This window comes from Gadus macrocephalus, chromosome 11, assembly GCF_031168955.1.
Source record: "Gadus macrocephalus chromosome 11, ASM3116895v1".
Classification (NCBI taxonomy): Eukaryota; Metazoa; Chordata; class Actinopteri; order Gadiformes; family Gadidae; genus Gadus; species Gadus macrocephalus.
The window spans coordinates 5,144,920-5,267,585 of NC_082392.1; the positions used below are offsets into that span (position 1 = coordinate 5,144,920).

At 45.6% G+C, this 122,666-nt stretch overlaps 11 protein-coding genes and 1 long non-coding RNA gene across 26 annotated transcripts; 6 read left to right on the plus strand and 6 right to left on the minus strand.

Annotated features, from left to right (window-relative positions):
* The first annotated feature begins 7,215 nt into the window (after nucleotides 1-7,215).
* On the plus strand, nucleotides 7,216-29,636 carry iqgap3 (IQ motif containing GTPase activating protein 3). 2 transcript variants are annotated; one of them, XR_009528127.1, is made up of 39 exons: nucleotides 7,216-7,478; nucleotides 7,627-7,714; nucleotides 8,001-8,157; nucleotides 8,299-8,376; nucleotides 8,520-8,596; nucleotides 8,825-8,892; nucleotides 9,064-9,177; nucleotides 10,929-11,107; nucleotides 11,374-11,452; nucleotides 11,741-11,901; nucleotides 12,865-12,952; nucleotides 13,925-14,088; nucleotides 14,592-14,752; nucleotides 15,005-15,120; nucleotides 15,483-15,646; nucleotides 15,831-15,921; nucleotides 16,163-16,330; nucleotides 16,534-16,673; nucleotides 17,534-17,692; nucleotides 18,009-18,092; nucleotides 18,233-18,304; nucleotides 18,799-18,868; nucleotides 19,427-19,635; nucleotides 19,805-19,957; nucleotides 21,933-22,096; nucleotides 22,757-22,981; nucleotides 23,288-23,428; nucleotides 24,120-24,204; nucleotides 24,892-25,124; nucleotides 25,321-25,453; nucleotides 25,586-25,688; nucleotides 26,106-26,223; nucleotides 26,473-26,560; nucleotides 26,646-26,858; nucleotides 27,016-27,176; nucleotides 27,469-27,579; nucleotides 28,631-28,739; nucleotides 28,975-29,474; nucleotides 29,508-29,636. XR_009528127.1 is itself a non-coding variant. In XM_060065511.1 (38 exons), exons 1-38 carry the CDS (start codon nucleotides 7,451-7,453, stop codon nucleotides 29,086-29,088), a joined length of 4,866 nt encoding a protein of 1,621 aa, XP_059921494.1. In that variant the 5' UTR covers nucleotides 7,216-7,450; the 3' UTR covers nucleotides 29,089-29,636. The 2 variants fall into 2 exon arrangements, 1 of the variants encoding a protein (XP_059921494.1); XM_060065511.1 differs by having other exon boundaries at nucleotides 28,975-29,636.
* A 277-nt stretch (nucleotides 29,637-29,913) lies between these two features.
* Nucleotides 29,914-35,710, minus strand: LOC132467929 (ankyrin repeat domain-containing protein 34A). 2 transcript variants are annotated; one of them, XM_060065516.1, is made up of 2 exons: nucleotides 35,644-35,710; nucleotides 29,914-34,584 (listed from the first exon to the last, which is right to left on the minus strand). In XM_060065516.1, exon 2 carries the CDS (start codon nucleotides 34,515-34,517, stop codon nucleotides 32,985-32,987), a length of 1,533 nt encoding a protein of 510 aa, XP_059921499.1. In that variant the 5' UTR covers nucleotides 34,518-34,584; nucleotides 35,644-35,710; the 3' UTR covers nucleotides 29,914-32,984. The 2 variants fall into 2 exon arrangements, with proteins under 2 accessions (XP_059921499.1, XP_059921500.1); XM_060065517.1 differs by lacking the exon at nucleotides 35,644-35,710 and adding an exon at nucleotides 35,500-35,637.
* Nucleotides 35,711-37,198: 1,488 nt separating this feature from the next.
* On the plus strand, nucleotides 37,199-42,493 carry polr3glb (RNA polymerase III subunit GL b). The gene is made up of 9 exons (XM_060065432.1): nucleotides 37,199-37,323; nucleotides 37,490-37,525; nucleotides 38,303-38,433; nucleotides 38,830-38,959; nucleotides 40,015-40,083; nucleotides 40,400-40,456; nucleotides 40,726-40,811; nucleotides 41,087-41,212; nucleotides 42,400-42,493. The coding sequence occupies exons 3-9, from the start codon at nucleotides 38,314-38,316 to the stop codon at nucleotides 42,484-42,486; spliced, it is 675 nt and encodes a 224-aa protein (XP_059921415.1). The 5' UTR covers nucleotides 37,199-37,323; nucleotides 37,490-37,525; nucleotides 38,303-38,313; the 3' UTR covers nucleotides 42,487-42,493.
* A 1,437-nt stretch (nucleotides 42,494-43,930) lies between these two features.
* Nucleotides 43,931-49,313, plus strand: LOC132467862 (tropomyosin alpha-3 chain-like). The gene is made up of 8 exons (XM_060065431.1): nucleotides 43,931-44,066; nucleotides 45,668-45,801; nucleotides 46,879-46,996; nucleotides 47,081-47,151; nucleotides 47,542-47,617; nucleotides 47,902-47,964; nucleotides 48,347-48,416; nucleotides 48,790-49,313. The coding sequence occupies exons 1-8, from the start codon at nucleotides 43,935-43,937 to the stop codon at nucleotides 48,870-48,872; spliced, it is 747 nt and encodes a 248-aa protein (XP_059921414.1). The 5' UTR covers nucleotides 43,931-43,934; the 3' UTR covers nucleotides 48,873-49,313.
* Nucleotides 49,314-49,610: 297 nt separating this feature from the next.
* Nucleotides 49,611-51,756, minus strand: pmvk (phosphomevalonate kinase). Its single transcript, XM_060065433.1, has 5 exons — nucleotides 51,572-51,756; nucleotides 51,261-51,324; nucleotides 50,560-50,712; nucleotides 50,268-50,397; nucleotides 49,611-49,980 (listed from the first exon to the last, which is right to left on the minus strand). The coding sequence occupies exons 1-5, from the start codon at nucleotides 51,658-51,660 to the stop codon at nucleotides 49,832-49,834; spliced, it is 585 nt and encodes a 194-aa protein (XP_059921416.1). The 5' UTR covers nucleotides 51,661-51,756; the 3' UTR covers nucleotides 49,611-49,831.
* A 245-nt stretch (nucleotides 51,757-52,001) lies between these two features.
* On the plus strand, nucleotides 52,002-58,280 carry decr1 (2,4-dienoyl CoA reductase 1, mitochondrial). The gene is made up of 10 exons (XM_060065429.1): nucleotides 52,002-52,318; nucleotides 52,933-53,114; nucleotides 54,286-54,343; nucleotides 54,445-54,531; nucleotides 55,075-55,222; nucleotides 55,507-55,606; nucleotides 56,234-56,306; nucleotides 57,160-57,306; nucleotides 57,434-57,496; nucleotides 57,985-58,280. Exons 1-10 carry the CDS (start codon nucleotides 52,247-52,249, stop codon nucleotides 58,045-58,047), a joined length of 993 nt encoding a protein of 330 aa, XP_059921412.1. The 5' UTR covers nucleotides 52,002-52,246; the 3' UTR covers nucleotides 58,048-58,280.
* A 397-nt stretch (nucleotides 58,281-58,677) lies between these two features.
* Nucleotides 58,678-63,441, minus strand: pnp4b (purine nucleoside phosphorylase 4b). The gene is made up of 8 exons (XM_060065430.1): nucleotides 63,211-63,441; nucleotides 61,870-62,048; nucleotides 61,374-61,477; nucleotides 60,886-61,061; nucleotides 60,187-60,377; nucleotides 59,616-59,695; nucleotides 58,899-59,070; nucleotides 58,678-58,807 (listed from the first exon to the last, which is right to left on the minus strand). Exons 1-7 carry the CDS (start codon nucleotides 63,231-63,233, stop codon nucleotides 58,939-58,941), a joined length of 885 nt encoding a protein of 294 aa, XP_059921413.1. The 5' UTR covers nucleotides 63,234-63,441; the 3' UTR covers nucleotides 58,678-58,807; nucleotides 58,899-58,938.
* Nucleotides 63,442-64,043: 602 nt separating this feature from the next.
* On the plus strand, nucleotides 64,044-83,584 carry LOC132467857 (GON-4-like protein). 10 transcript variants are annotated; one of them, XM_060065422.1, is made up of 32 exons: nucleotides 64,052-64,601; nucleotides 64,968-65,094; nucleotides 65,301-65,437; nucleotides 65,660-65,734; nucleotides 65,988-66,038; nucleotides 66,192-66,233; nucleotides 67,334-67,435; nucleotides 67,517-67,615; nucleotides 68,736-68,876; nucleotides 68,952-69,216; nucleotides 70,061-70,162; nucleotides 71,159-71,199; nucleotides 71,402-71,475; nucleotides 71,969-72,266; nucleotides 72,485-72,571; nucleotides 73,033-73,228; nucleotides 74,209-74,359; nucleotides 74,457-74,607; nucleotides 75,113-75,229; nucleotides 76,181-76,674; nucleotides 76,765-76,927; nucleotides 76,988-77,198; nucleotides 77,421-77,842; nucleotides 78,510-78,756; nucleotides 79,569-79,717; nucleotides 80,019-80,219; nucleotides 80,661-80,804; nucleotides 81,057-81,365; nucleotides 81,899-82,370; nucleotides 82,706-82,922; nucleotides 83,012-83,114; nucleotides 83,283-83,584. In XM_060065422.1, the coding sequence occupies exons 1-32, from the start codon at nucleotides 64,584-64,586 to the stop codon at nucleotides 83,403-83,405; spliced, it is 5,529 nt and encodes a 1,842-aa protein (XP_059921405.1). In that variant the 5' UTR covers nucleotides 64,052-64,583; the 3' UTR covers nucleotides 83,406-83,584. The 10 variants fall into 10 exon arrangements, with proteins under 10 accessions (XP_059921410.1, XP_059921405.1, XP_059921401.1 ...); XM_060065426.1 differs by having other exon boundaries at nucleotides 64,054-64,601; nucleotides 76,765-76,845; nucleotides 77,050-77,198; XM_060065425.1 differs by having other exon boundaries at nucleotides 64,054-64,601; nucleotides 76,765-76,825.
* tmem79b (transmembrane protein 79b) lies at nucleotides 83,534-87,295 on the minus strand. Its single transcript, XM_060065428.1, has 5 exons — nucleotides 87,156-87,295; nucleotides 86,277-86,672; nucleotides 85,677-85,871; nucleotides 85,336-85,555; nucleotides 83,534-84,381 (listed from the first exon to the last, which is right to left on the minus strand). Exons 2-5 carry the CDS (start codon nucleotides 86,629-86,631, stop codon nucleotides 84,183-84,185), a joined length of 969 nt encoding a protein of 322 aa, XP_059921411.1. The 5' UTR covers nucleotides 86,632-86,672; nucleotides 87,156-87,295; the 3' UTR covers nucleotides 83,534-84,182.
* A 2,933-nt stretch (nucleotides 87,296-90,228) lies between these two features.
* arhgef2 (rho/rac guanine nucleotide exchange factor (GEF) 2) lies at nucleotides 90,229-111,327 on the plus strand. 2 transcript variants are annotated; one of them, XM_060065384.1, is made up of 22 exons: nucleotides 90,229-90,537; nucleotides 95,208-95,370; nucleotides 96,143-96,210; nucleotides 96,394-96,457; nucleotides 96,910-97,042; nucleotides 97,267-97,370; nucleotides 99,616-99,759; nucleotides 100,637-100,887; nucleotides 101,204-101,329; nucleotides 101,543-101,660; nucleotides 102,264-102,512; nucleotides 103,206-103,282; nucleotides 103,999-104,171; nucleotides 105,009-105,076; nucleotides 105,471-105,662; nucleotides 106,245-106,334; nucleotides 106,426-106,475; nucleotides 106,585-106,626; nucleotides 106,809-106,859; nucleotides 107,047-107,361; nucleotides 108,426-108,591; nucleotides 109,760-111,327. In XM_060065384.1, the coding sequence occupies exons 1-22, from the start codon at nucleotides 90,472-90,474 to the stop codon at nucleotides 109,813-109,815; spliced, it is 2,766 nt and encodes a 921-aa protein (XP_059921367.1). In that variant the 5' UTR covers nucleotides 90,229-90,471; the 3' UTR covers nucleotides 109,816-111,327. The 2 variants fall into 2 exon arrangements, with proteins under 2 accessions (XP_059921367.1, XP_059921368.1); XM_060065385.1 differs by having other exon boundaries at nucleotides 108,429-108,591.
* Nucleotides 103,203-103,748, minus strand: LOC132467830 (uncharacterized). 3 transcript variants are annotated; one of them, XR_009528094.1, is made up of 4 exons: nucleotides 103,634-103,725; nucleotides 103,557-103,584; nucleotides 103,463-103,491; nucleotides 103,203-103,305 (listed from the first exon to the last, which is right to left on the minus strand). It is a non-coding gene; the product is annotated as an uncharacterized LOC132467830 (long non-coding RNA). The 3 variants fall into 3 exon arrangements; XR_009528093.1 differs by having other exon boundaries at nucleotides 103,220-103,305; nucleotides 103,529-103,584; nucleotides 103,634-103,748; XR_009528092.1 differs by lacking the exon at nucleotides 103,634-103,725 and having other exon boundaries at nucleotides 103,557-103,596.
* A 969-nt stretch (nucleotides 111,328-112,296) lies between the features above and the next one.
* On the minus strand, nucleotides 112,297-119,516 carry LOC132467827 (aldehyde dehydrogenase, mitochondrial-like). Its single transcript, XM_060065391.1, has 13 exons — nucleotides 119,287-119,516; nucleotides 117,917-118,021; nucleotides 117,152-117,292; nucleotides 116,927-117,006; nucleotides 116,583-116,694; nucleotides 116,370-116,498; nucleotides 115,786-115,899; nucleotides 115,516-115,618; nucleotides 114,814-114,998; nucleotides 114,407-114,571; nucleotides 113,624-113,781; nucleotides 112,633-112,747; nucleotides 112,297-112,524 (listed from the first exon to the last, which is right to left on the minus strand). The coding sequence occupies exons 1-13, from the start codon at nucleotides 119,401-119,403 to the stop codon at nucleotides 112,492-112,494; spliced, it is 1,557 nt and encodes a 518-aa protein (XP_059921374.1). The 5' UTR covers nucleotides 119,404-119,516; the 3' UTR covers nucleotides 112,297-112,491.
* Between the last annotated feature and the right edge of the window lie 3,150 nt (nucleotides 119,517-122,666).

Consider the following 122,666-nt stretch of genomic DNA (forward strand, 5'->3'; position numbering starts at 1 on the left):
AAAGTATTTATAGATTATGCTGACATGTGTCCCTAGATTGGTTCCCTAACCACAATCCTACCTAACTCCAAACACAGGCGGACAGACCGTGGTTGACAGACAGACAATCAGACAGACACACAGGTACACGACAGACAGAAAACAGACAGGTAGACACATGAAAAGCAAAGTAAACAGAAGGTGGAAGAGATAAGATTGTTGGTCAGTTAGAAGGCAAAGAAAGCAAGAACCATCCACAGACACACGCGCACAGACACACACACACACGCACACACGCACACACGCACACACGCACACACGCACACACACACACACACACACACACACACACACACACACACACACATACACACACACACACACACACACACACACACACACACACACACACACACACACACACACACACACACTCACCAACACACGCACACACACGCACACACACAAACACACACACTATTCCTACTAATGGCTTTACCTAAATATATAGCAATAGATTATGTCTCAGTTGAATTACGAATAAAAAACAACGAAGAATACAGTAGTAATTCATAAAATAATAGATACTTATTTAATAATGATTAATTATAATAAGTCTAAAGGATCACATTAAATTTATCAAATTAATGTAAGATCGATATGTTACGGGAGGAACTGGCGGTCTCTGACTCACTTGACCTGCGACAGTTTTAATTGGTGCAGGCGTCATATGTTCGAAACACACCAACAATAGTGAGGGAGGATGGGGGAGGAGGAGGGGGGGAGGGGGGGGAGCAGGATGTGACAACAGTGTGAGAAAGGCGGTTCAATAATAACTTGATAATGAGGTGAGCAGAGCATCGAACACCATCATTAAAAACCAGTCACCCACTCTACACCAAACCACACAGCCTTAAAATGAAGCAGCTCCTATACAACAGCAATGTAAAGTCTGTTCTGCTCTATGGTTCAGAGAGCTGGCGAGTTGTCAAAACAGACAGGAGCAGCATGGAAGTGTTCCATAATGGATGCTTCCGACGAATACGCCAGATCCTTTGCTCTAATAAGACGTCCAACCATGACCTGTACAAGAAAGCGGGAAGCCGGAGCATCACCCCGGAGATTACGCACAGACGTCACGCCTGAGATGGCGAGGGCGTGTGTTGAGGGTGCAGCAGGGCCGCGTCACAAAGGTCGACCTTACAGTAAGATGGACACCACCAGGCAAAAGGAAACACGGGAGGCCTGAAAACCACCTGGCGCAGAACTGTGACACAAGAGCTGGAACAGAGGACACTATCACGGGGAGAGGCCAAACATGATGCCAGGGACGGGGATGCAATGGAGAGGGCTCATCGAGGCATTATGAGTGCTCGTTGAAGGGGAGTAGTAGTAACAGCAGGACTCTACACCATCGTTAGAGATAATAGTCAATGCCGCTCTACTTTGTCAGAGTTACCAGCGTGTACTGCTTGAGGGGTTACATCTGGGGGAAGAGGGGCTTTGCACATGCTTGGCGTCGTAGTTGTTTTCGACCAATCATGTGGCTGGAGGTGATGAACACAAACTGGACTGATAATAATAATAATTGATCCGTTTTTAGGACTAGTTCCAAGGACTAGTACGAGGAAACACGCTTTGAGTGGCCGCTGGTCTGAAAAGCGCTCCATCATTAGAGATACTAGTCACTACCACCCTCTGTTAGAGATACCAGTCACTACCACCCTATACACTACTGTTAGAGATACCAGTCACTACCACCCTCTACACTACTGTTAGAGATACCAGTCACTACCACCCTCTACACTACTGTTAGAGATACCAGTCACTACCACCCTATACACTACTGTTAGAGATACCAGTCACTACCACCCTATACACTACTGTTAGAGATACCAGTCACTACCACCCTCTACACTACTGTTAGAGATACCAGTCACTACCACCCTATACACTACTGTTAGAGATACCAGTCACTACCACCCTATACACTACTGTTAGAGATACCAGTCACACCCTCTACACTACTGTTAGAGATACCAGTCACTACCACCCTATACACTACTGTTAGAGATACCAGTCACTACCACCCTCTACACTACTGTTAGAGATACCAGTCACTACCACCCTATACACTACTGTTAGAGATACCAGTCACTACCACCCTATACACTACTGTTAGAGATACCAGTCACACCCTCTACACTACTGTTAGAGATACCAGTCACACCCTCTACACTACTGTTAGAGATACCAGTCACTACCACCCTATACACTACTGTTAGAGATACCAGTCACTACCACCCTCTACACTACTGTTAGAGATACCAGTCACACCCTCTACACTACTGTTAGAGATACCAGTCACTACCACCCTCTACACTACTGTTAGAGATACCAGTCACTACCACCCTCTACACTACTGTTAGAGATACCAGTCACTACCACCCTCTACACTACTGTTAGAGATACCAGTCACTACCACCCTATACACTACTGTTAGAGATACCAGTCACTACCACCCTATACACTACTGTTAGAGATACCAGTCACTACCACCCTATACACTACTGTTAGAGATACCAGTCACACCCTCTACACTACTGTTAGAGATACCAGTCACTACCACCCTATACACTACTGTTAGAGATACCAGTCACTACCACCCTCTACACTACTGTTAGAGATACCAGTCACACCCTCTACACTACTGTTAGAGATACCAGTCACTACCACCCTCTACACTACTGTTAGAGATACCAGTCACTACCACCCTATACACTACTGTTAGAGATACCAGTCACTACCACCCTATACACTACTGTTAGAGATACCAGTCACTACCACCCTCTACACTACTGTTAGAGATACCAGTCACACCCTCTATACTACTGTTAGAGATACCAGTCACACCCTCTACACTACTGTTAGAGATACCAGTCACTACCACCCTCTACACTACTGTTAGAGATACCAGTCACTACCACCCTCTACACTACTGTTAGAGATACCAGTCACTACCACCCTATACACTACTGTTAGAGATACCAGTCACTACCACCCTCTACACTACTGTTAGAGATACCAGTCACTACCACCCTCTACACTACTGTTAGAGATACCAGTCACTACCACCCTCTACACTACTGTTAGAGATACCAGTCACTACCACCCTATACACTACTGTTAGAGATACCAGTCACTACCACCCTCTACACTACTGTTAGAGATACCAGTCACACCCTCTACACTACTGTTAGAGATACCAGTCACTACCACCCTCTACACTACTGTTAGAGATACCAGTCACTACCACCCTATACACTACTGTTAGAGATACCAGTCACTACCACCCTCTACACTACTGTTAGAGATACCAGTCACTACCACCCTCTACACTACTGTTAGAGATACCAGTCACTACCACCCTCTACACTACTGTTAGAGATACCAGTCACTACCACCCTATACACTACTGTTAGAGATACCAGTCACTACCACCCTCTACACTACTGTTAGAGATACCAGTCACACCCTCTACACTACTGTTAGAGATACCAGTCACTACCACCCTCTACACTACTGTTAGAGATACCAGTCACACCCTCTATACTACTGTTAGAGATACCAGTCACTACCACCCTCTACACTACTGTTAGAGATACCAGTCACACCCTCTACACTACTGTTAGAGATACCAGTCACTACCACCCTCTATACTACTGTTAGAGATACCAGTCACTACCACCCTCTACACTACTGTTAGAGATACCAGTCACTACCACCCTCTACACTACTGTTAGAGATACCAGTCACACCCTCTACACTACTGTTAGAGATACCAGTCACTACCACCCTCTACACTACTGTTAGAGATACCAGTCACACCCTCTACACTACTGTTAGAGATACCAGTCACTACCACCCTCTACACTACTGTTAGAGATACCAGTCACTACCACCCTCTACACTACTGTTAGAGATACCAGTCACTACCACCCTCTACACTACTGTTAGAGATACCAGTCACTGCCACCCTCTATACTACTGTTAGAGATACCAGTCACTACCACCCTCTACACTACTGTTAGAGATACCAGTCACACCCTCTACACTACTGTTAGAGATACCAGTCACTACCACCCTCTACACTACTGTTAGAGATACCAGTCACTACCACCCTCTACACTACTGTTAGAGATACCAGTCACTACCACCCTCTACACTACTGTTAGAGATACCAGTCACTACCACCCTATACACTACTGTTAGAGATACCAGTCACTACCACCCTATACACTACTGTTAGAGATACCAGTCACTACCACCCTATACACTACTGTTAGAGATACCAGTCACACCCTCTACACTACTGTTAGAGATACCAGTCACTACCACCCTATACACTACTGTTAGAGATACCAGTCACTACCACCCTCTACACTACTGTTAGAGATACCAGTCACACCCTCTACACTACTGTTAGAGATACCAGTCACTACCACCCTCTACACTACTGTTAGAGATACCAGTCACTACCACCCTATACACTACTGTTAGAGATACCAGTCACTACCACCCTATACACTACTGTTAGAGATACCAGTCACTACCACCCTCTACACTACTGTTAGAGATACCAGTCACACCCTCTATACTACTGTTAGAGATACCAGTCACACCCTCTACACTACTGTTAGAGATACCAGTCACTACCACCCTCTACACTACTGTTAGAGATACCAGTCACTACCACCCTCTACACTACTGTTAGAGATACCAGTCACTACCACCCTATACACTACTGTTAGAGATACCAGTCACTACCACCCTCTACACTACTGTTAGAGATACCAGTCACTACCACCCTCTACACTACTGTTAGAGATACCAGTCACTACCACCCTCTACACTACTGTTAGAGATACCAGTCACTACCACCCTATACACTACTGTTAGAGATACCAGTCACTACCACCCTCTACACTACTGTTAGAGATACCAGTCACACCCTCTACACTACTGTTAGAGATACCAGTCACTACCACCCTCTACACTACTGTTAGAGATACCAGTCACTACCACCCTATACACTACTGTTAGAGATACCAGTCACTACCACCCTCTACACTACTGTTAGAGATACCAGTCACTACCACCCTCTACACTACTGTTAGAGATACCAGTCACTACCACCCTCTACACTACTGTTAGAGATACCAGTCACTACCACCCTATACACTACTGTTAGAGATACCAGTCACTACCACCCTCTACACTACTGTTAGAGATACCAGTCACACCCTCTACACTACTGTTAGAGATACCAGTCACTACCACCCTCTACACTACTGTTAGAGATACCAGTCACACCCTCTATACTACTGTTAGAGATACCAGTCACTACCACCCTCTACACTACTGTTAGAGATACCAGTCACACCCTCTACACTACTGTTAGAGATACCAGTCACTACCACCCTCTATACTACTGTTAGAGATACCAGTCACTACCACCCTCTACACTACTGTTAGAGATACCAGTCACTACCACCCTCTACACTACTGTTAGAGATACCAGTCACACCCTCTACACTACTGTTAGAGATACCAGTCACTACCACCCTCTACACTACTGTTAGAGATACCAGTCACACCCTCTACACTACTGTTAGAGATACCAGTCACTACCACCCTCTACACTACTGTTAGAGATACCAGTCACTACCACCCTCTACACTACTGTTAGAGATACCAGTCACTACCACCCTCTACACTACTGTTAGAGATACCAGTCACTGCCACCCTCTATACTACTGTTAGAGATACCAGTCACTACCCTCTACACTACTGTTAGAGATACCAGTCACTACCACCCTCTACACTACTGTTAGAGATACCAGTCACACCCTCTATACTACTGTTAGAGATACCAGTCACTACCACCCTCTACACTACTGTTAGAGATACCAGTCACTACCACCCTCTACACTACTGTTAGAGATACCAGTCACTACCACCCTCTACACTACTGTTAGAGATACCAGTCACTACCACCCTCTATACTACTGTTAGAGATACCAGTCACTACCCTCTACACTACTGTTAGAGATACCAGTCACTACCACCCTCTACACTACTGTTAGAGATACCAGTCACACCCTCTATACTACTGTTAGAGATACCAGTCACTACCACCCTCTACACTACTGTTAGAGATACCAGTCACTACCACCCTCTACACTACTGTTAGAGATACCAGTCACTACCACCCTCTACACTACTGTTAGAGATACCAGTCACTACCACCCTCTACACTACTGTTAGAGATACCAGTCACACCCTCTATACTACTGTTAGAGATACCAGTCACTACCACCCTCTACACTACTGTTAGAGATACCAGTCACTACCACCCTCTACACTACTGTTAGAGATACCAGTCACTACCACCCTCTACACTACTGTTAGAGATACCAGTCACTACCACCCTCTACACTACTGTTAGAGATACCAGTCACTACCACCCTCTACATTACTGTTAGAGATACCAGTCACTACCCTCCGATGTCAGAGATACTTTTTTATGTTTTTATTTATTATACATATGTTTGTAAATGTATTGAGTAAGAGAGGAACAGAGGGAGTGTGTGTGTGTGTGTGTGTGTGTGTGTGTGTGTGTGTGTGTGTGTGTGTGTGTGTGTGTGTGTGTGTGTGTGTGTGTGTGTGTGTGTGTGTGTGTGTGTGTGTGTGTGTGTGTGTGTGTGTGTGAGAGAGAGAGAGAGAGAGAGAGAGAGAGAGAGAGAGAGAGAGAGAGAGAGAGAGAGAGAGAGAGAGAGAGAGGTGGTGGGGAGACAGATCTGTTTGGAGTGAAGAGAGATTGATCTTCTACCAGTATCACACAAGCACCTACACATTTCCCATGCAAGCAATCCAAACAGTATTAGTAATGCAAACTGCTGGAAGAACTGCTGGAAAGAGTTACAAAATATTATGGACATCCCTTTTAAGGTAAAAAAAAAATTGGTTCCAATTTGTTTTTTATAAAGTGTAAGAAAAACTGAACAAAAAGTGCACTTCAAGAACCATGGAACGCTCCCTGGACTTGCTGTCACGTTACGTTGGCGACGTAGGTTTTTGCGCAACCATTGTTTTGCGCAGAACAGTGGGAGGACCTTGTACTCTAGCCAATAAGATTTTGCGCATCACAGTGGGCGTAGTCTCCGGTTCTCTATCCAATCAGGTGTCGGCGGGTCTTTTCAAACCCAGACGGTAAACATGTCGAGAGATGTCGGAGAGTTGCTCGGATCCGCTTATTAGTCATTATAGGTTCCTAATTTCATTGACTGTTGCATGACGTCTTATTTTCCCGCAAAGGAACTAGATTGTTATCCTTTATATCATATATAATACTTTACTTAACTTAAAACAAACGTATTCGTTCAGCTTGTAGCTCGCTAGCAGTGGCTAAATGGAGCAGTCAGACGGACCCATGCGCTGTGAGTTTGGTTTATTAAACTTAAATCTTCAAAATTGGAATTGGTTTAGTTATTTGAAGTACAATGCAATGTACTGGCCTTAAGTCACAATGGTTATCGTTCGGTTTATATAAATCATAATGTTTGTTGACATCATGTTTGGTTACAGATGAGCGACTGACAGCTGATGAGATGGACCAGCAGCGGATCCAGAATGTTGCTTATCAGTACCTTTGTCGACTGGAGGAAGCCAAGAGGTACATTAGTAGTTTTATATTATACAACTATATTAGTAGTTAGTATCAGTACCTCTGTCGACTGGAGTAAGCCACCCTCCTAGATATATTATATTATTCAACTATATTATAGATTATCAGTACCTCCGTTGACTGGAGGAAGCAAAGCAACTAGATACATAATAATGTTAAATTATTTTAATATTGTCCTCAGATGGATGGACGCATCTCTGTAGGAGGAGCTCCCTGCTCCTATGTATATGTTATTTTATGTATATATCTATGATATAATGTTATTTCCTGCCAGGTGGATGGAGGCGTGTCTAGGGGAGGAGCTCCCTGCACCTACAGAGTTGGAGGAGGGGCTTAGGAACGGGGTGTGGCTGGCTAAACTGGCCCACCACTTCTCCCCAAACACCACCCCCCTACGCAAGATCTACGACTTGGACCAGAACCGCTACAAGGTCTGCCACTCCATCTTACACTGAATAATATACAATCTAATATACAAGTAAACCTGTAAAATATAGTATTATACTACATTATACAGAAATGATAACTAGTATAGCAGGACAGCGTGTCTAATCCTGTGTACTCTCGTCCAGGCCCAAGGTTTACAGTTCAGACACACTGACAACATCAACCACTGGAGGAACGCCATGGCGCAAGTTGGACTCCCAACGGTAATCCATCTCATGATCTCTCATCATCTGTAGTCTGCAGAACCTATTCATTAAACTTTACCTAACCCGCCATAGTGTAAACCTAGATGACCTATGTGGAGTGGCTATGAACTTTCACACGTGGTGCGTCCACTTTGCTTAAGATATTTCATCCGGAGACGACGGACATCTATGACCGGAAGAACATGCCTCGGGCTGTGTACTGTATCCACGCTCTCAGGTACCAGCCGTGTCTCCAACTATTACAACTAGTCTGAGGTTGTTATCAGTTATTGTCCGTAGCAGTTATAACTAAGACATCTTCATAGTTATAACTAACTAGTATGCATAAAAGTGTGTAGCAGTTATAATAGTGGGAAGACGTATAATTGTGTGTAGCAGTTATAATGGTGTGTTAATTTTATAATATGGTGGTCGATATAATAGTGTGTATCTTTTGTGTGTGCAGCATGTATCTCTTCAGGTTGGGATTGGCTCCTCAGATCCAAGACCTGTATGGAAAAGTGCAGTTTACTGGTAACCATCTCCTCACACATTTCAATCGCCTTATGGTTCTCTAGATGTTAACACACGATCAGGATGGTGTTTACATGATAGATAATGTTTAGATGATAACTATACTGTTTACATCTAGTGTTTAGGTGAGTTTAGACGATGAGGATTGAATGGTGTTTCTCTGGTCCTCAGAGGAGGAGATCAACAATATGAAGCTGGAGTTGGACAAGTATGGCATTCAGATGCCCTCCTTCAGTAAGATCGGCGGCCTCCTGGCCAATGAGCTGTCAGTGGACCAAGCTGCTGGTAGGTCGATCGCTACCGTACTATCATACCACCATACTGTCTGCAACCATACTAGGATACACACTATGTTACCATAATACTAACCTACTACAACCATATAATCGAGTTTATGGCAATGGAAAAAAAAAGAATAATGTACCAGTATCATAGTGATTAGGGCCCGACCGATTTATCGGCCTGCCGATTTAATCGGCCGATTATAGCCTTTTTGAAAATAATCGGCATCGGCCAAAAAGACGCCGATTACAACCGATTTTTATTTATTTTTATTTTTAATCGGCCGATTAAATCGTAATCGTAATTTTTCTCTGAAAATAATCGGCATCGGCATCGGCACTCAAAAATCAATATCGGTCGGGCCCTAATAGTGATTGTATCTATGTCTGTCTGTGTGTATATAGTGTATCAGTATCATAATGATGGTATGTTGTTTGGGTATATTCTGTACCACTACCATTATCATAATGATTGTGTGTGTGTGTGTGTGTGTGTGTATATATTTTTTACAAGTAGTATGCTGTTTTAGTGTGTTTTATAGTGTGGTACTGTGTGTGTGTGTGTGTGTGTGTGTGTGTGTGTGTGTGTGTGTGTGTGTGTGTGTGTGTGTGTGTGTGTGTGTGTGTGTGTGTGTGTGTGTGTGTGTGTGTGTGTGTGTTTGTATATATATTTTGTACCAGTATTGTAGTGACTGAGTGTGTGTGTGTGTGTGTGTGTGTGTGAGTGTGTGTGTATAGTGTGTTATTGTGCCCAGTATCATAGTGGTTCTGTGTGTGTGTGTGTGTATAGTATGGTATTGTGGACCAGTATTGTAGTGATTGTGTGTGTGTGTATAGTGTGTTATTCTGCCCAGTATCATAGTGGTTCTGTGTGTGTATAGTGTGTTATTCTGCCCAGTATCATAGTGGTTCTGTGTGTGTATAGTTTGTTATTGGGCCCAGTATCATAGTGGTTCTGTGTGTGTATAGTGTGTTATTCTGCCCAGTATCATAGTGGTTCTGTGTGTGTATAGTGTGTTATTGGGCCCAGTATCATAGTGGTTCTGTGTGTATAGTGTGTTATTCTGCCCAGTATCATAGTGGTTCTGTGTGTGTATAGTGTGTTATTGGGCCCAGTATCATAGTGGTTCTGTGTGTATAGTGTGTTATTCTGCCCAGTATCATAGTGGTTCTGTGTGTGTATAGTGTGTTATTCTGCCCAGTATCATAGTGGTTCTGTGTGTGTATAGTGTGTTATTCTGCCCAGTATCATAGTGGTTCTGTGTGTGTATAGTGTGTTATCCTGCCCAGTATCATAGTGGTTCTGTGTGTGTATATTGGGTTATTGGGCCCAGTATCATAGTGGTTCTGTGTGTGTATAGTGTGTTATTGGGCCCAGTATCATAGTGGTTCTGTGTGTGTATATTGGGTTATTGGGCCCAGTATCATAGTGGTTCTGTGTGTGTATAGTGTGTTATTCTGCCCAGTATCATAGTGGTTCTGTGTGTGTATAGTGTGTTATTCTGCCCAGTATCATAGTGGTTCTGTGTGTGTATAGTGTGTTATTCTGCCCAGTATCATAGTGGTTCTGTGTGTGTATAGTGTGTTATTCTGCCCAGTATCATAGTGGTTCTGTGTGTGTATAGTGTGTTATCCTGCCCAGTATCATAGTGGTTCTGTGTTTGTATAGTGTGTTATTCTGCCCAGTATCATAGTGGTTCTGTGTGTGTATAGTGTGTTATTGGGCCCAGTATCATAGTGGTTCTGTGTGTGTAGTCCACGCTGCAGTGCTGGCCATCAACGAGGCGGTGGTCCAGGGGGACGTGGGCGCGACCGCCCTGGCCCTCAGGAACCCCAACGCCATGCTGGAGCGCCTGCAGGGGGCGCTGATGGCCGTCTACCAGGAGATGCTGCAGCAGGCGCGCAACGCCAAGACACACAGCGCTGCCACTGGGGTGGGTGTGGCCGAGCCTGACAACACCATTGGCTGAGGGCCATGCGAACGTTCCAAGCTGCTACGGTGTCAGGAATATTGATTTGACCTCTGGTCGGATTGTGGAATAATGTTTGAGTAATGCCTTAGTTCAGACGTTCCTTTTAATGCCTTCAAATGTTCTGTAAACGGAATGCAGATTAATATCATTGTAATTGGATGTGACTAGATCTATAGATATAGATATAGTTGGGTGTTTTAGTGATAATGTTCCTCTCCCCTGTGCAGTGCTCCCGAGCGGAGAAGGACATGTACGAGGAGTATCTGACTCAGAGTGAGATTCAGGACAACATCAACAAAGTCAACGGTAAAGAAACCCCTCGGATTGCTCTCTGTCTCGGACTGTGACTCTCTCGCTGTGTGTGTGTGTGTGTGTGTGTGTGTGTGTGTGTGTGTGTGTGTGTGTGTGTGTGTGTGTGTGTGTGTGTGTGTGTGTGTGTGTGTGTGTGTGTGTGTGTGTGTGTGTGTGTGTGTGTGTGTGTGTGTGTGTGTGTGTCTCACTCACTCACTCACTCACTCTCTCACTCTCTCACTCTGGTAGAGTTGGTGGATGAACCGTAGACATTTATACATGTTTATGTCTTTATTCCCATAGTGCGCTCTGCGGTAGAGCTGGTGGACGAGGCGCTGGAGAGCGGACAGGAAGTGGAGCTGCTCTCCGCTCTCCAACTTCCTGCGCTGAAGCTGCAGGCCCTCAGGGCGGAGCACAGCCCCTGGTACCTGGACCAGCTCACCTCCGCCCGACAGCACTGCCTGGTAATCTACGTTCTACTGTGGTACTCATATACCATACATACACACTAGGGGTGTGCATGGGTACACGTGTACACGTGCAGTGTTTCCCACACATTGACGAGACTATGGCGCCCCGCCATAGTCTAATTTCGGCCGCCATAGTCTCTGCGTGCACATGAATTATTATTATTATTATTAATTATTATTATTATTATTATTATTTTTTTTTTTTTTTGCTCAGACGAAGTTCGTGTCGCTCTCATTGGGATTGCATGAGAGCAGAGGCGCTGCATCCCATAAGGATTTACCTGGGGCCCCGCAATTGCTTGGGGCCCCGGGCCCCCCCCCCCCCCCGTCAACAATCGCTTGACAGGGGGTCAACAATCGCTTGACACCCCCCCCCCCCCCCATAGTCTCCAAAATTTCTGTGGGAAACACTGCACGTGTAACCGGTTAGTAAATCATAACCGTTTGGGAAAAATAATTAAACAAAAAACGTTTAAAAAATAAAAAATCGGCGCCATTGTTTCAATGGGAATCGCGACGGTCCATACTTTCAACACAAAGTTGACATATTTATCATATGAAATTCGTCCCAGCCTGTATACCACAGATACTAAAGGGTCTATATAACCGCCTTTTCTCATTACAGTTTATTGTAACAGTAAGCTGACAACATCCTAATTAACACCGCAACTGCAAATTAACCGAACAGTACGTTGTTATTGTGTCACTATACAGGACCAGGGCTTAGTTCGAGTGGTTAAAGGGCGCATATTGTCATACAGGACCAGGGGTGTTAGTGTATGATTGTGTTGTGTTATAGTGGTTATACTGTGTTATTGTGCATACAGGAGCAGGGCTGTGCTATAGTGTATGATTGTGTTGTGTTACAGTGTGCTCTTATTGTGTTAACCAGGAGCAGGGGTGTGTTACAGTGTATGATTGTGTTGTGTTACAGTGTGCTCTCATTGTGTTAACCAGGAGCAGGGGTGCGTTGACCCCCTGGAACCAGAGGAGCTCCAGCACAGCGTCAACCTGGCCAATCAGGAAGCTCTGTGCTCCAACAACAGTAGGTCACTTCCTGTCCGCTCCTATGTGTGCATGGCCGCCCGGTTTGACGTCCGACCCTAACTATGTGTATAAATTTAACTCGGTAAAACACACTATAAATAGCTAGGCGGAGAGAAGGGCATCAGTTTTATCGTGTATATCCGGTCTACCAAAACGCTATTTCCGTCCTCTTACTTCCTTTGAGTCCATCAGCTGACAGTATCTGGACGATGGCCCTCCACATAGTGGAAGGACTCGACGTACCAACTCTGTGGGTTTACATTATGACATTACATATCTGCTCAGATTATAATATCATTCCATCGGAGGTCCCGCCCTCCTATAAGCAAATTCAAAGCATCTCCAGTGTTTCCCACAGACCATTTGAATGTGTGATGGGGGGGGGGGGGGGGGGTGATTAGACGTGGAGTCTTGACGGGGGGTGCATTTCGCGTTTGCTCATTCGCGTAATCGAGCAATCGCGCACAAAACCCATTTCAAAGTGGACCGGCCCTCTTTCCGATCGTCCCGATCTCCCGTCCCGATCATCGCCGTCAGTGCGTGTGCAGTGCGTCAGTGTTACGCGGGTTTATCCAATAAGTGATAGTGTACCCGCGCACCATTGGCATGTCTGCACGCTTGTCTCTGTGTGCGTGTTTGTGTGTGAACTAGAATGACTGGGATAAAAGAGTGCTATGCAGAGATGAATGAACGGAACGATATTTATATTTCAAAACCGCGTAAAAAAAATAAATAATTAAAAGCAGAATCAATTTGTGGCATCTCATACCAGGGTATCTGTTGTGATCTGTCGACACCTGAGAGCAAGGTCAATGACTTGCTATGACTATAACTATCTCTGTGTGTGTGTGTGTGTGTGTGTGTGTGTGTGTGTGTGTGTGTGTGTGTGTGTGTGTGTGTGTGTGTGTGTGTGTGTGTGTGTGTGTGTGTGTGTGTGTGTGTGTGTGTGTGTGTGTGTGTGTGCGAGCAGTGCAGGATGCGGTGCGGTGCATCAACGTGGCGTTGCAGCGGGCCGATTCCACCCAGACCCTGCGCTGCCTGCTGAACTCGGATGCCATGCTGCCTGACGTCCTGCCCTTCGCCGCCGCTCTCTACCACCAGCAGCTGCAGCTTCTGCAGCGACAGCACCCCGAGGTAGGGACTGTAGCACCATCAGGTAGGGACTGTAGCACCATCAGCTGTAGGGACTGTAGCACCATCAGCTGTAGGGACTGTAGCACCATCAGCTGTAGGGACTGTAGCACCATCAGGTAGGGACTGTAGCACCATCAGGTAGGGACTGTAGCACCATCAGCTGTAGGGACTGTAGCACCATCAGCTGTAGGGACTGTAGCACCATCAGCTGTAGGGACTGTAGCACCATCAGCTGTAGGGACTGTAGCACCATCAGCTGTAGGGACTGTAGCACCATCAGCTGTAGGGACTGTAGCACCATCAGCTGTAGGGACTGTAGCACCATCAGCTGTAGGGACTGTAGCACCATCAGCTGTAGCTCCTACACCACCCTCAGGTAGGGACTGTTGCACCGACAGCTGTAGCTCCTACACCACCCTCAGGTGGTGTAGTATCCAGATTATAATGAGACTGGAGGATGTTTGTAACCAGACTGTTCTGTGGTACCGTCTTCGACCCACCAGGGGGAGCTTCAGCAGGAGGAGCTGTACGTTGCCGTGGAGATGTTGACAGCCGTTGCCATGGTGAACCAGGCCCTGGAGGCTGAAGACCTCCGCTCCTTCTGCTTCAGTTTGAGGAGCGCGACGGCGGGCCTGTCTGATATCCACGACGACTTGCTACACAGGTCTGGTCACTCACACCAACACTAACCCAGCTATACCCTCCGCTAACCCAACTCGTACCCTCTGACCAACACTAACCAGTTATAAGTTATTACACAGAAGACCAAGACTAAGTGATTCATTTTACGTCTAACTGGACAAAACTGAACAGCATTAACATCATAATAACGTGTAACTACGACCACGGGGTCATACTCGCAGCAGTACTGTTGTACTGTGTACTGTACATACTGTATAATGTCTTGTTTTTGTAGGTATTTTGAGGAGCTATTGGGTCTAAGGAGTCGCACCGGAAGAGTTTTACTAACATGGAACCAGCTGCAGGAAGGAATCACATCAGTCAACATCGCTGCAGAAGAAGACCAACAGAGTATGTCCTTTATACTACTAAATACACTTACCGGTAGTATGTACGATAGCACTGTATACTGTTGGATACACTGAGTATGTACAAGAGTACTATGTACTACTAAATACACTTAGTATGATAGAACTGTATACTGTTAGATACACTAAGAATGTGCAAGACTACTATGTAATACTAAATACACTTAATATGTACGATAGCACTGTATACTGTTAGATAAACTAAGTATGTACAAGATTACTATGTACTACTACATACACTTAGAACGATAGAACTGTATACTGTTAGATACACTTAAGTATTTGCTAATCACTACTCACTGCACTGAGTATGAGCCTTGCACCTTGTTGTACCTCGTTCCCTAGGGGACCTAGTGTTGGACCTGCTGCAGCAGGCTCTAGAAGGAGGAGACCCCCGGGAAGTCCTGTCAGCGCTGCTGCAGCCCTCTAGTGGCGTGGAGGATGTAGTGCCGGCCAATGCCAGCCGCTACCTCCACCTGCTCACCCACGCACAGAGACTCAAGGCTCAGGTACGGGTGCTATTAACCTGAGGGCCCAGATGTGCTGTTTACCTGGGGGTACAGATGTGCTGTTTACCTGGGGGTACAGGCGTGTGTTGTTTACCTATGATCGGTTTGCCTTTGGTTGAAGAAATTAAAATAGACTTCATCGAGAAGGTGTGTGTTCTCATGTGCTGTGACTGTCCAATCACAGAGAAGCGGTGACCCGAGAGCTGAGCTGTCCTTGGCTGACGTCCAGGAAGCAGTGCGGAGGGCCAATCAGCAAACCCAGAGGGCTATGAAAGGTGTGTGTGTGTGTGTGTGTGTGTGTGTGTGTGTGTGTGTGTGTGTGTGTGTGTGTGTGTGTGTGTGTGTGTGTGTGTGTGTGTGTGTGTGTGTGTGTGTGTGTGTGTGTGTGTGTGTGTGTGTGTGTGTGTGTGTGTGTGTGTGTGTGTTGTATTGCTTAGCAGCACTGCACCAGGCAGTGATGATTATTTAGTGTCTGTGTTGTAAATTGTGTGTGTGTGTGTGTGTGTGTGTGTGTAGGGGCCCTGGCGCTAGCAGCAGTCAACCAGGCGGTGAAGGAGGGCCGCGCCGACCAGACCCTCCGAGTCCTGCGGCTGCCAGAGATGGCGCTAGAGGGCGTGGCCCCGGAATGTTCAGCAGCCTATCAGAAGCAGCTCCGCAGCCTGCTCAGCAGCAAGGCCCAGAGAGGTGTGTGTGTGTGTGTGTGTGTGTGTGTGTGTGTGTGTGTGTGTGTGTGTGTGTGTGTGTGTGTGTGTGTGTGTGTGTGTGTGTGTGTGTGTGTGTGTGTGTGTGTGTGTGTGTGTGTGTGTGTGTGTGTGTGTGTGTTAACATTTGTTTTCCCAGTATGACTAGCGCTCATCTTCGTGTGTGTGGGTTTGTCTCTGTGCCAGGGGACAACCGGAGCCCGTGGGTTCGATCCCAGACCGCAGATGGCGCGTTCTACTTCCACCTCTCGAGGCTCGAGGGCAACTGGGACAAACCAAAGGGGTTTACCCAGAATGCACTATTCCTGACCAACCAGGAGATCCAGGTGTGCATAAACACTCGTTGGATGTTTAATGAGTTAGTTAGATAAAGTGTAGATGTATAATGTATGGATATATAATAGCTGTATAGTTATATAATGGATGAATAGATGTATAAATATCTTCTATATATGTAGCCTAATATAAATGTATATGATTGCAATATATAGATATACTTGGATGTATATATATATAAAATAGATGTTTAATATATATAAAGCTGTATAGACCTATAGATATAGATTTGTATCTAACAGATGTTTGATATATATAAAGCTGTTTGGACCTATAATAGATATAAATTCATATCTAATAGATGTTTAATATTTATAAAGCTGTTTGGACATATAATAGATATAGATTTATATTTAATAGATGTTTAATATATCTAAAGCTGTTTGGACCTATAATAGATATAGATTATATCTACTAGATGTTTATAAAGTTGTATGGACCTATAGATTTATGTCTACTAGATGTTTAACATATATAAAATTGTATAGACCTATAGTTATAGATTTATATCTACTATATGTTTAACATATATAAAATTGTATAGACCTATAGATTTATATCTGCTAGATGTTTAATATATATAAAGCTGTATAGACCTATAGATATAGATTATATCTACTAGATGTTAATATATATAAAGCTGTATAGACCGATAGATATGGATTATATCTACTAGATGTTTAATATATATAAAGCTGTATAGACCGATAGATATGGATTATATCTACTAGATGTTTAATATATATGAAGCTGTGTAGACCTATAGATGTAGATTATATCTACTAGATGTTTAATATATATATAAAGCTGTGTAGACCTATAGATTATATCTACTATATGTGTGTGGTAGGGCGTGGTGAGCAGCGTCAGCAGGAGGAGGGGCTGGGAGGAGAAGGAGGACCTGCTGGTTCTCCTGCAGGCCAGGAGCCGGGGGTTCCTCCTGCGTCAGAGGCTGACCTCGCGCCTCCTCTACCTGAGGAGCCAGGGAGCCGCGGCCACCGTCATACAGGTGCTCTCTCTCTCTGTCTCTCTCTCTCTCTCTCTCTCTGTCTCTCTGTCTCTCTCTGTCTCTCTCTCTCTCTCTCTCTCTCTCTCTCTCTCTCTGTCTCTCTCTGTCTCTCTCTGTCTCTCTGTCTCTCTGTCTCTCTGTCTCTGTCTCTCTCTCTCTCTCTCTCTGTCTCTCTGTCTCTCTGTCTCTCTGTCTCTCTCTGTCTCTCTCTCTCTCTCTTCTCTCTTCTCTCTTCTCACTTTCTCTACCGCTCCCTGGCCTGAGTGACACTAACAACGGTGTGTGTGTGTGTGTGCGTGTGTGTGTGCGTGAGCAGAGCCACTGGAGGCGTGTTATGCAGCAGAAGGCGTACCGCCAGCGGATCCAGTTCCTCTATGGGCACTGGAGGGCTGTTGTCAAGGTAACAACCTCTTCCCCCCCCCCCCCCCCCCCCCCAACTTAGCAGCAGCACCGGGGTGAGGTGGGGTGCTCGCCTTGTTCGTTTCCTCTGACCCCGTTCCGGATGGTTCTGAGTTGAGCCCGTCTTGTTTGCGTCCTCAGATCCAGGCGGGGCTCCGGATGCTCCTGGCGCGGCGGCGCTACAGAGCCCGCCTGCGTTACTTCAGAGACCACGTGAGTGCGCCCCCCCCTGCCCGCCTGCTGTCGCACACGTCTGGGACACCGTCCCGGGCCTGGGGGGTTAGAGCAGGGGTTCTCAAAGTTTTGACAGCTGAGGGTCAATTTAGGAAACCAGAGTTTGACTGAGGGCCGCCAAAGGAAGAAAAAAAATTGGCGGGAAACGCTGTTAGCATCCCAGTGGTGAAAAAGAACATTGCACCGTGGACCTCTGGGAGTGAGGTCAAGTGAGGTCTAAATCACGAAACTGAGGTTCGTCCTTTCAAAGTAATGTACAGTCGTATTTAAAACTAACAAATGTAACAGGATTTAATTGAAAGCTAGAGAGAGTCGACTTTTCTTTTTTTTGTTGAAATAAATATTGATATAATAATTTAAACTTACATCTTTATGTCATTGTGGGCCGCCATTGGCCCGCGGGCCGCCCTTTGAGCACCAATGGGTTAGGGGGTGGTGCCGTCCTGAAGCCTGTGACTCTGACCTGTCCACAGGTGGCTGCCATAGTGAAGATCCAGGCCTTTTTCAGGGCGAGCCGGGCCCGAGAAGAGTACAGGATGCTGGGTGAGTACCTCCACCCTAATGGGGGACAGTTCTCCTCCACCAGAATGATTTTAAGGAACAGAAAGAGGTCCCAAGAGGGATATGGGATTCCTTTCTCATTAAAATATATTTTAAAGGCAACTCTATATCACTGTGTTGGGGCTGCTCGATTATGGGGAAAATCATAATCACGATTATTTTGGTCAATATTTAAATCACGATCATTCAAGCAATTATTTTTGAGTTTGAAAACATGATGTATTTATTCAGCATGTCTCTCCCTTATTCAGCATGTCTCTCCCTAAAAAAATACACAAAATGGTCAAAAAGAAAATGTTCCAATCTAAAATAATTTACTGATATGTATCCAGCTGTTCTGCCCTTCCTAATCGATTTTTTTGTGATCGTTGGACGCTAAAATCTAAATCGCAATCAAAATTTGATGAATCGCCCAGCCCTACACCGTGGTGAAACAATACACAAATAATACTCTTCTAGCATTATACAATGTGATCTGTACCACAGAGTATCCTAGGATATGAATCAGTATTCATGGTGACTAAAGAACCTCTTCCCCAGTCCACTCGGCCACGCCCCCCCTTGCGGTGGTCAGGAAGTTCGTCCACCTATTGGAGACTGGCGACGGCGACATCATGCAGGAGGCGGAGCTACTGCACCTCCGGCAAGATGTGGTCACGACCATCCGATCCAACCGGCAGCTCGAGGCAGACCTGGACCTCATGGACCTGAAGATAGGGCTGCTCGTCCGAAACCGCCTCACCCTGCAGGTGAACGATACGCCTGGATAAAATGTAGAGGCAGTCGTGTATTCTTGGCCCGTCATCTCATCGGTGTGTGTGTGTGTGTGTGTGTGTGTGTGTGTGTGTGTGTGTGTGTGTGTGTGTGTGTGTGTGTGTGTGTGTGTGTGTGTGTGTGTGTGTGTGTGTGTGTGTGTAGGAGGTAGTGTCTCACTGTAAGAAGCTGACTAAGAAGAATAAGGAGCAGCTGGCGGGCATGATGGCTCTGGAGCGCTCCAAGGGGCTCAAGGCCCTCCACAAGAGGTGTAGGGATCGACTGGAGACCTACCAGCACCTCTTCTACCTGCTACAGGTAACTAACACACCTACCAGCACCTACCTACCTGCTACAGGTAACGAACACACCTACCAGCACCTACCTACCTGCTACAGGTAACTAACACACCTACCAGCACCTACCTACCTGCTACAGGTAACTAACACACCTACCAGCACCTACCTACCTGCTACAGGTAACTAACACACCTACCAGCACCTACCTACCTGCTACAGGTAACTAACACACCTACCAGCACCTACCTACCTGCTACAGGTAACTAACACACCTACCAGCACCTCTTCTACCTGCTACAGGTAACTAACACACCTACCAGCACCTACCTACCTGCTACAGGTAACTAACACACCTACCAGCACCTACCTACCTGCTACAGGTAACTAACACACCTACCAGCACCTACCTACCTGCTACAGGTAACTAACACACCTACCAGCACCTACCTACCTGCTACAGGTAACTAACACACCTACCAGCACCTACCTACCTGCTACAGGTAACTAACACACCTACCAGCACCTACCTACCTGCTACAGGTAACTAACACACCTACCAGCACCTCTTCTACCTGTTACAGGTAACTAACACACCTACCAACCCTTACCTACCTGCTACAGGTAACTAATGCCGCTTTTCCACCGCACATGTAGCTCGACTCGACACGACTCGACACGACACGACTCGACACGGTAGCAGCACGGGTGCTTTTCCACCGCAAAAAGTACCTCCTGGACGTGGGCGGGGTCGGCTGCGCGAAAGGGCCGTGACGTATTTGTGTACGCGACGCAAACAAGACCTACGCAACCCACACATGGACAGAACCCACATAACAACAATGGAGGACATCGATCACATTACTATTATTAGCTGGCATGTTGAAGAAGTTGGAGAAGTGGAACATGTTGGCTGCGGCGCTGCTATGGATGTTACCAGCATGGTTGCCATGTCGCTCTCGTGACTTCGTCACACTCTCTGGCCAATCAGTCGCCGGCCGTCTGCCGACGTCACCTTTTAGCATCGGCTCAGCTCGCTTGGAACCTAGAGCGAGTAGGTACTAGAAAAAGCAGCCACTTCAGGTACCAGATACCATGGTACCGCGGTGGAAACGCAAAAAATGCGAGCTGAGTCGAGTCGTGTCGAGTCGTGTCGAGCTGGTACCATGCAGTGGAAAAGCGGCATAACACACCTACCAGCACCTACCTACCTGCTACAGGTAACTTACCCACCTACCAGCACCTCTTCTACCTGCTACAGGTAACTAACACACCTACCAGCACCTACCTACCTGCTACAGGTAACTAACACACCTACCAGCACCTCTTCTACCTGCTACAGGTAACTAATGCCGCTTTTCCACTGCATGGTACCAGCTCGACACGACTCGACTCGACTCGACTCAGCTCGCATTTTTTGCGTTTCCACCGCGAAAACATGGTACCTGGTACCTGAAGTGGCTGCTTTTTCTAGTACCCGCCTCGCTCTAGGTTCCAAGCGGCTGAGCCGATGCTAAAAGGTGACGTCGGCAGACGGCCGGCCACTTATTGGCCAGAGAGTGTGACGAAGTCACGAGAGCGACATGGCAACCATGCTGGTAACAGCCATAGCAGCGCCGCAGCCAACATATATTCCACTTCTTCAACTTCTTCAACATGCCAGCTAATAATAGTAATGTTATCGATGTCCTCCATTGTTGTTATGTGGGTACTGTCCATGTGTGGGTTGCGTAGGTCTTGTTTGCGTCGCGTACAAAAATACGTCACGGCCCTTTGGCGCAGCCGACCCCGCCCACGTCTAGGAGGTACTATTTGCGGTGGAAAAGCACCCGTGCTGCTATCGTGTCGAGTCGTGTCGAGTCGAGCTACATGTGCGGTGGAAAAGCGGCATAACACACCTACCAGCCCTTACCTACCTGCTACAGGTAACTAACCCCCCTACCAGCCCCTACCTTCCTACCTGCTGTATTTAAATCCACGTGTGTCTGTTGTTTCAGACCCAGCCGCTGTACCTGGCCCAGCTCATCTTCCTGATGCCTCAGACCAAGTCCACCCGCTTCATGGAGACGCTGGTGTTCTCTCTTTTCAACTACGGCTCGGACAGCAGAGAGGCCTTCCTGCTGCTGCAGCTCTTCACCGCTGCTCTGCGCTACGAGATCAGGTCAGATATATAGTTATCCTGTATACAAGTTTAGTTTTCTTGAGTTTTATCCTTGATTAAACAAAAATGTACTCTATTTCAGCTCAATTCTGCTACCATGTTATTTCATCCTTAATGTGAATGTATCTTAATCAGGGGTCTCAAACTCGCGGCCCGGGGGCCAATTGAGGCCTGCGGGATGAAACATTGGGGCCCCCGGCTTGACATCAAAGTTTAGTGTTAGTGCGGCCCGTGCGTTGTTGTCAAACGCACATTTTTGCTGAGAAGCTTGCCACGCTTTTTTATCACTTGTGATAGGATGACCAGATGTCCCGGTTTTGCCGGGACAGTCCCAGTTTTGAGTTACGTGTCCTGAGTCCCGACAAAAGCCAAAGGACGCTAAAATGTCCCGGTTTCCACCAACAACTATGAAATGTCCCCTGTTGTCAGCGATTACATAGCCAACGTGATCTATTGATAGCCCGATCATTAACTTAGATTGGGTCAGTTGTGCTAAATTTTTTTGTGGAATACTTGATGTGGCCCAGCCTGACCCAGAATCTACCTCCAGTGGCCCCTAGGTAAATTGAGTTTGAGACCCCTGATCTAAATGCATAGTTAATTTGTATGTATATTCATCTATCATTCTGCTCATCTCCTCTTGACTGTGACGGTGTTCAGGCTGAAGGTGGAGCAGCCCCAGGAGGTGGTGACGGGGAACCCCACGGTGTTTAAGATGCTGGTGAGCTTCTACCGCCACGCCCGCGGCCACAACGCCCTGCGCCAGATCCTGGGCTCCGCTGTGAAGGACGTCCTCAGCGACGGGGCCCTGAGCATCAGGACTGACCCGCTGGAGATCTACAAGACCTGGATCAACCAGACGGAGACCAGGACCGGAACCAAGAGGTCTCTCTCTCTCTCTGTCTCATGCTCTAGCTATCTCTATCACACGAGGAATCACACTGAGACCCCGACTCGAACCAAGAGGTCTCTATCTCTCTGTCTCTCTGTCTCTCTGTCTCTGTCTCTGTCTCTGTCTCTGTCTCGGTCTCTCTCGGTTTCACTCCCTCACTTTGTCCCTCAATCCCTCTCTAGCTATCTCTATCTCACGAGGAACCACACTCAGTGTGGTCAATCTTTTTCCCCAGACCGAGACCGGAACCGCAAGGGCTCAATCAGTCGCTCACTGTTGTTCCTCCTGTCTGTTCTCAGCTCCCTTCCCTATGACGTGAGCGCGGAGGACGCTCTGTCCCATCCGGAGGTCCGGCGCAGACTCGATATCGCCATCATCAACCTGAAGAACCTGACTGACCGGGTGTTCATCGCCATAACCACCAACCTCTACAAACTACCGTAGGTCTACAAACTATCATAGGTCGCCTGTACAAACTACCGTAGGTCTACAAACTATCATAGGTCGCCTGTACAAACTACCGTAGGTCTACAAACTATCATAGGTCGCCTGTACAAACTACCGTAGGTCTACAAACTATCATAGGTCACCTGTACAAACTACCGTAGGTCTACAAACTATCATAGGTCGCCTGTACAAACTACCGTAGGTCTACAAACTATCATAGGTCGCCTGTACAAACTATTGTAGGTCTAAAAACTACCGACGGTCTACACACTATTATCGTTCTCCTGTTCAAACTATCGTAAAATCAAAACTATCATAGGTCCCCTGTACAAACTATCGTAGGTCTCCTGTAAAAACTATCGTAGGTCTCCTGTCCAAACGATCATAGGTCACCTGTACAAACTATCTTACGTCTACATGTGTATCTTGGGTCACCTCTACAAACTCACTTCACACTCCCATAGGTCGTAGATCTACCCTGATCCAACCCGGCTACAAGCCAAAGTGTACCCCTCACCTCAAGTGATTTCCACCTGGTGTTCGATGTTGAGTTAGTGCTCAGTGTGCCCCCAGCTTTAGTCCCATCCATGGAGATGTGCTTTTCTAACTTGACCTTGGGCCACACACCCTGCTGTAGAGGACATGGGGTCATATTGAGTGGCTGTGTCCTGTGTGTCCCTTCAGCTACGGCCTCCGCTACACCGCCAAGGTCCTCCGTGACGCGCTGCACTCCAAGTTCCCTGAGGCCAGCCAGGAGGAGCTCTACAAGGTGAAGCTAGGGACACTGGGTTGGTCCACTGGCAACCGGCAACTTACTGCTGCTAGGAAAAGCTAGTGGTGCCAGAGCTTTGACTTTTGCCCAAAAATCCTATTAGAAGTTTGTTTGTTAATTAATATGTATATTAGAATATATTTTTTAATATTTATTAATAATATTTTGACCATTAAATGCCTTCAGTAAGACCTGGATTGGGCTTCGCGAGGTTTGTTTACCGGCGTTGCTATGGTTACCGGTCTTGCGTGTTCCAACGGTTTATTAGGTTTCTAATAAATCGCTGTCTAATCAATACTTCATTCACTGCCTCTTCCGTGGTCATTACAATATTATGAATAGACTGCGTCGGGTTCTCCGACGTCTCTCCCTCTTGGCCTGCCCATAACAGGTTCCAATATTAAGGGCTGCCTAATATTCATTTGAATTTTGATTTATTTTTTGATATTCAAATTATATTCGAATGACGAAGTTCGGCGTCAAAGCCCCAGTGCTAACCAAGCTAGTAGCATGGCCCATGTGTACTCTCGCTTTGTGATTCTAATGATGCTAGTTGGGCTGAAGATCAAGGGGAACCTGGTGTACTACCACTCAATGATGCTACTACTGCTACATGTTGCTAGTACTACTTCTGCATGACGCTGCTACCGCCTCATGAAGCTAACGATGCTAGTTGTGCTGCAGATCGTGGGGAACCTGATCTACTACCGCTACATGAACCCAGCCATCGTGGCGCCCGACGGCTTCGACGTGCTGGAGATCTCCGCGGGCTCCACCCTCCTACCGGAGCAGCGGCGCGTTCTGGGCTCCATAGCGCGCATGCTGCAGCACGCAGCGGCCAACAAACACTTCCAGGGCGACAGCCCCCACATCCAGAACCTCAACGAGTACATCAGCCACACCCACGGCAGATTCAGGTACAACCGCACACCTCTGCTATAGTTATGGTTGGATAAACAATACAATAGAGATTAGTAGAGTTATAGTGTGAGTTGTCATGTTTCATATAAACGGCGCCGTCGTTGATACTGTTCCGCGTAGCACTTCTGATGCTCACACAAAGTGGACAGGAAGTGGTAACCTTTGAACCCTCGCTGTGTCTGATGCTCCCAGGAAGTTCCTCCAGGCTGTGTGTGACGTGCCGGAGCCAGAGGAGCGGTTCAACATGGACGAGTATTCAGAGATGGTCATCCTTAACAAGCCGGTGGTCTACATCTCAATCGGCGAGCTACTCAACACGCACAAGGTTCATGTTCTTAACTGGAAATGTTAATAATAAAAACTATATATTCTCCATTCTATATATGTATCTATAGATATTTGTTTGCATGTATACTGTATATTTATATATTTGTGTGTGTTTTGTGTCTGTGTGTAGCTGCTCTTGGAGCACCAAGAGGCCCTGGGACCCTCCCCCTCCGACCCCCTCAGAGTCCTGCTGGGTGAACTGGGAGGAGTCCCTTCACTGGAGGAGCTGCTGGGTAAGTCTCCCAGCCTGGCACGCTCCCCAGCCTAGACCTGGCTGTGCAAACTACGTAGGACTGCTAACTATCACAGGTCACCTGTACAAACTACGTAGGACTGCTAACTATCACAGGTCACCTGTACAAACTATCAAGAGTCTATAAACTATCAAGCGTCTACAAACTATCGTAGGTCTACAAACTGTTATTGTTCTCCTGTCCAAACTATCATAAAATCGAAACTATCTTAGGTCACATGTACAAACTATCATAGGTCACCTGTCCAAACTATCATAGGTCACCTGTACCTAGGTCACCTGTACAAACTATGTTACGTCTACATGTGTATCTTGAGTCACCTCTACAAACTCACTGTTAGTGCCCCAGGCGTGGGTGATGGAGGGCGTCACTGACCGAGTCCCGTCTTGTGTTCAGGTGACTCCGGGGGGAGCTCCGCCGACCAGTCCAAGATGGAGGTGTCCCTCACGCTCACCAGCCGCTTCGACGTCTTCAGCGACCAGGACCAGTCGGACAGCAGGGGCGTCCTCCTCAGGTGATCCCCGGGGGTGAATCCAGGGAATACCCCCCTACTTAGGTTCCCTGTTCCGTTTCCAGAAGGAATGTCTCTGTCTGAATTGGGAAATTAGAATTAATGAGTAAAGATGGAAGCGCGTCGTCTCCTTCTGTCTTGTCGCTAGCAACAAGCTAGCTGCCGTTCTGCGTTAAACCACAGCGTTGTAGTTGAGACCCCCGGCCTAACCTAGCCCTATATTCTGCCCCTCCTACCCTGTGCCCCCCCCAGCACCAAGCAGCTCATCGTGGACTTGCTTCGGACCCAGTCGGGTGACTCTCTGAGCCAGCTGTTGAGGGCGTCGACGTCACGTGACCAGGTCGGCAGGGAAACGGACCAGTAGGTGTTATCTGTTCGGCCCAGTGAGAGGACGGCCGCACTCATGCTCCTCTCTGATTGGCTAGGAGCTGCAGCACGGCTGGATGATGCAGCGCCGCGCCCAGAGGGATGCTCGGACCCCGGACAAGATGAAGAGGAACCAGTCGCTCGTCGCCGACGGCAACCTCAGTCTGGAGGAGAAGAAGAGGAAGATCGTCCGCAGTCTTCGCCGCCTGGAGGCCCTCGGGGTCTTGACGCCCCCCGACTCTGAGGCCCAAATACTGCAAATGATAGCCAAGGTAGATGCCCATATATGGAGCGTTGGTCAGGAAACATGCCCATATATGGAGCGATGGTCAGGAAACATGGCTATACATAGGAGTGATGGGCAGGAAACATGGCCATATATGGAATGTCTGTATGCATACGAACTGTAACGGCTGTTTCTTACGCCAGGACATCCGCCACCAGCGCCTGTACCGCCAGAGGCGCAGGGCCGACACGTTGAGGCTGAAGCAGACTCTGTCCAGTCTGCAGGAGAAGAGCTCCGCCCACAGCCAGCAGGTGGACTACTACAGCCAATACATCACTTCCTGTCTGGACAGCCTCACCGCCAGGTAACGCACGCAGTATTGACAGGACTCCACGGTTACAGTAGGTGCAGCGGTAAGAAGCTTCTCCACGGTTACGGTAATGATGGAGATCCGTGGTTACAGTAAGAAGAGCAGTTTTAAGCGTTTCCATTGTCACTGTAAAAAAAACGGATTTCAATGGTTACAGTAAGAGCAGCGGGCGAGGATCGTCTCCAAGGCGACCGTAATGACGGGGTTTCATGTCTGCAGAGAAAAAGCTACAGTGAAAAGCGTTTCCGTGGTGACGGCAATAACCCGGTCTCCCCCCCGATTACAGCAAGAGCAGCGGCAAGAGCAGCGGCAAGAAGAGGCCGTCTCTGAGCTACAGCGCGGCGCGGCTGCAGGAGAAGGGAGTCCTGCTGGAGATCCAAGACCTGCCCGCCACGCAGTAAGACACGCGTATTCGAAGTTTGTTTGTTTATTAATATTAATATTCGAACATATTCGGATATTTATTCATAATATTTTGACCATTGAATGCCTTCAGTAAGACCTGGATTGGGCTTCGCGAGGTTTGTTTACCGGCGTTGCCGTGGTTACCGGTCCTGCGCGTTCCAACGGTTTATTAGGTTTCTAATAAATCGCTGTCTAATCAATACTTCATTCATTGCCTCTTCCGTGGTCATTACAATATTATGAATAGACTGCGTCGGGTTCTCCGACGTCTCTCCCTCTTGGCCTGCCCATAACAGGTTCCAATATTAAGGGCTGCCTAATGTTCGTTCGAATTTTGATTTACTTTTTGATATTCGAATCATATTCGAATAACAAAGTTCGGAGTCAAAGCCCTACCACACTGTAACGACACGCCCAGAGAAGAAGATCCGACTTCTCAGGTCCCTACTCATATCAGTCCTCTGTCTTTGTTTGATCGTTTAGTCTTCTGTCAGCAGAGAGATGACCCAGATGCTCGTCCGCATCTTTTATCTGATATGATTAACAAGCCAGTAAGCAGCCGTGTGAGGCACTTATCAGTAGTTGGTATCCAGCCAGCATAACCAATATGGCAATCCTGTCCTGTGATTGGTCCATAGAAGCCCACTCCCGACCTCTCACTCGCTTGGAGTTACGTGTGCACACATTAGTTTTGCAACACATTGAGCAAAGGGTTGTTGCAGAAGTGCGGCCTAGCTGTAATTCTGAGTTTAATAATATTTATATACGTATTTTTCCACATACTGATTAACTGGGGATTAGAACCTGCAAGTCCCTCCCTTACACCATGATATTTGAACTGCCTAAGGTTCAACATGATGTCTGATCTACTGTATCCTGACTGTGATGTCTGACCCACTGTGGGTTAAACATGATGTCTGATCTACTGTATCCTGACTGTGATGTCTGACCCACTGTGGGTTTAACATTGTGTCTGATCTACTGTAGGCTGACTGTGATGTCTGACCCACTGTGGGTTTAACATGATGTCTGATCTACTGTAGGTTTAAGAACGTGATGTTCGATATTGTTGCCGGGCAACAGACTGGAAGCTTCCAGGTCAAAACTCGCTTCCTGGGTGTCGAAATGGAGGAGTTCCCCCTCAAATACCAGGTATATATCAACACACACACGCGCACGTACGCTCGCACGCACGCAGACACATCCACCTCTCAGGATCAGACACAAACTAATGGCTTATGGTGGTCCATTGACATTGTGTGTGTGTGTGTGTGTGTGTGTGTGTGTGTGTGTGTGTGTGTGTGTGTGTGTGTGTGTGTGTGTGTGTGTGTGTGTGTGTGTGTGTGTGTGTGTGTGTGTGTGTGTGTGTGTGTGTGTGTGTGTGTAGGACCTGCTGCAGCTGCAGTACGAGGGCGTTGCGGTGATGAAGATGTTTGACAAGGCCAAGATCAATGTCAACCTCCTCATCTTCCTGCTCAACAAGAAGTTCTTTAAGAAGTGAACTCATCGTATTAATGTATTCATACCATCGTTGTTTTCAGGGATTCGTACAAACACTCCTTTACTACTCTCTGAATCCTATTAGAAAATTTGTTATAAATCACACTAATAATAACAAATCACACTATTATCATTATCGGTCATGCACACAATAATTAGTTATTTATCTCGAGTATTATTAATCATTCATTTTCAGTATAATTCATTCTCTATCTACACTATTATTGATAATTGATCTACAGTCTTCTGTAGTCCTTGTTCTTGATCTGATTATGTCATATTATTGTGATAATCACAGATGACCAAAGAATTCTTTCTCTGTTTATATTTTTCTGTCTTCTGTAAATATGTTCTGTCCCCAGTTTACCTTCTTCACTGAACCCCCATGTTTTGTCTTTCATATTTGATGTCTTTTTAAAGTACAGTATAAGGGAACATGTTCATGACAAAGCTTCAGCATTTAACACTTTATTACTAAAATAACACTTTTACACTTTTTGTAATGGAATGTTTCACGTTTTTTACAGCAATAAATATTTCAACCTAAAATGTGCTTGAGTGTGTTTTTATGAAACACATTTGCCAGGTAAGATTGAGTCTGCTTTAGTGTAAATTACACTGTAGTTTTATAAGAATTCATTTCTCTTTATGTAAGCACTGTATCTCCACTAGGTGGCGAATGGCGCATTGTGCCTGATTCTTATAAATATCCATGCTAGAAGCTTACAATACGAATAATCACAATGCAAGATTATCCGCCAATATTAGTATTAAGAAAGTGCTAACAGAATGTAAGTATTTAACGCAACAGAAAGTAAGACAAGGCTTTGGTTTGATACATCTGAACATGGACGTTTATTCCACATTAAATTACAATTGGGGTAAAAGACAAAAAATAGAGTACCTACATATAATTTACTACTTCATAACAGGCATACAAAAAAATGTTTTCGTTTTGTTTAGATTCATCATAAAATTCAAGTAATTTACAGACGTTTATTCAGCACAAAGTCAAATCTTCAGCACTTCGGACGCAGCAGTTGGAGATGTTGCTGAACGGTCAGGGCAGTCCACAACACAACATGATGATGATCGTTGATTACCTGTACAGTAGACTGACTAGTTGTATAGAATAGGATCCCCGGGTTATGGTAAGTTACCTGTGGAATAGACTAACTAGGTGTTTAGAGAAGGACCCTCAGATGATGGTTGGTTACCTGATTAATAGACTAACTAGTCGTTTAGAGCAGAACCTCCAGATGATAGGTTGGTTACCTGTTCTATAGACTAACTAGGTGTTTAGAACAAGTCCTTCCAGATGATGATAGGTTACCTGTATAATTGACCGACTAGGTGTTTAGAACCGAACCTCCAGATGATAGGTTGGTTACCTGTACAGTATATTATTCACTAGATATTGTCAACTGGTCCTCCAGTTGAAAGTGGGTTACCTGTAGAGGATATTAACCAAATGTTTACAACCAGAGCTCCAGATGCTAGTCACCTGTAGATTAGACTAATTTAGCAGACACTTTGAATATTTTACCAGAGTAAATTAGATACTTAGAACACGACCTCCAGATGATGATTGGTTACTTGTATGGTAGACTAACAATATATTAAGAACAGGACCTCCAGATGATGGGAAGTTACCTGTAGAGTACACTAACCAGATTAGACTAGGGTTCTATGGTTGGTGCATCTCTCAGCATAGCTCAAGGTTCTACTTGTGAACCATTTTAACTCAACTGTTTAAACGTGAACGTAAAGTACACTTGACACTTGGTTGGATCGTTACAGTACCGCCTATATTGCACATACAGTATTTCATAAAATATGAGGTTTATCTCATCTGTACACTTTATACAGTCTGTGAGGAATTCACAGCAGTCTCTTTCAGGGTTGGTGGGATCAACATTCGTTGTCCATGGTCTTTCTTTGGAATTTACTATGTAAAGTAATGCAAACAAATTAAATCAAACCACAAAACATATCAATATATCTTCCAACAACTAATCCTTGCCAGGTAACTTCATATTCCAGGAATCGGTTTCTCAAAGGTTACAGGAGTAATGGCCTTATGAGTTTACTTGCAATTACCAAATGACACTGGGGATGAATTGAGTTTGTCTTCAATCTAAATCCTCCCTCATCCTTTAGTTAGCATCTTAATAGAGCCAGAGCTTCGCTGGCCTTCATTACACCCATTGCGAAGGTGGGGCTACCATGTGAGCTGGCAAAGCATTGTTATTGGGATTCATTCATCTCTTCAAGCTAAACAATACAGACTCCTTCACTGGCAACCGCTACGTAGCATTAAAAAAAAAAAGGGGCTTCTATTGCACCCGGCGCCATTTTATCAACAAGTATTTATAATATTTTGCAGGAACATGAAATCTGAACCTGGCTCTGGTGACAGATTTCACATTGTGTGTGACGGCCGACTCTGGCTAATCCGACAGGATGTTACATAGCTCTGTTTGATCAGACACAACGTTACATAGCTCTGTCTGATCTGACAGGATGTTGAATAGCTCTGCCTAATGTTATAGCTCTGCCTGATCCGACAGGATGTTACATAGCTCTGTTTGATCAGACACAACGTTACATAGCTCTGTCTGATCTGACAGGATGTTGAATAGCTCTGCCTAATGTTATAGCTCTGCCTGATCAGACAGGATGTTACATAGCTCTGTTTGATCAGACACAACGTTACATAGCTCTGTCTGATCTGACAGGATGTTGAATAGCTCTGCCTAATGTTATAGCTCTGCCTGATCCGACAGGATGTTACATAGCTCTGTTTGATCAGACACAACGTTACATAGCTCTGTCTGATCTGACAGGATGTTGAATAGCTCTGCCTAATGTTATAGCTCTGCCTGATCAGACAGGATGTTACATATCTCTGACTGATATGACAGGATGTTACATAGCTCTGTGTGATCAGACAGGATGTTACATAGCTCTGTGTGATCAGACAGGATGTTACATATCTCTGACTGATATGACAGGATGTTACATAGCTCTGTGTGATCAGACAGGATGTTACATAGCTCTGTGTGATCAGACAGGATGTTACATAGCTCTGTGTGATCAGACAGGATGTTCCATAGCTCTGTGTGATCTCACAGGATGTAACATAGCTCTGTGTGATCAGACAGGATGTTACATAGCTCTGTGTGATCTGACAGGATGTTACATAGCTCTGTGTGATCAGACAGGATGTAACATATCTAAGAACTCTAAGAAGAAATCTCTGCCTGATCAGACAGAATGTTACATAGCTCTGAAGCATCCTTTGAATAAAGGTTCTGTGTAACTGAGGTCAGTTGATAAAGGACAGTTTTAGTGAACAGACCAGTAAAACATTATTTCAGCGTATAGATTGACAATACTCCATATTGGAATCAACATCATAATCATAATGAATCATACATCATAATTATAACTTCATCCACTAATAAACAAAAGATAGCTCTTCTTGTAAACACCTCAATGCGTAAATTTGAATCTATGTTAATATATTTCCGCAAATGATTTGGTAGATTAGACCAGTGGCATACCGGGCTGAAGTACTAAGTCTGTTGGCTCATATCATTTCACATTTCACAATTGGCCTTTCACATCTTTTACTCTGAAAAATGGAAATGCCATTGGTGCAAATTGTGCATTTGTAAACATTAAATAAGTCACACAACTGTTCTCAACTCTTCTAGGTTCAATGTGACCTCACCGACAGCAAAGCTCAACTTACAAAACAAGGCTGAATGTTTTTTTTTCAAATGATTGACGTGATGAAGTCTGTTGTACAGGTTATCCCTCTTACTCCTCTAGGAGTTATAGTTACCAAACATGCGTTGCTTGAATGAGTCAGCGTTTGACCGGAGGATCCTCCTAGTCAGCGTTTGACTGGACAACCTTCTCAGCCAGGATTTCCTGGAAGGTGGAGAGCTGCTTCATCTGCTCCGTCTGCATGGAGTGCCTCCGCAGCAGTTTCTTCTTGACCTTGAAGTCGGGGCCTCTTTTGGGGGAGGCGGGGGCCACCGGCACCAGGATCTTCCCGCTGCACGGGGGAACCCTGATGTCTGGGATGGGTCTGTGGGGGTTGACGTTGAGGGGGGGCAGGAAGCCAGGCCTGGTGTGGGAGATGTGGTCCAGGAGGAGAGTCCCTGACCCCCTCCGCTCCAGCAACCCCGGGGCCCGCCGGCGAACGCTGAGCGGGGACACCGAGTTGGGGATGTTCTCCAGGGACTCCTTGGAGGAGGAGGCGAGCAGGGACAACGGGGAGGCGTTGAAGCGCCTCCTCTCCACGGACACTCTTCCTGAGTCTGGGGATCCCGGGATGGACTTTGGGCAGAGGTGGCTGTCGGACTCATAGTGGTCCATGCGGGTCAGCTTGGGGTGGACAAGGGCCTTGGGGGCCGCGGCTGCGTTTTCCTGGGTCTCAGGGGCGGTGTTCCTGCGGTACAGACTCTGGTGCTGCTGGACCTTGTCCGCCCAGGAAGAACTGGGGAGCGTCGGCCAGTCCTCGGAGCTGGAGCGATCGGTGAGCTTTGGTGAACAGGGATCGTGGGTCTCTATGCTGTGCCGCCGCCATAACAGAGGTCTATCCGGTTCTGGTTTGTCTGGTTCTGAGGCGAACAGGCTGGTCGCATCTGCTTCCTCTTTAAGTCCAACGTCCACCTTGTCCTGAGCAAGAGCCCCCAGTACCGTGGGGGCCACGAGTCCCCAAGGCTCAGAGTTCAGCCTCTTCAGCAGCTTGCGGGGAGGAGGCCTGCGGTCCGCCGGGGACGGCACTGACGGTAAGGCCAGTGCAAAGCTGAACATCCCTTCGTCATCCTTTTCCTTTTCTGTCCCCGGGGAGTTGGAGGTGCCTACCTCCACCTGGGATGGAGACATGCAGGTCGGGGAGGCCTTGTCGAGTATTGCAGGGGAGGGAGGGGAGTTGAGATACTGCTTGGTCTTCTTGGTGCCGGAGGGCGACATGTCGGTGGTGATGATGATCACCTCCTTGCCCTTGGCCTTGCAGGCGTCCAGCAGCACCTGGAGGGTGTCCCGGTCGCCCCTGTTGATGGCGTGAACCAAGGCGGAGGAGCCGGAGTAGTCCTTCAGACTGGGGTCCGCTCCGTTGTCCAGGAGCAGCGACACCACCTCCTGGCCCGCCTGCTCGGCGCAAGCGTGCATGAGGGCGGTTCGGCCACTCTTGTCCGCTATGTTTGGGTCGGCGCCTTTCTCCAGGAGGTAGCGCACCATCTTGTTGCGGGTCTGCGGGTTGTCGTAGCTCGCGATGCAGGCGGCCGAGATGGGGGTCTCCCCGCGCTCATTGCCCTCGTTGATGTAAGCCCCGCCCTCTATCAGCAGGCGGGTGAGTCTGAGCTTGCCTTGGAAGACGGCTTTGAGGAGGGCATTGCCCTCTCCATCCCCCATGGTCCCCGCAGTCCTCCGGGCGTTAGCCTAGCACTGCCGACTCACGCTCCAGGGGACGGCACATGACCTTGGGGAGGAAACAAAGTCGATATTCAGAACTTGTAGCGTAGATAGAGATAGTTGGCATTTAGAGTTGGCCTCTAGAGAGAGTACATGTAGAATCTAGAGATAGCCTCTAGAGTTAGCATCTCTTGATAGCATCTATAGATAGCATTTAGATATAGTATATATAGCATCTATACATAGCATCTTCAGCTAGGACTATAACATCTAGAATTATATATATATATATAATATTAGAATCTAGATATAGCAAATTTAGCATTTAGAACCTGCATTTATGGTTTGCCTATGGGGATAGCATAAATAGCGGTTAGAGATGGCATCTTCTGCATCTAGAGTTGGCATCTGAAATAAGCATCTAGAGATAGCATCTAAAGCATTTAGAGTTAGCACCTATAGCATCTACCACCAGTGGCTGCTGTGGTCCTCCAAGCAGATTGGCATGCAGGTTACACAACTACAAAAATATGTTTTAAAAATAGGTGTTATTATTATTATTATTATGTATATATATATATAAATATAACAAAAGGTAGCAAATATACATTAAGTATATAAAAGTAGGCTCTCATGGTCTAGTGTTTGTGGCAGCTTGTTTTGGCTGCATATCTGCAATTACATAAGCCCAATTTTCAACATTGCTCCCAATCACTTGGTTGCCTTTTATTCAGATCAATATTCCCAAGCAGTCGTTCGTTTGGTTTCACTGCAGAGGAAGTAAGTACATGGAATAGAGACACATAACGATACACATAGAGAAATATCGAGACATAACGATACACATCGATGCGCTCAGGCTTTTCCCTTTCCATTTTTTCTAAAAGCTAATTCATCGGATCTCTTCCCTGGTCAGAACAGCAAGACAATTAACGTTGTGTTATTTGAACAGATAGCTAGAAGTCTGTATAGTCTCATTTACCTGCTGTGATTTCTTCAGCGCATACCGTTGATTTTATCATAATAGGCCTGTATATAGAGACTATATATAGCATGCAGTTCATATGTTTTCATAATATACAGTTTATATGTTATCATTATAGAAAGTCTAAATATAAAACCTTACCGCGCTGCCATTACATCCACTCCGTCTCCTCTCCTGTGCGCGCGCGCCTGTGTGTGCGTGTGTGCGTCGTGTGTGCGTGTGTGTGTGTGTGTGTGTGTGTGTGTGTGTGTGTGTGTGTGTGTGTGTGTGTGTGTGTGTGTGTGTGTGTGTGTGTGTGCGTTCGTGTGTGTGTGTGCGTGTGTGTGTGTGTGTGTGTGTGTGTGTGTGTGTGTGTGTGTGTGTGTGTGTGCGTTTGTGTCTCTGCGTGCCCGCGCGTGCGGGGGCGGAGCCGCTGGATCAGACGCTCTCTCGCGCCCACTCACTGAATTCACAAGGAGCTCGCGGAGAACTGCAATGATAATCGGAATGTTTGACTGGCAGGTTTGAAGTGCGTGTGCGTGTATGTGTGAAAGTACGCGCGGTTGTGTGCGTGCATGTGCGTGCGTGTGTGTGTGTGTGTGTGTGTGTGTGTGTGTGTGTGTGTGTGTGTGTGTGTGTGTGTGTGTGTGTGTGTGTGTGTGTGTGTGTGTGTGTGTGTGTGTGCGCGTGCGTGTGTGTTTATGTGTAATAATAATATAGGCCTACTGATAATTATAATTATCCTACGTATTTATTTAAATGTTATTATAATTGTTATTATTAAATTAACAATATCATTACTATTATTACTAGTTGTTTTTATTCTTCGCATTATTATTATTAGTAGTAGTAGTAGTATTATTAGTATTATTATTAGTATTATTATTATTGTCAATACTATTATTATAAGTCAGTAGCCATCACAAAATTCCTCAAGGTAGGTTTTTTTTAGGGGGTATATAGTGACTGTTGCTATTATAGAACACAGTTTCTATGGCAACTGGTTCGCTAGATTCCGACAGACGCGTTCCTACGACAACACGTGCTTCCTAACACACATGCACACACAGAGAGAGAGAGAGAGAGAGAGAGAGAGAGAGAGAGAGAGAGAGAGAGAGAGAGAGAGAGAGAGAGAGAGAGAGAGAGAGAGAGAGAGAGAGAGAGAGAGAGAGAGAGAGAGAGAGAGAGAGAGAGAGAGAGAGAGAGAGAGAGGAGAGAGAGAGAGAGAGAGAGAGAGAGAGAGAGAGAGAGAGAGAGAGAGAGAGAGAGAGAGAGAGAGAGAGAGAGAGAGAGAGAGAGAGAGAGAGAGAGAGTTTGGAGTGGTAGGGATACAGGTATAGTGTGAGAGAGAAACAGGTGAAGATAGGGAGATCAAGAGAGGAGAGGGAGAGAGAGCGGGAGAGAGAGAGATGCAGAGAGCGGTGGTGATAGAGATAGGTGGAGAGAGTCAGAGAGAGAGAAGAGAGATGGAGAGCGAGAGAAAGAGAGAGCGAGTCACATCGATTTTTCCTGAATATAAACAAATAGGTATTCTAGAAAAAGTCAAAATTGCAAAAAATAAATAAAAGATCTCCCTAATAATAACCCATACACATTCTGAAATCCTCAACAGCTTCTTAACTAAAAATAACTACTCATTATGTCACTGCATACCGACCCCCGAATCTCTTCATGAATTATATGGATTGAAGCCGTTAACATTATGGATCGACTACATGTAGAGATGGTGTCGTGGGACTCCGTACCAACAGGGGGCAGAATAACACACATATTCATATATCAGGAACCATGCGTATAAACAACAATATAGTCTCCGTCTTTTTGTTAGATTTATTTTGCAAGGTTTGTACTGTTTCAGTACTCTTATTGTATTGGCGATATATTACTGTTTAACTGGTTTCATTGCAATTCTAAAATATTGCTGCTCAACTGGTTTGACTGTGATGTAAGATATTACTGTCTTAAGACATAATTATGATGGGATTATAAAGTTGTGTGTTCTTTTTAGCGGTTGGATCGAACTGATTAGCAACAGCTAGCAAAGGTAAATACCCTTATTCTTATTGTTACTATTTATATTAATATATAATTATTCTTCGTCTTTATATGCATGTTATTACCCGTTTAGATGTGTAACGTAAACGACCTCGCTAAGTGGCTGGAGATATGAGGAAACCAATTACTTTTTAACAGGGCTGCTGAAGTCACTATTGTTTGCAAACTTTGGGTTGGACTAGATATTCAGCAATATAATAAAACAGTAACATTATATGTATTATAAGTCAAGATTCATGCTCTCACATAACATGTTTAGCGAAGTGGACGGTGGAAAATACTGACCGTAACAGACAGTAGTAAAAGACAGTAGCATAAACTATAACTTTTACTGACAGTAGCAGACAGATTAACAGTAATGTACAGTATGATAGTTCCAGAGAGTATGAAACAAATATATAGTACTTACTGACCAGACAGTACTGACCGTACAGTACTGACCGTAACAGGAAAAGATAGTATGAAGCAGACAGTAACGGACAGTATAATAGTTACAGAAAGAATGATTGTAACAGACAGTATGATAGTAAAGTACTGACAGTAGCAGACAGTTTTACAATAACAGACGGTATAATAGCAACAGACAGTATGATAGTAAAGTACTGACAGTAGCAGACAGTTTTACAATCACAGACGGTATAATAGCAACAGACAGTATGTATGATAGTAAAGTACTGACAGTAGCAGACAGTTTTACAATCACAGACGGTATAATAGCAACAGACAGTATAATAGCGTCAGTACTGACATTCTGCTTCTTCCCAAGAGGGGTGCGGCATGGCGGGTCGCGGCCGCGGTCGGGGACGCTCAAACCTGACCTTCAGCATCGAGGCTATGGGCTTCGCCAAGGGAGAAGGGCTCCCTCCATCCATTCTGCAACCAACACCTCTGTTCCCAGTACGTAGATGGGTCTATTCCCAGTATGTAGAGGGGTCTATTCCCAGTATGTAGAGGGGTCTGTTCCAATTACACCGATGAGTCCATTCCCAGTATGTAGAGGTGTCTGTTCACAGTACATAAATGGGTCTATTCCCAGTACGTGGACTGGGCTATTACCAATGCAATCACAGGCTTAGGGCACTTCCCACTTTATGCTTATATCCATGATTAAAACCTGTATGATAATGATCAGCTATGATAATGATCAGCTATGATAATGATCAGCCATAGTAATGATCAGCTATGACAATGATCAGCCATAATAATGATCAGCTATGATAATTCTCAGCTATGATAATACAATGTGTAGACGCCATGATTCCATGTCTGATTGATCCTCTTTTTGGGTTGCAGCCAATGGAACACAAGCCGGTTCCCCTGGCGACAGGCGAGGAGGCCGAGTACATGCAGGCTCTGAAACAAGAGTTCAGAGGAGCCATGAAAACCCTGCCCTTCTATATCAGACCTGCTGCTCCCAAGACAGGTAGACACACAGACGGGTAGACACACAGACAGGTACTAAAAGACAGACAGTAGAAAAACAGGTAGACACAGAGAAAAGTAGACACAGAATAGAGGCTTCAGACAGGTAGACTTAGGCCCCGTCCACACAGAGCCGAAACGGGCGAAAACGATCCGTTTTTTTTATGTGGTTCAGGAATGACTCCGTAATGACGGAGTCATTGCGAAACCGCATCGAGCTGTAGAGACACTGTAGTAAATATTCAAGGCGCTGGTTCTCCGCAGAAAAAAGTGGAGCGCATCAAGCCTAACATTCAAGCCAAACATTCAGTCACGAGGAGATTCAACCTTTTACATTGAGCAGAAATACTTTTTAATGCACAGTTAGTAATTAAATTGATCAAGGGGCTTTATTTAAAGCTACAAAAAGAATACAAATAAAATAATAAATAAAAAAATTAAACGCAACTCTGACATCCCCCAGCTGGTGGGGGGGCTAACGACGTCATCGTTTGCGTTTCAGGCGTCCACACGAATCCTAACACGAAACCGAATAGGTCCGGATAGATTTGAAACCACCTCCGAGGGTGGTTTCAGAAATGTGCGGTTTCGGGCACCGGATTCGCCGGCTCCGTCTGAACGGTCGCCCGAAACGGACAAGACTTCTGCGGTTTCACCAAAAAAATCGGCTTTGTGTGGACGGGGTCCCTACACAGCTAGACAAAGGCGGGCAGACACAGACAGGAAGACACACAGTCAGAGAGGAAGCCACACAGACAGACAGGTAAATAGGGGGACAGATTTATAGATGTATCACTATAGGTGGAGCACTTTAATCCATAAAAGAAGATTGTTTGTAATTGTTACTGTAATATACTGTGAATACTGCAGTTATATACTCAGAATATTGCAGTTAATTACTGTGAGTATTGTAGTAATATACTGCGAGTACTGCAGTCATGAAAATGAATAATGTGACTGCCGCTTCAAGTATTATGAGTACTTCAGTAATATACTATGAATACTACTGTAATAAAGAGGAATACTTTAAGAATACTTAATATTTCTGTATTTCAGACGTGGAGCGCTACTCTGATAAGTACCACAGTGGGGAACCTGCGGACAACGTGATAGACTGGAAGCCAGGTATTACTATTACTTCTATACGACTCCTGTATTACTATGAGTATACAATTACTATATTCACTTTATTATTTCTTCTTTTCCAATTTGGCTTGTGCTATAATGCAATATAAAAACAATACTTCCAAAATGTTTCAAGCACATTTATAGACCCTCGAAAAAATATAAATGAATAAATATTATATATTTATTATGTAAAATAAATAAATACAAACATTCCCCTGGAAATCTCACTGACACAGCATGATTTCTATGTCAACTTCTGTAGTATGTACCACTATTTATCTTTCAAATGTGTGTGTGTGTGTGTGTGTGTAAGACTGGAGTCGGCTGCCTAAAGAACTTCGTATCAGAGTCCGAAAGCCTGTGGAGAACCGTAAGTACAATTATATATATATACATACATATACATAATATATAGGTCTGTAACTACTCAGACATTCTACCCGGTAAAGTCAGCTAGCATCTACATTGGAATGACAGATTTGTTTTTCATATCAGGTAGCTCTGATGCAAGCTAAAACCTTTCTTCTATATCTATTTCTGTTTCTATTGGATCATAGTAAATCTCTGCTGTCATTGCATTATCAATACAGGATCTTTATTAATGTGTTTACATTCACGTTTGTCCAATACCTTCTGCAGGGGTTTCTCTTCCTGTTGATCGCATGGACAGAAGTTCAGCCAATCACAACCTCAGTAAGAAAGAAGATGTACTGTTAAAGCTGGAGGTAAATCCTTTTAAAAATTATATTATTTCTACCAATAACTGTATATAATAGGGATGTAACAATTGCATCCCTATCTGCCTATAAACCCTCTAATCCTTTCATTGATGATCTACCGATCATCCATTAAATGGTCAAATGTTAAACGGCCCCAACAGTTATATGCAAACATTAGGCCCCCAAAAATGTCTATGCTCCCTCCTTCCCTATTTTTTTTCTGCCATTGAGAAGTGGTGCCTTCCCTGATTATTATTATGGGATGTATGTTTCTATTCAAGGCGCTCGAGAAGGGTGAGAAGGCCGGCAGCTCAGAGGATGAGGATGAGGACGAGGCGAAGAAGAAACAGAAGGAGGAGGAGGGGACAGAAGGAGAGGAGGAGTACGAAGAGGAGGAGCTTGAGGAGGTGACATGCATGCAAATGTATCATATCACTCAGGGATAGGGGTTGAGTTAGGTATATCCAATTATTAATACATACATAAATGTTCTAATATATATGGTTTTAGGTTGCGTAGGCAATATATTTGTTCCAGGTGTTTTACATCCCGATCGCAATCGACAAATCAAAAGCTCCAACAAAAAAACTCAGTGATTGAATGGCTTACATGTCCTTCGAGCTACCTACTCGGCTACCTGACCCACTCTACCCGTGCAATCATTGCGCACAAGCAGTCTTCCACATGGCTAAGCAGACCTGTTGCTATAGTAAGCAAACTAGTCACGTGTTTAAGGGGAGCGGCGTAGGCAGGGTGGCCTCAAGGAAGGGGTGGGCATTTTTTCGGTTTGATACTTTTTTAAATCTAGCTTACTCTGGCTGGTTCCGCCAAATATCCTACCCTAGCTTTGAAGTGTAAGTATGATGCTACATGTATATATATATATATATATATCCTAATATGTATTGTGTATTTAAGGAAAACTTCTTGACAGCTCAACCTGGACCCTATTTTCCAAATATTTTAGGTCTAAGGGACTAATGCGGACAACTATTTTCGGGTTACGGTTAGTATTGGGTTATGGGCTGATTATGGTTCCACATTCACGCAACGCAATGACCATGCAGACGCTTTGACGCAGTCGTGAACCTTTATGGTTCTAGTGAGCGGACCAATCACAGCCCTTCCTTTTGCGTCGCCTCAATGGAAGGTTACAGGTTTTGGGAGGCGCACGTCAGGCCATTGCGGTGGACGCAAGGAGGGTCCGCACGGACGTAATGGGTCCTTAACCCCCTTGCGTTGCATGATTTATAATCAGCCCTTTAGTATTGAGTAACAGGCTTCAATGTAATACTTTGGGGCAATAGCACACTGTCGATAATCATCGTCTTAAAGTTTGTATTGCCTCATTATTGAAGGGATCCATACAGCAAAATAAACTGATGCCAAAAAAGTTTCGCTCAAGGAGAAGTCATGCGACCGATTTCAGAGATTGTTGTCAACATTAATCCCTTTGACCCAAAATTATAAGAAAATAGGTTCCAGGAGGAAGGATCCAGAAGTTTTCCTGAAAGTGTTGAAATAGGTCAACACTTTAACAACACTAAACACTCTAATAGGTACTATACAATACATCATAATATTGTGTCTCCAGGGAACGGACTACATCATGTCCTACTTTGACAACGGAGAAGACAATGGAGGTGACAGCGATGAAAACCTGGATGAGGCTGTCTACTGACCAAGATGTACATGTCTCTTGGGTTACTCCTGGTTCACAACATTTTTTATCGTCTGTGTGTACTCTTTTAATATTTTTTTAAAGCAAGCCTTTTAGAGAAAGTGTCTGTGTGTCTTTTTATCAGTTGATTCTAGGGTGACAGCCTGGATGTTAGCCCTTAGCCTTACCCCTATGGAGTCCTGTATAGACATTAGTCTTAGCTTAACCTTACCCTATAGAGCTTGTACATTATGCATCCTGTTGTTGTTTTTTGCCGATGTTCCCCCATATTGAGAGGACTCAAGAGTCATAGTACTAAAAAGCCTTTACATAAACATACCGTCACCTAGTTAAAAGCTTTGATTTGGCACGCCACGCATGAGAAACGCTTTGCCTGTTTTAAAGACAGTAATTTTTCCCCATAATGCCAAATTATTTCGCGATTAATCACTAAACAAAGACCAAAACCATTAATATCAAGATACTAGAACGCTCCTTTGCGGCGGTAATTGTTAGTGACGTGATTTACAAGCCCTATCTTGGAATAACGGGGTCATTTATTGCGGGTAAATACAAGAGTAATTTACGACAGGGACCATTGTGGTCATTTATTGCGGTGCTATATTTAGGTCTGGTAAACTTGGATAAAATAAATAGCATAGATGCTCTAAATAGCTTGGAAAAGATTGAAAAAACTTTATCAGTGTGTGGAGGCTTAAGTAAAGCGGAAGTTGATGTAGGGTGGAGTTAAGCGGAAGCGATTGAAATACGGAAGCAAGGCGGACGAGGTATTTAAGGTTCTTATCTCTGGTTCTTAGTATACATTTAACATATTTAAGGAATATAGGGTTTAAATATAAGGTAAATTAGTCAGAACATTGTATATCTTATGTATTGGTATATAAAGTGGCACATAGAGAGGGACATGTCGGTAGATCGCAGTTGTAGACTTTGAAGTTTCCGTAGTCGACATTACGCAAAGTTTTTTATTCAGCCGTACAAAGTCAAAATCTTATTTTTTGGGGTATTTCATCTGTAATCTCTTGAGGGAAATATATTTGTACCCGAGTAAAAATAGCCGGTGACACCGTTTCGCTTGCTATCTAGTAGCTAGCATGCTTTGGCTAATATAAATCTTTATCGTTGGTATGCAGTCCTTGGTAATGCTTTAATGTACACGAAACTTTGTAGAACCGATACAGTATCGTCAAAAGCGTCAACTATTCGCAGTAATATAACATTTTATTTAGATTGTGGACAAATCCTAATGGTCCGGGCAGCGCATGAAGGGTCGTGGTGCATTAGTCCTGAACTGGGCGTTGGTTCGGGAAATGTTGTAGTCACATTTTGCTAACATGTTGGAATCACATCTAGGTGAGGTCGTATGATGATGACTACTGACATGACTCTCTTTTTTTCAGAGACGCTGACCGAACACAAAACCCAACTGCTCTAAAACAACATCTAAAATGTCTGGAGTGAATAGCGTGGAGGCGGTGAAGCGGAAGATCCGAGTGTTGCAGCAACAAGCGGACGATGCGGAGGAGCGAGCCGAGAGTCTCCAGAGACGGGTGGAGGAAGAGAAGCGCACCAGAGAACAGGTGAAGGACGTGTCCCGCTATATACCTGTTTTATTTACTACTCTGTATATTGCACTTTACGACCGCACCAATTTGCCCTGCACAATGGTCTTTAATTGTGGGCTTTTCTAGGAGATTTTCCCGAGGAAATAGTGGATTTATTTGGCCCTGGTAATGACCAGTAACCACGACCCAGGATAAGGAGTTCTGAGAGCAGATGCTAGTAGTTGTTTAGTTTGATAAGAGGCTTTAGTTGGCAGACTGAAGTTAGTTGGCTTGTGCTGTTTGTTGTCTATGCGTGTGAGCAGACGGCTAAGCCTCAGCCAAGCACTTTTTAAGGACTCCATATTGGATGAATATATATATAAATGTATACATTTGATCAGCTTTCTCCTCTCTAGTCCGCATAGCAGCAGCAGTCGACTTTCTGGTCCTTTTGGGGCCAGCAGTATTTCGTTTACTTGGGCATGTTCAAAGTAAAATGATAATGTCAGTTTGGGAGGCCTCTGACAGATGAACATTTTCCAGGCTATTTGTATTAAAATTTTGCACTGTTCACAATTTAATGTCAATATTTATTGAATTAGTAACTTAGAAAAATGTATCGAAGCAAGAGTTACAAGGTGCAAGGTAATGGGTACAATGCAAATATTAATGAAAATTGGACTTCACGAATATCGAATAACAATAAAGTGATGTTAAAACTGTACAGAAGGGAAACGTGCATCATAAAACAAAGTGTTAAAACAAGAGTGTTTGAGTAGGTGGATGGCCTGTCCTCTGTCTGACCCAATGTAAGATTTATAAGCATTGATTTGCTGGAACACATTCTCTGATAAACGTACACAAATGTGTTTGTGACATTGAGAGTTAAATGTCACTTGATTTGACATTGGATGACCCATTGATTCTCCACATAAAATTTGAATGTAACCGTGTCCTTTATACAGCCGTGTTGTCTCTTTGACGAGTGCCCGTTGTTATCAAGCCTCTCAGAATTACTCCTAGGAGGGGCATTAACCGTAAATTTTCTCACAGCTTAAAGTAGTATCTGGGACTAACGAAGGCATTCATACCTACTCTCAGTAATGAGAATTTTTTTTCCGTTTTGGAGCAGGATAATTACAATTGACTTGGCATGAAAACATGATAAAAGGGGAAATTAAGCATAAGAGGAAGTTGACCTGTATTTATTCAATTATATACGCTTTACATCAAATATAAAGTAGACGTAAATATGGAGCTTGTCACTTAAAACAACCTTGACATATCTGTAGTCAATGCCAGTGTTATCAATTAAATAATTTTTTTTAATAAAAAAAATAGAAAAAACATTTATAAAAATGCTGGCCAGCCCAAAGCTCTCTCTGGGGTTTGAGGAATCTTAGTTTCGACACTCCCTTAACCCCTCCCACTCAAACCCCCCAGCCAGCTGAGCTACACCCGTTTGCATCACACAGTTGCACAGCCAGCGAGAGAGGACAGAACATTGCTATTGAGTCATTTCAATTCTGCATGGCTAACGGAGGAGAGGGGCTGAGTCTCGCACGTTAAGACGGTAGCGTGTGTCATCGTGACGTGTGTATATGTTGTGTCATCGTGTCTGTACCTTGTGTCTCCAGGCCGAGTCTGAGGTGTCATCCCTGGGCAGGCGCGTCCAGCTCCTCGAGGAGGACCTGGACCGGGCCCAGGAGAGACTGTCCACCGCCCTGCACAAGCTGGAGGAGGCCGAGAAGTCTTCCGATGAGAGCGAACGGTACACACTGGGGGTGGTCGCCATGCGTCCACTAGCTGTTGCTTTACTTTCTCGTCTGCACCAGACATGCTAGTCGTTTAGATTTTTGAAGTGAAAAAATTGTTTTGGCCGAAGTCATCAGTCATTTATTAAATTAGGCTTTAATCTTTTTTTTAATTGGGTTCATAATTCTCCGTGGCGCTTCTCAACCCAGTAAGTAATTGCAGTCCGGCGCACGGCCGTTCGCAATCAGCTGGTCTTTTCATGTATTCGTTCAAGTATCTTGTTTAACATTTAGTCCGATTTTTACCAGGGCTAAAATGTTTAAAGGATCGGTAATTGTGCGAGACATCCCTCAAATATCAACCTTTCACGTCAATGCTTCAGTTGATGTAGCGGTTAGAACTTTGAAGCCTTGTCCCACGAGGTTATCGATACTTCAATAGTTACAGCTAACATGGGGATGCGTGAATAATGACAAAGTATAGGACTACGGAGAGCAATGAAACAGGCTATTTGTTTATGGCTAAGTGTAGCCTTCCTTTATTGAGAGTCAGGGTGACTTAAAGAGGAAGTACGTTATATGCAGGGCAAGCATTAGTTGTCTCAGTGAGGGAACATAATGACGGCCCGTCTCGTGAACAATACAAGTCTTTGGGTCCCGTGATCGGGTAATTGCTAGTTGCATCCGAAAACATGGTACCGCTCCTCCTGTGTTAACGCGTCCAAACAATTAGAGGCGATAATCATTTATGTTACCTTTATTTTGTGTTTCCTTTATCGCCCAGCCCTAGTTCATAATGATCTTATTTTGCAGCCATTTCAATGTTTTTAAACCAGACCAAGAGATCACATTTCGGCCTGATTTTAAAAAAGATTTTGGATGAACCAAACATTTCAAATGATTACTTTTAATAGCAAAAGATGGTAATGTGCTACATTTTGACAGATGTCATCGCATTATTCACTAGTTGTTCACAAAACGTCTGGTTAACTTTCAGTGTGCCAACACAAACACAAACAAACCTAAACCAGGCTAGCTGTGTGGCTGTTTACGTGGCCAGCTGCTGACTCGTGGGGTTCCCTGTGCATCCCCAGGGGTATGAAAGTGATCGAGAACCGCGCCTTGAAGGATGAGGAGAAGATGGAGATCCAGGAGGTGCAGTTGAAGGAGGCCAAACACATCGCAGAGGAGGCCGACCGCAAATATGAGGAGGTGAGTTCCCTCCGCCGGTCGCCATGGATGCAAACGCGCATGCATTGTCTGGCTGCCTGCTCAAAGGCTGTTTCTCTGTGTCAGGTCGCCCGCAAACTGGTGGTGCTGGAGGGAGAGCTGGAGCGCACGGAGGACAGGGCCGAGGTGGCAGAGGGGTGAGTGACCCGTGCCCTCTCTCTGTCTCGCTCCATGTCTCAGTCTCTCTGTGTTTTTCTGTATGTCATTCATCCATTGTAATCGCACCATGTTGATTATTATTATTTTTTTAATTTTAAATCAGTGTAACCAATGAATCACATCGGGTATCTTTAAAATGGGCACTGCGATGTCTCTGTATGTCCCCGTACGTCTCTCTATCTCTGCATGTCTCTTGGTATCTCTGCATGTCCCGGTCTTGCTTTGTCTCTGTGTGTCTCTCTCGCCGCATCACGTCTCTCCCTCTGTATCCGTCGGTCTCTCTGCATCTCTAAAAGTACTCGGGCATTAATTAGTTATAAATATAGCTGAGCGCCACTCCCTCTGAGACCCCTCCTGCCTGTCCCTAGGAAGCTCCGGGAAATGGAAGACCAGATGAGAGGTTTCGACCAGTCATTAAAGAGCAAGCAGGCATCTGAAGAGAAGGTAGGAGCCACACCTCTTTTACCTCCTGTCAATCACTTAATGAGGGTGGGGCTATACCTCCTTCCAGTCAAATGAGTATGTGTGTGTGTAGGGGGGGTGCGTACATTTCATGGATGGCCGGAATAATGTGATGCACTACAAAGTTATGTAGTGCATCACAAAGTTTTCAAATAATATATAATATATGATTGAACACAGACCATATTATGACTTGATTTAAGCCTCCATTTGGCTATTCTTTCTAATAGTATCTAACCCTTTGTTTAACCATTCGGTCTCTCCAGTATTCCCAGAAAGAAGACCGCTATGAGGAAGAGATCAGGAACCTAAGTGACAAACTGAAAGAGGTGAGATCCCCTCAGGTTCACCGTTGTGATAATCCACCTAGTAACTAAAGGCTGGCAACGTGGAACTCACGAAATGTCTTATTAATCTCGAGAGAAGGCGGCGCTGGAAGGTAATGTTTAATTGCAATGTGGTACGGGAACATGGGGGGGCTTTTGTTAACATGGCCCTGTGCAGTTGTATCCTAACATCTTCGGCAAAATATCTGTTTATCTTTTGCACATATCACAACCCCTTATATTAACTATAGCGATTCCCTTACTAGATTCAACGCTGTCCGCACAATATAAGGCTAAATAGTTGTTTGTTTAGGCTATTCATCTATTTCTCACCGTCTCACCCACTCACTCCACTAGTGTGCTAACTATTGACTTCCTGTCTCAGGCTGAAACCCGGGCCGAGTTCTCAGAGAGGTCCATCATCAAACTAGAGAAGAGCATCGATGAGCTGGAGGGTAAGTCTTCCTTTCACTTTCCACTCGGCGGGGGTGTAGTGGTTCCCGGTGCTATAACCTCCCGTACGGGATGACGCGCTCGGTTCGGTGCGCTCCCTTGTACGGTTATGGACTGATTGAAATACGGGGAGGGGAGGAAGGCGCCTGATGTTTACCGCATGGCAGTCAAAGCCGAATAGTTATTATAAACAGTGATGCCTTTATAGTAGCAGGACCTTATTATATATACAGTGACAGCCAATACCAATGTCCACTATCAATGACCTCAGTGATGAGGAGTTATTAGGAGAGAACCACATAAAGGTTGATAATGGCGACCTGGGTTTATAAAAAAACTGTTTTAACGCGCTCAATGCTCTGTTGAACCCTCTAGATGCTCTGTCTGCCGCCAAGGACTCCAACAAAAAGCTTCAGGCAACCCTGGACCAGACGCTGGAGGACCTCAACAGCTGCTAGGGCCTGACCACCTCCTCCTCCTCCTCCTCCTCCTCCATTCCTCCTCCTCATACATTCCTCCACAGTGTTCCAGTCTCACTGTTAACCCCATCCTGCCAATAGCCTGTCCAGGTCTGTGACGGACGTAAAGATCTAGCCAATACAGCCAAGGAGCTGAGTGTTAGCCAATGCGGGGAAAGGTGATCGGCCAATTGCAACACATTCCACTGCAGTAATGGGAGGGGCCAACGAAAAGCCTTGGGTCAAAGGATCTCTTAATGATAGAATTTAAGTCTATTTTTGCAGCAAATAAAGTGATCATTGGAAATATAACAATTAAAAGAAGTAGATCATGTAAGTTCTGACAAATGACAATTCTCTCCCAGTATTTGCAGTTTCTTGCTGTGATGTTATTGTAATTAATGCAGGATTTTTAAAAATAAAGGGCCACATTTAATAGCATTTCATTAGTGGTGTCATTATTTAATATGTAAGCACATCTTTGCACAGCACACTCATCCCTTCATTCCTTGTAGATAATTAAACTAAACTGTACCCAATATGAATCCTCCCAACCGTCCCAAATCTAACCCGCTAACCTTTACCCAAACCCAAAGTCTAACCTTTAACCCTGAAACCATTAGTCTCTAAACTTTACCTTAACCTAGCCATAATCTCATTATTATAACCATCTCTTAAAGCTTTACCCTAACTGTCCCATCCTCCCAACGCCTACATGGATGGATTATTCTGGGTAAATAAACCTTATGAAGGAAACTTTATTCTTTGCATTATAAAGTGGCGGAAAGGTTTCAGGCACTCGATGTCCAGTTAGGACTATTATTGTCTTGTCATGCTCAAGGAACTGGAGGGCTAAAAGAAGGCACAAAGGTTCTGACGAAGCATTTGTGCAACGCAGCCGAATGTTTTCAACAGTGTCTTCTGCGGTTGTGGTGGGCTGGACGTTTCTGACGGAGGCTTCAGGAGTTGTGCGGTCCTGCTGCATGTGAGGCGAGTTGTAAAATGTTCTCAAGCTGCTCTTCTAAGGCTGGAGCGTCTGCCTCATTGGTGATGATCCAGTCGAACTTCTCCCCGTCCAATCCACACTCTGACTCTGCATCATCTATCCCTGCAGAGAGATGTTAAACATGAGTCTTTTGGGCTAGAAGGAGTGAGAGCATGAGTCTAAAGCCAGAAGGAGAGGGAGCATAAGTCTTTAGAGCTAGAATGAGGGGAGCATAATGTCTTTGTAGCTAGAAGGAGAGGGAGCATACGTCTCTAGAGCTAGAAGGAGAGGAAGAATTAGTCTAGAAGGAGAGGGAGCATGAGTCTTTATAGCTAGAAGGAGAGGGAGCATGAGTAAAGCTAGGAGTAGCGGGAGCATGAGCGTTACTGGCCGATAAACGTGGACCTCACCTGCTGTGAAGCGCCAGCCGCGGTCCGCTCGTGTTTCCTCTGAAGCCTGGACCCTAACGCAGCGCGTCTGACTCGGATACTCTGTCTGGAACCACCGCAGGTCCGAACGCCGCCGCGCGTCACTCACAATCTGTACACGCATGTAGAATCGTATTATATTTGATGTTTGTACGCGTGTGTGTGTGTGTGTGTGTGTGTGTGTGTGTGTGTGTGTGTGTGTGTGTGTGTGTGTGTGTGTGTATATATATATATAGGTTTGTGTATATGTTTAGATTCTTGGTTAACCCCGTACCCAGACGGGCTGCTGGGCTGCCTCTGTTGCTAGGCGACAGAAGAAGCCCGGGTCTTGGCGCCTCTGCTGCTCGCCCCAGGTGATCATGTCAGCGCGGTGTGTCTCCTTGTAGCCCCCTGCGGCCAGCAGCTCGCTGTAGTCCAGTCCGTGGTCCTGCAATCCAAATTAGAACTCTTCAGGATAGGAGACCAACTGACGCCTGACTTTGACACACCACAGGAACCAAAACAAACCCTTCCGCAATAGTTAATAGCATCCCACAAAGGAACCACAAATAACGTACCTTTAGTGTCATACCACAGAAGATCCACAGAATTTAAACATCATACCACACAGGAGCCCCAACTAAACGTACCTTTAATGTCATACCACACAAGCTCCATAGAATTTAAAATCTTAACACACAGGAACCACAATTAACCTTAACTTTAAACTCACACCACACAGGAACTAGAACTAACCCAGAGTTCAACCTCATACCACAAAGGAACCACAACTAACGCAGAGTTTAACATCATACCACACAGGAACTATAACTAACCCCGAGTTTAACATCATCCCAAAACTAATGTTGTGGAGCAAGAGGCTTTATGTGAGTGATAGAAAAGTGAGGGTAAGGTGTGTGTGTGTGGGGGGGGGGGGGGGGGGGGATGTGAGAGTCAGTGTGAGGGTAAGGTTTTAGGTGAGAGGGTGAGGATTACCTGAGCGTACTGCTTTTTCAGCGGGCCAGAGAGACGCAGGATGCAGCAGATCTCCGACCCTAGCCTTCATGGGTCGGAGAACTAGGTTAGTCAAACCTCACCATTCAAAGGGGCAGCAGGTAAGATCTCGGAAACTTTATTTGAGTCGAATTTGTTACAAACACACACGCATCTATCTAGATATCCATATGTCTAAAACTGATAGACGGCCGATACAATAATGTCATATATATATATATAGGTCTGTATAGAGAGTGAACTGACAGTAGGTTGTTCTATAGGACTGGACGTATACAATGCTAAACATTTACCTTTTCAGAATGAAATCCGTCACATAATCTTTGCCGGATTTGCGTTTCCCACTGAACACTAGAATAATTTTGGGTTCTGCTGAAGCCATTGTCTTTATTCAGGTGTATAACTACTTAATTGTAGTTTTGTCGAGCCACAGCATGTTCGGTTTATTGTGCCAATCGATGAGCCTGATTGTGACGTTACCGTAATATAGGGAGTTCGGGATGAGAGGAAATTATTACTCGTTTGAATTCACTCTAATATTGTCAAGTTATTTTATTTGTATTAATAGTTGTTTATGAATGGACATAAGTGATACAATTTTAATCAAAATATATGTATAATAGTCACCGGGAAAAGTAAACAGACACGGTCTTTTTTTGTGTGTATTATATTACTAGGTTTACGTTAACATGTGATAATCGCCACACACTCGACCAAACCATTGTAATTTTCATGAGGGGCATGTGAATAATGGACCAAACCATTGTAATTGAATAGAAGGCGTGTTCAGCTTTTGTACATATGTAATGATTTTTCATTTGTTTTCGACTGTATTTGTTTCTTGAATGTAGACACTAGAATTAAAAGCCCAACTTACATATGTACAAGCTTTAAGTTAAACAAAACATACTTGGAAACATTACTTTCAAACATTGTAAGGCGAAACTCGGTGAAAGTTCATTGAAGACATGGCTGCATCATGTTTATCTTCTCTCGGTAAAAACATGTTCCTACCTCAACGATGGATCCTGCAAGCTAGGGTAAGACCATACATTTATGTACTATTTAGTTGTCTTCCAGTGGCGACTTGCAATGAATCCGGAGACTGACCAATAATGAGCACGTAGGGGTTAGATAGTGAATAAAGAGACAGGTCCTCAAGGAGTAGGTAGGGGTAAGACAGTTTATTCAGTAACCGCTCCTTAAGGAGCAGGTTGGAATACAGAAAAAGGTCATAAGGAGCTGGTAGGGGTAAGACAGTGAATAAAGAGACAGGTTTTCAAGGAGCAGGTAGGGGTTCGAGAGTGGATACAGAAACGTCACTGTGTAACCCCTACCTGCCGCTTAAGGACCTGTCTCTGTAACAGAGACAGGTCCTTAAAGGGCAAAAATGGGGGTGAGACAGTTAAAACACTGACCGGTCATTATGTAGTAGGTTAGGGTTAGACTGTGGCAACTGAGACATGTCATAACTGAAATGTGTGTCAGGGGTAGGTTAAGGTTTAACCCTAGAAGATTAAACTAGCAGTAACGGGCTTCGACTTGGCTTCCAACTGTAAATGAACACATAAGTGAGTAAATGGACCGACAGTCCAATGCATTTGATAGGCCAGACGTTCGTTGGCTAAACGTTGTGTCTCTTCTGTCGTTGCAGCCCTGGAGTCGTGCCCTGAGCCAGAAGGATGGAGGGCACTTCCCCCCCTGTGAAGGAGCCATGTTGCTCCCCGGGAGCTTCAACAACAAGGTGGCTCTGATCACGGGGGGGGGCACGGGCCTGGGCCGCGCCATGACCACCACGCTGTCCGGCCTGGGAGCGCAGTGCTTCATCGCCAGCAGGTGAGCGGGGCTGGAGCTATGGGATACGTATGACTGTAACTATGGACTATGTATGACTGTAACTATGGACTATGTATGACTGTAACTATGGACTATGTATGACTGTAACTACGGACTATATATGAATGTAACTATGGACTATGTGTGACTGTAACTACAGACTATGTATGAATGTAACTATGGACTATGTATGACTGTAACTATGGACTATGTATGACTGTAACTATAGACTATGTATGACTGTAACTATGGACTATGTATGACTGTAACTACGGACTATATATGAATGTAACTATGGACTATGTGTGACTGTAACTACAGACTATGTATGAATGTAACTATGGACTATGTATGACTGTAACTATGGACTATGTATGACTGTAACTATAGACTATGTATGACTGTAACTATGGACTATGTATGACTGTAACTACGGACTATATATGAATGTAACTATGGACTATGTGTGACTGTAACTACAGACTATGTATGAATGTAACTATGGACTATGTATGACTGTAACTATGGACTATGTATGACTGTAACTATGGACTATGTATGACTGTAACTATGGACCATGTGTGACTGTAACTATGGACTATGTATGAATGTAACTATGGACTATGTATGAATGTAACTATGGACTATGTATGACTAACTATGGACTATGGATGAATGTAACTATGGACTATGTATGACTGTAACTATGGACTATGTATGACTGTAACTATGGACTATGTGTGACTGTAACTATGGACTATGTGTGACTAGTCTGTAACTATGGACTATGTGTGAATGTAACTATGGACTATGTATGACTGTAACTATGGACTATGTGTGAATGTAACTATGGACTATGTATGACTGTAACTATGGACTATGTGTGACTAGTCTGTAACTATGGACTATGTATGAATGTAACTATGGACTATGTATGAATGTAACTATGGACTATGTGTGAATGTAACTACGGATTAGTTATGACTAAATAAGGGCTATGTTTGAGTACCTGTGCTATTTATGACTAACTATGGAGGATGTTAGACTTACTATTTATAGACTAGACTATCTTCGACTGAAACTGTGCTTTGTACGACTAACTACTGTACGGACTATATCTGACTCTGTAACTACTGTATCCCTGCTCTATGCGGTCCGGCCTGTATTTCAGGAAGCTGGATGTCTTGGAGAAGACGGCAGAAGAGATCACCTCTCAAACGGGAAACCAGGTGTGTTTCTGCCTTATCTCCTGTGTTCCTGTCCGATGTCCGGCGCATTGCGCGGTGGCTTGTAGCTCCGCTCTGACCTCTGACCCCGACGCTCTCAACAGGTCCGGGCCCTCCAGTGCGACGTCCGGGACCCCGCGGCTGTGGCCGCTTGTGTGGACAAGCTGGTGGAGCTCGCCGGTCTTCCAGATGTACGAACTGGTCCCATCTAATCTGCTCTATTCTGACCTGGCTGGTTTTAATCTGGTTAATTGGGGTTCTGATTTAATCTGATCTGGTCCCCTCTGATATGATCCTTGTGTATGCATAAATCACAACTCCATTTTTTCTAGATGTCATAACAGAGCTATTAGATAAGTTTAATCGCACTACATTATCGTTTGATCTAATGACATCATCGTTTCATCTAATGCGAAATTATGTAATCTAATGATGAAAAGCGCTATAAAAAACTGATCTATTATTATTATTATTAATGACATTGTTTGATCTAATGACATCACCGTTTGATCTAATGACATCATCGTTTGATCCGATGACATCACCGTTTGATCTAATGACATCATCGTTTAGTCCGATGACATCACCGTTTGATCTGATGACATCACCGTTTGATCTAATGACATCATCGTTTAGTCCGATGACATCACCGTTTGATCTGATGACATCATCGTTTGGTTCGATGACGTCAGTGTTCACATGAGGTTCACCTTGGCTCTCCGGCGTGCTTCCAGGTGATCATAAACAACGCAGCCGGGAACTTTGTGTCTCCTTCCGAGCGTCTGTCGGCCAACGCCTGGAGGACCATCACCGATATCGTCCTCAACGGGACCGCCTACGTCACCCTGGAGGTGGGCAAACGGCTCATCCAGGAGGGCAAAGGTCGGGCTGGTTTACCCTGCTTGTGTGTGCGTTTGTTTGGGTGGATATTAATTGTGTGTGTGTGTGTGTGTGTGTGAATATGAATTATACATGTGTTTGTGTGCGAGGGCGTGTGCGCGTGTGAGAGAATATGAATTATACGTTTGTGTGTGTGTGTCTGAATATGAATTATATGTGTGCGAGTGCGCGTGTGAGAGAATATGAATTATACGTTTGTGTGCGAGTGCGTGTGCGCGTGTGAGAGAATATTAATTATACGTTTGTGTGGGTGTGTGTGTGTATAGGAGCTGCTTTCCTGGCCATCACTACCATCTATGCAGAGTCCGGTTCTGGTTTTGTGGTTCCAAGCGCAGCCGCGAAGTCTGGAGTCGAAACACTCTGCAAGTAAGTCGTTTTGTTAACCCAACAGATTACTTGTACCCATATAATAACTTTAAACCATTGTAACCAATATTAGCCAGTGTTGTAAGCATATACAAGAGTAACCATTATAAGCCAGTGTAACCAGTATAAACCCGTCTAATTATAATAAGCCAGTGTAACCAGTATTTACCATATTATCACTTTAAACCAGTGGAATCAGTGCAAGCCATTGAAATCAGTATGAATCAGTGTAACCAGTATAAACCTGTGTTAGCCTTTGTAAACGTTCAAACAAGTGTCTCCAGTATTAACCAGTTGGTTAATACTGTTAACCAATTAACCAGTTGGTTAATACTGGATAGATACTCATGTTTGAACGTTTACAAAGCCTAACAAATTCTAACCAGTATATACCAGTGGAAGCAGTTTAAACCAGTGTTATCAGTATAAACTTGTATAATGCTTTGTAATCAGTATTAACGAGTATACCCATAGTATTAACCAGTATAACCCAATAAAAGCCATTATAATCTGTATTAACTACTATTAACCAGAGTTCCTACTGTAATCAGTCTAGGCCAGTATAAACCAGTGTTAAGGCCAGTGTAGCAGGTATATATCAGGGTTACCAGTTTAACTGTGTTCCAGGTCACTGGCTGCTGAGTGGGGGCGCTACGGGATGAGGTTCAACGTCATCCAGCCTGGACCAATCAAAACGAAGGTAGAGCGCAGTCTTCAACAAGTACCACTACGGTACCGCTCAGGCTTCAGCCAATCACAGACTAGGAACATGAGGAGTACAGCTGACGCATAGCGGCTGACACACTGCTCCTCGGAATGGGCTACAAGCGTTGACATACTTGAAACATACAGAATATTGGTGTGTTCGCATAGGCTGTTGGGACCCTAACAACCCTAACAACCAGTAGTGGAAACAATGGATGTCCTTGTCCTGGCAATAAGTTAACACAAACATTGTTTGGAGTGTTCACAAAACATAGGATTATATGAGTAGCATTACGTAGTTCTTCAAGGAAAGGGATCGAATCCAAAGGAATAGCTTTAAAGAGACTTTATTTGTATAAAGTATTTTCGGTATGGTAAACTGATACTCTGAAGCAAAGAGAGATTGAAGATGTATTCTAAGCACGTGCTGAGCGTCTCCTAGCTGATCAAAAACATAAACCCATGTATGTCTAATAGCTGCCAAGAAGATTCTGGTGATAATGTTCGATCTGTAGGCTTTTATGGTCTGAACAGCGCGGTCCGGAAGTAGTGGGGGGAGCCGATGTGAGATAACCCTCGGCTTTCTCGCCTGGTCTGTGGTGCTGCCTTCTGTGGCTAAAGTATTTATTACAGCCTTGGTAAGGTCTTGCTCTCCTTGTGGCTATGTATGGTATTTACGGCTTATATGTTTGGTCCTGCTTCATTGGGTCTATGTGTGGGTAGCTTAGATTCTTAAAATACGTAACAGTAGGGCCAATTCAAGTTCTTTGGCTTTTGTAGTGGATATAAGTTTGTATGGTGTAACTTATTTGTGCGCATGTTTGCTCATGTTTTCTCCATGGTTCCAGGGTGCGTTCAGCCGGTTGGACCCCACGGGGCAGTTTGAGAAGTCGATGCTTGGTCGGATCCCCGCAGGCCGTCTGGGAACCCCCGGCGAGATCGCTAACCTGGCCGCTTACCTCGTTAGCGACTATGCTAGCTGGGTATCTGGAGCGGTGCGTGGAGGGGGGGGGGGGGGGGGGGGGGTTACCATGGTTAACGTGATCATCTTTAATGTCTATCGATGCTGTGTGTATGTGCTCTGCAGTGTAGAGTTGAAGCGTGTGTGCCTCGTCCCCTCAGGTCATCCGGATGGACGGAGGAGAGTATGTCTCCATGGCCGGGGAGTTCAACGAACTGAGGAAGGTCCGTCCTCCTCCAACATCTCCGACCCCATCCCACCCCAAGCCCCATCCACCGTGTCACCATATCCTCTCACCCGCGCACTGTTCCACCCTGACTCTCTCACCCGGGGGTCACCAACCTCTTTGAACCTGAGCGCTACTTCACGGGCACTGAGTCAGACGAAGGGCACCCAGTTCTATACACTCTTCTGAAATAACAAATTTGCTCAGTTTGCCTTTAGTTATACATTACTATTAATGATTAATGATACTCATCTATGTGAAGACGGTGTCAATTAATTAAGTCATGTTAATGATTTCTCACAATAATTATCAACAATGACTTAAAAAAAAAAGGTGGGAAAGAGTTGTTCAAGAACGAGTAGTGCTATGTTTAGAACAGGCCTGCGGGCGCCTCATGTGGTCCTTGCGGGCGCCATGATGCCCGCGGGCACTGTGTTGGTGACCCCTGCTCTAAACCATCAAACTGTGTTTGGGTGTTTTTTGCAGGTGACTCCAGAAGAGTGGGGTGTGTTGGAGGCCATGATCAGGAAAACCAAAGGATCTTCTTGATACCTGAAGCCACCTAGACCTCTGGATATATGTGGAGACCCCCAGGTGTGGGAGCCGGATCACTGGGACTTCTCCCCTGACTTCTCCTCGCCAGTTGGAGGAGACTAGGATTGTGTGGTTGTCAATGAACAACGGATCATGTATTTGTTTTCCATGAATGACTACTCATGTCTAATTGGCCTTCTCCGTAACCGAACTATGTATTAATTTGTTAATAAATGAACAAGACCAGACCAATGTTTCCCATACAATCTTCCTTTTTTGCCAAATCGTATTTCATACCTTTGCCAGCAGATGGCAGCAAAACCTGATACTCGTTTTAAGGCCCGCAAATATTTTTTTATTGTGTGTAGGTGCATGTTTACAAAAATACTCCAAATGTATTTTTTTTATCTTTATACATTGCCACTTTGATATTGTACAGTAAAACCCTGCCATTATCCTTGACTTGGTCCTGGGGTGGTGGTGCTATTGGTTCAGGAGCGTTGGTGGTGTTATTTTTCCAGATGAGGTGGTTCTATGGGTCCCAGCGAAGTGGTGTTAAAGGTGGGGGTATTATGCCCGAGGACATGGTGCATTGGATCTGGGGAGGTGGAGTTAGTGGTTCAGGAGGGGTGGTGTTAGGGGTGCTTCTAGGTCCTGGGGAAGAGGTGTTATGGGTGGTGTTCTCGGTTCAGGTTGGGTGGGGTTACGGGTGGTGTTCTTGGTTCAGGTTGGTTGGGGTTATGGGTGGTGTTCTTGGTCCAGGTTGGGTGGGGGTTTGGGTGGTGTTCTTGGTTCAGGTTGGGTGGGGGGTTGGGTGGTGTTCTTGGTTCAGGTTGGGTGGGGTTGGGTGGTGTTCTTGGTCCAGGTTGGGTGGTGTTCTGGGTCCCGGGGCTTTGGTCTGAGGCGCTATTGTTCCTGATGGTTGCAGCGTATTATCAGAGTGGCGACCAGCTTTTGCAGAAACTCGGCTCGCATCTTACCGGTCAGCAGAACGTCCTCGTGGTTCACCATTTCCTCCCTGCTGTAGTCCAGAGACACCTGCAGTAGAACAACACATGCACAACACTGTCTATAGCAGAACAACACCTACGTTCTATAGTAGAACTACACATATACAATACTGTCTATAGCAGAACTACACATACAGTCTATAGTAGAACTACACATACTGTCTTTAGTAGAACCATACATACACAATACTGTCTATAGCAGAACTACACAATACTGTCTAAAGCAGAACTACACCTACGGTCTATAGTAGAACTACACATACGGTTTTTAGTAGAACAACACATACACAATACTGTCTATAGTAGAACAACACATACACAATACTGTCTATAGCAGAACTACACATACTGTCTTTAGTAGAACCACACACAATTAGCAGAATTACAACTACTGTCTTTCTGTCTCATTATGTGGACATGTACAAGAGCCAGGTTGTGGATTTGGCCAGGACACCAGGGTTAGTACCTGACCCTTGAGATGAATGACACGGGATCTTCAGTGACCACAGGGAGTCAGACCCTCATTGGTTATCTGAGATGTAAATACTTCATGGTTATCAGAGATGTACTTACCTTATTAGTTATCAGAGAAAGGCCAAACACTCGAATGCCACAGTGCTTGGCTACAGTCACCTCTGGAACTGTGCTCATACCTGATGAAGAAATTGCATAACACTTTAATTAGTCTATGTATCATGTAAGGAGGCACTGCTTACGGGTTGGACAAGTAGCATGGGTAGGAGGCATGGATTCCCTGTTAGTTGTAGGGGTTGTCATTTGGACCTGTCATATCTCACAAGCATGATGTAATGTAATGGTGTGATGTCATATTTTACAAACTGATGATGTCGTTTTGTGATATCTGTCCAACTCGTCGTTGGGTTAGGTCCTATCTCTGAGCAGCATGATGTCACTGTGTGATGTCATAGCTCACCGACATGATGTAATGTAATCGTTGTGTGATGTCATAGCTCACCGACATGATGTAATGTGATGGTGGTGTGAAGTCATAGCTCACCGATATGACGTAATGCAGTGGTAGTGTGATGTCATAGCTCACCGACATGATGTAATGTCGTGGTTGTGTGATGTCATAGCACACCGACATGATGTAATACAGTGGTTGTGTGATGTCATAGCTCACCGACGGCGTCACAGCCCAGGACCTGCAGCATGCGGGCCTCAGCGATGGTCTCAAAGTTGGGCCCGCTCACCATGCAGTAAACCCCCTCCCTGACAAAGTCACTGCAGCCCAGCTCAGAGCTGATGTCCAGGGCCAGCCGCCGCAGGTCTTTACTGTAGGCGTCGGACATGCAGGGGAACCGGACCCCAAACCTAGCAGAGGGAACACACTTTGTTGTGGAGGAGACTGGAGAACTTCATGATAAAGGACATTGTTGACTTTGACCGCAGAAAATGCATTCACTGGAGGCGTCCCACACCATCTGTCCTCGCTGGAGTGTTGACCAATCTTTAGCTAACGTTAGAATGTGTGATTTTCTGTTTGTTTTTATCCACCGACCCCTCTGGCCTTTTATCATGCAGTCCATCCATCCATCCATCCATCCATCTATCTCTCTAGCCATTTGTTTTCCATTCTGTCTATCCATCCATGTTGGTTTCTATCCATTCTTCATCCGTTCGATCAATCCGTTAATCTACCTGTCCATCGATTCAACATCCATCATTCATCTCTCTATCTATCCATCAATGCCTCTTTCTGTAAAAGAAAACATTCTTTTCTAATTATCTCACCACATCAGAGGACCCTGATAGGGTTGATAATGTTTAGGATTATTGTTTTATATACCTATTGTTATTAGTATGATTTCATGATATATACCGTTCATCATTCGGCCCACAGAGAGGGTGTTGTCCAGCAAAGCCAGGCAGGTTGATGTGGTCTTTGATGACCATGATGTCTCCAACTTTATAGTCTTGACAGATACCTCCGGAGGCGTTGGTCACTACCAGGGTCTCAACACCCAAGAGCTTGAAGATCCGCACTGGGAAGGTCACCTGGAGCATGAGATCAGATACACAACGCTGTGATGCCACCTGGAGCATGAGATCAGATACAGATCACTGTGATTTCACCTGGAGCATGAGATCAGATACACAACGCTGTGATGTCTCCTGGAGCACGAGATCAGGTGCACAACACTGTAATGTCTCCTGGAGCATGAGATCAGATACGCCACCGTGTGATGTCACTAGAGACACACTGTGATGTCAGAGAAGTGTGAGCGATAAGATGAGCGATAGAGTGAAGGTGAGAGATAGAGAGGTGAGTGTTTGAGAGAAGGTGAGCGATAGAGAAGAAGACATTACCTTACACAGAGAGTAGCCTTCATAGAGATGAACCCGGCCCTGCATGAACACACAGCACTGGTCCTTTATGGTTCCAAACACCAGGCAGCCCTCATGGCCCGGTACTGCAACACAGAAGAAATCCTCTGATAAACATGCATATTTTAGACCTACTGTACTCATACTATCACTGTGTACAGTGTTAATAAAGTGCAAATATAGCATAGACGCCAATTAATGTATGAAGGAGGACAGTACACATTCATTGATGAGGGTGTACACATAGGTGTTTTACACTGATCCTTTAATAGAGGATGTAGTTTTATCGGGTTTTATTAGGTGGTTTTGTATCCTACCTGTGCTAAGCTGTACATGTATCCTACCTGTGAAGGTAAAATACCTGTACTCACCAGTACATTTACTCTATATGTACAGTTATGTAACCGGTACTTATACCTGTGCAAATATCTTACCTATAATCAATTGTACAGATAGGATATCTGTACCGGTATCTTACTTGTACTGACGGGGAAGTTGGGGATGTCTTCATAGCGGAAGCTCTGCCTGTTGTTCACAGCGTTAGCCAGCAGGCCCAGACCAGAGCCACAGATCACTGCAACTTTGGGACGGTGGCTGGTTTGGTTCAACAGCCATTCTGTCGTTAGCTTGTAGTCCTCAAAGGAACAGCAATTCGAACTGAAACACAAAACCCATGAAGCCCAATTTCAATAAGTGAGCACTCATATTCTATTGAGAAACCAGCGGTTCTCAACGTACACCCTTGAGGACACCCTAATATAAATACAGATCTTCTATATTACCATTTTTGGAAGTGGTCTAGTTTGCAACCTGAATTCAACCCATCGAACCAACTATATATAATATATTACAAAATACTATATTATTCTTTTATTACTTTTGTGATTCATTTATTTACTTGTATTTATAGTTTGATTTATAGTATAGATCATTTGAAAGAAAAATGTCATTCTTTCCTCTCACGATCCTCTCCACATCGTCTTTGTTTAGCCCTGTCAGGATAAAGCAACAGGCAAGTTTGGAGGTGATAATATTACAAAATCTATCATTTTAACTCTATACATATAAACATATATATATTCATAAATTATGCAGGAGCTTTATTAAATATTGAGGTCCTGCAGACAAAAAGCAATTAAAAAGTCAGCAAAAATGGGGGTCAACAGACTCCATTTGAGAATCACTGGTCTAGACTAGACGTGGGCAAATAGGTCTGACCTCGGAACCCTTCCAAACCGGCTTGACCGTCTGAGCTTGTTTCTTTGTGTTTAAATCAATAGTTAAACATTGACTGAAACAGATGTTGGTTTGTGTAGGCTAACTGTTTTGCTGCAAAGCGGATAAACCTGTCCATGTTATGCTCTTTCATGTCATTTGTCTGTAAATACTTTTTTTTTTTTTTTTTTGCTATCAGGTCTTTCTTGCAAATTAGGTGTATAACCTCAACAAGACAAACCTGAGTAAATTAGGTTAAATAAAATAACCAAAATAGCCCTGGATTAATTTCCTTAACAATATTTCAGAGTACTTCCATCGAATCTGGGGTACCCCTCCAGTATTAGTATTAATAAAATATCATAGTCTGACTAAATGTGTTTCACACCATGAATTTCTTTTATTGATCTCAGAATAATTATTTATTTTAAGTTTTCATTTTTTTTAATTGCCTAAGAGCATTTGTATACAATGAGAACTTATATCTATTAACTCTTGACGATAAATAACATACACAAAGCATGGTTTTATAATATCACACTAAGCTACATGTATATGGGTAGACCAATACACCAACAGAGACAGATAGAGAAACAGACTGTACCATGAGCTTCCTTTGCTATGCATGCTTCAACTCCGAAATTCAGGCAGGAGAGGGAAGACTACAAGGAGCGAGCGCGAAACTATCCCCTCGACAGAAAGAGAGACTTTCACCTAGATAGAGAGACTATCACCTTGGCAGGGAGCGAGAGACCTTCACCTAGATAGAGAGACTATCTCTAAGACATAAAGAGAGAGAGAGAATAACTCATAGATAAAGAGAGAGGGAAGAGTATTACCTAGAGAGGGAGACAACGTCATTGGCTTAAAGAGAGGCGGTAGATTTATGTAAACACTGTGGTTCCTCCTCTTTGCTCAGGGGTTAAAGGTTATGCTCAGTGTATCAGATGCTGCATTATCATGCCGTGATCATGAAGTGATCATAACCTTATTATCACCTTAAGTGAATTCATGTTTTCCTTTCTGTTGTTTGGTCAAAGAGTTTCTACTAAAGGTTTGATGTGTGCACATGGATTTTATAATATGATATACACACACACACACCCACACACACACACACACACACACACACACACACACACACACACACACACACACACACACACACACACACACACACACACACACACACACACACACACACACACACACACACACACACACACACACACACACACACAGCTGACCAGAAAGGATGGCCTTGAATTTCAAAAGATAAAATGGAGTAAATCACCAGATGTAGAAACAAGTTTCAATATACTGGGAAAGGAAGGGGTGGTTGGGAAATAGGCTTTATTACGGTAATAAAGGAATGCTCTTTTTCTTTGAAGAGGTGCTTGTAAAACACACAAAGGAATACATTGTCTGTGCGTGTGTGTGTGTGTGTGTGTGTGTGTGCGTGTGTGCGTGCGTGCGTACGTGCGTGCGTGCGCGCGCGTGTGTATGCATGTGTTTTGCTCAGTGCACCAGGAGTCCAAGGTAACGCGGTTCAATGATGAGTTTACCAGACTTCATGTGACAATATACATGCATTTTCCCAGATAACAATTCTCGTAAAATTGATACATGAAAGGTAGATGTTCTGACTCTGGATAATGTCTGTTGATTATGTATTCATCGTGCTGATCGATATGTCGCTATACTATAAGTTCTACATCCACACGCCAGGACAAGTGGTGGCGCTCTGCCGCATTTCCTTTTAGCAATAAGAAGAAGAAGAAGATGTTTGGCTAGCTGGTTCGCTAGAACTAGCCTTCTACTCCTACTGTTTGTTATTTTAATATTATTAATGCATTTCTTGAGTTAGCGATATTCATGCCTGCTATATATTCCTTAATACAGCCACGGTTGATTCTGCTTAGCTAGTAGGCTAGCTAGCGCTGCCCATGCCTGCCGCTGTTTATTCAAACTGGTTCAATGGCTATCAGAGCATGGGTAAGTTATTGTTACTTATTGCTATGGTGTGGAGTTGTTTCTTCGTTTGATCTTCCAATATTGTTATTTTGTTTAAGGTTAATCGCTATAAAACGGTCGTCTCATTAGCAAATTCCCCTCTATTATATTGATATGTATCTGGTGGCTTTTGTCAACACATTTAAAAGATGTGTGTGTGTGTGTGTGTGTGTGTGTGTGTGTGTGTGTGTGTGTGTGTGTGTGTGTGTGTGTGTGTGTGTGTGTGTGTGTGTGTGTGTGTGTGTGTGTGTGTGTGTGTGTGTGTGTGTGTGTGTGTGTGTGTGTGTGTGTGTGTGTGTGTGTGCGCTCGTGCGTACTAATTAATCTTACTGGCTCTGTTATTAACAGAATCCTAGAAAACATGCCCTGGATGCAGGAGACGCATGTCCTGTTGTGTCCAAAGTATTGAAGAAGGATGGAATGCAATGTGTCTCTGCCGGCTGTGACGACGCAGACCTAAGTGAAGATGACTCTGGTAAGAGCGACGAAAGAATACCTGGAATGCCCTGTTTATCATTAACACGAATAGGATAACTGAGTAAAAGGTTGATAATATTGCATTAGTAAAGTGTAGGACTAGGCTGGATTTAGGCTGGACACCGATAAGATCTAGGTCAGGACTAGGACAGTGTGTCATCTTGGAGTACAGTTCCCTACACCTGGTATATTGTGTGTGTCCAGTTGCGCTGAGTGTGCCTCTGAGCTGTTGTGATGACAGCGAATGCAGCGACCATGAATTCATCCAACTGGACATCGACCTGGAGAGGAAATCCAAGCGGCATAACCTGACCTCCTGCAATGTCCGCGCCATCCTCCATGTAAGTATTCTTGTACAAGGTTAGAAAACAGCAGTTCAGGTTCAATCACACATACCCGTGTTGTCCTTTAAGGTTTCAGGGTTAGGATCATGGGGTAACCGTTTTGGGGGCATCACTTTAAGGGGTAAGGGGGTCTCTGTGTTAGGGTGTTATGATAAGGGTGTCAGGGTATTTAGTTATGTGAGTGTTTTAATGAGAAGAGCTGACATGTTTTCTGCACAGGAGGTGGTGACCAATGAACATGTTGTAGCCATGATGAAGGCTGCCATTCAGGAAACCCAGGACCTCCCCCTGTTTGTGAGTCAGCTCTTTATTCGTCTGATCAGATCTAATGCATAATCATCTTCTATGTAATCATGACTTAATGCATAATATAGACCTAATTCCTCCCCTGCTCTAAATGTATTGACTTTGTACACTCTTTATCAAAATACGATATAGTATTCAGATTTAAAATTGGAATCCTGAGTATTTTCAATCAAATGTGAATGTTTAGTTCATTCCAGATGTGATTGAATCATGGTGATGAAATTCCTGGCCTTTCTGACAGGAACCTAAGATGACCCGTTCGCGTCTAAAACTTGTGGTGGCACAGGGAGAGGTAAAGAGTTGCACAATACATGCTTTACACTATGTACTATTCTGTACTTGCTGTGCATTATATATCATACATGATGTATCACACTGTACATTATACAATACTCTGCACAATACATTTAACCTAACTTTCTCACTTTCTCTTTTTTTCTCTCAGTCAGCCCCAAACTGGAAGAGTTCACCGGGAAAGAGAGACAAGGTGTGTTGATGTTCTCTATAAGATCTCTTGGTTAAAATGAGTGACAACAGGATCTAAAAACATTGGTAGGACGGCAGTTCAAAGAATAGCTGGTAGGGGAGGAAGCCCCGTCATGGACGGTGGCTAAATTAAATTTCCCGCAGGCACTACGGTAGTGCGCACACACACACACACACACACACGCACACACGCACACGGACACACACACACACACACACACACACACACACACACACACACACACACACACACACACACACACACACACACACACACACACACACACACACACACACACACACACACACACACACACACACACACACACACACACGGACACACGAACAGTCCTCCCGATGGGACAGCGCAGCAGAGAAGTGCTGTCTCTGCTTGGGTTGGGAGGAACAGTAAAACATCCCTCTGCTATTATTCTTCTTTAGCAAAGCACCGACAAGGAAGATTTAGCTCAGAGGGGACAACATGATCTAAAATCATACCCATAACATATCACATATCAGAGGGATGTATCCACCACACGCCTACCGAATATCTTGTAAGGAAAATTCAAAAAAGTAAATTAACATACATCTCTAATTCGGGATTGACTCAATCTTGGATTGTAGGGGTGTGGTCTGAATGCGCACTTTTGTGTAGTTTATACTTCCTCATAGTCTGAAATGCCGTCAATAGTTAATGGTACCGTATTGTGAGTGGCCTGGCTTGGCCATGTGAAATAACTCCTTTTTTTTTTATAATATATAGTCATAACCAGGGGTTGACCCCTGGCTATGACTATAAGTATAGTATAGACACCACCCATTAGACACCACCTAATGGGTGGTATAGAGTATAAGCACCAACCATTAAACCTGTGTGTATGTGTCATATAAGGACATTTATAGACTGAAATTAATTGAGATTGCAATGGATTTCCTGAAGATTATTTCCTGATTCTCAATGTATAACTTGATAACTCTTAATAACGTGACCAAAATTGATCGCGGAGACGCCTGTAGAGGTGACGTGTAGAAGTCAGCAGTTCACCAGTCAAAGCGTGGTTAGGACCAGTCCTCCATGATGTTATCTGTCCCGCCCTTCAGCCTCCTCAGTTTGTGGACATCATCCTCGAAGATGAGGAGGACTCCTCAGACGAGGAGTATTGTCCGGATGAAGACGAGGAAGAGGAGGAGACGGCGGAGGAGGTGAGCTGCTTTAAAACACGACACGTCTGTGATCATCTGTTGCGGTAGTTCAGACTTCTAATGTGCGTCTTTGTGTGTCAGACATTTCTGAGTGATGCAGACAGCATGGGGTCTTCACCCCGAGTGAGTCGAACTCCACGACAGCAGGAGACCACCGAGAGGGCCGTGGGCCAATCACAGGTAGGCTTCTAGGGCCGCTAGCCAATCACAGGTAGGCTTCTAGGGAGAGCTAGCCAATCAGAGAAAGTGTCTGACACCGCCGTCGTTGTTTGAATGGTTGAAAGTTGCTTTGGAAAAAGACTATATTTATGCTAAATGTCTTAAATATATATATATATATATATATATATATAAACCCTTTTAAGCTTCAAATGTGCTATAATTGTTGTAGTAGTAGTAGTTACAACCATTCTTTAAAAGTCCAAAGGTTAAACAAAGTATAATCTGTTATTCGATTTGTAGTTGTAGTTGGCAAGCTACTCAGTGAACAACACAGAACTGTAACTATGCAATGTTATTTTGTTAGAACTAAGGTAGTGAGATTTTGGCCAAAGTTATGACTGAAGCCAGAGCTACATCAGAAGAGCTTGTGAAGCCCACTGACGTGCCTCTAATCCGCTCAAAGTCGATTGGCAAACGTACATTGAATGGTTTCTCTGTTGCAAAAACTGTGAATGAATGATGGCTTGGTCCAAACTATTGCAGCATAGTAAAGTTGTAGCACGTGCGTAACCGACGGGTTCATAGGGGTCACCTGGGTATTGTAAGACAATAAAATATCACGTGTGCGAATAATCTTCATGATCTCCTTTTATGAGATTGTTTTCGGTGGTAAAAATGGTTTCTTGAGTCCCGACGCCATGTTAATGAATTGAAAAGAATGTAGAAATACCTGCTATTTGTACATAAACCTTTATTTTGCCCACAATGCATTTTTCCATAGAATACGTTGTTTTTTTTATGCGCATAGCCCCTTTACCAGACATTTAGCTTTAGAAAACTATGAGGAAAACAAAGCCTATTTGATGCGTGTATACGGTTAGGGTCTGTAACTAGTACTGTATTAATTGTGTCCCTTTTTGTAATTAGTACAAATACATAACAGTTGTATGTTACTAACCAGTAATGTGTCCCCAGTGTCTCTTTGTAACTCGTACTAATGCATAACAGTTGTATGTTACTAACCAGTAATGTGTCCCCAGTGTCTCTTTGTAACTCGTACTAATACATAACAGTTGTCTGCTACTAACCAGTAATGTGTCCCCAGTGTCTCTTTGTAACTCGTACCAATGCATTCCAGGTGTCCAGGTGCTCCAAACACCTCAGGCTGTCTGCAGGCCCCTGCGGTTCCCAGCTCCACATCCCAGACTGTTCCTTCCTGGAGCGACTGGACGCCGTTGAAGAGGAGCTGGCGTTGAACACTTCCTGCCACTCTTACCAAGTAGGTAGCACACTTTGAGCGCTGTGGATGGCCGGTCACGCGTTACCTTCCCCTAAGCCTGTCCTCCCCTTGCAGTCTCTGAACGAAGAGGTGGAGGAAGGTGACGAAGGGGATGGAGACGGTGGCGGCGGGGCCGGTGGCGATGACGATGCCATCGGGCTCGTGGCGTTCCGCACCCGCTCCAAGCGGCCCCTCCGAGACGTCCCTCTGGGCCAGCTGGAGGCGGAGCTACTGGCTCCGGACATCACCGCTGACATGTACACCCCTGGCCCGCCTCTCTACAAGGAGGACCGACACTGGAGCCACTGGCTCCAAGGCCTGATGGCCTCCGACAATGAAGGTGGGTTTTCTTTAGGCTTGAGCTGGAGAGGGTTTGAAGTTAGGGGGTGGGGGTGTGAGGTCAGGGGCTAGGTGTGAGGGGGTTAGGGCTAAGGGTGGTAGGACGGCAGTACAACGCAGAGCTGGTAGTGGAGGAGGCACCATCATAGACGGTGACACGCACGCACGCACGCACGCACGCACGCACGCACGCACGCACGCACGCACGCACGCACGCACGCACGCACGCACGCACGCACACACGCACACACACACAGTCCTCCCGATGGGACAGAGCAGCAGAGAAGTGCTGTCTCTGCTTGGGTTGGGAGGAACAGTAAAACATCCCTCTACTATTCTTCTTCTTTAACAAAGCACCGACAAGGAAGATTTAGCTCAGAGGGGACATCCTGAAACACCATTATAGTCTCCTGCAGACCTCACCATGTACTGCCAGTCTTATGTGCTATAAATTGGAAATGTTAACAGGGCAACTCTCTGTATTGTTTTCCTAGTTTTTGTGGCGCCGCTAGTCCACATGCTAACAGAGGGCGCTTCTCCGTACTGTTTCCTCCTGTTCTTTGTTAAGGGGTTGGGGATGCCAGTAGCATGGTTTGAATAGGTCCTAGTTTAGCAGTAGCATGGTTTGAATAGGTCCTAGTTTAGCAGTAGCATGGTTGGCATGAATAACTTCTTATTTATTGGCACCACGATATGTACGGCTTCGAGCTTAGCAGTAGCGTGGTTTGAATGGCTCGTAGCGTAGCGGTAGCCTTATATAATATCTTCTAGGTGAGTTGTTGTATCATTGCATGAATATGCTCAGTGTGAATTAATTCACTGTGTGCTCCTCCTCTTCCTCTCAGAAGAGGCAGATGATGAAGATGACCCAGAGTACAACTTCTTGGCGGACTTGCGTGAGCCGGACCAGGAGGACTACAGGACGGACAGAGCTGTTCGAATCACCAGTAAGCTACAATGCTACCACTCCCTCAATACTACTAAAGTACCTCTGTAATACTACGCTACAATACTACTACTCCCTCCATAATACTACCACACCCTCAATACTACTAAAGTACCTCTGTAGTACTACGCTACAATACTACTACTCCCTCCATAATACTACCACACCCTCAATACTACTAAAGTACCTCTGTAATACTACGCTACAATACTACTACTCCCTCCATAATACTACCACACCCTCAATACTACTAAAGTACCTCTGTAGTACTACGCTACAATACTACTACTCCCTCCATAATACTACCACACCCTCAATACTACTAAAGTACCTCTGTAATACTACGCTACAATACTACTACTCCCTCCATAATACTACCACTCCCTCAATACTACTAAAGTACCTCTGTAATACTACGCTACAATACTACTACTCCCTCCATAATACTACCACACCCTCAATACTACTAAAGTACCTCTGTAATACTACGCTACAATACTACTACTCCCTCCATAATACTACCACACCCTCAATACTACTAAAGTACCTCTGTAATACTACGCTACAATACTACTACTCCCTCCATAATACTACCACACCCTCAATACTACTAAAGTACCTCTGTAATACTACGCTACAATACTACTACTCCCTCCATAATACTACCACACCCTCAATACTACTAAAGTACCTCTGTAGTACTACGCTACAATACTACTACTCCCTCCATAAGATTGATGCTACCAAAACCTCAATAGGGCTAATGCTACTACTTGATGTACCTCTTTACTACTACGCAACAATACTTCTACTCCCTCCATAATACTCATACTACCACACCCTCAATAGGAATAATTCTAGCTCACTATGACTACTAGAAGTACCTTTGTACTACTACTATATAAAGAGAATGGAAGCTTTTTATACTGGGCTCAAGAGATTTAAAAAGGTCCGCTGAAGCGTGGCGAGTGTGTTGACACGTCGATCTTCTTTCCAGAAAAGGAGGTGAATGAGCTTCTGGAGGAGCTGTTTGACACGGTAAGACTTTCAACTAAGCCAACCTCTTAACTAGGCCAACCTCCTATACCATAACCAGTGTACAAGGCTGTCTGTAAACCAATAGAAACCGTTTGATATGCTGTATGTATCAATAGAAACCCCTTTATAGGGCTGTATGTAAACCATTAGAAACCCTTTTTTATATGTTGTATGTAAACTAATCCCGGCTCTGCTCCCTCAGTTCAAAGAAGAGCTGGTTGTGGAGGAAGCCCCGTCACAGACGGTGGCTAAATTCAATGTCCCGCAGGCTCTACGGTAGCGCAAACACACACACACACACACACACACACACACACACACACACACACACACACACACACACACACACACACACACACACACACACACACACACACACACACACACACACACACACACACACACACACACACACACACACACACACACACACACACACACACACACATATGACCCGCACATGGAAACAAGCACAGTCCTCCCGATGGGACAGCGCAGCAGAGAAGTGCTGTCTCTGCTTGGGTTGGGAGGAACAGTAAAATATCCCTCTACTATTCTTCTTCTTTAACAAAGCACCGACAAGGAAGATTTAGCTCAGAGGGGACATCCTGAAACACCATTATAGTCTCCTGCAGACCTCACCATGTACTGCCAGAGTCTTAAGTGGAAATGATAACGGAATGCATTTCTCTGTATGGTTTTCCTTGTTTTGAGGCGCCACTAGCCAACATGCTAACAGAGTGCCCTTCTCTGTACTGGTTCCTCCTAGTTTTGAGGCGCCACTAGCCAACATGCTAACAGAGTGCCGCCGGGCTGTGAGAGAGCAGTTTGACGCCCAGCAGCAGCGGAGGGCCGTGCAGGTCACGTCTAGCCGCTGCCCGGGTACCCCCACTGTGGGCCGTTGCCCTGGTACCCCCAACACGGCCCGCAACCCTGGTACCCCCGCCGTGGGCCGCTGCACTGCCACCCCCACCGCCCCACCACTGCTGGTGCTGCAGCCTCAACTCCGCCCCGCGCGCTTCTTGAACCACGTCCAGAAAGGCCATCTGCAGCAGCAGGTCCAGCAGGTGAGCTCATCTCCCTGTTGGGCGTCGGTGGCCACGCGCTGCCGTTGTCTATCTATCTAAAAGCTGACTGGATGCTCCGCCGCCACACTGAGTGGCTCCAGAGGAGCTGTCCCACTAAACCTAAACCTTGCTGCACACATTTGATCTTGACGAGTAACGGCACAGTGATGCTGGGCTCCAGTGTGAGACGGTTCTGTTTCCTGTTTCCTGTTCATCAGCATGTGCAGCTGCTGACTCAGGTCCACCTCCTGAGCCGATGTGTTAAAGCTCTTCACAATGAGAGCTCCATCACCAAAACATACCTGGTGAGTAACCATGGCCTGTTCATTTACCGTGACAACACCCGGTCATTATCCAGAAACAACACCAACAACAGGCCAGCAACCGTAACAACACCACACCACTTGGTCAGTAACCATGACAACACCTGGTCAGCATCCATGTAAACACCAAACCACTTGGTCAGTAACCTTGACGACACCTGGTCAGTATCCATGACAACACCTGGTCAGTACCCATGACGACACCTGGTCAGCAACCATAACCACACCAAACCACTTGGTCAGTAACCATAACACCAAACCACTCGACCAGTAACCATGACAACACATGGTCAGTAACCATGACGGCACCTGGTCAGCAACCATAACGACGCCAAACCACCTGGTCAGTGACCATGACAACAGCGGGTCAGTTACCATGACGACCCCCGGGTCCCCACTCCGACAGCGGGTCACTCATGACGACGGGCTTCTTGCTCCTGCAGGAGGAGCTGCAGCAGTTCTCCGGCCGCGCTGAGGCCGCGGGCCGCAGGAGCAGCTTCAGAGCGTCCAACCTGGAGGAGGCGCTGCTGCTGCTCCAGGAGGTGGAGGAGAAGGAGAAGGAGGAGACCCCCGTCAGCCCGCGGCCGTCGGCCCCTACAGCCGGACGCTGGCTCCCTGAAATGAGCTCTAGCATCAACAGTGAGTCTGGAACCTACCAGGTTAACCCTAACCCAACCAGGTTCATCCTAGGCTCAGTCCTACCAGGTTAACCCTAACCCAACCAGGTTCATCCCAGGCTCAGTCCTACCAGGTTAACCCTAGTCTCAGTCCTACCAGGTTAACCCTAACCCAACCAGGTTCATCCTAGGCTCAGTCCTACCAGGTTAACCCTAACCCTGCATGGTTCATCCTAGTCTCAGTCCTACCAGGTTAACCCTAACCCTGCACGGTTCATCCTAGTCTCAGTCCTACCAGGTTAACCCTAACCCCGCACGGTTAACCCTAGTCTCAGTCCTACCAGGTTAACCCTAACTCAACTAGTTTCATCCCAGGCTCAGTCCTACCAGGTTAACCCTAACCCAACTAGGTTCATCCTAGTCTCAGTCCTACCAGGTTAACCCTAACCCAACCAGGTTCATCCTAGGCTCAGTCCTACCAGGTTAACCCTAACCCAACCAGGTTCATCCTAGGCTCAGTCCTAGCAGGTTAACCCTAACCCAAATAGGTTCATCCTAGGCTCAGTCCTACCAGGTTAACCCTAACCCTGCACGGTTCATCCTTGTCTCAGTCCTCCTAGTTAACCTTATTCTCAGTCCTACTCGGTTAACCTTAGTATCAGTCTGGCTAGGTTAAACCCAGTTCCAATAGTTCAACCTTTAGTCTCAATCCTACTAGGTTAACGCCAGTCTATGTTAGGGTGAGGGTTACTCACTCATTTTGACCTGTTTGACAAAGCTTTTCATAGTTAGGCTGACTCCCCAAAACTCAGCTTTGAGTAACTTGGTGCCTAAACAACAACCAAACAGCCAAGTAAAGTGTGTGTGTGTGTGTGTGTGTGTGTGTGTGTGTGTGTGTGTGTGTGTGTGTGTGTGTGTGTGTGTGTGTGTGTGTGTGTGTGTGTGTGTGTGTGTGTGTGTGTGTGTGTGTGTGTGTGTGTGTGTGTGTGTGTGTGCGTTTAGGTCACGTGTACCCCTACATCCCAGCAGACATGGCCTGGCTGATGGCCACCAGGAGGCTGTTCCTCCACCCAGAGCTGCTCCCCATCTGCAGCATGGACCCCCAGCTCCACTCCCCCCGCACCAGGACCCTGTACACCCCCGCCGAGGACTGGTAAACACCAGGCGCACGGACGCACCACAGGTTTACTCGACACAAAGGAACCGGTCGTGGTGTGGGTGGTTAACATGTGTGATGTGGATGCCCACAGCCTGATAGCCCTGGGGCTGAGGAACTTCTCCGGGACGCTGGACCTCCATCAGATGCTCAGCTCCTACCTGGTGCTGAAGAAACCCTGGAAGCTGCGCAGGAGAGTCTGGGAGATGAGTGGCGCCAAGGCCCCGGCCAACAACCCAATCAAGGTCTGTTGTCACACACACACACACACACACACACACACACACACACACACACACACACACACACACACACACACACACACACACACACACACACACACACACACACACACACACACACACACGTGTCTGTAGATATTTATATAGATGGGCCCACATGAGGAAAGATTATTTTTTTAAATCTATTACAGATTCTCCTTTTTGTTTGGATTGACAAAAAAGGAAAAAGGTTTTGTATGAATAAAAAGAGAATTAATTATCCAGTCCCCTTGGCTGACCTCAGTGGTTGCCTACGTATGCCTCTATGGTATGATCGCCCATCGGGACGGGCTCAATCATACACATTGCCACAATACACTCATTAGGTAGTCTAGAAATGACCCACAGAGGGGTTATCCCCATGTGAATACACAAAGCCTTTACCCTTGACGGTTGTTGAGCCCGTGCAGCCCCTAACCTTGACCTTGCAGAGCGTCCAGACCCCGTGACTCTGGTGTCTTCCTGTCAGGTGTTCCGTGAGGGCGGAGGGCTCCCGGCCATGCCCTCGGCCTGCGGCCCCACTGAGCCCGGAGAGCAGCGCCCCCCGGTGCACCGGGAGACCTCCTGCATGCCCGAGTGGCTCAAGGTAATCCTCCGCTGTTCGCCCGGGTCGTGAGTCAGCCCTGTAGCCAAGGAAGGGATTCGCCTCGGAAAAACCTTTTTTGGGATCGCGATGTGAAATGACTGGATGTTGGTCTTATGTTTCAACGGAATATACGTTTATTCAGTCCCTCCAGAAAAATGAGGTGTTTTTTTGCGATAGTTGAGGCCAAAAGTCCTTGATTATGAGGCACGTTTTCTTAAAAAATGCGATGGAGATGGATGTCGATCGCTGGAATAAAGGAAAAGGTGGATGTGCCTGGTAATCAAGGGCTCAAGGGAACACACTGCCACAACACATTCGATGAATGAAGTAGATCGAGATGAAATGATCTATATAGATCATTTTAGACACACAAATTATCTGGTGTAAATTTGACTTTGTCTTTCACTTACCTCATCAGTCATGGTAATGCTATGATTGATTTTCCCTTTATTGATGTTTCTGTGGTTAAACCCTAAACATCCTTTAAAAAGTCTTAAATTCATGTTTCTAAATTTAAATTTAGAAAAGTTAGTCCCACTTTTCTCGTGGGACTATTCAGGAAGGACATGTAGAGAGGCTTCTTTCTTGCTAGCTGCATATACAACGATTATCTGCATGCTTGCTAGCTAGTCGGCGACAATGGGTAGGTGCAAATTCAAGGACAGTTGGCTGGAAGACGTTCGTTTCCGAAGTTGGCTTGCTTCTGTTGCCAACCCCCACCATTGCGTGTTTTAGGTCTTAAATTGAATTCAAGGCGGTATTAGAAAGGTCTTAAATTTGACTTGCTGAAACCTGCAGATACCCTGTAATAGCCGTTGGGTAAAACAAATCAGATAATTTTTAAATAGTGAGAACTGTGCCTTCTGGATTGTTGAGCATTTAATTTCAGTCATCGCTTCAGCTGTACATGGGGGGGGGTAACCCATACGGTGTTACTTGTCTCCTTCACAGAAGAGTCAGCCAGTCATCCAGAAAGCCGTGCTGAGCTCCGGCCAGGCTTCCTGCCCCTCCTGGCTGCCAAGGGACACCCAGCTGAGGCTGCATCCGTCCCGCTCCCCCACAGTGACCAAGCAGCACCCCAGCTCTCCCCCCCGCCGCCTCAAACCCAAAAGACCCTTTTCTTTGGCTCGCAGCTCTCGCCTGCCACCTCTCATCATGGCAAACAGCCAATCAGTCGGCCAGCAGCCAAGCTCGGCTGCTGCAACAGCCTCCGTACCGGACATAAGGCCCAGTACTGTAGAGGACACGGCCCCCTCTCTACAGGGCATAAGACCCAGTACTGTAGAGGACACGGCCCCCTCTCTACAGGACATAAGACCCAGTACTGTAGAGGACACGGCCCCCTCTCTACAGGGCATAAGACCCAGTACTGTAGAGGACACGGCCCCCTCTCTACAGGACATAAGACCCAGTACTGTAGAGGACACGGCCCCCTCTCTACAGGACATAAGACCCAGTACTGTAGAGGACACGGCCCCTTCTCTACAGGGCATAAGACCCAGTACTGTAGAGGACACGGCCCCCTCTCTACAGGGCATAAGACCCAGTACTGTAGTCACAACCCCGTCTCTACAGGACATACGACCCAGTACTGTAGTCCAACGGGACATGGCCCCCTCTCTACAGGACATACGACCCAGTACTGTAGTCCAACAGGACATGGCCCCCTCTCTACAGGACATACGACCCAGTACTGTAGTCCAACGGGACATGGCCCCCTCTCTACAGGACATACGACCCAGTACTGTAGTCCAACAGGACATGGCCCCCTCTCTACAGGACATAAGACCCAGTACTGTAGTCCAACAGGACACGGCCACTTCTGCAGCTCATATTGCGCCTCGTGCTGTCACTGTATCCAATGTGCTTCAAGGAGGGGGTCTCCTCCCCATCCGGGCCACACTGCACTGTGCCTCAACATCCACAGGCTGTGGTGGAGTGGGAGGAGTGGGAGGAGTGGGAGGAGTGGGTGGAGTGGGTGGAGTGGGAGGAGTGGGAGGAGTGGGTGGAGTGGGTGGAGTGGGAGGAGTGGGAGGAGGAGTGGGAGGAGGAGGAGTGGGAGGAGGAGGAGTGGGAGGAGGAGGAGGAGTGGGTGGAGTGGGTGGAGTGGGAGGAGTGGGAGGAGTGGGAGGAGTGGGAGGAGTGGGAGGAGGAGGAGGAGGAGTGGGAGGAGGGGGAGGAGTGGGAGGAGGAGGAGTAGATGAGGTGCATATTGAAGGAGCAGGGAAAGAACACGGCGTGGGAGAGGAGGAACATGGAGGAGGAGGTGGAGGAGGGGAGGAGGCTAATGAAGGAGGGGGAGAGGAGGACGGCGGGGGAGGGGGACAGGAAGAGGGGCACGCAGGAGGGGGAGAGGAGGGCCATGAAGGAGCGGGCGAAGAGGGGAACGGAGGAGGAGGAGGAGCGGAGGAACACGGAGGCGGAGAAGAAACGGGAGGTGGGGACGACGGGCAGAGCGGAGGAGAGGGGGACGAGGGCGCGGATAAAGACGGAGAGGAAGACGGGCCGGGCAGGGGAGAGGAGGAAGATGACTTTGACGATCTGACTCAGGATGAAGACGAGGAAGAGGAGATGTCTTCAGAGGAGTCCATTCTCTCGGTTCCAGAGCTGCAGGTAAAGCGAGTGAATTCACTAGTGACTAACTAATGACCGCTTACGACGCGTCTTCTGAGCTTTATGGCGCGTTTCCACTGCAGGGTGCGGTACGGATTGCGTTTCCGCCACCAAAAGTGGGCGTGACCCGGACTGAGCCGTACTCGTTTTGCCCTCGTCTTCAGTACTCCTCCGTTGGGGTACTGAGACGCCTGAAAGGGTGCCGGAAAATTCGAGCTACACACCCCCTCCGTTGATTGGTCGACAGAATCGTCACTTCCGGGCGACGCGGGGATAAAAACAAACAAGCAGTAGCCTCGAGGTATTATTCTTTACAATTAACATGTCGCGTAAAACGCTTGCTTGGGCGAACAAGGAGGTGGAGACGTTCCTCTGCATTCTTGGGGAGGAAGACGATGTGTACGATGTTTACATAGCTGCCGCGGCGATCGACATCCAGCCTACCATAAAGGTTACTGTCTGCGGTGGAAACGCAACCTCGGAACTGAGCTGGGCTATACCCCCGCCCCCTCCCTACCGCACTGAGGCGACCCGTACCGCACCCTGCAGAGGAAACGCGGCATTATAGAGTGGCCTTGGCCACTCTATAAAGCTCAGAGGATGCGGTCATCACTGACCGTGGCAGGAGCCTTCAGCAGGTCGCTATAACTCCCCTCTTCTTCCTCAGGAGACCATGAAGCAGCTGACCTGGCTGGCCTCGGAGAGGAGGCTGGGGGGAGAGGACTCTGAGGAGGACCACTCCCCCGGCTCCCAGAACTCCCAGGAGGAGATCTCTGAGGAGGAGGAGGAGGGGCTGGCCAAGGGGGAGGAGGAGGAGGCCGGAGAACACCGGCGCTCCGAGGCGGCCGGGGGCGGCGCTCCGGGTGGAGAGGGACTTCCCAGAGGAACGGGAAAGACGCTGGCGAGAGGGAGAGGTCAGTCTGGGGTCAGGGTTGCCGCGGTGTGGACACTTTCACACCGAGTAATACACTCGTGCCAACACCGGTTTTACCGAGTATAAACTTTTAAACTAGGTCAACCGCCATCTTCTCCGTCAACTCTCCTCTCACACTCGGTGACAGCGTCTTATAACGATCTATATATAATAGTATAATATCATTTTATACATAATATCACGGCCAAAAGCTCTGTGCGCCCCCGGATGGCCGTAGCGCGGGGAGCTCTCGTAGGGATTGGGCTTCGCGGGGTTTGTTTACCGGCGTTCCTATGGTTACCGGTCTGGTGTGTTCCAACGGTTTATTAGGTAGCCTATCTATTATTATATCCATCTATTATTATTATTACATTTATATAATTATATTATTAATTTTTTACTGAAAAAAAAAAATAAAAAAAATGTTTTACAGGTGTGCAACACCGAGTAATCGGTGTTGGCCTCAACACCGGTAATACCGTATACCGCGGCAACCCTATCTGGTGTGTTATACAGTCGCTCACCGAGGGTCCTTCTTTCATCGGCCTGACCCTTGTTAGACATGTGAACCTAGCAGTAAAGTTCAGGTCAATGATCTCATCTCAGATCTCATCTCTGATCTCAGATCTCATTCATATTTTAAGATCTCATCTCAGGTCTCATCGCTATTCTCAGGTCTCATCGCTATTCTCAGGTCTCATCGCTATTCTCAGGTCTCGTCTCCAATCTCAGGTCTCTTTGCTATTCTCAGATCTCACCTGTAATCTCAGATCTCATCTCAGAACACGTCTCTAATCTGTGATCTGGTCTCAGGTCGAATCCGGCCCCCGGCGCGCCGTCGCCCGGAGCGGCACAGCAAGGACTCCGCCAAACTGCTGCTGCTGTACGACCACCACCTCCTGGACAACGACCCGCAGAGAGAGAGCAAAGACACGGCCTTCGCCCAGGCCTACCTGACCAGGGTAGGAACCCATCACAACACAGGCTCACCTGGAGGAACCCATCACAACACAGGCCTACCTGATCATCTTCTCACTCTCCTTCTCTCTCCTCCTCCTCTCTCCTCCTCCTCGCTCTCCTTCTCTCTCCTCCTCCTTCTCCTCTCTCCTCCTCCTTCTCCCCTCCTCCTCCTCCTTCTCCGCCTCCTCGCTCTCCTCCTCCTCTCTCCTCCTCCTCCTCTCCTTCTCCGCCTCCTCGCTCTCCTTCTCCTCCTCCTCTCCCCTCCTCCTCCCTTCTCCTTCTCCACTTTTCCTCTTCCTCCAGGTGCGTGAGGCTCTGGGCGGTTCTCCAAAGAGGATGGAGGACTTCCTGTCTCTGCTCTATGAGTTTGAGGAGGCAGGGGAGGAGCAGGGCTCCATGGTCCAGCTGTACCGGAGCCTGCGCCGGGTCCTCCAGGACAACACTGAGCTGCTCCGGGACTTCGCTGCCTTCCTGCAGCCAGAGCAGGCTCTGGAGTGTGGCCTGGTGAGGGCTGGGCCTTTTCCTACTGTGGTATTGCAATGTTAGTAGACTGGGTACCCCCAGCCCATTCTGCCGGCGATTTGAGTTTGTCCCGCAGAAGGGTCTGGAGAAGAGCAACACATTTCTTTCTGTTTTAGATACGTTTTTGCGGGAGCCAATCACCAAGCTGGCTTTTCCCCCTGGCTTTTCCCCCTTAACACTATGACGACGGGGAACCGACGGCAAGCAGCCAATCGCGTACAGAGTCATTTGAACTAGGCCCGTCGATCACGCCTCTTGCACTGAAGAAAATGACAGCAGCTTCCCCAGACCAACGTGCAATCTACGATGGAGCTTGGTCTGGCAATAGCCAGGCTAGCATGCTGCTGTGATAGGATGTTATCCTATATGAGAGCACTGCTGACTCTCTGGCTTTCCCCTTCCTCTCGTCCCCTGACTCTGCAGTTTGAGGAGCAGCAGGCGTTCCAGAGAAGTCGTCGTTTCCTGAGGCAGTTGGAGATCAGCTTTGGAGAGAACCCGTCTCATTACCAGAAGATCATCAAGGCCCTACAGGGAGGAGATGACCTCAGCCAATCCAGTATCCACGAGGTACCTAACCCCAACTCAAACCCTAAGCCTCAGCCTGTATCTATGAGGTAGCTAACCCAACTGACTAGCTAAACAGTCAGTATCCAAGAGGTAAACACTAACCAAAGACTTTGCTGTATTGTAACTTTATCACCGCTGGTGTTCAGATCATCAGTCTCTTGGTCTTTTATCTTGCGTGGTATTTTTGCGTTGCATTGTGTTGTTATTTTTGTGTTTGTCTGTATTCTAAGTGTCTATGTATGTGTATCACAGCTGAAAGCTCAGATGGCCAGCCTGTTGAAGGGACACACCCACCTGCAAGGTGAATTCTGGGTGTTTTTTGATGAGCTCCGCCCACCCCTGGCTCGTCCAGGCCAGTTCGAAGATGCTCATTGGCCAGAGGAAGGAGGCGGTGCCTTGGACGGCATCGAGGCCATTGGTGCAGGATCCGGGGGGGGAGCCAACGATGGCTTCGAAGAAGTCACTCTCCCAGAACTCGAGGACGAGGAAGATGGACAGAAGATCCCTCCAATGGCTGTCCGGCGTCGCAGGAGGAAAATGGTTTCCTGCAGCAGCTACAAGGTTTGTGAAAACCTTTTGGTCTCTAATCGCAGAAAATACCCAACTACAACCATGTGGCTAATTGGTTTATAGTTAACTGACCTACCATGCAGCTCATTTGTCGTGGCTCCCTAGGAATGAATATACGTATCTTGTTGTTAAAGGTACAATATGTAACAGATTGACTGTGCTAAATCATCCAACGTCATTGATATGTCATCAAGATGGATTCCATGAAGGAATCAAGGAGGAGATGCCCTGATTGCTCAGAAAGAAGCTAGGATAAACTGTCACCCAGAGGCAGACGTACGCAACCCAACACTGACGTTCTCACAGAGCCGTTCACTCACTGGCTGATGGCTGGTGGCCCTGACCTGTCTCACGAATTATACTCCAATTATTTTTTAAATCTTGCCTTCATCCAGTGCTGTAATTCTCTACCTGTCATTGTGTGTGGGATTACATTCACACGGTGACAACTATATGAATCAGTGCCTGGGAATGTAGGTATTACAGGGGGGTTCACACCTGGGAACTACTTTCTTCTCTTCTAGACCTCCGACGGAGTCTCTAAAACCGTGAAGAACCTGGAGCCACTCTTCCCTGCTGGAGACAAGGACAGAGGAGACGACGGGGGAGGAAGGGGTCGAGAGAAGGAAGGGGGGGACAAGGGTTCAGAAAAGGAGGGAGGAGACAAGACTGGAGGAGACGACGAGGAGGAGGACGGGGGAGACAAGGTTTCAGAGAAGGAGGGAGGAGACGAGCAGGGGGGAGACAAAACTCTAGGAGACGATGAAGAAGAGGGGGAGGGCGAGAATGCAGGGGACAAGGAGGTGGGAGACAATGAGGGGGGAGATGAGGAGGCAGGAGACGAAGAGGGGGGAGATGAAGCGGAGGCAGAAAAAGAGGGAGGAGACATGGGGGGGGGAGTCGGGGAGGAGGCAGAGAAAGAGGGAGGAGATGAGATCGGAGAAAAGGAAGGAGGAGAAGTGGCAGTTGACTGTGAAGCCAGCAGTTCTGGGCCAGGTTGGTTTCTTTTTTCTAAACCGAGGACATTTTCACAGCTATCGTTTGTTTACTTGGGACCAACTCATCATACGTGTAAACCTGTTACATTGGTTATTTTAGAACAACATTCAAGAGTGTGTTTTAGAGACCAAAATGTATAAGGAATGCCATGTGCATTCGTGCCTTATTGGTTCAGCTTACTTCGTTTTTGATGAACCCGGGGAATAATGGCAACGGTTATTCTCGTTAATAATTACAAACTTATCTCACCTTAAAGATAATCCATCACCATGATTCCCTTTCCAATGAAAAGAGATAAGGATTATAATTGATTCTCCTTTGACGTGGGCCAGCTGCGTCATCGTGGAACTACATTAAGGTCGGCCCTGCAGCCATGGCTGACGAAGAGGAAGAGGAGATGGAAGAGGGAGAGAATAAGCACAGTGATGGCGAACGCGGCCGCGCTGACGACTCCCCTCACGCCAGGCCAAGCCCCTCCCCCGAGACCGCCGTCGGGGCCAAGAACATGTCCCTCACGGCGAGCGGGGAGAAGGTGATCCTGTGGACCAGGTACAACCTTCTCCTCTTCAGCGGCTTGTAATGCGTCGGTCCCAGTGGGCTCAGGCCTGGTGAGGCTCACTGTCCAACTTGTGTTTCAGGGAGGCCGACCGAGTCCTTCTGACCACCTGTCAGCAGGACGGAGCCAATCAGAGCACATTCCAAGCTATTTCTAATCTGCTCGGCAACAAGACTCCGAACCAGGTGATTGGTTGTTCCGTTAATATATCATCTATCTCTATCATCTCATTTGTTTTCAGTAAACAATCTGCGGGAGAGCTCTAGATTTGTCCAGGGTTAGCTCCTACTAGCGCTAGGAATGTAAGTAAACATCCTGGTTTTATTGAGTCAATAGTCTGAATTTCTTTTCAGGTATCAAGGAGGTTCCGGGATTTGATGAAACTGTTTCGTACCGCTGCCCGTCAAGCCGATTCAGAGGAGGAAGTCCCTCCCTCTGAGCTGGCTGCAGCCAATGAGGGAGAGGGACAGGAATGACTCTAGGAATAAGTGATGTATATATATTGTAGCTTGTTTTTACTGTGTATAAAACATGTGTCATTTTTCTGTATATAAATGAAACTGCTGATGCTTTTGTACATATGAAGAAGGTATGCGATCATGTCTTCGTTTTGTAAAATGTTTTTACATTAAACTAAAATACTTTATTTATAAAACATGTCTGGACAGTTTAATCAGAGCTTCGTAAACTGCAGCTACCAAACAGATCCAACATCAGGTGGGGAGGGATCATCAAGGTTTGGGACGTCACCGGTCGCACATGAGTCGGCAGAGTATAAAGTGCCACGAAGGCCTAAAGAACAATAGCGAGCCCAGGTGGATTTCAGTCCTCCGATGAACAAGATTTACCTGCTGTTCTTCAATTAGACATGGGCAATGACGTGTTCTCTCATGTATTTTTTTTTTTTTTTATAGATTTCCAACTTGATTTGACAAAAATACTAGAAACGATATACAAATAGGCACATAGTGAAAAGGGTACAAACATCTGCCAAGAAGTTCCTATGAATATAAAAAATGGATTTCTTCAAACATAACTCAGTAGTGTCTGTTAAACGATCTAAAATATAATAAAAGTTAAAATATATATTAATAAGGCCCCGGAACTGTCACGGTAAACAAAAACCATTGAAAGATTCTCTACAGAAGCTCCACCATTACCAGTTTGAGTCTCGATGTGTCTGTCAAAGGTTTTGTCCTTTGTCATGTAAATAGGCCCCAATAGGCAGCTTTCCAACAGGTTCGGGTCGAACCCTATCCCCAGAACCTCTGTTTGGTCGGGGGTGGGTCCTGGTGGGTCTCCACCTCTTGGGCGAAGAGGGACCCTGCAGCCTCCATGGTGAAGATGAAGTAGAGGTTTGCTACCATCATGGTGAGGCTGGGTAGGAAGGACAGACCAAAGCCAAACCCCCGAACACTGCTGCCCAGGGAGGCCGCTATCCAGTACACCAACCTAGGAGAGGGACGAGTAGTCTTCATTAAGTACTATTCATCCTATTGATGGACCAACATCTAACCTGGGGGAGGAACCAACAGTGTTCATAGACTCAAACGCCAAACTTACTAGTGGGAATCCAACTCCCAACACTGTTGACTCCCTGGAAGACCCATTCATCTGCTTTCTATTCTGGCTAGAGTTTGCAGTCCCAGAATCCTTAATCTATCTTGTATTCAGTCTAGAGCTGATCATACCAGAGCCTTTAATCAATCTTGTATTCAGTCTAGAGCTCATCGTTCCAGAGCCTTTAATCAATCTTGTATTCAGTCTAGAGCTCATCACACCAGAGCCTTTAATCAATCTTGTATTTGGTCTAGAGCTCTTCATTCTAGAGCCTTTAATCTATCTTGTATTCAGTCTAGAGCTCAACATTCTAGAGCCTTTAATCTGTCTTGTATTCGGGCTAGAGCTCATCATTCTAGAGCCTTTAATCTGTCTTGTATTCAGTCTAGAGCTCATCGTTCCAGAGCCTTTAATCTGTCTTGTATTCGGGCTAGAGCTCATCATTCTAGAGCCTTTAATCTGTCTTGTATTCAGTCTAGAGCTCATCGTTCCAGAGCCTTTAATCCGTCTTGTATTCAGTCTAGAGCTCATCGTTCCAGAGCCTTTAATCTGTCTTGTATTCAGTCTAGAGCTCATCGTTCCAGAGCCTTTAATCTGTCTTGTATTCGGGCTAGAGCTCATCGTTCCAGAGCCTTTAATCTGTCTTGTATTCGGGCTAGAGCTCATCGTTCCAGAGCCTTTAATCTGTCTTGTATTCGGGCTAGAGCTCATCATTCTAGAGCCTTTAATCAATCTTGTTTCAGTCTAGAGCTCATCGTTCCAGAGCCTTTAATTAATCGTGTATTCAGTCTAGAGCTCATCGTTCCAGAGCCTTTAATCCGTCTTGTATTCGGGGCTACACCTTACCTTCCCAAAGCAAACACTATGGTCAGCAGCGGCACCAGCTTCAGCTGCTCCTGGGAGAGGTACATCGCCATGACGACCAGCTGCACCATGTACAGCAGGAAGAGGGACGCCGAGTCGGCCAGGAAGCGGCGGTGGACCCTGACCAGCGGGCTCTCCTCACAGCCTCCGTCTTCCCTCACGTCGCCCGTCCTCAGGCGACTCGCTCCGAGGACCAGCCAGCCTGCAGGAGGTCAACACGCCGGGTTAGGAGGTACCCGTGTTTCCGAAGTTAAACTGGTTTGCTCCGATTGTAATCGACTACAGTAAACTGGTTTCTAGAGCGCGGTAAACCGGATTCATACCAAGGATGATGGGCACCGTGGCGAAGACGGAGCAGCGCAGCGTGAAGACCAGCCTCATGGGGGCGCTCTCCAGCATGGGCGCGTCGAAGGGCAGGAACACAAAGCCCCCCCACACCAAGAAGGGGAACAGGAGGGCTGCCGTGAACAGCGACACGCCCGCCTTCAGAGCGTCTCTGTTTCCACAGCAACCGCCACCTGGAAACCGTCTCGGTTGAGGTTAAATGGTGGCTGTTGACACTGCAGAAATTGTGAAAGTATATTGTTTCTTCATGAAGCCCTACAGCAGAGAGAGACGGGACCTAACATGGCGGATAGAGAGGTCTAGAGGAAAGGGACCCTGGAGTAGAGAGTCCTGAAGGTAGAGAGAGGCCTCGAGATGGGCCCTACAGTAGAGAGAGAGACCCTACAGTAGAGAGAGACCCTACAGTAGAGAGAGAGACCCTACAGTAGAGAGAGACCCTACAGTAGAGTAGAGAGACCCTACAGTAGAGAGAGACCCTACAGTAGAGAGAGAGACCCTACAGTAGAGAGAGAAACCCTCCAGTAGAGAGAAAGAGGCCTAGAGACAGACCCACATTGCAGAGAGGGAGAGGACCTTACATTTTGAGGGCTGCTGCTCAGGATACCAGTCGGGGTAGTCTTCAGCTGGGGGGACATGAGTTCCCAGAAAGGGGACTTTTTCCGTGTCTGTATCCCAGAAGTCTTTGCTGCCCATGGGTGTGCAGTGAAGAACTGTCACCTCGGGACTGAGCAGCTGAGCTGCTTCCTCTCTCTCGTGTTCCTCAATCTTCCTCCCCAGCGCCAGTTCACTCTCCGTTTGACTTTGTCCTCCATTAAGGGATGAGCTGTCTGGGCTACGCCTCTTCATCATTTGAGCGTCTTTATCTGTCCACTGTAGAGTACTGGGCTCCAGTCTGGCCGAACTCACCATCTCCTCTTCCTCCATCGCATTCATTTATAGTTGTGGCGCCCTCTGGTAGCGGATAGAGGACACTTCTGTTTTGATGCACAAAAATGTTCGATTACATTTCATATGCGCTTTTAATATGTGAGCGAATCTGGCTCCAACAAACGAAATGCCCTGAAGTTGATAATAAGACAATGAAATATGTAACTACTTTCCAGGTAAGTATTAATTGAGCGTGTAAGTTATTTATTTATTTATTTATTTGGGGACCAAGCTTCGTATTTCCTGGATCTCTGACGCAATAAACAACAAAAGTGGCAAACCAACCCTAACAGGTAGGTTATTGTCATTATGTTGAGTTTATCAAGGAAATATCTATATTTAGAAGTGACAATGAACAATGAACAATGAAATCACTTCTCAACCGGCTACAGGAATATTACAGGAACTCCTTTGGAAAAGGCCATCACCTTTCAATTTATAGGTTGTGACGTATTTATCAAAACTATGTATTCACCCAAGGATGGCTAAAAGGCTCAAATAGAGAGATGGTAAAACGCCAACATTCTTACTTGCTTATAACGCTGTAGTTTTAGTGGTGACTTGGTCGTCGTCTGTTTCTCTGTTTAAAGCTGTGTTTTGTTCCGTGTCGACCTGCTGGTTTCAGTAGGTGTGCTCTGGAGGTTTCAGGTGAAGCACCAGCGGTGTTTTTCTTAAAGGCGTAGCGCACCAATTCAGAACCAAATACAACGACGGAGGGTCAATATTTTATATTTATATTATCCACCATGTCTTCGATTTGACTTACCTGGCCGATCAGCTCTGTATACAAATTTGTTTACTCCGTTCAATTCTACGTCGTTAAAATAAACCAATAGTATACGTTCAGTGCTATAGAGCAAAATCCAGTTCCCTCTCTTTGTACAGGCCTATATTTAACTTTATTTGTCAGTACTGTATAGGCCGTCTGTCAGTTATATGTATGTACGCATGTATATATATATATATATATATTATATATATATATATATGAATATATGTCTATTTATATGCATATATATATATGTATAATTTTTGTATATTATATACATACATACATACATACATACATACATACATACATACAGTACATGCTGTACATTCTCACATACATACATGAGTGTATATATAAAGAGGGGATGTGTAGAAATGACCTCATGGTTCCAAAAAACGGGTGGAGCTGAATGATTCAGGAATATACAAACAAAACACATCTTCATCTCCCTGACACTGGCGTCTTTGTGTTCCTCCGTCAGCTGCAGTCAAGTGTCCCAGCGCCGCTCTTGTGTGTGTGTGTGTGTGTGTGTGTGTGTGTGTGTGTGTGTGTGTGTGTGTGTGTGTGTGTGTGTGTGTGTGTGTGTGTGTGTGTGTGTGTGTGTGTGTGTGTGTGTGTGTGTGTGTGTGTGTGACAGTGACAGTGACAGTGACAGAGAGATAGTTTGTGCCAGTCAGTGCCAGGCTGAGCCACTTCCAGAGAGACCTCCACTAGAACTGGTCTCGGACTATCCTCCAGGACATCTCGGACCTGTCTCGAGAAACCAGGTTATATAAGCTTATTATATGTTGGAATAAAAAGGCGCGTTTCGATTGGTTCCTTGGCTCATACAAATAGTATTTCGCCACTTCTACGGTGGCCCCCGATAGCATGGTGCACTAGTTCCTACTTGAACCCTGTGCCAACCAGGTTCGCTAAATGCCATGTAAACACTGAAGCCCGGTTGTGTAACCTGTTTTTTTTCCTTGAGCGATACCTGGTTATGACACCTATGGTAACCTGATTCTTATCCGATTCAGGTCCGATACTATTCCCATGCAACGTGTTACCAGGAAGTTTCCGGGGGTCTTTCCCTGGAAGCTTGAGGTGTATTAAGGTGTAGTGGAGAGACTGGTGGCAATGGATCATGGATCATTGACCAAGATCCTAAGAATGAAGATGTCAGCTCCCAGGATCGCAGGATTTCATTTTAAGACTATGACACGCACAAAACGGTCAAATAATGTCACCAGTGGAGATGCATAAACCAGGGCATGTTTGGTGTTTGTCAACCCTAGCCCAGTATCTGATACCACCCCCAAAGATATATATTTATCTGACACACTGGGCTTTATATTACTTTGGTTGTGCCGGTAGATTGAAGACATTGGAGTCTGGTGCCTCAGAGGAAAGTTTTGCTTGGGCGGGTTAGGGTAATATTATCTTGATAATTATCGATCACTATAGGTATGTTTCGAGGAAATCGCATAACATCATAAAAAAGTGGTACCTGAAAACGGTATCTTTCCTAAGAGTTAGGGTACTGGGTGTACCTTAGCCTAGTATCCAAATCCTCTAACCTCAACACACTGACCCTAAAACACATTACCTTTACTCTTTGTTCCCAACACCCTAACCCAGTTCTCTAATCAACCTTTCAACTATACCCCAACACTTGACACCTAGTACCCTAACTCTTAGGAAAGATACAGTTTTCAGGTAGTACTTTTTTTATCAGAGACGTGATCTATAGTTAGATCCACAGTCCAGCGTGTCAGATAAATCTCTATCTTTGGGGGTGGCGTCAGAGAGGGGGATGCTGGGCAGACTGCAGAGCATCCTTCACACTGACTCTCCTCCTCTCCATGATGTGCCTCTCCTGACAGGAGCATCTTCAGCAGCCGATGCTCCACAGGGCAGTCGGGGCCCTCCGTTCTCCCTGTGGCCGTCAAGCCACCCCACCCATCTACCTCAGGCTGAGGTGGTCCCAGCCTCCGTCTCAACCCTGTTCTGCTCTGTTTGCTACATCCTCCTTCTTCTTCGCCTTTCTCCCTGGAAAACTAGGGATCTCTGTTACTGTTGTTTACATCTCTAGGACATCTGGGAGACCATGAGTCTAATTTGCATTGACAGGGACGTAATGTACAATATCTAGGACGTAATCAGTAAACATTTGAATATGATTCTATGACTTGGGTTTCGGATTGATTCTGTACAACTATCATACATCGATGTGATCCCAAACGTATACCGGTGGAATTTCGACGTTTTCTCATTGGACATTTTATATTTCGCATCTATCTATATTTCCATAACTGGTACTCGTGGCATTGTGTAATTTGGAATTGCACCCTACCGTTAACAATTTTTGTAGTACTTTATTTTATGTATTTGCTCTTTTTCTACTTTGTGTTCTGCAAATGCTGCACAACAATTGAATTTACCTTAAATGATCTATGAATACACATTATTTAACCCCTTAATTGAAATTGTTTATTTAGTATAGCATATGCTCCTGTACGTCAACCAAACCATAAACAGGCAATTAAATATGTTTTATCATCTTACATTAGTTTATAATCCCGGAATTTGGCAGGATGGGGAGGACCATATGATATAAAATCATATAATTTTATTTTCATCCATAAATTATAAACTATCATAAAAGCATATTTTATATTACGGACGGAGGGACGGTCTTCCGTCTTGATAACCGATCAACTGTATTCCAATTTATGGGGAAGGCGCGTCTACAGCCTTTTACTATTGAAATGGGCTCCGCATTGTGATTGGTGATAGATAGGAGCTGTGCCTGTCTATCATTTGGAATTGGGCCCGGGGGGTGGGACTTAAGGTGTTGCCCCTCCCCCTTCTCAATGTTGACCCTTTGGTGAAGTCTCCGGTCTCCGCGCGCAGAAAAGAGGAAGAAATTATAATTAAATAGGCCCCCGGATCGATTATCTTCGTTTTTTTTATCAAATCATCACTTTTGTCCTGAGCCTGAAAGATATTAACGGAGCAGGAGCACGTTTTTCCGCGGTGGCTCGCCCTAAGTTCAGACCGGTGAAGAATAAAGGATCTGTAGATACTCGGTAATGTCCCGTGTCATAGAACCGCTGCTGAAAACTCGTCAAGAGAGGATGAAGGAAATCAATTCAAGGGTGAGTGTCTCAAAGTTCAGACAATACAAATATCTTATGAAATTAAATGGTTTTCTCAGGGGCCACTTTCCCACTTAATGTACAAGGAGCCGTTATTCTAAAGCGCGTGTTTTATTGTCTTTCCGGTTTAAGGTTTATCGAGCCCCCGTTACGGTTACATCTCCCGACGCCCAACATAACGTTACTCATAAAACTAGGAGGTCTGGGTCTACAACTACGCTACTCTTATGTGCCTTTGTGTACGCCGCCTATACCGGTTATCTGTTTTAACGCTTTCAAGAAAATCTACCGCAGAGCGCACATGCAGTCTGCAGCGTGGCAAGAGGGAGGCGCTCCGCTTTGTCCGAGAGGAAAGGCAGACACACACACGCACGCACACACTTGCGTACACGCACGCACACACACAGATGGAGTGCCCGAGGGAGGGGGTGATCAGCCGCTGTGCTGGTGATGAGAGAGAGACTCGGAAGGGTAGATGACCGTTTCTAGATAGTTTCTCAAACAACGTTTCTCGAAGCGCTTCGGGCTACTCTGTCACGAAGACACACAGTTATTTGCATGCGGGATGATTGCATGCGGGGATGTTATATGTTCTTAGTGGGGAGTGTTGCGGTGTGTGTGTGTGTTAGGCTATGCACAACATACAATATACTGGGATTGATGTATATATTGCCATAAAAATATGGCAATAGTCAAACCTTTCTTTATTTATTGGCTACTGTGCCATCGTGCTTGTGTGTTTAGAACAAAAGGTTTTAAGGATAACCCACAGAAACACCGTAATGACTACTGAACCAGCATCAGTTTCATCACCTCAGGATATTTATCATTCAGTTAAAAAACAGACAGCATTGCATAGGAGGTGGACTTTTTCTATTTGCTAAAGCCAACAATCCCTCATTGTTAAAATAGTAAAATACAATTTATATTACGTTGTCCAATAACATGAGCCCACATTCCGCGTCAGAGTCGGCGCCAGCGCGTATGCGGACATCCACGTGGCTATGGTGACATTTACGTTTATTTTGATTATTTATTTTTATTTCTACGGAGCCTCAGAGGTGACATAGAGGATTTCCTATAGGATTTTTTTATATATATTATTTGTGGCCACGGAAGGCGTTTTTCCGAAGCCATGTAATAAGTATTTCAAGGCCACAAATTAGTATTTCGTTAATATTGGTTTTGGTTATAATTTATAATAGAAAATAAAAAATAATATTCTTGTCACCTCCGGGGCTCCGTACGATAACCAGCCACGAGACTGCAATTAGTGCACCTGCTGAATACAAAACCCTTTATTTTCAGTCGGTTGTGATTTATCCTACGAACGGAGCAAATGCAGGTGCTGGCCCCTTTAGGTAGGGCTTGAAGAACGATCCCAGCAGGGCCGGTTCCAATCATTTTGGTGTCCTAGGTGAGATTTGGGTTTGGGACCTCAAGTGTCTTTTTCCGTGCCTGCTGTCAAATTAAAATGTATTACAAAATGTACAGACATTCTTCCACATATTATTTTGAAGCACTGAGAAAAGAACAACAATAGGGACTTATATTACAGATCGTCATTCTCAAACTCCAGACATGTAAACCGTGATACTAAGCATGTACTGAAATCCAGTTTTCTCCTTGACTTTGATTGTCCAACTGGCGTGGTTTTGACATTGACAATGACAAGCACTGATGACTGTATTGATGCAAACCCCCGTTGAGGTTGATCCAGTGTAATAATTCTATGGAAGGTTTGTCAAGTTGTGGCCATGGCAACGGGTGGGAGTGGTTTGCCATGGCCAGAGGGTGGGTCGTGGTTTACTTGTTAATATCCAATCCTTCATTTGTTTAGATTTTTATGGCGTAGCCGTAGACTTTTATTTGTGTAAATAAAGGTTTTAATTTTGTACGTTACAAGAAGTGTGTATGTAGTGGGGGCAAGGGCGTAGGCCTACGACTTCAAAGCAGGGAAGGATAATAATCCAACCCATTGAACTCTCGTTACCTATTGACAACCAACAGACCAAAAGCATCCCCATATGAATAACCTTAATCCAAAGGAAACACGTTATGAATACATTCATTAGAATAATATACTGCATTAAAGTGCAATTCAGCTCGATATTATGTTAGGCATATGGTGTGTTCCTGAATCCTCGGACGCCAGCCTTCCGAGTTGCACGTTTGATGTCACTTCCGGTTCCGGAGCATTCATAGCTTTCCTGTTCGTCTTTGTGATTGTGGCATGAAATTGGCTAGCCGTTTTTTATTGTTAGCAACATTAGCCTCTTTAGCAAACCAGCCCGAAAACAAACACAACTTTACATTGTAATGCACGCACAGCAAGACCATGCAATGTATAAATTGGTGACCGCAATAAAGTAGCAATGTAATCAAGTGTGTAAGAGCATTTAGAATCAACATTAAAATGACCTACGCGGTACAAATACTAAAAACATAAATCTCTTCACGGGTGCAGCCATTTTGTTGAGTGCGTCATCACTGCGCTCGGTCTACTCTAAGATTTTCGAAAGATGAAGACAAAAAGGGGGCGTGCCTTCGAGAAATGCCGCAAGAAAGCTCTGAGATCTTCAACTTTCGACTCAGAAGTCTGGCGTTCAATGATTCAGGAACACACCATTACCCTTTCTCAGAAACATGACAACATTAGCCTGTCATCATACTGGATCAAGTTTTGAGTCCAGACATGACCCTTGAATACGTTTATGGAGTAGACCAAAAAGCCCCACCATTTATAGAAAACCAGCAATGACATTTTTTTCAGACAAATTGTGCAGCAAGATGGTGTCATCATACGGAATCAGTTTTGAGTCCAGACATGACCCTTGAATACGTTTATGGAGTAGACCAAAAAGCCCCACCAATCATAGAAAATGTATATGTGGCCTTTGGGCCCTAAAATGCCGAAACCGCAGGCCTGCTTAACTTATCCCGTTGCGATGGAACTGTTGTATATGATCACTCTGGCAACATGATGCAAGTGTTACATATAACCACTTTGGCAACCCGATGGTACTAGTGTTGCATATCATCACATTGACAACATAAAGGACAGGTTGTGTATCATCACTATGGCAACATGACAGTTGTTTTGTAAATCATCGCTATGGCAACATTGGGGGAAGTGTGCATGATAACTATTGCAACTTGGAGGAAGTGTTGTATATCTTCACTATGGCAACATGATTGAGGTTGTGATTATTAACATGTCAGGCTGCAGAGGACAACGGATATGCATGTAACGGACAGCTAGACATTATCGCGTTAACTGTTCTCATGATTTTCTTAACTCATCTCATTAACTCGTTAGCGGTGCTGTTGGCCAGATTGAGGAGCTGCAAGTAGGATTTGTGGGAAATGACAGCCACCCGTCAGCTACTAGTGAAGGAAATTCGAGAATATCTTGTTAGAATATTCTGCTCTCTCTCTCTCTCTCTCTCTCTTGACAAATCTGAATACTTACCTACAGCAGCTACTACAGGTAATGTTTGAGGAAAGAGAGTGGACAGAAGAGAGCCAGACCTTGTAACTGAACAACCCAGACGCGCGCCCCCTAACCGCGCCCTCCCTCCCTATGTCTTTCCTCCATTGAGTCGTGTTGCATTATTCACACACCTGTGATTCATAGGCAAGATTCACGGAACCAATCAGGAACGAGAGGGACATTGGACCGAGAGGTGCAGGAAGCAGTCTAATACTGTAATCGGCTCATTCAAAGGCAGGCCCAGTTAACTCCAACAGATATTCTCACATGTAACTTTGTAAAATCTGATGGGTGGCTTCTTTTTTTTTTTTTTACTTATTATTGAAATAATAACTTATTACTTCTGCAGCACTTTTACAAGCATTATGTAGTAAACGATTAGCTCATCATCTCATGATGACCTCATCTCGTGAACTCCACTTGTTATTCACATTTGGTTCCTATCTGCGTTGACAGCCTCTCTATTATTGGTGGCTCTAGGGGAGGTTAGGGCTTTTCTCTTGTCTCTGGACCAGCAGTGTCAGGATAAAGAGTATCATTGTTTGGATTATTTTCTCATGGTGTCCGTTATCACTTGACACAGCTGCCTCAAAAACACTAACTTGTGGCTGCCAAGTAGGGCAACGGTACTGCTGCTATGGGATACAAAAAGTAAGTATGGTGGAGTAATACCATGCAAGTAATCGTGTTAAGCCTTGTCTATTTAGTAAGTATGTGAGACCAAGTAGTTAATAGTGTCGAGACTGGTCAATTTAGTTAGTCCAGGGAGACTAGGTAGTTAATAGTGTTGAGACTTGTCAATGTAGTTAGTAAGACTAGGTAGTTAATGGTGTTGAGACTTGTCGTTAGTAGTATGCTGAGACTAGTCTAGGTAGTAAGTACGGCGAGAATAGGTAGTGTGTATGGTGAGACTAGTCTCGGTACTAGTATGGTGAAACTAGTCTAGGTAGTTTAGTGAGACCTGTCTAGGTAGTTAGTACAGACACTACCCTAGTGAGTTAGTATGGTGGGACTACTCCACGAGTTAGTATGGTAGAGACTCGTCTGGCAGTTGCTATTACCAACTGTCAGTCAGTACTCCTAACTACCTCGAGACTGGTCTGGATACAAGTCTAGGTAGCAAGCGTGCTAGAGTCTAGGTACTGGTCCTTTGTACTAACTGTGCATTGTTTTCCAGAACAAGGAGAAGGAGAGAATGAAGGAGCGAGAGAAGGAGGCAAGGGAGCGGGAGGCGCGCTACAGCAACGGCCACCTCTTCACCTCCCTCACCGTGTCCGCCACCACGCTCTGCTCCGCCTGCAACCGCAGCATCACCGCCAAGGAAGCTCTGAGCTGTCCAAGTGAGTCTCTGTGGGGGAGTGTGTGTGTGTGTGTGTGTGTGTGTGTGTGTGTGTGTGTGTGTGTGTGTGTGTGTGTGTGTGTGTGTGTGTGTGTGTGTGTGTGTGTGTGTGTGTGTGTGTGTGTGTGTGTGTGTGTGTGTGTGTGTGTGTGTGGGGGAGCTGCACAGCAGAGACCAGGAAGTGACAGGGTGTCGGCCGAACGGTAAAACAGGAAGTTCCTGTGTAGTTTTCAGATATTAGACTAACACGGACCCACAGTGCTACCACAATAACCCTGCTGCTGACGCCGCCCGCTGACCGCGGAGCCCTGTTTCAACAGTGTCCCTACACCATGGCACTCTGTGGAACGGGCAAAACACTGACCATGCTAACCCATCTAACTTACTAACACTAACCTTACAGACCCTACCAACCATGCTAACCCACTCACTCTAACTAAACTGACCCATCCGTCTCTCTATCCGTCTCACAGCCTGTCTGTCCGTCTCTCACCCTGTCACTCACCCTGTCTCTCTATCTGTCTGTCTGTCCGTCTCTCACCCTGTCTCTCACCCTGTCACTCACCCGGTCACTCACCCTGTCTCTCTATCCGTCTGTCTGTCTCTCACCCTGTCACTCACCCTGTCTCTCTATCTGTCTGTCTGTCTGTCTGTCTCTCACCCTGTCACTCACCCTGTCTCTCTATCCGTCTGTCTGTCTCTCACCCTGTCTCCCAGCCGGTCTTTCTCGCTGCCGGTCTGACTCCCTCACTAACTGTCTGTCTCTCTTACAGCGTGTAACGTCACCATTCATAATCGCTGTCGAGACACACTGGCTACCTGCGTCAAGATGAAGCAAAAGGTAAAAAAATACGATTATTATTCATATCAACTAGAATTATAATATAACTAGCAGTGTCATGATGGTAAATAATAATGTAAGTTATATTATGTTTAATTTATTATATTATTATAACATAATAGCTATAGATAGCAGAAGGTAAATGTGGCAGCTGATATGAATGTATTGTGTTCTGTTTTGCAGCTGCAGAAGTTGGCCTTAGTGAGGAACAGCTCAGCTCTGCAGAATGTAACACTTAGGAACAAGAGTAAGTCTAACCAACCCCGGTTGTGTGCAATACCAATGGAGAGGATTTGCCTTACCTATATCATATTTATATGCTTGTAAACATGGCATCGATTTTGTTCTGCTCTAATGCTGCTGGTTCAACTAAATAATAGATCATTTTCAATGAATACATTCTGTACATATTCCTCCTTTTGATATATTTAGACATACAATGATTAATAAATAAATGCCTGGCACCACATCAGAATCTGACAGCGTAAAATGAATAGATGAAGACAAACAAATCACAAAAGAACAAGTAGACCGAAAGCTACCATAAATAAAATGTTACAATGTGTTCATTGTATTTTCTTAATTATTGCCTCATGGCAAAATAAATCAGCTGATATTATTTCCAAACATGATGGGTAGTGTCTGCTGCCCCTAGTGGCCAGTGCACGCCGTTGCTGTAAGCCTCTCCTCTCCCTCCAGCTCCGTTAATGAAGGAGCGCCCGAGCTCTGCCATCTACCCGTCAGACAGCCTGCGTGCATCGCTGCTGGGCTCGAGGAGAGTGAGGTCTGGGCTCTCATTGGCCAAGAGCGTTTCCACCAATAACATCGCAGGGTGAGATCTTTATGAAATCAAACGACGACATAGATGAAATGATGATCATTATTATTTGTATTATCTTATTACACTATATTATATTATATTCAGTAATAATATGTATTATTGACACTGTTGGTGTGTGTGTGTGTGTGTGTGTGTGTGTGTGTGTGTGTGTGTGTGTGTGTGTGTGTGTGTGTGTGTGTGTGTGTGTGTGTGTGTGTGTGTGTGTGTGTGCGTAGTTGTGAGGACTCCCCTGTCGGTCTGAGGAGGATTCTGTCTCAGTCCAGCGACTCCCTGAACTTCAGAAACCGAGCCATGTCCCTGGAGTCACTGACAGACGAGGGTAACACATCCACATACATTGAATTTATATAGCGCTTTTCTAGACACTCAAAGACGTTTTACAGTGAAGGGGGGGGACCTCACTAACCACCACCAGTGTGTAGCGCCCACTTGGGTAATGCACAGCAGCCAATCTGCGCCAGAACGCCACACACCAGCTTGAGGTGGAGAGTGAGGGAATTAATGAGTCAGCCGATTATACAGGAGGAAGATTAGGGGGCCAGATTGAATGAGCCTGGTTGGACCAGGACACCGGGGAAACTCCTACTCTTTGCGATAAGTGCCCGGGGATCTTTTATGACCTCAGTGAGTCAGGACCTCGGTTTTACGTCTCCTCCGAAGGACGGATCAAATACAGCACTTATTTTACTCCCACTCACCCAGACCTTGTTGACTTTAAACACCTATTTAAATGTTGTTTGGATGTTGAGACAAGGGCAAAATATATAAGGGCTCTACCTACTCATAATTACAGGCTGGTAATTGTGATGATAGGTGATAGACTCCGGTGAGGATGTTATTTCTTTGCAGACATGGGGGACTCGAGTCTGACTCGAGTCGCAAATTTGAGGACTTGAGACTTGCTTGACTAACACTGATTAAAGATTCGACTTGACTTTGACTTTTGACTTTTTTAAAGTTAGATTAAAGGTTGGATATGGGATTTGCGATACGCCAGCAGATTTTGAAAATACACAACTCAAATGGTCCTACCCCCTCTCCTTCAACGCTGACTCTGACTCCACCCATTCCAAGTACATGGACGCGCAATCACGCACAAGCTCGAACACAGATGCGCGAGAGTGTGCCATGCTAGCAAGGTTGGAGTTTAGGGTTGTGCTAGGTCCAAATGTGGATTAGCTAGTTAGCTAGCTCCAGTAGCTACCGCAGGATGACAACAAACAGAAGCGTGCTCTGGGTCACGAGCTTTGAGTACGTGCACGAAGGGGTCACTCGCGGGGAGCGGGGGAGGGGGAGTGCAGTACGACCGTTTGATTGACGTACTTACTGTCCAATGCCACTCGGTGGTTCTGAAAATCATTGGCTGGAGTTTTTCGAGCCCTGCCCGTTCCACAGATGATTGACTTGTTTAATTTTCATATCAGTAAGCCACTTCTAACTCAGTGGCTGTAAGTGGGTTATGATAAGGATTTCAAGTAATTTTCAAGTAAAATTACACCGTCAGAGCCAGAGCGTCAGACTGGGCTTTTCTCAGCATACCGCAAAGAAAAGAGGGTTCAAGTTCCAGTCCCCAAATTCAGTTGAACCACTACCTGGACATTGTGATGGACAGAGCTGCCTTCAGTTTTGGGCCATGAACAGGCGCACCCTCCCCTCTTTGTTCAAGGTGGAGGTAAGAGTTATGGCAGTCCCTGCATCAAGTGCACCTGTTGAACGTGTGTTCAGCCATGGTAGGGTGATAATGTGACCCCATCATTCACAACTCAGTGACAAAGTACTGTCAAAATATTATTTTTTTGCAAATGCAGTGCATTGTAAGTCAATCTTGCTGCAAGGCAGCAAGATTGCTACCAGCTTTCAGGCTTGTGTATTACTATTTCCCCTTCCTGAAGTATGTGTATGTGATATTACTTTTGAAATACTCTTTTTCATGTCTGATGCCATGTGTTGCAAATACTATTCTACAACATGTAGGGATATTGAGTGATTGACTTGAACTGTTCTCGTATACAGCCACCTAGAGGTTCTATTTGATTATGTTCATAGGTTGGAGGTAATTATCATAAAAACATTTTCAAACTATTCACATAATGGTTTTGGAATGTTTTGAATAGTTTGAGTTATTGTTAATGTTAAGACATTGTTATTGTTAATGTTGAAATAAAACTCAACTTATCAACCGATTTTTAAATGTGGAAACAGGGTTAGATCATCAGACTTTTGTATGACTTGACTTGTGACTTGCTTGACCTGAGCAATGACTTGACTTGTGACTTGCTTGATTCTCACCACAGTGACTTGGGACTTGCTTGAGACTTGAAGGTTATGACTTGACTCTTGCTTGTGACTTGCACATGAGTGACTTACCCCCACCTGTGTGTGTTCACTATTACATTGTTCTGGGAGGACCCTGCATTGCATATATATAATAAACTATACATTTCTAATGGATGTTCATATCGTCTCTTATACATATAGTCTCTATATATACGTGGTGTAAAATATTCTTTATATCGTAATATTTATATAGTAACGCTGTTATCACTGTGGCTCTGGGCCAACAGGGGAGATGTACTACTCCTCTCTGCTGGAGGAGCTGCAGGAGGAGGGTCGCTGTGTGTCCACGGACAGCTGGAGTGTAGCCGTGGACCACATTTTCCTTCAGAGTCAACGGAAAGACGTCATCAAACGCCAAGACGTCATCTACGGTGAGGTTACGTGCTCGCCTTTTACCGAAATACTGGTCCAATGTCATTTCTATATATTGCTTTGATTGAAAGTGTGTGATATTATTTCTACACTACTTTCAATCAATGTAATTGCTATATTTTGCTTTAATTGAAAGTTTCTAATATTATTTCTATACTACTTTCAATCAATGTAATTTCTATATATTGCTTTGATTGAATGTGTGTGATATTATTTCTACACTACTTTCTCCCAGCTTTAGCCTCTTCTAATAGTGTGTGGTTAGTTTGGTTAGTTAATACATTATAATCTGTCCATCTAGCTAGTCGGTAGTTAACAGTGGGATGGCCCTGCTGTCATCACACCGTTACTCCACCTGGTGGGTTGTACTGTAAACAGGATGATGGTTGTGTATACAGGATGTTGCTCATCTCTTTAGTACTGTAAACAGGATGATGGTTGTGTATACATAAACTCTATTATTAATAAAGTTGCCTGGCCTTGCCTGTACAGGATGTTGGTCATCCCTTTAGTGGTGTCAACAGAATGTTGTTTGTTGTACACAGGATGTTGGTTGTGTAAATAGGAAGGACGCTTTAAACAGGATGGTGGTCGCTGTAAACAGGATGTTGGTTGCCCCTTCAGCGCTGTGAACAGGATGTTGGTTGCCCCTTCAGCGCTGTGAACAGGATGTTGGTTGCCCCTTCAGTGCTGCAAACAGGATGTTGGTTCCCCCTTCAGCGCTGTGAACAGGATGTTGGTTGCCCCTTCAGTGCTGCAAACAGGATGTAACGTTCGGCATGATGATGCGAGTAGACGGTAGGAGTGTGTCGTACGGGGGTCGTGTTGTAGGTGTGATCTTGACCCCAGTGCGCGACCCTTCCCCCGTTCCTCCAGAGCTCATTCAGACAGAGTTCCATCACGTGCGGACGCTGCGCATCATGGAGGGGGTGTACCGCCGGGGCATGCTGGAGGAGGTGCTGCTGGAGCCGGGCGTCGTTCACGCCGTCTTCCCCTGTCTGGAACAGCTGCTGGGCCTCCACCAGGCCTTCCTGGCCCTGATGATGACCAGGAGGGCCCAATCACTGGCCCCTGGCAGCCCCACCAACTTCAACATCCAGCAGCTGGGAGATCTCCTGCTGAATCAGGTTACTACACACATGGAACGCCAACGCCCAACGTTGCGACACCCACTCCAAACACACTACTGGCACTCAAAATATACGCGACCACACCCACCCTATTCACACACAACACCCGCACTATTCTGTGTATTTTTCATACGTTTGATATATATAGTGTGTGTGTGTGTGTGTGTGTGTGTGTGTGTGTGTGTGTGTGTGTGTGTGTGTGTGTGTGTGTGTGTGTGTGTGTGTGTGTGTGTGTGTGTGTGTGTGTGTGTGTGTGTGTGTGTGTGTGTGTGTGTGTGTGCGTGCGCGCGCGCCTGTGTTTTGATGTGCACAGTTTTCAGGTCAGAGTGCTGAAGACATCCGGAAGGTTTATTCTGAGTTCTGCAGTCGTCATCCCAAAGCTGTGAAGCTTTACAAGGAGCTGCTAGCCAGAGACAAGAGGTTCCAGCACTTTGTTCGGGTAATTACTTCTACTTCTAGATACATACTAGTTAATAACTACCACTTCTAGGTATATATAGATAATGACTGTACTACATACACTAGTACTGTTGGTAAAGTACAGTATTGTACTATTCTTGTTGAAATCTGACATCTGGTGGACATTCGGAAGCTTTGTTTGAGGTTCCCATGGTTACGATGTGTGTTGACTCCATCTGTCTGTGATAAACAGAAAGTGACACGAGGTCCTCTGCTGCGTCGTCATGGGATCCAGGAATGCATTCTCCTCGTAACTCAAAGGATCACCAAGTACCCCGTCCTGATACAGAGGATCTTAGACAACACCAAGGGTAACTAACCCTACCCCAAATACCTTCCTGCCCCTCAACCTTACATTGTCCTAACCCCTACCCCAACCCTACAACCGGTCCACGGACCCTAACCCCAACCCTAACCCTAACCCCTAACCCCTACCCCAACCCTAACCCCTACCCCAACCCTACAACCGGTCCACGGACCCTAACCCCAACCCCAACCCTAACCCCTAACCCCTACCCCAACCCTACAACCGGTCCACGGACCCTAACCCCTACCCCAACCCTACAACCGGTCAACGGACCCTAACCCTAACCCCTACCCCAACCCTACAACCGGTCAACGGACCCTAACCCCTACCCCAACCCTACAACCGGTCAACGGACCCTAACCCTAACCCCTACCCCAACCCTACAACCGGTCAACGGACCCTAACCCCAACCCCAACCCTACAACCGGTCAACGGACCCTAACCCTAACCCCTACCCCAACCCTACAACCGGTCAATGACCCCTAACCCCTACCCCAACCCTACAACCGGTCAATGACCCCTAACCCCAACCACAGCGTCTGACCCGGTGTCCCTGCTAACAGCCTCCTCCCCCCCTCCCCCCCTCCCCCCCTCCCCCCCTCCCCAGGGAACGAGGAAGAGGTGCAGTCTCTGAGCACCGCGCTGGGGCTGCTGAAGGACCTGATCAAGTCTGTGGACCAGGAGGTTCTGGAGCTGGAGCGCACCCAGCGGCTGCAGGAGATCCAGGCCAGGCTGGACCCCCGGGCCCAGACGGAGGTCAGCGGAGGAGGCGTGTTCAGGGGAGGGGAACTGCTCCGCCGGAGGCTGGTGCACGACGGAAACCTCCTCTGGAAGATCCAGGGCTCCCGCATGAAAGGTACCCCTGGGGTCGGCCCGGGAGGAGGGCCTCAGGGTAGGGGGGGGGTCAGGGTTAGAGGAGAGGGTTAGAGGTTGTGTTAACCTCAGAGTTAGTAAGGCTAGAGTTAGGGGTCGTTTAAGAGTTAGTGGTAACCTTAGAGTTAGTAAGATTAGACTTAGGGGTCGTTTTAGAGTTAGTGGTAACCTTAGAGTTAGTAAGATTAGATTTAGGGGGTCGTTTTAGAGTTAGTGTTAGATTTAGAGTTAGTAAGATTAGAGTTAAGGGGTTGTTTTTAGAGTTAGGCCCAATCCCATTTCTTCCCCTTACCCCTCCCCCTTGTTTTGAAGGGGGAAGGGGGAGGGATAAGGGGTAGAAATGGAATTGGGCCTTAGTGTTAGACTTAGAGTTGGTAAGATAAGAGTTAAGGGGTTGTTTTAGAGTTAGTGTAAGACTTGGAGTTAGACGGTAAGTTTCGTGTTACGGGGTCGTTTTAGAGTTAGTGCTAGAATTAAGTTGGGGAGTAGGATTAGAGTTAGGTGATAGTTTTACAGTAAGGGGGTAGTTTTAGAGTTGGGGGGGTAGGATTAGAGTTAGGTGAAGTCTCGGGACCCTGCCCCTCTCTCTCTCTGTGTGAACGGGTTAACCCGAGGGTAGATGTTAATCCGAACTAGCCATCCCTAACTCTAACCAACTAACTATCCCTGTGTCCAGATGTGCAGGTTCTGCTGATGTCTGATATCCTCGTCTTCCTCCAGGACAAAGACCAGAAGTTTACCTTCCCCTCGCTGGTCAGTCCTCCTCACCACCTCCTCTAAACCCCCTACACGATTACTCACTACCTTCTCCTACACACCTCCTACACGATTACTCACTACCTTCTCCTACACACCTCCTACACGATTACTCACTACCTTCTCCTACACACCTCCTACACGATTACTCACTACCTTCTCCTACACACCTCCTACACGATTACTCACTACCTTCTCCTACACACCTCCTACAACGATGACTGACTAGCTCCTCCTCCACACCTCCTACCCACTAGCTCCTCCTCCACACCTCCTACCCCCTAGCTCCTCCTCCACACCTCCTAGCTCCTCCTCCTCACCTCATACCCACTAGCTCCTCCTCCACACCTCCTACCCACTAGCTCCTCCTCCACACCTCCTACCCACTAGCTCCTCCTCCACACCTCCTACCCACTAGCTCCTCCTCCACACCTCCTACCCACTAGCCCCTCCCTCTATGGTAAACAGTCTGTTAAGCCCCTCCCTAAACGGTGTGTTTGGGCCAATCCCTGAAGCCGGAGGGGAACCAGAAACACCGCAAAACGGGACGGACTCCCACGCTGATGTGTTTTAGATTGAATCTCATGAATTCCACATTTGTGTGTGTGTGTGTGTGTGTGTGTGTGTGTGTGTGTGTGTGTGTGTGTGTGTGTGTGTGTGTGTGTGTGTGTGTGTGTGTGTGTGTGTGTGTGTGTGTGTGTGTGTGTGTCCAGGACAAGCCGTCTGTGGTTTCCCTGAACAAGCTGATCGTCAGGGACATAGCCAATCAGGAGCGGGGGATGTTTGTGATCAGTGACTCCACCCCCCCAGAGATGTACGAGCTCTACGCGGCGTCGAAGGAGGACCGCAAACACTGGATGACCCTCATACAGCAGACGGTCCTCAGGTACGACCAAGACCACCAAGACCACCACTATCACCAAGACCACAACTACCACCAAGACCACAACTATCACCAATACAACAACTATCACTAATACAACAGCTATCACCAATACAACAGCTATCACCAATACCACAACTATCACCAATACAACAACTATCACCAATACAACAACTATCACCAATATCACAACTATCACCAATACAACAACTATCACCAATACAACAACTATCACCAATATCACCAAGACCACAACTATCACCAATATCACAACTATCACCAATACCACCAATATCACCAATACAACAACTATCACCAATATCACAACTATCAACAATGATTAATATCAAAACAATCACCAATGCCACAACTATCAACACTATCACCAATGTCACAATCACCAATATCAGAACTACCACCAATATCAAAACTAGCACATAACTACCACAACCATCAAAACTATCACGACTGTCACGACTGTCATAACTATCACAAATACCACAACTATCACCAATGTCAAACTAGCACGACTGTCATAACTTTCACAACCATCACAACTACTACCTCTCATAACTATCATGATTATCACTACTATCATAACTATCATAACTACCACAACCATCAGGGTTCGGTCATAACACCATTAAAGGCTGTTTTAAACGTCGATCATGCCTGTGAAGAACCGACCGCTGCGGCCCAACTCTTTGCCCAGCGTCGGCTCTCGGTTCCACTGTCGTGTATTGTCTTTTGGTTTTCTGCCTCTGCTTTTTTTCTTTCAGTTAAATTATAGGTCCCAAGAGGAGTATATATGTATGTCTAAATCTCTGTCTGTCCGTGTAGGTGTCCATCCCGAGAGGAGTTCGCCCTGATTGAGACGGAGGATAAGGCCTTACTGCGACGACTGAGAGGTGCTGCTCTCCCACCTCCTCTCATCCTGCTCCTCCTCGCTGCCTCCTTCTCATCCTCCAACTCTTTCTCTTATCCTCCTTTCTTCCTTTCCTTCTCCTCCGTCATCTCCTCCTCTCGACGCCTCTCCTTGTTCCCGTCCTCTCATCCTCCCCCTCTACCTCCTTCTCCATCTCCTAACCTCACCCCCTCTCCTAATTCCCATCCTCCCCCCTCCTCTCATCCTCCTCCTCCTCCCTCTCCCCCCTCTCCCCCTCCTCTCCTCCTCCCCCCTCTCCCCCCACTCTCATCCTCCTTCCATGTCTTAGTGATGAGTACAGGAGGAGCTAAAGGTGAACGCGTGCTCGTCGGTAGGGGTCGATGACTCGGGGCTAACGGGCTGCTCCTCCTCCACAGCGGACATCCAGCAGAAGGACAGGGAGGTGCTGGAGCTGCTGCAGGAGAGGGTCACCCTGTTCTCGGACCTGGCTGAGCTCACCAACTCGGGGGAGAAGAGCCCCAATTCCTCCAACACCCGGAACCTGTTCCGCCTGGACACGCCCCATGCACCCCACGCTGAGAAACGCCTCACCGACGCCATCTCTGAAGGTACGGCTGGGTCTCTGTTCTGATTGGTTCCTATGCCGGTGTCTCTGTTCTGATTGGTTCCCATGCCGGTGTCTCTGTTCTGATTGGTTCCTATGCCGGTGTCTCTGTTCTGATTGGTTCCCATGCCGGTGTCTCTGTTCTGATTGGTTCCTATGCCGGTTTCTCTGTTCTGATTGGTTCCCATGCCGGTGTCTCTGTTCTGATTGGTTCCTATGCCGGTTTCTCTGTTCTGATTGGTTCCTATGCCCGTGTCTCTGTTCTGATTGGTTCCTATGCCCGTGTCTCTGTTCTGATTGGTTCCTATGCCTGTTTCTCTGCCCTGATTGGTTCCTATGCCTGTGTCTCTGTCCTGATTGGTTCCTATGCCTGTTTCTCTGCCCTGATTGGTTCCTATGCCTGTGTCTCTGTCCTGATTGGTTCCTATGCCCGTGTCTCTGTTCTGATTGGTTCCTATGCCTGTGCCTCTGCTCTGATTGCTTCCTCTTGGTTTCTCTTTTCTGAACGGTAATAATGACCATTGGGGTTAGCTATGTGATATAAAAATGCAGATTCACCGTTTAAAATAATATTTTCCTCCCTCAGTTGACCGACTGACTGAGTTATTGGTGGGATCGCAGTCGTTAACGTGCAGCATCGCCAACGGCAACCAGGACCACCCGTGCTCCCCAAACCGTGAGTCATGACCTCAGATCCTTTGAAGTAGCACTATTTCAACAAAGTTTTGAATGCATATTAAAATAGACCCGTCTCCCCTTGCGAGCAGGAGAGCCCGCCTTAAATGGATCATATGAGTTCAGCAGTCACATGTCTGAGGTGAGGCAATCTCCAACCGGTCCAGCCATGACCTCACTTCTTGTTTTAAGTATTTTAAGCCATGACCTCACTTCCTGTTCTAAGTAAATATCAATCTGTGTCCTCACAGGACACCAACGGAAACCGGTTTCAAGATGGAGGGATGAACGAGGTGAGATAATTTTTTTTAAAATAATTATTATTATTTGGTCATATCCCTTCAGATATGTGCTCTGGTTTCAGGACGCACTACATCACTGTCACTGTCTAACCCTTACCCTATCAGAACAGATTCAGTCACTGTCTAACCCTTACCCTATCCAGCCTCAAGCTTCTTACGTGTTGTTTTTTCAGGAAGTATGTCAGCGCCTGGTCAGCCTCAGTACGACGCTCCATGCACTCCAGGTCTGTGATGCTAACCCCTCCCTCACTTCCCCTCTCCCTGCTCCTCCACCCCCTAGCCGGCCTCCCCTCCTACCAACCATGCCTCACCCGGGGATCACCACCTTATACAAAAATACATAAAAACGTGCAATCATTTGAATCTAATCGCCTTGTGTTGACCCCTGCCGTCGGTTGACCTCCACTCCAGGCGGCGGTGATCTGCCAGGACTCGGTGCTGGAGCTCTGTGTCCCCGGGGGTCCGACCAGCGGCCTGTCCGCCGGGACCGCCGTGCCCCGCCTCTCCCGCTCGGTGTCCAAAGACACCGGGCTGGACGCCGGCGAGGCCGCCATGATGCGCCGGCAGCTGGCGCTGCTGCAGGAGGAGGTGACCCGGCTGAAGCCCCTGGAGGGCCAGCTGGGGGAGAGCGAGAAGGCCCGGGCCCTGGCCGAGAAGCAGCTCAAAGAGATGGCGCCCAAGGGCCACCGCAGGAACCGGGGCAAGGGCCACGGCAACAAGGGAGAGGTGGGTGATGCCCTGGATGACCCCTGACCCTAACCAGAGGTAGAATGACCCCTGACCCTAACCAGAGGTAGAATGACCCTAACCAGAGGTAGAATGACCCCTGACCCTAACCAGAGGTAGAATGATCCTAACCAGAGGTAGAATGACCCCTGACCCTAACCAGAGGTAGAATGACTCCTGACCCTAACCAGAGGTAGAATGACCCTAACCAGAGGTAGAATGACCCCTGACCCTAACCAAAGGTAGAATGACCCTAACCAGAGGTAGAATGACCCCTGACCCTAACCAAAGGTAGAATGACCCTAACCATAGGTAGAATGAGCCTAACCAGAGGTAGAATGACCCCTGACCCTAACCAGAGGTAGAATGACCCTAACCAGAGGTAGAATGACCCCTGACCCTAACCCAAGCCCAGGTAGAATAGTCCTGGGGTTAGTTGTTTGTATGGGGTTAGTTAGCCCTAATGCTAGCTGGTTGTACGGGGTTAGTTAGCCCTAATGCTAGTTGGTTGTACGGGGTTAGTTAGCCCTAATGCTAGTTGTTTCTATGGGGTTAGTTAGCCCTGATGCTAGTTGTTTGTATGGGGTTAGTTAGTCCTAATGCTAGTTGTTTGTAAGTATGGGGTTAGTTAGCCCTAATGCTAGTTTTTTGTATGGGGTTAGTTAGCCCTAATGCTAGTTGTTTGTATGGGGTTAATTAGCCCTAATGCTAGTTGGTTGTATGGGGTTAGTTAGCCCTAATGCTAGTTGTTTTGTCTGGGGTAAGTTAGCCCAAATGCTAGTTGTTTGTATGGGGTTAGTTAGCCCTAATGCTAGTTGTTTGTATGGGGTAAGTTAGCCCAAATGCTAGTTGTTTGTATGGGGTTAGTTAGCCCTAATGCTAGTTGTTTGTATGGGGTTAGTTAGCCCTAATGCTAGTTGTTTGTATGGGGTTAGTTAGCAGCACTAACGCTACTTGTTTTGTACGGGGTAAGTTGGCCCTAACGACTTGTTTGTATGGGACTGGTTAAACCCTAACGCAGGTTGTTTTGTATCTTTTTGTGCGTATTGTGCGTTCCTCTGCAGAAGGCTTCACGGAGGAAGAGCTGCAGTGACATCGATATCCCCACCGTCGCCCCATTGGCCAGCCAGGAAGCTGTGGACCAATTAGACGGTCCGATCCAGGAAGTCAGCGAGGAGGACGAGGAGCCAGATGTGGTCCGGATCTCCCCCCGTTCTGACAGCCCCAGAGGTGGGTGTGGCTAATGGCGCATTTCCACTGCAGGGTGCGGAACGGATCGGATCGCAAAGGTGCGGGTCGGATCGCGTTTCCACCGCCAAAAGTGGGCGTGACCCGGACTTTGCCGTACCCGTTCCGACCCCATTCTAGGGACTCCTCCGTTGCGGTACCCAAAACGAGACCAGACGCCTGAAAGGGTACCCTGGAATTCTAGCTACACCCCCCCTCCGTTGATTGGTCGACAGAATCGTCACTTCCGGGTGACGCGGGGATAAAAACAAACAAACAGTAGCCTCGAGGTATTATTCTTTACAATTAACATGTCGCGTAAAAAGCTTGCTTGGGCGAAAAAGGAGGTGAAGACGTTCGTCTGCATTCTTGCGGAGGAAGACGTTGTTTACGATGTTTACGTAGCTGCCGCGGCGATTGACATCCGGCCTACCACCAAGGGTACTGTCGGCAGTGGAAACGCGACCTCGGAACTGAGCTGGGCTATACTGCCCCCTCCCTACCGCCCCTTTGCGATCCGATCCGTTCCGCACCCTGCAGTGGAAACGCGGCATTAGCTACCGATAGCCCGGTAAGGGACTGGTGGTTCCATTCTACTGGTTCCACCGGTTTCATTCTACTGGTTCCACCGGTTTCATTCTACTGGTTCCACCGGTTTCATTCTACTGGTTCCACTGGTCCATTCTACTGCCCAGACTATGTAGTGAGGGTCAGCCCCGGCTATGATCTATGGTGCAGTGGGTATGATTTAGAGATTTTTGACAATTTTTTGACAAAAGGAACCCAAAGAAATGCCAGTTTGTCCACTATGCACGTGTTGAATGTCACACACCCGTTATTGATGGGCAAGATGTTTCACCGAACCAATCAGGGAGGAGACGATTTGTTGAGTTCAGCCTTAACCCGACCAACAGTGATGAGATTCGTAACACAGAACAAATTATCAAATTATTTCCAATTATTTCTAAAAATATAGTATATAACAATTGTGTCACACTAAAATAACGTGTAACAATGAATATCATTGAGTGACCGATGTAGATGTTTATTGATGACTAGCTGGTGTTTAGTAATGACTAGCTGGTGTTTAGTGACCACTAGCTGGTGTTTAGTGACCAGCTGGTGTTGAGTGATGACTAGCTGGTGTTTAGTGACGGCTTTTTTCTTCCAGATCTCCAAGACATTCCTGAAGAGAGCGAGTGCGGTCATGAAACCATGTCCACTTGAAGGCAGATCCAGATGTTTCGTATCACATTTATATCACACACACACACACAAACACGAACACACACACACACTAAGTCAACAACTATCAGTTGACAAAGTTGCTGCTTCAGGAAGCAGAATGTTGTAATAATGTATTAAGCTAGGGGTTTGATCTGTTAGCCACTATCAACACGGGTATTACGTGTCGGTATGGTAGGGTGACAGACATCCCCGTTTTCAATGGACCGCCCCCGTATCTGGAGGCTTTTAAACAGGGTAATGACCCCTTAAAAAATAAAAAGATTCTATAAATATATATATACTCATTTTGGGACAGTTGGTAACTAGTGTCGTGTCCCTCTCATAGGCTGTGAAACCAGCTCACTACACAGGGGTGTATCTATCAACTTCATACCATAAGTAGTAGGGCTTTGACTCCGAACTTCGTTATTCGAATATCAAAAAAGAAATCAAAATTTGAAGGAATATTAGGCAGCCCTTATTAATATTCGGACCTGTTATGCGCATGCCAAGAGTGAGAGATGTCGGAGAACCCGACGCAGTCTATTCATAATATTGTAATGACCACTCGAGGCAGTGAATAAAGTATTGATTAGACAGCGATTAGACAGCGACGCCCAATCCAGGTCTTATTGAAGGCATTTAATGGTCAAAATATTATTAATATATATTTTAATATTAATATTAATAAACAAACTTTGAATATGATTTTTGGGCAAAAGTCAAAGCCCTAATAAGTAGTAATGACCGATCATGAATAATAGGCTATCAATGCAGCATAGAACCATTCCTTATTTGAGTGGCCTAGATGGCTTCCTTCGGGGTGTTTTACCAAAGCTTAAAAACACATCATAGTAAACCATTTGGCCTTCACTGCACAATACTCTGCTAGGACTACATTTTCGATTGATAAGAATAGGCTAAATGTATTAGCGTTCATTTCAGAAATCTGGTCACCTTATGGTATAGCAGTTTGGAGGCAATTCTTTATCTGTATATTACTTTTAAGAACACGCTTTGCCTCTGAGGATAGTTCAATAACAAGAGCTCATCCCTGTCAAGTTAAAACATTTAGCCATCAACAACCCCTTGAAGAGGACTGGGGTCAACATGCTTTATCCATAACTGCCTGTACATCTTTAGAAAGAGGATGATGCTAATTTTTATGAAGAAGGGCTATATACATTGGCTGTTGGAACTGAAGCCTGCTGACTAGAAGGGTGAAGGGGCACTTGCCCTTCCCAATGAAGATATGTGTATGTTTTATGATCAATCCTATTTAATGTAGCTTTATACTGAAGGTTACCGTAATAGTTAGATAATGATGACCACAGTGCTGGATCTTATGATTGTTTAATCTCTAATGCTGTCTTTTACAAGCTGAAGGAATTGTCTGTATACATTTTGATCATTTATCAAAAGAAACTGTAAATGTTTTACTGTAATATTGCTGATAATTATTGCAAGTCGATCTACATTATCTGTGTGCTCTTTATAAATCTAATGTATTGATACGCGTCTGGAATGGTCACTGTATGTTTTCAGCCACAGCTCGTCTTAATGTACTAATGGGGCTTCATATCTTTAACTATCTGCATTACCTTCCCTTAGGGCTGCCTTTAAATACGCCATGCATATTGTAGCTATACTCGTACCACTACATTCTAGAAAAAGCTACGTTAATATGTATTTATTTCGATATAGATTGAAATCCCATGGGTTACACACTAGGCTCACCTGCATATCAGCCATGATGGGGCGCAGACATTACTATTAGGGCATTTAGCAGACGCCTTTATCCAAAAGGACTTACATCGGTTAATACACAAATTGACACACCGACGGCAGAGTCAACCATGCAAGGTGACAGCCAGCTCATCAGGAGCAGTTAGGGTCAAGTGTCTTGCTCAGGGGCGCATCACTCAGACAGGAGAAGCTGGGGATCGAGTACGTAAAGCAACCCTTCGGTTACAAGGCTACTGCTCTACCTCTTGAGCTAAGTCGGACATTAAGTGTTCTCTAGAATAACGTCATTATGATGAAGCTTGATCACTCGGGCTTCAAGCAGGCGCCGTAGTCTGGCAGCGCGAGGAAAGGAGCAATGTGTGTGAGTGTGTAGTGATCCTTAGCTGATTCAGTGTCACAAAAGGAACCATTGATGATGATCTGGCCCAATACATCTTGTGAAAAGGAGGTAATTTTTCACTCCTGTGTCTCACGGATATAATAGCCTCTGACTACGTTTTTGGAGTCGATTCCTCTTGGTGTATATGTTCAAAAGTTAAAGTGCTGAATATTTTGATAGTTTCTGTAGCTGAACGTATGCAGCAGTAAGTAGTAGACCAAAAAAGGGACGCTAGAAAAAGTATGTATAAGAAAAAGAAAAATGTCAATATCCAGCTGATTCAGCATTCACGCGAATAAGGCCTATGAAGAACCATAGTTGGGTGCTACATGCAGCCTAATAACTGAAGAAGAGAATATTTTAGAAAGTTATTTATTGACAGCCCCACACTCATTACACAAATTATCCATATGGATAAAGTTATCCATATGGATCACTGACCTCACATGTAGCTTATTACCAAAATCATTCAATCCATTAGAAAAAGAGCCATGTTATGTGAAGAACAAATATCTCGGCCTTGGACATTGATGATCGTTGTAGAAAGCCGTCTAGGAGTTCTTCTGTGGTACCTTAATGGTCACCTGGTGGGAAAGAACAACATTGACATTATGTGTGGGAGTATAGAGCCAAAATAAAATTAAGGTATTTTCTTTAAAGAAAAAGTGCAGTTTTGAAATTGTTCCATTTACCGTTTTGACCTCTGTGTAATTGTCCAAACCATATTCTCCCAGCTCTCTGCCATTCCCAGAAGCTTTGAAACCTCCAAATGGAGCTTGGGCTCCAAAGACATCATAGCAGTTAATCCTGCCAATTTATAAACACATGCAAACACTTGAGATTAATGAGTGGGTGAAAGTCTGTTATTATTTGCAGAGACATATCCTGTAGAACATTGAACATGGTTACAAAGACTGATCCAATGTACCTAAAAACTAATTTTTTCAAGGTTTCCATTATTTCCATTGCCATTATTCGATTTGTGCTAAGAGAGTCCAATAAGCAGGCCCGACCATTGTGTTAAGGGTGAAGGGCAGAAGAATACAGACCATCAAAACAATCTAACCCTAACCCGTCAAACCAGATTTGAGCTTGTCGGCCATCAGACTTATAGATACAAGTCTAGGATATTAATTTAAAAAGTCGGTTTATAGGGCAAGGGTTACTCTCCCAAGTCTAACCTGTTAGCTTGGTGCCAGCAATATTTCATGCGATGCATCTACATCCCCCATCACAAAATAGACCAGCCTTTTGTCAAGCATTTGACTTCAATCCCGTGAAGTCAGACAGACAACCCCCATCAGATGATGTCAGACAGACAAGACCTTCATAAAAGCATGCCACGTGACCAACGGTTGAAGCTGATGAATAGGGTTTATCAGTAACCAGTTGGATGAACTCCAAAACACTCGCAATAAAATGCCACTGTTTGGTTTATTTAATGTTAATCATTCAACCACCCTGCTTACCTTTCGTCTGATATTGAGTCATCTGGTCATTAGCCCAGTGCGAGATTAATATCCGGAGCAGCGCTCTACTCCAGATTTCAATCATATACCCTGAATACGACGGCTTTGTCTGAATCCCTCCAGCCGCCTCAGTGCACAATGCTGCACACGCCCTGGTCAAATAAAGACTTGCTTTGATACCGTGGCCTTTTGACGTTAGGAAGTAATGTGGTACCAGACGGTGCCGGCGCGGAGGCCGCTGGAGAGGTAGTGGGCCTTGTCGATGTCCTTGGTGAAGACAGCCGCTGCCAGGCCATACTTGGTGTCGTTTGCTCGCTCCAATACCTCCTCCAACGTTTTGAACTTCATGATCTGCATGACGGGGCCGAAGATCTGGAGGGACAATAAAGAAGTATGGAGTATGTACGGAGGACATTGGGACTATTCCATCGATACAGACCGAGCTCGAGCTTAATATTTATTTCTGAACGTCAATTACACATAAAATATAAACCAAACTATTCTGCAGAATATCTTTCATGTTTCAGCCAGTACTCAGCAGTGACATCATGTATGTAATCAGTGGGCCACATTGTGCACGTTCCTTCAGCACACGCACACTCACTCGGCGGTTCATTTGTTGGCCAGTATACCAATAACCAGCTTATCCCCTCATATCGGAGAGGGGGTAAAACTGCTTGCTTGCATTCTTGCGGATGGTAGGTTGGTTTGGTAATCAGAATGTGCTGAATGCAGACTAAGGTTTCATGTTTTGGATTTTCTTTTTGTAAGCGGTTCATCGGTTTGCATGATCATTAATCAAAAGCATGGCTCTTCGACATGGACATGTGTTGGTGTAGGTCTACTGTGATGTTACATTTAGAAATCAATTTACATTACATATTGTTCCAAATGTTGGATATTGCACCCTAGACTATCTTCGCTAGATTTTCCAAGGCGGCTTGCCTAAATAACCTTTAAAGGGGATATAATATGTAACCAATAACCAATAGCCTACCTCCTCTCTAGCGATGGTCATCTGATCTTGGACGTCTCCGAACACAGTGGGCTGGATGAAGTAGCCTTTGTCAGAGGCCGCTTTTCCTCCACACAGCATTTTGGCTCCTTCTTTTTTCCCGATGTCGATGTAGTTAAGGATCTTCTTAAACTGTTCATCGTCGATCTGAAAACGATGTCACACAGGTCTGAGCGTGGAGGGTATAGCGGCTGTGTTATTGTATCGTTGTCTTTTAGTTCAGTAAATGCTGGCTACATGTGCAAAGAGTAAAAAAAAAAAGGTCTTTCCCAGTTAGTGTACCAACAACCGCACGTACTCAACCTCAAAAAATCAATAGCGCCTGTGCAGTTGTTTGTACACTCACTGTGAGAGACATCAATAATGGCCAGCTGTGTCTCCCATGTTACCTGAGGACCGTGCTCTGTCTTCAGGTCGAAGGGATCCCCCGTCACGCGGTTCTTGGTTCGCTCCACGCTACGCTCCACAAACTCATCGTAAATGTCGGCCTGGACGTAGGTCCGAGAACCGGCACAGCAACACTGGCCTTGGTTGAAGAACAGGGCGAAGTGGGCCTGCTCTACAGCTTCCTCCACTTTTGGGAAAAGGGGGAGGGGGGAGCACGTAGATAACCATCAATCCATGCATAGTATCAGAGCAGAGGATATAAGGTGCGTTCACACCAAAAGCAAAGCAAATATTCTACTCGCTTTACTTGGGCGAGGTTGCTCGCGCGAACCGCAAACTTTTTTAATTTTTCACGAGAATGGGTCAGCAGCAAGCGAAATTCGCGGGAAAATTCAAATATTTAATCTCGTTCAAGTTACAAATTTGCATCAGTTTGCGCCATGCCATTTAAGCCATCCTGCCGCCTGCTTGGTTGGCAGAATTGTTCAATCTATTCACGTCTTTGCGTTGACCTTTACGTACTCGCGCCTCGCCTTTGCCTTTAGTGTGAATTCTTCAGTTACTCCTGGATTATTTCAAGTGCTATTCCACAAACCAAACCAGAGAAATCGGTCATGTGACCTTGTCGCTGCAACACTAACATGTGATAACAAGTACTCTGTCACACCCATTATCCTTTGCACGCATACTAAGAAGGTACTCACTGTTTGCATCAGACAGGATAATGTTGGGACTTTTCCCGCCCAGCTCGAGAGTGACTTTCTTCAAGTTGCTGCTTCCTGAGGCTTGCTGAATCAGATGGCCCACCTGTCAGATAGGAGGAGCGATGCTGCAGAATTAGTAACCAACAACATTTATTTGTTTTTATAAATGCGTTTATTGTGTTTATTGCAAGCTTGTTGTGGCCACACTGGAGTGTCTGTGCTAGTTTCAGTCATTTGCTAGTATTTAACTTTGTCTGGATGAGTTTGTACCTCGGTGGACCCGGTGAAAGCCAACTTGTCCACATCCATGTGTGCGGCGATGGCAGCACCCGCTGAAGGCCCCATACCGGGCAGAATGTTCACCACGCCTTCTGGAAAACCAACCTAATAGAGAGAGAGATCCAGCGTTATTATGTATGAACATTAGTACAAACACATCAGTGTTCCGTTTATTTAAAGTAAGGAATCTCCTCTCTTTAACAGGGTATTGAGGATTACAGATTCCACAGAGTGGTTCTGTGCTCATATCAAAGCTAAACCGTAGCAGAGCTCATGAGATGAATGCTGGTTTCACAAGGCTAGGCCGAGGCAGAACAGTTCACGCTCATTCTGATATCAAGAGACTTGGGATTCTTTGCAATTATGCAATTAATGGTTGCAGCAACTAGCAATTCAATCATTTGTAAAACATCCATTTTGAAATACACATGGCCTATATTTAAAAGCATTCTTCTCATTCACTAGATATCATGCACGTGTTGAAGGGTAAACCTCTTGAATGCACTTCAATGGTGGAGTAGGTCCACTGCCTAATAGGAGGGATGTCTCATACGCAGACCAGAGCAAGGGAGTACCTCTTTGATGAGGTTGGCTACATAGAGAGCAGTCAGGGGAGTCTGCTCAGCAACCTTCATCACGACGGTGTTGCCAGTTGCTAGGGCAGGTCCAAGCTTCCATGCTTGCATCAGAAGAGGGAAATTCCACTAAGGGAGCAGAAGAGACAGATATCAGCTTTAAACTGACGTTTTGCCAACGTCCGTATGAATTGAATTTGATGGTTTTCTTACTGGTATGATTTGCCCACAGACACCAATGGGCTCGTGCCTGGTGTAACAGAAGTAGTCTCCGTCGATAGGAATGGTCTTCCCCTCCCACTTGTCAGCCCATCCTGCGTAGTATCTGTGCGAGCACAGGAAAACTTGCGTCACGAAAAGGACTGCATGACGGTAAAGTCACGACAAAAGTGGAACGTTTGATTTACTCATCGTCTACATAACTCAAAGGGGGTACATATGCTCAGTTGTACAGTTCAGGAAAGTTTGGAGCTTAATCTATTATATGAGAAAAAAATAAATCACTTGTGTTAGAATGGCGACAAGCCGTAGAGCGTGTTAGAGTGGGTTTATTGTACCTGAGACACTTGACCACGTTTGGAATATCCACACAGTAAGAAATAGCGTATGGCTTTCCATTATCAAGGGTCTCCAGTTCCTGGATGGAAACGACATGAGCAAACAGGAACACGATGGCAGTCTGTTCATTCAAACCTCTTCCGATACAGTAGCAGAGTGGGGGGGGGGGGGGGGGGGGGGGGTTATCTGTGGCAGCCGTTATGAAAAGAGGAAGGCTGGCTCACTGCAAGGTAACCAGCATCCCTTTCTATGGCGTCAGCCAGACGGGTGAGCAGGAGGCCCCGGTCTGAGGCGTCCATGCGTCGCCAGGGTGAACCCAACCGAAAGGCAGCCCGTGCCGCTCTGACGGCCCGGTCCACATCCGTCTGGAATAAAGAGACATTTGAAATTTTACACAATATTTTATTTTGATTCAAAACTGAGGATTCACTGCGGGAGACTTGGTGGGGAAAAATAACATTTGAGTATTTTACGTGCACAGCTCATTTGGGGGTATGGTAGAAAAAAAACTGATCCCTGGTCAATTTCCTAGTGCGGTATTTAAATACCCTTTACAGCCGTGGCACAAAAGTAGTTCAGTGTTCAGCAGAGGTCGTCGTCAGTTGTATAAGTGACAGGGGCTGTAAGAGCTCAACTGAAGTCGTGTTGACTCGCAAGATTGAAGATACTGATGACTGTGTATACAAAACAGTTCACATTTAGAGCAGCATAGTTTGGATTCTAGACCTATATCTCTCCACCCACGTGACTCTTCTGGGGGGGGGGGGGGGGGGGGGGGAGATAGCTCAGTACTTGCTGGCAGGGGTAAGTTGGACCGTCAGAGGCTGATCACATTCACATTCTAATTCTCTATATTAGATTATCCAGGCCAGATTTAGATTATCTAAATCTGGAAAGTTGGCAGGCCCCTGACCTACCCCCAAACCAGCCCCAACAACACAGCAGGGTTAGTCGATAGTCTTTATACATTTTTTTAAGATAATGCATACCTTGTCAGCTTCTGCAACATGACAAATTACTTCGCCTGTGGACGGATTGATTGTAGGGAAGGTTTTCCCACTTTGTGCATCCTGCCACTGATTGTTGATGAACAGCTGAAAAACAATAAGGATAATATGTAGATGACAGGAGGCTACATAAAGTTCATTGTGGGATGTTTCTCTGCACCCCTCTCCAAAGGTATTTTGTTGTGATCTAGGCTTATGTCCCACCCAAAACGTATTCTCATTGTTGGAGAGCATCAGATGAATATTGCTGAAGGCAGAGTTGTGAATATCTGTATCCATGTCAAGTAATTTGAGCGCATCATGCTAGGTAATCGCTCTGTTGGGGACGCTGCCAACCTAGGCCCCCCACCACAACACCTGGAGCACGCAACACCTATGCCTACAGCCTGTTCATTGCCTTTAACAAGATAGACTCGTTCAAACGCTTCAATAAAGTAATATACATGAAAATGGTTAGGAGCAACCTCCCATCCAGCTTTCTGAATCTCAGCGCCCCAGGGCTGTGTACTTTACACATGCCTATGTTCCCTCATACACAGAAAGTACATTGAATCCCCACACGACTCCGTCAATAATATACTCAAGTGCGCAGGGCAGGACCCCACCATCATCGAGAAAATTGTAACATTCAAAATAACTCCCCATAGGCTTAAAGTAAAGTTTTTCCCCGACCCCTCCTATGCATAATTGCACAACAGTTTAGAACCGTTACTTTTCGATACTCCTACGAAACCTATACATTTCGAGGTCTACTTTACATCTTGCACTGTGACCCAGTGAACGAGTGAGTCACATGGTCAGAATAGTTCAGTCGAAGGCAATAGAAGGCTGGACCTCCAAACGGACTACTGGAAAAGATCAGAAAACAAGATAACGAAAATATGGTGCTTGTTCAACCCCCTAAAGGCCTTGTACCAGGGTTAGCATTGCGTAAATCGCAAGAAAAAAAAAACTCACGTGCGTTTGGGTGCAATAGTCAAACGATATCAGGGTGGCGGTGTCGAGCTGAGGAGATACTTAGCTTAACGTAGTTTAAGGAGATTTTTATTGTATAGATAAACATTTGTAAGAGCTAAGACAGTCCAAGGTTCAAGCATGCTTTAAAAGGCATGATTCTGCAGCACTAGACTCGGTCAGCCAGATTGAAATTGAACGAAACATGAGACTTTACGCAGGGGTCCCTCTTTCACTGACAGCCTGCAACGAAGTATAAACATCGACATAATGCTGCGTAGCGTTGGCACAGCGACTATTAGTTTAGGTCGTATTTGAATAGATCCCCTACAGTATTTTTATATATCAACCGTTCGAAGACACGCATGCAGTATTTATTCATACCTTTGCAACCATACCTTATTAAACTGAACCACAGGCTCAGGATTCGGCTTAGGAATGCTGGCAGCGGAATATGGACATTTGGCCAATCGGTAAACCGGACGAATATTCCGCAAAAACATGGCACGATGCATGTTGACCCAAAGGTGTTGCACGAAGAATCACTGCTACAGCTCGCAATGTCTGAATAAACTTCGAGTAGACCCAGTGGACTTGAACTCCTCAGGGCAGGCGCGCTGCCGAGTCGGACAGAGAAGATATTCGCATAGTCACGCGCAAAAGGGGGCGGGTCAGACGCGGCTCCCACGATCGGTCACGTGGTTGGCGAGAAAAGTAGCCGTCTCGTATTGAACGGCCTTGCATACGTACGATCTCACTGTCAAACATATGTGGAAGTACGTAATTATCCATGCTATTGTTCTATTAACATTCAAATATATGCCAAAATGCTGAAGTATTATTGGCAGTGTAGGTCAGACGTCTATTTCTTCCGTGTTGATGCGGGTATGAAAATACCAGAGCCTTTTAGAGAGCCCTTGTTATGTTACTGGGTGTGTAATGTATGGAGATAGGCTCTCTATGCCCATTAGTATTTTCCTAATCTAAATAGCTCTGGGAATTACTAATGGGCACACAGAGCCTTTCCAATACACACCCAGTAAAATACCAAGGGCCATATACAACTTTTGAGAAAACGTCTAGAACCTGTTGTGATTTGGCTTTGATCCATCTGGAGAAGGTCTGAAATGTGAAGACGATTCAGGGGCCCCTGAGTTTGGTAGACAGGGCCCTGAATGTTAAATGTTAAATAAATGATCAATGGGTAATGACATTTGACGCTTACCATTAACATGGGAAAATTTTGAAAATGAACTACTGCAATAAAAATATATGTTTAATAAAAGTTTACATACGAGACTATAATATTTGCATGTAAATTAAAGTTCTCGATCATTATTACTGCCATTTCCCGTAACTTTATATTAGGTATATTATATAATGACTACAACTAATAAACTTGCATTTGAAAAATACATTTCCCTTGTTTAGGAATATATACATATACTGTATATTGACCATGGCAATAAATGAACAACTAGGAAGTTACTTGGACAATGATATTGCAGTTGGGTGCAATGTTCATATAGGGTTAAGCAGATGCAAAACAATCTAAAACATTTGGAATGCAATCATTTTCTGACCGAAAAATTTGCTAAAAGGCCAGAAAATGTTGGGAACCAATGGTGTAGGTGTTACGGGTAAAGATAATCCAGCATTTGAATTCTAGGCCAGTAGCGATCCCAACCTTAAATTCAAGACACACCAATTGAAAGTTGTAGGGCTGAAGGATGTCACACATTATTACCAGGGTATTATCATATATTCGGTTATTAGCAATTTTCTCAATATTTATTTAAATAAATGTTGCTGTGTGGATCTTACAACAGATTTGTGATTATCGCCATGCCTCATCAGCCATCATGTCGAATGTTGCTGCCTGTGTTTATCATGAAGAGCAGGTTCCTTCAGCTGACAAAAAACTTCTCCAAGCAAAGATACCGGGGACATCTGAAAGGCTTTAACAGCTGTTAGACTTTATGTTATGTCATAGGAAGTATAGCCTACTCCAGTTGAACTCTGCATACCACTTCAAGAGATGCACAGAGTGTACTTTATACACTGTTGATTAAATAAATCTAAACACGAATTATCAAACATGTTTTATATTAAAATAATAATTAATCGTTTACATTATAAATTTAGCCTCTCCGGTCTTGACTTAATGGCCACGAAACAACTTGTGTCTAGACCAGTTAACCACAACTGCTCTAAAAAGTGCCCCGCATGGGCCACAACGGGCCACTAGAGATCACATCGGACAATATTGGTTCACACTAACTTTAACTTTAAACGCTACGATTCTACCAGGGGGCCACACGTTGGTTTGGTATTTAAACCTGCACCATGCACGTTTTCCCATTGACAACCTCTAGTGGCTTGAGATGTAGCTACAGCTAAACCTAAATATTTATATTTAATATCTCAGACTTTCCCCAAGCATACAAAAAACGATTTACAGAGACAAATTCCCTGGATGGATTGAAACCTTAGTTACGATAGTTAATAAGAGTAAATAGCTGTTGTTGACAAGTTATAGTGAAGGTTTAAGGCTATAGCTTGTGAGATCGACTATCATACTTACCTCAGACTTGCATATCATTACACACATAATACTCAATGTACCAAAGAATTTCTTTGAAAGAATGAACTGTTTCCTGTTTTATACAGAATAGCTTATTAATGAGAAATATATTAAAGTCACTAAGGTCTTACATTTCAAAGGTAAAGGTTTGATTCAAGTTAATGATCCGGGAGGTTTCCGAACATTCACCACAAATGGGAGATATCTAAAAAAGAAAATACTTCAAGGAAGCCCTTCGAATCAGAGCCTCTTCTCCTTCTGTGGTTCTATAGCTACAAATTAATTGTTTAATTTGCTGTTTGAACCTTTGCCATCTAGATGGGAAAATAGATTCATATTTAAAATATTTGTATTATGGTTATTGGTGCCCTAGTGTCAATTGTGCAGTGGTGCATATAATTACTTTATAGTAGTACTGAATGTGATTCCTATCAAATGTCGTCTGGTGGAAATTAGCTTTGGATCATCATGCGAGTGCACAAAAAGTAAACGACCATCAGAAGGTTGATAAAAGAAAAAGTATGAGAACTCTTTACGATAACATCTGAACCTGGAGTTAACATTTGAGACCTGTGCGAGAACCCGGGGTGACATGCAAGACAAGACAAAAAATGGCTCAAGGAGAACCAACTGACGCCGGCAGTTAGGGTCCAGGGAGGACGGATCAACAGCAAAAAAGGCGCGCATTTGCGGTTTCTTTGACCTTGGTGTGCAAAAGTATACTCTTTATTCTTATTATATATCCAACTTTATTCTGCCCCGTCCCTCTCCCCTCCCACAGGGGCTGACCCAGCCCCCAAACCAGTGGCAGACCAACAGAACAGGACAATGCTGACTGCCACCAGTTTACTGTCACTATTACAATAGCCAATCAGAGCTCACCTGCATAAAGAAGGCAACCAAACAAAGAAGAGCAGAAAAAAGGGCTTATTTTTTCTTTTTTGTTAAATAGTAATAAATACATTGAGATGCAGTGGTTCGTTCTTTATCCCTTTTCTCTGAAGCAGGAGGGTTAAAAAGTTTGGATGTCATGTAGTTGTGTTTTTTTAAACGTTTTTTTATTGATCTGTGTTGGTTCTTTAGCAGCAATCCGCATCAATTGTCATGGTGATTAGCAGCACAGAGAGGAGGCGGCTATGTCTGGGGAACCGCCACAGGAGGAGCAGGGCAAGATAAGAGGAGGAGGAGGAGGTT

Bases quoted from the DNA above. Each gene is read 5' to 3' on its own strand.
- iqgap3 (XM_060065511.1), top strand. From the start codon at position 7,451: ATGGAGCAGTCAGACGGACCCATGCGCT. The intron at 15,922-16,162 runs GTGTGTGTGTGT...GTGTGTGTGTAG, and splicing joins AACCCAGAGGGCTATGAAAG to GGGCCCTGGCGCTAGCAGCA. The intron at 16,331-16,533 runs GTGTGTGTGTGT...TCTCTGTGCCAG, and splicing joins CAGCAGCAAGGCCCAGAGAG to GGGACAACCGGAGCCCGTGG.
- LOC132467929 (XM_060065516.1), bottom strand. From the start codon at position 34,517: ATGGGGGATGGAGAGGGCAATGCCCTCCTCAAAGCCGTCTTCCAAGGC.
- polr3glb (XM_060065432.1), top strand. From the start codon at position 38,314: ATGGCGGGTCGCGGCCGCGGTCGGGGACGCTCAAACCTGACCTTCAGC. The intron at 38,960-40,014 runs GTAGACACACAG...TCTGTATTTCAG, and splicing joins ACCTGCTGCTCCCAAGACAG to ACGTGGAGCGCTACTCTGAT. The intron at 40,812-41,086 runs GTAAATCCTTTT...TTTCTATTCAAG, and splicing joins ATGTACTGTTAAAGCTGGAG to GCGCTCGAGAAGGGTGAGAA.
- LOC132467862 (XM_060065431.1), top strand. From the start codon at position 43,935: ATGTCTGGAGTGAATAGCGTGGAGGCGGTGAAGCGGAAGATCCGAGTG. The intron at 44,067-45,667 runs GTGAAGGACGTG...TTGTGTCTCCAG, and splicing joins AGAAGCGCACCAGAGAACAG to GCCGAGTCTGAGGTGTCATC. The intron at 46,997-47,080 runs GTGAGTTCCCTC...TCTCTGTGTCAG, and splicing joins CCGACCGCAAATATGAGGAG to GTCGCCCGCAAACTGGTGGT.
- pmvk (XM_060065433.1), bottom strand. From the start codon at position 51,660: ATGGCTTCAGCAGAACCCAAAATTATTCTAGTGTTCAGTGGGAAACGC. The intron at 51,325-51,571 runs GTAAATGTTTAG...CGACCCATGAAG, and splicing joins ACGGATTTCATTCTGAAAAG to GCTAGGGTCGGAGATCTGCT. The intron at 49,981-50,267 runs GTGAGGTCCACG...ATCTCTCTGCAG, and splicing joins CGGCTGGCGCTTCACAGCAG to GGATAGATGATGCAGAGTCA.
- decr1 (XM_060065429.1), top strand. From the start codon at position 52,247: ATGGCTGCATCATGTTTATCTTCTCTCGGTAAAAACATGTTCCTACCT. The intron at 54,344-54,444 runs GTGTGTTTCTGC...CGCTCTCAACAG, and splicing joins CCTCTCAAACGGGAAACCAG to GTCCGGGCCCTCCAGTGCGA. The intron at 57,497-57,984 runs GTCCGTCCTCCT...TGTTTTTTGCAG, and splicing joins AGTTCAACGAACTGAGGAAG to GTGACTCCAGAAGAGTGGGG.
- pnp4b (XM_060065430.1), bottom strand. From the start codon at position 63,233: ATGCATAGCAAAGGAAGCTCATG. The intron at 62,049-63,210 runs GTACAGTCTGTT...TTTGTGTTTCAG, and splicing joins CATAGCAAAGGAAGCTCATG to TTCGAATTGCTGTTCCTTTG. The intron at 59,696-60,186 runs GTGAGCTATGAC...TTTCTTCATCAG, and splicing joins CCTGGGCTGTGACGCCGTCG to GTATGAGCACAGTTCCAGAG.
- LOC132467857 (XM_060065418.1), top strand. The intron at 67,616-68,735 runs GTAGGCTTCTAG...AATGCATTCCAG, and splicing joins GGGCCGTGGGCCAATCACAG to GTGTCCAGGTGCTCCAAACA. The intron at 74,608-75,112 runs GTCTGTTGTCAC...TCTTCCTGTCAG, and splicing joins CGGCCAACAACCCAATCAAG to GTGTTCCGTGAGGGCGGAGG.
- tmem79b (XM_060065428.1), bottom strand. From the start codon at position 86,631: ATGAATGCGATGGAGGAAGAGGAGATGGTGAGTTCGGCCAGACTGGAG. The intron at 85,872-86,276 runs GTAAGGTCCTCT...GACGGTTTCCAG, and splicing joins TGAGCAGCAGCCCTCAAAAT to GTGGCGGTTGCTGTGGAAAC. The intron at 84,382-85,335 runs GTAAGGTGTAGC...TCCCTCTCCTAG, and splicing joins ATAGTGTTTGCTTTGGGAAG to GTTGGTGTACTGGATAGCGG.
- arhgef2 (XM_060065384.1), top strand. From the start codon at position 90,472: ATGTCCCGTGTCATAGAACCGCTGCTGAAAACTCGTCAAGAGAGGATG. The intron at 90,538-95,207 runs GTGAGTGTCTCA...ATTGTTTTCCAG, and splicing joins TGAAGGAAATCAATTCAAGG to AACAAGGAGAAGGAGAGAAT. The intron at 105,077-105,470 runs GTGCTGCTCTCC...CCTCCTCCACAG, and splicing joins CTTACTGCGACGACTGAGAG to CGGACATCCAGCAGAAGGAC.
- LOC132467827 (XM_060065391.1), bottom strand. From the start codon at position 119,403: ATGCATCGTGCCATGTTTTTGCGGAATATTCGTCCGGTTTACCGATTG. The intron at 112,748-113,623 runs GTACCACATTAC...ATAAATTGGCAG, and splicing joins CTCCGCGCCGGCACCGTCTG to GATTAACTGCTATGATGTCT. The intron at 112,525-112,632 runs GTAAATGGAACA...CTTTCCCACCAG, and splicing joins ATTACACAGAGGTCAAAACG to GTGACCATTAAGGTACCACA.